At 38.0% G+C, this 104,836-nt stretch overlaps 4 protein-coding genes across 13 annotated transcripts in view; 3 read left to right on the plus strand and 1 right to left on the minus strand.

The window, feature by feature from the left end:
* Positions 1–7,107, plus strand: part of usp3 (ubiquitin specific peptidase 3) — a 15,727-nt gene extending 8,620 nt beyond the window's left edge. Inside the window, exons 5-15 of the mRNA XM_041218014.1 lie at positions 1,268–1,349; positions 2,085–2,167; positions 2,997–3,110; positions 3,498–3,611; positions 4,100–4,246; positions 4,559–4,665; positions 4,765–4,845; positions 5,139–5,257; positions 5,496–5,609; positions 5,736–5,803; positions 6,623–7,107. Of these exons, the coding sequence (XP_041073948.1) occupies positions 1,268–1,349; positions 2,085–2,167; positions 2,997–3,110; positions 3,498–3,611; positions 4,100–4,246; positions 4,559–4,665; positions 4,765–4,845; positions 5,139–5,257; positions 5,496–5,609; positions 5,736–5,803; positions 6,623–6,791 (1,198 nt within the window). The 3' untranslated portion in view covers positions 6,792–7,107. The remainder of the gene's footprint in view (positions 1–1,267; positions 1,350–2,084; positions 2,168–2,996; positions 3,111–3,497; positions 3,612–4,099; positions 4,247–4,558; positions 4,666–4,764; positions 4,846–5,138; positions 5,258–5,495; positions 5,610–5,735; positions 5,804–6,622) is intronic.
* Positions 7,108–15,700: 8,593 nt separating this feature from the next.
* Positions 15,701–22,776, plus strand: fbxl22 (F-box and leucine-rich repeat protein 22). The gene is given in 3 exon segments (XM_041218144.1): positions 15,701–16,482; positions 18,221–18,279; positions 18,282–22,776. Coding segments are annotated over 3 exon segments (762 nt in total). The 5' UTR covers positions 15,701–16,045; the 3' UTR covers positions 18,548–22,776.
* A 16,753-nt stretch (positions 22,777–39,529) lies between these two features.
* On the plus strand, positions 39,530–49,517 carry LOC121294649 (circadian-associated transcriptional repressor). 2 transcript variants are annotated; one of them, XM_041218582.1, is made up of 6 exons: positions 39,530–40,025; positions 43,050–43,572; positions 45,120–45,195; positions 46,125–46,203; positions 47,481–47,595; positions 48,038–49,517. In XM_041218582.1, exons 2-6 carry the CDS (start codon positions 43,093–43,095, stop codon positions 48,431–48,433), a joined length of 1,146 nt encoding a protein of 381 aa, XP_041074516.1. In that variant the 5' UTR covers positions 39,530–40,025; positions 43,050–43,092; the 3' UTR covers positions 48,434–49,517. The 2 variants fall into 2 exon arrangements, with proteins under 2 accessions (XP_041074516.1, XP_041074517.1); XM_041218583.1 differs by lacking the exon at positions 39,530–40,025 and adding an exon at positions 40,430–40,505.
* Positions 49,518–49,893: 376 nt separating this feature from the next.
* LOC121294648 (probable E3 ubiquitin-protein ligase HERC1) lies at positions 49,894–103,600 on the minus strand. Of its 9 annotated transcripts, none has more exons than XM_041218578.1 (78): positions 102,649–103,600; positions 102,043–102,138; positions 101,631–101,825; positions 100,665–100,976; positions 100,273–100,369; positions 99,723–99,866; positions 97,857–97,984; positions 97,443–97,587; positions 96,900–97,071; positions 96,450–96,584; positions 95,978–96,143; positions 95,602–95,727; positions 94,941–95,162; positions 94,487–94,639; positions 94,159–94,291; positions 93,265–93,456; positions 92,395–92,616; positions 92,107–92,280; positions 91,377–91,491; positions 90,857–90,971; positions 90,435–90,600; positions 89,611–89,914; positions 89,277–89,397; positions 88,813–88,864; positions 88,191–88,256; positions 84,434–84,705; positions 83,851–84,066; positions 83,179–83,299; positions 82,461–82,698; positions 81,823–81,995; positions 81,251–81,406; positions 79,178–79,284; positions 78,513–78,623; positions 78,253–78,423; positions 77,333–77,572; positions 76,240–76,323; positions 75,449–75,963; positions 74,027–74,805; positions 73,424–73,622; positions 72,831–72,991; positions 72,411–72,527; positions 71,830–72,061; positions 71,167–71,291; positions 70,467–70,687; positions 69,860–70,128; positions 69,380–69,432; positions 68,929–69,129; positions 66,892–67,066; positions 66,049–66,316; positions 65,600–65,813; positions 64,895–65,154; positions 64,164–64,291; positions 63,563–63,699; positions 63,079–63,279; positions 62,671–62,801; positions 62,213–62,412; positions 61,854–61,974; positions 61,232–61,378; positions 61,023–61,124; positions 60,725–60,898; positions 59,917–60,210; positions 59,558–59,623; positions 59,339–59,464; positions 58,841–58,979; positions 58,382–58,563; positions 57,726–57,881; positions 57,249–57,371; positions 57,046–57,148; positions 56,538–56,707; positions 55,749–55,887; positions 55,168–55,337; positions 53,935–54,104; positions 53,667–53,832; positions 53,434–53,510; positions 52,506–52,758; positions 51,317–51,469; positions 50,627–50,932; positions 49,894–50,315 (listed from the first exon to the last, which is right to left on the minus strand). In XM_041218578.1, exons 1-78 carry the CDS (start codon positions 103,576–103,578, stop codon positions 50,130–50,132), a joined length of 14,679 nt encoding a protein of 4,892 aa, XP_041074512.1. In that variant the 5' UTR covers positions 103,579–103,600; the 3' UTR covers positions 49,894–50,129. The 9 variants fall into 9 exon arrangements, with proteins under 9 accessions (XP_041074512.1, XP_041074511.1, XP_041074507.1 ...); XM_041218577.1 differs by having other exon boundaries at positions 74,027–74,781; positions 89,611–89,938; XM_041218573.1 differs by having other exon boundaries at positions 70,467–70,684; positions 89,611–89,938.
* Positions 103,601–104,836: the final 1,236 nt, after the last annotated feature.

Raw genomic sequence — 104,836 nt, forward strand, 5'->3', positions numbered from 1 at the left:
GTTGATATTAAAGATACAAAGAGCTCAGGTGAAAAAAAGTCTTCTGTTGAACCACACAGCTATTGCAGGATTTGCAAGCACGCAAAACATGTGGTATTGTCTCTGAGGACTCGATGGTATGAACACGTGTTTTACTGATCAGTAGTTTTCCTTTCCAACGGTAGAATTGAAATTGTGGTGTACAATGGAAGCCTATGTCTTATATCTTGAAACACTTCTTTGTAATGAGGGATGCATATTAGGGAGCTTTTTTTTTTTTCATTTTCTTTAAGTTTTCCGTCCATGAGAAATATGACCTGTACCTGGTGCATTTCCTTTGCTTGTCCAATTGTGATAACACTTCATAAGGACCTTCTTTAGAAGTATATCAAAATCTGGGGCTTCATGGAGGCAGTCTGTTTGTACCAAAGGTTTTTTTCACATCTCAGTAACTGCTTATCCAGTTAGGATGAATATCAGGGACATTATTTAGCACAACCTATGTGTATGTGAATCTTGGGGTTCTATGAAAGCAAGTTTACAGGTTAATAAAATTAGATCAGCATAACAAGTAGACAGTAACTGAGTTCAGTTCTTGAATATCCAGTTGATTTCACATATCTGAACGGCCACTTGGTTACCTGTCGTTGTGTACAATTGCATTTGTTGCAGAGAAAATGAATAAAGCGATACCATGCTATAACTCAAGGGGAACTTCACACCAACCCAACTTTTGAATTTCCAACCTTGATGTATTTCTTCAGTCAAACTGATGCATAATTTGATGTGTCGTATAGCAAAGTGCATTTTGCCTAGTGAATCTCAACTTTAACAATAGCCTGGCACAAGTCCAGCTTCTCATTTGCAGTTGTTATGCAGATCCTTTCATTTTCTGAACAGTTTAAATTCAGTGCCTTGGGCTGACCCATTGATTAGCCTGCGTGATTAATTGATTATTGTTCCATAACTACTCTTTGAAGTGACGGCAGTGCTTTTGAGAGAGCAGAAACAGACCAAGCATACAATTAGAAACTTTTTTTCCTATTACTTCAATTGAAAGCTGTAATTAAAGTACACCCACAGGAGCCCCTTCCATTGTGATTACACTGAGGAGGTTATGAAAAGCACCCTGGTTTACCTTTCTCTTTTATAATTAAATACAGCTATGAATGGTATATTTTGCTGTGAACCAATGAAGGGCGGGGGGAAACTACTTTGTATGTTTTTTTTTTTCACTCAGTTTAACCCCCAAGAATTCACTTTTTTCTTCTTTCCTCTGATAATGCAGCTCTGCCTTCAGTGTGGATAGACACAGAAAAAGAAAACTATTGGAAAATTCATCCCTCAGCAGTAAACTACTGAAAGTCAATGTAAGTATTATTCTGCAGACTAACCTATAGCATCTGAAACAAACATATAGTTAAAGCTGTAATACCCCAGCTCTGTATTTTAGATTACATTACTGTAAAACATGAAATGTTTGCTGGCAAGAAACATTCACTAATTAAGCTTTTTATAAAATCTGCAAAATATACATGCTGCAAAATTAAGTTACTTAATTCAGTGTATATACAGAATATGTGTAGTTTACATTTGTAGCTGTAAATGTCCATCGTGAGACATTCGCAAAATGAAGTTGCTGCAGATATTTGCTGTTTTACAGTGTCAGCTTTCAAGTGGGTGGGGTAGTTTTTCAGTGAATTTAAATTAGAAATTGTCTTTGCGTTGTTCCTTTGAAATCAGTTAGTAGTAGACAAAAGATATCTTTGTAGAAGTACTGGAGCTATGCTGATTCATGCAGCGGGATATTCAGTGTTTTATTTTGTTATACTGAGTTGCCTTGTGGGTTTCAAATATAGTAAATGAAGAGGACTGTGCATCTTACGCTAATCCTTTAATTGTAAAACAAGCAGGCACCACAAATCAATGGTCCCCCAAATCTAGACCCAAGCACCCCTTAAAATGCAGCTTAAATATTGTAAAATACATTTTTAAATTATGTATAAATGTGATTTTCATTTCTGCAGTGACGAGTTTATCTAAAAATGGCAGTCTTGTTTTTTTCTCTTGTGATTCTTAACAAGGTTGCATGTTGTTCTTTAAAGGGTAGTGCCTCTGCTCTGTGTGCTACTGGCCTTCGTAATCTGGGAAATACGTGTTTTATGAATGCCATTCTCCAGTCCCTCAGGTAATCAGCCATTCCTGCATCATTGCTCTGCTTCAGTGAGCATCACTGTTCACCGTAGGAGTTCTTAATCCACTGCTTTCATGTTAGTGAAATGTACCAACCTGCAAATATTTCATCTGTAATGTTTCTTTTATACATTTTTAGATGTTTGGTTTACTGCTTGTCTTATTAATGCAAAGGTGCAACAGCTCTTCATGCTTCTAAATTGTTAAATAAAGACATTACTGTTCTCTGTATTGTAGAGGAACTTCAGAAACTGTGGTTGGCAGGGTTGCATGGGCACAAGCAGCAGCTTTAGTGTAAAATTGAATGTTTCACTTTTGTTCATGACCCAGCACTTTGCTTAGAGTGTTGAAAAACATTTGTTCAAATGCAATGCATGGATGTTTCATAATTGATCTAAGAAACTCTGAAGCTGAGTTGTAATGATTCTGCTGTAAAATGCTGCGGTGCTTCTTTCATTGTTGTGGACATTATGGTTGGTGGTTGTTTAATTAAACCAGACCTGGTTGACACTTAATTTCCTCAAGCCGATTGCTGCTGTCTTTCCGAGACGTGTCCCTGCTACAGTCCAGTCTGCAGTAACAGCCTATAAATCATTCACACTCTGTGAGATCTCAAGAAGCAAAACATTTTCAAAGTGTGCAGCTACTATTTTTAAGACAGAAATATATATATATATATATATATATATATATATATATATATATATATATATATATATATATATATATATATATATATATATATATATATATATATATTTTTATATATATATATATATAGTTTTTTTTTTTGTTGTTTAATCACATAGGTATTTGTTTTTCAGTAATATTCAACAGTTTTGCTGCTATTTCAAGGAGCTGCCAGCTGTGGAGTTGCGCAGTGGTAAAACTGCAGGTAGAAGAATGTACCACACGAGGAGTCAGGGGGACAGCAGTGTGTAAGGTCCTATTAAGTTTCATCATAATTGGGGGGTGGGAGTGTTAGTGTTATCAATTTTGAAAGGGGGGAATACTGGACATTAGGTCACACTATATGTGATCATAAAAAGTGTCCGTTTTAGTTCAACACAACTTAAATCACCTTATTTTTTTATGTAAAGTGATGTCTTTGTACCATGTCACTATTCTGAATTGTCAGCGCTAACAATATGTTTTTAACCACACCGCATAAAGCAGCTTTTATCTAAATATACAAGTGTCCATCAATCGAAAAGATGCCTAAAAATGAAAGATGCCATGAATGTCCATGATCTGATACCTGACCCTTGATACTTAAGATTTGACCACAGTACATGTTCATTTCTGTTCGCTCTTCCTCTAAACAGCTCCCTTGTAGAAGAGTTCCGGAAGACACTGTGTGCTCTGTGGCAGGGAAGTCAAACCGCGTTCAGCCCTGAATCCTTATTTTACGTTATTTGGAAAATCATGCCAAATTTCAGGTAGTGTTCAGAAATGTTTGTGTACATGTTGCATCTCTCTCCCTATCAATTTCAGTCACCCAGGTCAATTTCATACTGCATGTACTGCACCAATTACATTTTTGTTTTATGTATTCTAATTTCTTAGTTTAGAAAATTCCATATTGAGTGATTCTTAAGCCATTTTAGGCCTATTTCACAAAGCATTTACCACAGTGCTAAGTTATCTGCTAAGTTATGTGAGAACACATTTAAGAAAAAAAAAAAACAACAACTTGCTAGTTCTGTAACCTTAAGTGTGTGTTTTAATAAAAGGAAAGTGTGCAAACTTGGCAATGGGGTAAATGCTTGTGAATATGGCCATGAAGTTCACATACTCTGTATTAATACATTTATTTTTATTATTTTTATAGGATGCTTTACTGTGGATTATTCTACCAATTTAAAGTATATGAAAGCTAGTAGTCTTTTTTGTGTAAATTGACACACTTTGTGTTTGTTTTTACCAGGGGATACCAGCAGCAGGATGCTCATGAATTCATGCGGTACCTTCTGGATCATCTTCACTTGGAGCTTCAGGGAGAATGCAATGGAGTTTCCCGCTCCGCGATTCCACAGGAGGGAGTGATGCAGTCTGTAGGGGGCAAATGCTGCATGTATGTATCCAGTCGTCTGGGCAGGCTACTTGTGCATACAACATAATTTAACCCTTATTTAGCTTTAGCTTTTAACTTTACAGATTTGTATGCATTATAGAATATTTATAGCTGGATATTCTTGGTTCTGTTGTAGGTATTAATATTACTTTCACATTGGGAAATATCCAGATGCTGTATAAGCAAATACTGATCCTTTGAAAGAGAACGTGCTTAGTCATTAGTGACTATTGATGGCTGGTTTTGACATTAAGAAGTTTGCTGCATAAAATAGATACAAGTGGCTATAATATTGGGGTTATTTTGTTTTAGAAATGGGACTTCTACAGTTGTGACATCAATATTTGGAGGTATTCTTCAGAATGAAGTCAATTGTTTGATATGTGGGACTGAATCTAGAAAGTTTGATCCATTCCTTGGTAAGTATTTCAATATGTTTTTTTTTTGCAAAATCATATATATATATTTTTACAAATGACAACAGTAAAATAACCAAGTTTTTAAAATTGCTTTTTTAGATCTTTCATTAGATATTCCAAGCCAGTTCAGAAACAAACGAACAAAGAACCAAGAAAGTGGACCAATTTGCACTCTGCGAGGTAAGGACTACATGTCATTTTATCCATCTCTGATCTTTGGGTACATCTGTGCTTCACATTTCTATACAAGGCCAAATGGCCACCAGCTGTTTAATTCAAACTATAAATGAGCATTGCAAGAAGTGGAGGTAGAAGTTAAATTAAGTTCCTGTAGGATATCATAACTGTAAAACCCTTTTATTTTGACCACTCAAGGGATCTTCTGAAAACGGTCTTCTACAGACAAGACAAGTGGTGTTTATTAACATTTGATTTTACCATTGAGTAAAACTGTCACCTTTTCCATGTTTCAGACTGCCTGCGCAGTTTCACAGATCTGGAGGAACTTGATGAAACTGAGCTGTACATGTGCCACAAATGCAAAAAACGTCAGAAGTCCACAAAAAAATTCTGGATTCAGAAGCTACCAAAGGTGTGAGGGGAATAAAATAAGCAGAATTTTAAGACATGTTGATTAGTTACCTTTCACTAATTGGAACTGTAACGGAATTCTGTAAGGTGTGTATTCTGATAGATTCTGATTTGGGGAGTTATATACCAGCAGTTACTGAACTGTAGGGCTAAAAAAAAAAAAAAAAAAAAAAATTAATTGGAAATAAGCATAAACTCTGATTTCTTGGTTTCTTTACTTTTTTTCTTCTTTCTTTCAGGTGTTCTGCTTGCATTTGAAAAGATTTCACTGGACAGCGTATCTCAGAAACAAGGTAGACACGTATGTAGAATTTCCACTGCGTGGTCTAGACATGAAGTGCTACTTGTTGGAGGTTCGTATACGTAATGGCTCGTCATTTTGTACAGTGGATTTAATGTGACACGAGTACTCTGCCTTTTTTAGTGATTTCATACCTGAAACAATAATTCTTTCCCATTTTTTAATCCCTGAATTCTAGCCTGAAAACAGCGGTCCAGAAAGTTGTCTTTACGAACTTGCTGCTGTGGTTGTGCATCACGGATCCGGGTATGTAGCTCATTACTAAAACAGAATGTGTGTTCTGAGTTATAAGCTCTATATTTGCTTCTTTTCATTAGTTATAGTTATTAGTTATTTTCTAGTCTGTGAAGCCTAAAGATAAAATATACAATTATCAAAGACCAAAATGTTCTTTCAAAAATGAGTAGTTTCAGTCTACAGTGCTTGTATTTTATTTGAAAGTTGCTTATTCTTGTCTGCTTCTGCAATGATAGGAGTATTTTTTACCACTTTTTCTGTGTTGTTGAACATGTCATGTCTTTTAATCATATTATCTTCAGGCACAGAAATAACGTTTTATGGGAGTTTGGCAGCATTAATGCAAAAACTGTAACGGGCAACATTAATTTTTTTAGCTGGAAACTTCAAAGTAACACCAACTGATAAGCGGAGAGTGGTTTCTCCTACAGGTTTGTTGCTATGGACCGGAGTAAGAAAATATGGTCGCTGGTTGCAGATGACAGGCATTCGTTCTTCACAGTTAAATTATAGAGGATAAAGGTTCCGTGGCCTCGCAAGCAGCCACTCTTGACAGTGGTCTCTCTTCAGAGGTGGTTGCTAAGGCAGATTTTACTGTACTAATTCCTACAATAACAATTTGATAGAGAATTACCGGGCTTGAATATTTACTGCTTACAGTGTGTTAAAGCTTTTGACTTTATATAATTCTCACTGTTGCTGCCTTTAACTCTGTCCTCCTCAGGGAGGTAGCTCACTGACATGCTGTGTCTAGCTCATGGACGTTGAGGCAATTGGCTTAATAAAGGTGAATTTTTTTTTATTATTCCTTTTTCTCTTTCTTTTTAGTGTTGGTTCTGGACATTACACAGCATATGCAACCCACGAGGGGCGCTGGTACCATTTCAATGACAGCACGGTCACGCTCACTGACGAGGAGACCGTGGTAAAGGCCAAGGCTTACATCCTGTTCTATATAGAACGCCAGACTAAATCCGCATCGGACTCCAAACTTTAATACCTCTCTCTCCCTGTCTGTGTCTCACTCACTATTTACTCTTATGTGCTGAAGCATTCAGTCAAAATTATTCCATTTTTCCATCAACACTTGATCCAAGACATTTTCATCATGCACTTTTTCTTTTTTTTTTTTTTTTTAAGTTGCTGTTGTGAATTTGAGTTTTTTGTCAAAGTGCTATTTTTTGTTTTCTTTAAACAATTATTTTTTTTTTAATCAGAGAACCTCAGTAAAATGTAACTTCTGCTTTATTTTCACTTTATATATACACACACAGTGCCTATAGAGAGTCTACACCCCCATGAACTTTTTTCAGATTTTGTTGTGTTAGTGTCACAGAGTTTTATGCATTTAAATGAGGATTTCCACTTATCTACAGACCATACTCCACACTGTTAAGGGGAAAAAAGATTTAGAGAAATAAATGATATATTAAATACAAAACTGAAAGATCATAATTGGATAAGTCTCCACCCCTCTGAGTTTAATACTTGGTGGAAGCACCTTTGGCAGCAATTACAGATGTGAGTCTGTTGGGGTAGGTCTGTACCAACTTTGCACACCTAGATTTGGCAATATTTGACCATTCTTCTTTACAAAACTGTTCAAGCTCTGTCAAGTTCTTTGGGGAGCGTTGATGGACAGCAATCTTCAAGTCATGCCACAAATTTTTGACTGGATTTAGGTCGGGCTCTGACTGGGCCACTCAAGGACATTTACCTTTTTGTTCCTTAGCCACTCCAGTGTAGCTTAGGCTGTGTTCTTAGGGTTTGTTCACATGCTGAAAGGTGAACTTCCGTCCAAGTTTCAGCTTTCTTGTAGAGGGCAGCAGGTTTTCCTCAAGGACTTCTCTGTACTTTGCTCCATTCATTTTCCCTTCTATCCTGACAAGTGCCCCAGTCCCTGCCAATGGGAAACATCCCCATAACATGATGCTGCCACCACCATGCTTCACAATAGTGATGGTGTTCTTTGGGTGATGCGCTGTGTTGGGTTTGCACCAAACATAACGCTTTGCATGTAGGCCAAAAAGTTCAATTTTAGTTTCGTCAGACCACAAAACTTTTTGCCACATGGCTACAGAAACACCTGAGTGTTTTTTTTACCTACTTCAAACAGGATTCAAGGTGGGCTTTCATGAGTAATGGCTTCCTTCTTGCCACCCTACCATACAGGCCAGATTTGTGCGGTGCTTGGGATATTGTTGTCACATGCACACTTTGACCAGTCTTGGCCTTGCCTGTAGCTCTTGCAAAGTTGCCATTGGCCTCTTGGTAGTCTTTCTGATCAGTCTCCTTGCTCGGTCATCCAGTTTGTAGGGACGGTCTGATCTAGGCAGGGTCTTGGTGGTGCCATACACCTTCCACTTCTTAATAATTGTTTTGACCATGCTCCAAGGGACCTTTGATATATTTTTTTTATACCCATCCCCTGATCTGTACCTTTCAACAACTTTGTCCTGGAGTTCTTTTGAAAGCGCCTTGGTGCTCATGGTTGAGTCTTTGCTTTGAAATGCACTACCCACCAGAGGGAACCTACAGGAACTGCTGAATTTATCCTGAAATCATGTGAATCACTACAATTTAACACAGACGGAGGCCATTTGGTGTGGGATTTTGAAGGTGACTAGTTACATCTGAGCTAATTTAGGATTGCTATTACAAGGGGGTTGGATACTTATCCAGCCAAGCTATTTCCGTTTTTATTTTGAATTAACTTTCTACAAATTTCTAGAATATTTTTTTCACTTGGAAGTTGTGGGGTGGGATATGTAGATAAATGGAAAAAAATATATATCTTAATGCATTTTAATTCCAAGCTATAAGACAACAAAAAGTGAAAATTTTGAAAGGGGGTGTAGACTTTCTACAGGCTCTGTATATGTATGTGTGTATATATATATATATATATATAAATTGCTTCTTTTTTTTTTTTTGCTCCATGTTACATTCCTCTTTTTGTTGGCACATTTATATTTGTATTAGATTCCAAAGGTAAAGTTTTATGTTTGGGAATGCTTATCCCTTCTCTTGGAGAAATAAAAGATCTTCACAAAGGAAGAACCTATTATGTAAGACTCCCACTAGCTAAAACTCTTTTTTTTCTTTTTTCCACTCTTTTTTTGTTTTTTTAAATCGCCCTCAATTATTGTGAAAACCATTACTGTAAGCATTTGTTACATACACAGTACATGAATTGTGAAATCTGACTCCAAAAATACAATTACATGTGAAATGGGAACTTTTATTTTTTTCACGTACTGTAGTTCTTGTGTGAGTTTCACTTGTAATTGGTGATATGTAAAAATGCACATATGAGATGTCTGTCAATGTAATATAATGCATTGCTTAATTAACAAGATTAATTAATTAGCACTGAAGAAACATTTTCCAGAGACTCTGGAACTGAATTGACCTGAAATACCTGTGCTTGAACATACAGCCACCATTTGGGTTTTGGTACCATTTCCATAAGTGCATTTTATATTTGAAAAGGTGCTGTTCAGTCAAATATTCAAATAAACTGCACATAATTATTTTGGGGGTATCTATTTTAAATTCACACCATAAGTGAATTAAGTGTCTTGAAGATTAATGCATAATATACTCTAGGTGGCACTGCTTCTCTTTGTGTTTTTTAAATTTAAAAATTACTTTTTTTTTTTTTTTTTTTTTCAAATACGAATGTAGCTGATTCTTAAAGTATCATTATTTTCTTCTATAATATGGGTTCTGATGTTTAAAAAAAAAAAAAAAAAAAAAAAAATCACATAAAAGCTTGGCTTAATAGATAGCCAGGATAATTTAATTTTCTTGATGAGCCTGTGAAATCATTAGATTTCAGGTGCAAATTTGCACAAGATGAAAATGTATTAAGTTTTAATTGCAAAAACCAGAAAATAAAGCTTTCTTTAGCCAGTATTTTGCTGTTTGTTGTAAGAGTGACAGTTATGCTGTTAAGAGCATAACTGGCACTTGATACTGATCTTAAAGAAATAGTATGTAGTAAATTTATCAGATTACATTGGGTTAAACAAATGCTTTTATGTACCATCAGTTTAATTCATTCTTATTTAAATTTTTGTATCATTCATTTTGTAGCACCACTGACTAATGATCCGTTCAACTGTTTTGCTATGGCTGTTTCACAATAAGTGTTTAAAGATTTAAAACGCACAGAACACAGTAGAATAATTCAGAAGCAAATGCTAAACTGTGAATGCAATCCTCAGTCCCTCTATATGATTTTCATATATAATCATGTGTGTTTTTTTTTGTTTTGTTTTTAGCGGAAATCAAGACATCAATCTTAAGTTGTGTCTAAATCAAACAAATTTTAGTTATTTTGTCATTTCAAATGGTGTGTTGCAACGTATTTTATTGACATTTGAATTGTGCACTCAATTATCATCCAAATTTTAAAAATTGTATTGAATGTGATTTTTGGCCATTGTCGGACCCAGTTCAAAACTGAACGTCTCTCTTGTTCAGAAGAACAGTTTTTCTGATATTACTGCTCAGTGCTCTGGACTAATCCCTTATTTTTTTTTTTGTTGTTTCTTGACCATCTGGTTCTCCTATGCATGTCAAAATAGCTATCTGTCTTTCAAAGGAAAGATTAGTGTTGTAGGCAGTCCCCTCGGTGATTATATACTCAGACAAATCTTAATCCAAAAACACAGTAATCAGCACTGCTATCACCAAATGTGTGGCTTCATAGATAATGTCAGCAATAACTGTGATGTGGAGTAGCCTGTTTGCTTTTCACTTGTCTAAAAACTTGAAGGAAGCTTCCAATTTTGTAAAACCATAAATTTCTGATTTTATTTTAATGGTATTATCTCTGAATTGTGGCGGATGGTCTAGTTTAACACCTTAATCCAAGCTTACTTTTTTCAGTTGTCTTATATGGCCTTGCTAGTATGTAAAGAGGAGGATTTTGATTTATTTTACACCTGGTTGTACCATTTAATGCCAGCCAGTATATTGATTTATGGGGTTGAACAATTAATTGCAACCACTTGACTTTGTTCAGTACTCTGTACAGCATATTAGTTCTAAGAAGACCAACTTTGGCTTGGCCATTTTTAAGTGCATATATATATATATATATATATATATATATATATATATATATATATATATATATATATATATATATATAATATATAACATTATTATAACTATATTATATATATATATATATATATATATATATATATATATATATATATATATAATATATATATATATATATATATATATATATATATATATATATATATATATATATATATAGTATGTTACAATATAAAAAAACTAGTTAATTGATGGGCAATCATTCAATGGTAGTTTTGATTTTGTGAAGCTGCAAAAAATCTTTCAAGCCATTTTGGTATTAACCACCAATCTAGACCTGCAAATAGGACCAAGGGTTAAATTGCCTTAACGTTTTACAAAACAAACAGTATATTTTGAGTTTTGTAGTCCATGTATTTACATAATAACTTGAATAGGGATATATAGATCCAAGTGTCTGGTAGTTTGGGATTCATCCTAAGATGCAATTTTTATTTCTGGAAACTCACGCAGTTTAAAGCAGCAGCTAGCATGTGAATGGGGGAACATTGATTTTATAAAGGCATTTGGAGGTTTACAACACGATAAATTGTGTTGAAGCATTAGCTACCTGCCTATATTCTATCATCTATTGCCTATAATCTGAGCTTTCACTGGATAATTCTTAAGAGGATCTGTAAATAACAGGTTAACAGCATGGAAAGAGGCATTTCGGAGCCCGGTCCGATCTTTTATTGATAGTAAATTGTAAAAAACGTTTAAATTTGCCCTGGCTTGTGTTTCACTGTTTGCATGAAGTATCTGCTGCTGACTCATGGGACCCTAACCATGTATTAGGGTTTGTTGCAATTGTCCAGTTTGTTGTTGTATTCCAGGTTTCTTTTTTCATATTTTGTTTATTATTATTATTATTATTATTATTATTATTATTATTATTATTATTTATTTATGAATTTTATGATTCTCCATTTTCATCTGAAAGGGCATATGTACTGCAGTCCCGAAAGCTTGTACACATTTTGTGACAATTAAGGTCCATTTTAAAAAAAACCTGAAAGGTGTTTTTTCTTTCTTTTTTTTCTGATTGTGAACAACTATGACGTTGTATGTGTATTTTTACTTTAGCCACAGTATTACAAAAGTTAGCTTAAAAACAAACCTAACAAGAAGGCATTTAAAGAAATGCCATATTAATGGTCATTAAATGGTAGCCTCATCGCTTGGCCATATTCAAGGGTAAAGATTAAGTAGCTTCAAATATAATTTTTTTTTTTTTCTTTTTAATGTACATTTCTGTATGAGTTCCAATAATGAGTTATACTTTTTCTCAGTAGCTGCCTTTAGCTGGCTTTGAATTTAGTTTGAGCTTGTCAGGAAAATCCTTCTCTGTGTCACATTATTTGAATGGAATGGGGATAGTCCAAGCATTTAGGATTCTCTAGTCAAGCGTAAAATGATTTCAATATTGAAGCAATGTAATGATTGCAAACACAAAAAAAAACCCCAGCTTACTCTTTTATATAGTTTTGCTTTGGCACACAAACCTTGACTTAGAGTGAATATTACATTGGCATGATGTGTGTGTGTGTGTGTGTACTGCTAGTGAAAGAAAGCTAGTCTACAATGAAAAAGTTGGAAGCACCCATGTAATGTGAAGCCATGCACCTCTGCACTTCTGTAACTTGAATCGGATAACTTGATCCTGTACGCACTCACTTGAACAGTTTAAACACTTATTTTTTTGTTCTCTGTCTGCGTTCCAGAATTGTAACTGACACGATCCGCCTGTGAATCGCTGAATACAACTAAGATTCATCATTTCGTTTTTGAATTGCCTGTTTAATGCTGGTTCTCTTACGTGCTGTAATAGCTGCATTACAATAATGGTATGTATATTAGTTAATGTACTGTTTCACTGTTAGTAAAGTACAATGTTAACGATGCAACTGGTTGTGTGATCACTTTGTTCAATGTTATTTGGAAATATGAATTCTGCATATTGTACTTGTATAGTTTACGTGTGTGTTTGTATACTCAATCCCACATACAATACTTAAGTAGGATATTCTATTCAAAAAGACGAAAAAATGTAGTGAGAAGGTATTAAGTACACAGAATCTATAAACTGCCTTGCAATAAATTGCAACAGACTCATGATTGCCAATAATTACGCTATTCTATTAAATACTCACACACTGTAATTTATAAAGTGTATACAATGAATAAACCTGTGGTGTTATACATGACCTTCCACAATTGAGGGAAGCCATGTGAAATAAGAGCATTTCATTAGATTGACTCTGACTTCTCAAACCTGTTCTGCAGTGATGTTGCACAAGCTGATCTTTCCTTCTACAGAGCTGCAATGCCAAAAAAAAAAGATGAATGCATTTGTATGTGTAAACAACCTTAGTGTTTGATACCTGTGTAACCACAGTGAGGAGATGTGTACAGTGGAAAATAAAATTAACTTGTTTTGACATTGTATCTGTTTTAAACAGTTGTCTGAACAGATTGCAAGCTTGTGATCTGTGCCTCCTTGAGTATAAATCTACTGATTGTATCAGAAACTTGTGATTCTGCACAGAACTGGCATCACCAGTCTAGCAGGATAAATAACGTACTGTACTATATATAGGGAACCTCCCTTCCACGTTTACACTTACCCATGGGTGTGAAATGACATACATAGTAACAAATAAAATTTACCTTAAAAGCACCTTAAATCCAAAGACATCAGCACACATACAAAGCATCAATAGTTATTTAAAGCCTTGTCTGGGTCATTTTGATCAGCCCCCATTAGTTGAGAGGATTAGTTTAACACTTTTTTGTATGTATGTATGTAGGTATTCATTTCATTCATCCAGGTGGCACATAAGGCTTGCGTGGTTTGCTGCCTCCCTCTTCTGTCTGCTGCTGTTTTGGCAGCTGTCCCACAGGTTAGGTGCGCAGTGGAGAGTTCCACTTCAGTGGTTTGTCTCCATGTAGTTTTGGAGTGCCCTCTTTGCTTTCCCTCCAGGGTCCATCGCAGTGCTGTCTTGGCTGGGATCAAATCTGGCAAACGGGAAAACATGACCAATCCATGCCCATCGTCTGTATTTGAGGATGTTGGTGATGTCCTCTTGGCCTGTTAGGAGGTGCAGTCTGGCATTAGAGATGGTATCAGAGTGTATGTTAAATAACTTTCTTAGGCACATGTTGTGGAAGATTGAAAGTTTCTGGACATCTTTGTTGTTCGCCAACACTCTGCTCCATAGAGAAGGACAGAAAGAACGTTACTGGTGTAGAGCCTGAGCTTGGTTTTTCTGCCATATGTTAAGGACTTCCACACAGGGAGTAGCTTTGCAAAGGCAATTCTAGCTTTTGTTATCCTGAACCTTGTTGGTTGAATTATATAGTAATTGAACAGCTTGCATTTAATTTTTCTCGGTAACCAAGGCTTTAAATCAATTTTCTTCTTGCTTATTAATGTGTACTGTGTTTTTTGTTACTCTAATTTGGCATATGCAGGTTCTGTTGATGAATGAAAGCTTCTGCTTAGTTGGGTAACAAGGGCAAAGCAATTTTAGTCCTTTTAATCTATTAAAAAAAAAAAAAACTGCATTATAAAAACAGAAACAGTAATGATTTTCAGCAGATAGGGGAACAGTGGCAATGTTGCAAGTGTTAATAGGAGGTAAGAAAATTAAATAAGTCATAGCCAATGCTTTGTAATACACTGTCTTTCCTCTTGGTAGCATTAGAAACGTTCTCACTAGTCCACCCATTCCTCTGTTCAGGATCTTTTTGTTATTTACTGTCTGAGCTAAATTTAAGAAAACAAGAATCAAAAGATTTTCCAGGTTATGTGATAACACTAGTATAAGAAAACAGAATTAAAGCATTTAAATCAATACATTGTTAAGAAACCCGTGATTTTACCAATCACACTCTCAGGCACAGTCACAGTAAAGGATTTGGAACACACATGCCTAAACATGACGTCTCAGCTTGAAATGGGCTGTCCTAATGAACAGACTGCTCTTTGCCATTGTGTGGGTAGCAGGAAGAACAGCTGTTGCTCGGCCTGGTGCCTCACTCACAGTAGCCTTTTTAAGCTGAGACACATCTGTTAAAGATCACAAACCTAGTCTCTGTTCGTATATGCACTTCTCAATCTTCATAAATGAGTTCTGGCAGAAAAGCGATGATGGGGTCAGTCTTGCCACGTGCCTTCATTAAATTTCAGTGTCCCCAGATTAATTTCGTCTAACGCAATAATGTATTCAGTCTCAAGGCCAGGTTTTTTTTCTGTTCTCATTTATTACCACTTATTTCACCTTTACTGCAAATTGTTATGGCCCCTGGTTAATGTGGTCCATATCCAATAATTACATTGTATAGCAACCTCCCCACACAGCAACTTACAGCTTGCTACTCTCACAAGGGGAGCCTCCCTTGCTATTGTTTTCACTATAACAATGTGAAAATTCATTATAAACGATTTCTAAAGAAATGCATTTTCATTACATTTCCAAAGATTATGATTAAATGTTGAAGTGTCTCCATTTTCACTGTTGTTCAGCAGACATAGCTGCTGTAGGAACAAAGGAATATGTTTTGTTTACAGATCGACAAGAAGGATTCAAAGAGGCCTGCCTCTGAAACTGCCATTGGAGAATGTACACGTAAGTTATCTAGAATATTTCTAGAATTATAAGAATACGAATGTGGCAATAAAATTTCAGCAAATGTACCCTCTGGTAGTTCTTTTAAAGGTGCAATAATTAAATATTTTAAAAATATAACATATTTGTCACTTGTAGTAAAATGTTGTAACATAACAGCTGTTTTTCCTTCACAATAATTTCTGCTAAATGCATTTTGGCCTTAAGGGGTGTGTCTCTGACACTTTGATGTGACTGATTCCATTATTTTTATAATATTTTAGCTTTATGAATGATATGCCAAATCACTGCCAATTACAAAAGTCCTAAGGATTTGAATCAATCATACTGTGGTACACATTGTTTTCTGGGCCATGCCTTGCAGACTGATTGGCAGGGCTGGTGCAGCTGCGTGGTTCACACTTCCATTTTTAACAGCAGCCCCACCAGTTGTCCTCCCAAAATAAACACCATTCCTCAGCCATATATGTGCAAGAGCCTCTTTAACTGATTGTGAGGCAAAGACATGTACAACCAACTGCACTGCACAGCTGGCTGCTGCCTTCTCTGTAGTACTCTATCACCAAGCTGCCTCAGCTACTTGAGGCCTGCTGAACACTTCTTAGCGATGCACATCACGGATCTTAACAGACAGTGCCTCGTGCACTTATTTTCTTTCCTGGACAAAGACAGACGGAAACAATTCTCTGAAACTTACCGTGACCTGCGCGAAGTTTTCCTTGACCCAGCTCTGTGGACTTTGCTGAACTTTCACTCGCCCTCTGAGCTGAAGAGGGACAACTTTGTGCTGGGCTCAGCCCTGCGGTACCTGTGTGTGTGCTGGCACTCGAGTCGGATGAAAGTGTGCAACATTGAGGACTGGGTGAAAAACACATTCCAGAAAGACTTCTGCAGCAAGCATGAAAGCACCGTCAGTGACTTCTTACTCAAAGTTCGCAACAAGTAGGTGTATTTTTTATTTTATTTTTGCATGTTAGCAGCCTAGTAAGCTGGTCCTTTATTTGAATCTCATTTAACAAACTTATACCATACTGCAAATTGTTTTAATTTACTGTTTTGTTTTATCAAATGGGCAATTGGGTTACACTGTGTTGCATACAGGTTTAAGAAAACAGTATTTTGGTCTTGTTATTAGAGAAGTTAACAGAGGCTTGATATGTTGGGAGATGAATACTGAATACAGAGTTGGCTTTAATCTTGAAGGGGATTTTACATTGTCTTAGGAAGTGATGTGGTCTTTTTGCTGAGGTGGCCTCAAAGCTAGGTTTTATTATTACTGATTGCAATATTACATAACAGCAGTGGAGTTTGTCAGACAGGGTAAGGCATATTGGCTTCACCCAAGTTAAAGTGAAAATAAACTTATGCTAAAGAGTGGTAAGCAAATTGTTTTTGCCAGTTATTATTAACATAGAGAGCTCTTCTTTGTTATTCGTTCACAGGTTACTATTATTAACAATTGCTAACACAGTAGCAGAGGTTTGGGATGAGGTTGGGTATTTCTTTAAACCTCAATAAGGGTTGTTTGATCCCTGCACTAATTCTGTGTTCATTCTATACGTCAGTCTTAATGATGGTTTTGAAATGGTCCCTCAGACAACACCTTTCCCAGAATAACCTCTCACTTACTGTAGCTCTTTAATTCAGGCATTTCCTTAAGTGCTGCTTTTCAACTCTTAAAGGGGTAGTCACTTTTTAAATCCCTTTGAAAGGCGGATCCATCCTGCAGGTCTTTGAACCCAGGTCTGCAGAGATGAAAAGTGTGAGAAACTTCAATTCTTCCATAGATTGTTCGACATCTAGTATTGAAAACTCCCAGGCATAGCTTTAAAATCACCACAGCCTGGATTCCAGGATTTGTTACATGGGGGTTCAATCTAAATATGCTAACTAAAAAAAAAAATGATCAGAAATTAAATGGTAAATGATGAAATGCACAGATATAGTCTCTTCTAAATGTCTTTCACCATACATTGTCAAACTTATTTTCCAGCTACTGCAGACTAATAAGTAGGGCTTTTAAAAGTCTACTGTCTTATCTCTTGTTGTTTTTAGTAATATTATCTCCGCTATTGCTGTTGACAATCGTTTGGTCCTGTGTTTTTTTTTTTTTTTTTTTTTTTTTTTTTAAATAATAATAATAAATATATTAATAATAATAATATATAATAATATAATATAAATAATAATAATATTAAAGAGCAATCGTTATCATTCGTCCACCAGGTGGTACCAAACCCAAAACAAAACCTTCCAAGTGTTTTTTTCTAGATCGATATATATATACCTTGAACTGGTTTTGAGATGTGTGTGTGTGTGTGTGTATATAATATATATATATATATATATAAATTACACATCTAATTATAGTTCAGCATCAACCTTTACATTAGTCAAGACTATTATAGAACTCTAAATAGTTGCTAGAACCAGGGATCCACAATGTCTCGCCAGTACAAGAACTGCAGCACGGAGTGCTGGACACTTGGATCAGATGTGGGTTTGGAAGGAAAGTCAACATGATAGTTCATCTTATCTCGCTTCAGAAACGCCTACTAGTCAGGCACAAAACAACTGGAACTCCACGACTAAGTTTAGTCAAATATGCCATTTCAAATAAAAATGGTGTAAAATAATTAGTAAAAAAATAAAATAAAAAAATAATCGTGTCTTCCTCCAGGTGTCCCAACCTGCTGTCTCTGACCCTGTCTGGATGTGGTCACGTCACAGACCAGGACGTCCCAGGATGCGAAACCTGTGCCTGGAGAACTTCGTGCGGCTCACTGACTGCACTCTGCAGGCCTTGGTGAGCCACGGGCGCAGTCTTCAGGCAGTCCAGGTGGATTTTTGTCGGAACGTGACCCAGGACGGACTGCGGCTGGTGCGGGAGAGGCGTCCTTCGCTGGAACTGACTGCAGAAAGGAGCGGCGGCATGACTCCTGACAGCAAACAGGCACAAAAGCTACAGCTGGGGGGAACGCTACAAAAACTATTACAATACTCCTGAAACGCATTCGAAAGAAAAAGTGGAGGCCATTGATCAGAAATTGATTCTAATATATGTTTTTGTACAACGTTTTGTTATATTCAAAAATATGATTTTTATTAAGATTTTTTTTTCTATTTTAAAAAAACATGCAGTCACTCCAGGTAACACTTTAGTTGAGGATGTGGTTAGAAAAATACATTACTAAACACGCATGGATTGAGCGGGAACTTGCACATGACTGTCTGCCTGTAAACCTAATGCGAAATAGACTGAAATAATGTTAATGCACTTTTAAAGACATTACATCCAATTGCATTCTGATTCCATGTTTGTGAGTTCAGAGTACAGCTATGGCCAAGTGTTTAGCATCATCTAGAATTTTACGATTGAGACATAATTAAAAATAAAATAAAACAACGACATGAACATAATTTTTGATCTTTCATTAACATCATGTAATCAAAGAAACTACAAATTGATATCGCAAAAGTCTACCGGAAGCCTACAATATTTCATGTTACTTAACGAAAAACGTGACGTTTTGAAATCTATGTGGAAAACTACAAAGCGGTATGTAATTCAATATGTTAACGAAACATTATTCAGCAGGTTTCATTCGACTTTGAGAAGCAAAATGAGTTCATTCTATAGGGTGATGCAACATTTTTGGCCATGGCTGTACAGTGTGCTCGGCATGCTTTACAGTATTCTGTGATCTCACAGCTGACAATCCCCCTAGGAGGTTCTCTGAGGACAAGCTGGCTGGTGGCCAGAGTTGTGAATAGCACAGCTTATGTAAGAGGGAGTGGGGAATATAGAAATAGGCTGGAGAGAGAATGTCTGTGCAGTCCATGTGCCGATTCTATATTTGTTGTATTGCATTAGACAGCTCAGGCAACCTTAAGGGGCTTTTCAGGATTCTCTTTTTGGGTTTACATACCGGGAAAAAAAAAAAAAAAAAAAAAAAAAAAACCTTGCTAGTAACAACATTAACACAGTGCTCTGCTGACACTGCTTCTTCAAGATGCAATGTTCCAGTTTGAAAGAATGGTCAGCAATGAGATAGTAAATGGTGAAATGCACATGTATAGTCTCTACTAGATGTGTTTCACCATACATATTCAGACTTCTGAATGAAGATCTTTTCCAGCTACTGCTACTGCAAGGCTATTGTCTTATTTCTTATTTTTAGTAACATTATCTCATTTCCTGTTCTGCAGGTCAGCCTCGCTCTTGGTAGACCATGGTAAGCTGTTTTTTACTCCAGTGATGTGTTTGCAACAAGACAGAATAAAGCTGTGCGTTGCATTGACACATTTATTTGAAGTTGTTTTTTTTATTTCTGTTTAATAAAATCTGTTTCGACTGGAATACCTAAATGGCTGGAACTTAAGAATTGGCTTCTCTATGAAAAACATGCATCCTTAGAAATACTGTACTTACTAATCTTACTTTTTAGTATTTCATTTTGTTTTGCTTATTTTCACAAGTGTTATTTCTTATGAAAATGCCACTGTAATAGGTAAATGTAATAGTAACTATATACCTCAAGGAAAACCCAAATACTGAATTCCTGTCATTTATGACTTTATATAAGATTATTTGATTAAAGAAAAGAGCAAGAACCTTAATTATTAAAAACTATACGATAATGTAATTTCTGTGTAAAAAATATTAACACCACATTTGACAAAAATTATGAACATTTCTGTCAGCCTATAAAATGATTATGCAGTATGGTGCACATAGTTATACAGTGCGATAAAGTCTTTATGAAGGCACAATGAGTGATATAATGTTGTGATAAAGCATTATCCAGTTCTGCATTGACTTTTTCAGCAGTGCACATGTAATGACATTCTACTTGAATGATCTTATTTAAGCTTTACTGCTGTACAATGCTACACAAGTAGAATGCTGCATGCAACACTGTATTTACTGTCATTTGAGCTGTTTAATTCCTGTATCACTTGCTGGTAAGAAAAACTTATATAAACTACACGTGCAATGATGCACCTCCATTTAAAATAGAAGCCTTTGCCATTACAAGCTGGATTAATGTACTATAAAGTAGATGAGTAACCTTGTTACTTATAAGACTTATCTAAGGTGTTTTACACTACATATCTTTACCACATTAATGTTCTCTACAGGGAACAAGATACTTTATTATCCGAAGTTCGAATTGAGCATACGTGGGATGAACTTGAATACCACATTTGTGGCTGTCCCGATAAAGTGCTGAAATGTATATTTTAAATAAAAAAAACAACAACAACTATATAATCAAGTCATGCATTTCACCTTGTGTGACCATGTCTAGTAACATGCTTTGATCCCGAAGACACTGCTTGGGTGAAATGATCTCTAGGATATGCAAGTGACAGTAACGACTGCCCAGTGTACTACCAGATATGATGTTTTAAAATAAAATGCTATGAAATGGGTTTCTTTCAAAACTGCACAGTTGAGACCTATGGAGTAAATAAAACTGAAACTGAAACCCCTTCTTGGGAGTTAGTGGGTGGGTGTACTGACACATATGACAGTGGACCCTTGCATTGTGTCACATTCTTCAAGGTGTATTGCCCACAGATGCCTAAATGAGGCCAGCCACGAACGTTAATGTATAAATGAGCATATCTGACGACAGTGCCTCCTGATACAGATCTTAATCTGCAAGACAGAACAGAACAGTACAATCTGAGGGAAGGGTGTGTAGGTTTCACGATGTTAGACTGGTTAATTACATATGAAAAAAACATTGTAAGGATTAATCGCATCAGAACCATGACGCACTCCAAAGTGGGCGGGGTGGAGACGGGGCCTTGGCTAATAAACAAACAACGACAGAACCAGTTCATATGAATCTATGCATTGACGAGAAATATTAGATCTTCCCAGTCAAGCTCAGGCTCCACAGCATTGTTCCAAATCATGAGCCTTTGCTGGTATACAACTGAGGGACTACTATAATGGAAATAACACATTCGAGAATTATACAGCGAATAGAAGCCCACAACCAATAACATTTTTTTTATTGATTTGGTTTTTATAGGTGTAAATACCCAGACTCCAGCTGGCTGTTTGACTGTAACTAGAGTACAGTGTTCTTCTGTGAGTACTTTTATATCGACTAATTGGAAAAAAAAAAAAAAACTACATCCTAGTCGTCTTTAAACTAAAAATACTGGTGCTTTAAAAGTGGTTACGTGACCAACACAATGCTTCTATTAGTTCTGCAACATTAACTGGTTCTGCTTTCCCTGAGGGATATATCAGCAATTACCAACACGAGTAAATGTTTTTCCTTCTTTTTCAAACGTTAGTTTTATTTCAGAACTGTCTGAATGTGAATTAATATGGTTTAACTGTTGCATTTTCAAATTGCCATTTTGGGAAAGGCTTAGTTTTAACACTCACATTCAAATGTTTGCCGATGCCGTTAAACTGTGTCGATGAAGCGTGTCTCTTGTTAATGAGCCTGAAACACGTTGCAAGGCAATTCAAGTATAACATCAAAAGAAAATGTTTCACGTGTTCTCCACGTGTTTAGGTCATTGCTGAAGATTTTTGAACGAGTCTCTGAAATGTGCCGGAATGGAGGGCAGGTCAAATAACCCTATATTACGAAGAATCGGGGATTGAACCATCATCTTGTCGGCCTTATTTTCAGTACCATGTATTGGTTTAATTCAATCAACAGTTCGCTGGGAACATTTCTTGGGGAAAAATAAGGTAAAGCTGTGCAGTTTCAGACAAGAATATGATAATTTGATTTCAGCCAAGCAGATAGTGGATAAAGGTGGTAACTTCCACAATCGGTGGCATCTCAAAGTGAATTAGGAGCAATGTTTCATTTAATTCAATGAACACATTATTGATAATATATCAAATAAAAATAGATCCAAAGTTTATTGTCTATTTTCTTAGGTCAAAGTACACTGAATTGCTTTCTTCCTTTTGGTATAATATGGTAGCATACTGGTCCTGTTATGCTACTATAATACAATGATTGTTACCATTGGTATGCTAAACTATGAAATGCATTGTGGTGCATTCTACTAATGGCTTATACTGTACTATTGTTGCTTGTTTTGTGCTATCATTATTAATACATAGCCTTGTTGCATTGCTACTGTAGTGCCATTATGTCCAGTTATATGTCATTATGTTATAAATAATATATTACTGCGACAATAATTGCTGTAATGTGTCGTATGTCATATTATTCTGGGAAAACGCCAAGCTGGTCCTGTTTTTCAAAAGCTTCTGCCTCAAATTTGAGGTCAGCTGCTTTTATTCATCTCATCCATCTATCGAGATCTAGTTCGAAGTTCTTCCTTTATCAGCACATACATCTTAAAAACGTAATGGGTTTCTTTCCACCCGAAAAAAAATCAGCTAATATAATGTGTTCTGTTACAGTTCGCACTGGCACTTCAAAGTTGGCTTTGGTTGGCTGAATCTTATTAAAAGTGCTCCTGGAGAAAGTACAGCAATGCTTATGAACCATTTTGATTATACATTGTGACTGAGACTTCTAGTCTAAATGATTGTCATTTTTTTTAAAGTTTCTCTTAGTATTACTACATATGTCTCAGAAGACTGTTTGGCAGTAATGGATAAAATGTGTATGATGCAGTATGTAAAGGATCACAGTGGATTCAGAAAAATACAAAAACACATTGCATTCCAATTTACAGTGTTACAAAATATTAGATGCAGGATGTTTCTCTGTGAATCCATGTGGTTGTGGTAGATATGGACATTGCTGTAGCTATTTCCAGAGTATGTGATTGTAGAGATGGGTTCTGCAGTACTTCTGAGAGATTAACTCAAGGTACCTGTATGTGTCCAGAGTCTGATTGTGGTTTATAGTATTAGTTGTGCACCTTGAAGTCTAACTAGCTAACTAGATGTAGATGGAGCTTGAAGCCTCACTGCCTCCCAGTGTGATTCTGAGTGGAAATGTTAAGCAGCTAGTAAAGAATTACTGTACAGTGAGTGACAATGGGAAATGTGCAGCAAAGTAGGGTGGATCATGAATCATCATCCATTCAAGCTCAAGTGCACAGGCTTTTTAGAATAACTTTTTTTTTTTGTATTGCACTTTATACTTGTAATTCCTTGGGCATTTTGTAATAAAACCCTGACACATTCTTTGCAATTCCATTCACAATTTGTACAGTAGTAGGTTATATAACTATAATAACCAACACATGATTTCTTACATAAAGCAACAACAAATTACAATCAGTGTGACAGGGCTGTATTATTAACTGCAATAGACTTTACAAAAAGTGATTGTAAATTGCCTTAGGTAGTACAAAATGGGCTTTATTATAAATTGCAATGACAGGATCTTAGCATGAATTGCCATATAGGTATTATAAAATGTGAGATGGCTTTATTATGAATTTCAATCTATATTATGATATGCAGCACAGCCTATGGTAATTTGCCATAGTGATAGGGATTTATTATATTACTTCATAGGTACAAGTGGATGAGCCTTATGCCACCGAAGGTATTATAATGTGATAGGGCCTGCTTAATTAAAATGGATGTAAAAATCTGGCGCATTTCTGTGAAATCCAACAGTACAAGGCAGTTTCAATTGGTTGTGTGGGTGGAATTGATGTTTTGATTGAAAGACAGGAGTAAGCAGCCTAAATACTGTCCTCAGTGAATAGAGCCAAGGGGAGCACCTTTCATAGCAATGAAGGCTTAAGCATGAAGATCAATAGTGCTGGTAAAAGCCTGCAATTGGTGTTCTCAAACTCTAATAAAAACGGAACGGGTTCACACGTTGCCTTATAAGGTTACCAGTAGTACATAGGTGTTCACAACATCCACCCACCATATAGGGCATCGCGTGTGACTCGCAGCTAACAAGAAACTGATCTTTTATCTGGTTCTGACTCCAGACTGCATCCTTGCCCTAATGATTTGTGTATAGCAGGGTCAGATTGTGAATACAGTGGCTGTGTTTGTCCCGCGGTGGCCCCATGCAAAGCTTCCAGGCCCCTCTTCCCTATTCTCTACCCTAATATTGCATATTATTACAGCAATCGCAAAAAAATAAATCCTGCAGTTATAGCTGAATAATCCCGTTTTCGGCAAATCTGCAGACGCAAGACACTGACGTTAGGATACAGATCCAACAAATTTCCCTTGTAGATGTAGTCGAGCATCTCAAGCTACCCATCTTTAAATGGATATTGTATCTCAGTTTTCCTCCACGTGTTTAATATCATGTTTTCTGTACCTTCTGTGCTGTTGTCTGTGCTTTCATAATGATTTGCCATGTTCACTGAGTATTCCTGCAAAAATTCCAGAATCAAAGTTCAGGGAAGCATATCAATGTTGACACCTACAGGCTTCAGTGCACAGCACAACGCTTATATGCTACCTGGAATTGTTATTAAGCATGGCAGATAATGATCAGGTACATTGTAATACTATTTCTGTATATGTGTGTGTGTGTGTGTGTGTGTGTAAATATATATATATATATATATATATATATATATATATATATATATAATATGAATTGCATGATGTGTGTCAGACTAGGATTGGTCAATGTGTTGTATTTATAAAAAAAAAAATATATAATTTCCAGACTTCAATAACACAATCTGATATATGGGCCTAAGACTTCCTAAAAGGCCTTGAACAGCCAGGGTCAATTACATTTTGAGTTCTACCTGAGGGTTTTGGGATCCTCAATTACTATGCAGGCTGGGTGCATAGTTATGTTTCAAAATTACAATTAGCAGTACTCTGTTAAAATTAGTTTCTCACAGTGGCAAAAAATTACTTAAACTGAAGTCACTGTCAGTCAATTAAATTGACTTCAAATGAAAGCCACTGAAGAATCACAAGAATGATGTCTCTAAAATGTACATTTCTCAAAAATATAAATTCCTTCAAAGGAATTGAAATTGGGAATCGATTTGAAATAAGAATTGAAAAACAGGAATGGACCCCAACCGTGGTGGTGACTGTAAGTAATGTGCACATGGTATAAATCCCCCCCCCCTACCTTTTTGCCCCAACCTCTTTTATCCCTTCAAGTACTACATAATCATTAAAAGGAAACTGCTGTCATCATAGCTATATCCCATGAAGGCCATGGTTGGAGCATAATGCCCCAAGTACTGATTTTATTTTAAAATTCTTTCTTCCTTTTTAATTCAGTTCTAAAATTACCTGTTTTTTGCCTGTGGCTCATTGAAAACTAGCTGTTACGGGAACAGAGCTGTCAACTAAGTGCCTGCAGAGGCATTGCTCCATTAGTGGAGCTATTTTCCCATATCTGGCTGTCATAATATCCATCAGGACCAGTCTTGTGAGTACTGGCCTCCAGTTAACATGTGGCTGCGCCTTTGCCATTACAATTGGAACACAGGGGAAAAAAAAAAAAACATAATCACCAAGCCGATTAGAGAGATTCACTTTACTTTATCGGGCTGATGTATTCAGACTTCATGTTGCGATCCCTTTGGCAAGGACAAATCAATGCCTTCACAATTTAGGATGGTAACTGCTGCTTCTGCCACTCTGATACCATTCAATCCAAACCATTTTAGACAGCTATCGTTAGTCTGCCAAAGAGTATTAGTTTCCTGTTTTTTTTCAGTAATTTTTCTGCAGTGCTTGTTGTCAAGCACCAGTAGAATGGGACTCTAGGAAAAGGGATTTGGTGAAGTGCATACCTGAATATAGCGTCACTTATGGAAATGTTATTTTGTTTTTTTTTTACAAATCTGCAGTGCCCTGAAAATAGTGTACATTTTACACTAAAATAGCATTGGTGCCTGTTTTTATTTTATTTTTTTCCCCTATCCCTACATGGTCTTGCATGTACTGTGTGGCAGCATGCATGTTGTGTTGACAGTTTGGTTTGTGTACATTACTTAAGTATTTGTAGGCTGTTGAAATGCAAGTTACCAACTAAACAGACATGCTCCTGTACTAGCAGTGAAAGGTATTAATTATGTAGATATTATAGCTTAGGAAGACATTGTGGCTTATCTTTTGTCATCAAGATGTCCTGTTTTGTGTGCGCCTGAAATGGGAGGGTGTATTGTTTTGTTCATCTCCTTCTCTGTAACATTCTTTGTATATTAAAGCTGAGTGAGAGAGTCAAATCACATTCTGCTCCCTTTAGAGCTACCCAGCTCTCAACATCAATCACAATGTGCAGCACTCTTGTGACTGCTTGCCCTATAAGGAGCAGACAACATGTTGAAGTAACCCAGTTAGAGAGTATACTGAACAAGTTTCTAATGGAGCAGCTTTTTTAATGATGGAGATTTTGGGAGTCTTCGGCATGATTTTTTTCTATGTCATCTTTAAACAATATCGTCTTTTAATATTTATCATATCTCAAAATGATAAGCAACATAATGAACACGTTTAAAGGTGGTGCGTAAAAAGAATTGATGAAATATAGAAAAAATGACCTTATAGAGTTAAATTGCACAAGAGACCCCTGTTCTTGACTCACACCTCAGATAGAACATTGTGTGAGAAACATGCGGTAAAGAGCACAATACATTTTTCAGCTAAAATGACCATAATAACCTGCTTGTACATAAAGATAATAAGTGTTTGCTTTACAGTTAGTTAAGTGTATTCAATAAAGGCCATTTATATTGTTCTGTCAGACTTGGGAGAATCTGCTCCCCTCTAGCTCCTTTCTTCCTAGCAACAGCTGTGCCATTGCATTCACACACCATATGTTGAACACAGTGAGTGAACGGTGCGTAAAGCAAAGAGAGTGCTATGAACTCATTGACTGTGAGACCCCTGTCAAAGGGGTCAAACCATCTTAGTTTAGTGGTAGGGGAGAGTTGCCAAACAACTTATATTAACCACACATGCTTTAAGCAGCTGGAACTTTTAAAAGATTCCTATAAAACACTCTTCTATAGAATGTTGTAGCATTGTGTTACACTGTAGTGCTACGGCATATTAATTCAAACTGTCTGCATATGTAAAAAAAAAAGATGAAGGGCCATATGATTTGAAGGGAATGTCCAGTCCCAGCACAAAGTAAAGGAAGATTTAGAGAATTGTATGAACTCACTATTGGAACAACAGGACCGTGAACTGTTCAGAATGTTAACAGTACAATGTTTGTATCTGTTCCAGAACTGGGTGTTTTTGTTTAGTTGTGATTAGTTACTAAAACGGCTTTAAAATATTTTTTTCTGTACATACCACATGCTAAAGCTGTTGGCTTAGGTTCTGGGTGGACACCTTCCTATCAACCAGAACTGCACTATCTAACCTGTTAATCTGGTCATATCTTTGTCAGGAACATTACCTTCGTGTCAGTGGGTTTGGAGCACTCCTGCACAGCACTGTTATGATTTCCATTCTCGAATCTGTCCTGTTTGTTTAAATAGGTCATGCTGGGTTGTAGTTGTGCAATGTTTGGACAGACATAGTCTGGACAGAGCTTTATCATAAATAGTTTTGTAAAGGTTTAAATGTTTTACATCTTAATATGTCTGTTTTAACATGATGGCTGGTGGAATATTAATGTTGTATTGCAAACAAGGGGTAGTTACTGTATAGAGTAATACTATCGTAGTATATATTAGAAGAGTCTTAAAAGTGAGTAAAGACTAAAGATACAAAGTAAAAAAAAATCAGCCGAGACTGCTGCAGGATTAGGCTGCACATTCTTTTTTATTTTTAAAGAGCAGGTAGACATGTGACCTGCCTAATGTGGGAGGTCAGAAATGTATGTTTTCCCTCAGGACTCTTAAACATGTCAATGCAGCACTCCCTGTGGATCCCCAGCTAAGATCAGAAACTTGTTACTGGCAGGATCCGAACCAGCTTGCATGATGTGCCCTTCACTACAAATGTGTGTGTGTCCGTTCTTTCTGTAACTGATTTGCCATGGAGTGTCGCTTCTAATACTGATAAGCACTGTGGCTAGCTCTAATAGAAAATGCAGGGCATTGTTTATTACTGGGATCTGAGCAAAATACATTATCTGCTGTCAAATGAAAAGCAGAGTTTTGAAGTGCAGATGGAATACATTGTGGGGAGTTTCAGCTAAGAAGCTCTTTGTGCTAAAAGCGATGAAAACAAACAGTGTTCATAAAACAGAGAGCAACATTCTCTGCAGAAGCAGCTGAAAGATTCAGTAGCTTCAAATAACATTTTCTAAAAAAAGAAAGAAATTTGAATCAAAATGATTGTAAAAATCAGAAAAGACAAGGGGATTGTGAGGCGTGTGAGTACAAATGGATTTTCCAGACAGTGATTTACGTGTAACAATTAATTTTATTTAATATTACACGAAAAAAAAGAAAAATAATAAAGAAGGATGTGAGGGAGGGAGTGCGGGAGTAATCAAAAATAAAGGAACGGAAGCCTCTTAGTCCTCTTCGCGTTCTGCTTAAATCCAGAAATAAAACAAAAAGGAATAAAAACAGAAAAGAACCAAGTTAGTAAGGCCTCCGTTCGTGACACAGTCCAAACTCCCAAGTACTTCCCTCCAGCCTTTTTTTCCCCGCCTCTATTCCTTAGGACCAACCCCGAACACAGTAGCACGTTCCCTTTAGTATGCAAACCCCGCCCCGGTAGTCAGTGGATCACCAATCCCAAACTGACAGGTATCCTTAATTTCACTTGACTCCAGTGGCTGGAATTTACATACTCGTACTTCCGCCCCTCACCAAGGTGCCGCCCCTCAAAAAGATGACTTTTGTCATGGTCACAAGACCTTGGTAAGGGAAATCCCGAGTTGGTTTGATGCCTTCTACTGTTGGGAGGCTGAATTGCAGACCGAAACCCCTTTGACTCATCACATATCCCACCCCTCAGAGTGGAGCCGAAGGAACACTCGGAAACCTCTAACCCCTCCTTTTCCCCTCCCTCCCGGGAAAAAAAATCAGCGTTTTGATGTAACTTACCTGCACGATGCCTTATTTGAAAGGCGAAGGGTTGGAGCGCCAGGTACCACCGCGTAATCCTAGCGTTTGAATCCTTCATTGTGTCTAACCACTTTAAAGAAGCGTGATCTGTGATGAGTACAAAGGGTCGTCCCAGAAGATAGTATTTTAAGGACTCCACCGCCCATTTTACTGCCAGGCATTCTTTCTCTACCACAGAGTACCTTTGTTCTCTCGGCAGTAACTTCCGACTAATATATAATATCGGGTGTTCTATACCATTTTTTTCCTGGGACAGAACCGCCCCCAGACCAGTCTGTGATGCATCGGTCTGAAGGATGAACTCTCGGCTGAAATCCGGGCTTACTAATGCTGGGGCCTGACTCAAATTAGTTTTAATAGATTCAAAGGCTGTCTGACACTCTGCACTCCACTTAATTTTATTTGGAGCGTTCTTTTTAGTGAGATCAGTGAGAGGGGCGGCTATAGTGGAAAAGTGTGGAATAAAGCGGCGGTAATAACCAGCCAATCCCAACAATGATCTCACCTGGGTTTTTGTGGTAGGTACCGGTGAATCCAACAAAGCCTGGACTTTTGAAACCAACGGTTTCACTCTACCCTTACCCATTATGAAACCTAAATATTTTGTTTCTTCTTTTCCAATAGCGCACTTTGCCATGTTCGCTGTGAGTCCCGCCTTCCTCAGAGACTGTAGGACGGCTTTTAATCTACTCAAATGTTCTTTCCAGGAAGAACTGTATATGACTACATCATCGATATATGCAGCTGCATACTCTCGATGAGGTTGTAATACCCTGTCCATCAGTCTCTGGAAAGTTGCGGGAGCTCCATGAAGTCCGAACGGCATAGTACAAAATTGAAAAAGACCATCTGGGGTTGAGAATGCCGTTTTCTCACGAGAGGCTTTTGCTAATGGAATTTGCCAGTATCCTTTCGTCAGATCCAAAGTTGAAATAAACCGAGCTCGCCCCAGCCTGTCTAAGAGTTCATCTACCCGAGGCATGGGATATGCATCAAACTTAGAGATAGCATTCACCCTCCTAAAGTCTATACATAACCGTAGTGACCCATCTGGTTTGTCTATTGGTACAATTGGGCTACACCACTCACTTCGGGAAGGTTCAATTATCCCAAGTTTCAACATACACTCCACCTCCCTCCGGACAGAATCTCTCCGACTTTCTGGAATGCGATACGGTCTCTGTCTAACTCTCAGACCTGGCGGAGTGATAATAGCATGTTCAATCAAATGCGTTCTTCCAGGCACGTTAGAAAACACATCACCAAACATTTTGATTAAATTGCTTACCTCTTTGCGTTGATCAGGAGTTAATTGTTCCCCCATCGGAACCCCAGCTGCTGATACTGGCTCAATTGAGGGTCCATAGTCCTCTCCCTCCTGTTTGGGAGATATAAAATGGACCTCCCGTTCTTTCCACGGTTTGAGGAGATTAACATGATAAATTTGATTTTCCTTCCGACGCCCAGGCTGTCGGATCTCATAATTAACTTTTCCAATTGCTCGAATGACCTCAAAGGGACCCTGCCATTTAGCAAACAACTTAGATTCTGATGAGGGAAGCAACAACAACACTTTGTCTCCAGGTCGAAAGTTCCTAATTCTTGCATTTTTATTGTAGCTTTGCTGCTGCTTCTGCTGTGCCACTTTGAGATTGTCATGTGCCAATCGACCGACTAATTCTAAGCGATCGCGTAGCTGTAATACATATTTCACTATATTTTTAGAGTCTTTTGACTGTTCTTCCCAGCCTTCTCTTATGAGATCCAAGATACCCCGCGGCTGCCGACCGTACAAGAGCTCAAACGGAGAGAACCCCGTTGAGGATTGTGGTACCTCACGAACTGCAAAGAGCAAGTAGGGAAGCAGTTTAGCCCAATTACGTTTCTCCTGATCTACAAAGCGGCGCAACATACTTTTTAAAGTCTGATTAAATCGTTCAACAAGCCCATCCGTTTGAGGATGAAAAACTGAGGTTCTAATTGAACGGATTTTCAATAATTTATATAGTTGCTGAATACAGTCTGACATAAAATTAGTGCCCTGATCAGTGAGAATTTCTTTCGGGATTCCCACCCTAGAAAATATTTTAACCAATTCATTTGCTACTACTTCTGCACTCATAGAGCGTAAGGGAACAGCTTCTGGATATCGTGTTGCGTAGTCCACTACTACTAAAATATACCGATATCCTGACTCTGCTCCCTCCAGAGGGCCTACTAAATCTACACCAATCCTCTCAAACGGTACTCCAATAATTGGCAGTGAGACCAGAGGTGCGGGGCGAACTAACTTAGGGGCAGCTAATTGACATTCCGGACACTCAGATACATACTTCCGCACAAGACCATAAACCCCTGGCCAAAAAAACCGGGCCAGAATTCGTTCCTGAGTCTTTTCAGTTCCCAAATGACCTGAAAATGGAATGTCATGCGCCAATCTCATGACTTCTGACTGAAAAGGCCTAGGAACCAATAACTGTTTTACGAGCTGTCCCGTCCCGGGAGCCCGGGTTATTCTATATAATAAGTGCCCAGATACAGAAAAATGCGGAAATACCACTGGTTGTCCTTCCTGCATATCCTTCCCCTCAACATATCTAACCTGTTTCCAAGCATACTGTAATGTGGGATCATTTTGTTGTTCATAGCCCAGGTCAATATCTCGGTCCCAATGATTAGGTACGCTGAGAGGAGTGTCTTTTATTATGTGACCTTCCACATCAGTAACCTCGCAGCCCCGGTCACACTGAACACCTACTCCTTTACCCTGCCGTTTACAAGATTGGTTTACCTTTGAGTCAGACCCCTCCCCTTGTCGTCTCAGAGTTCCCTCATATTTTTCCACCCTGCGCTCTCTCTTTGTTTTTCTCGGGCGGATTTTAGGGTTAAACAGGTCGGATTGTAACGGGAAAATCTCGCCAATTGTTTTCTCCCGTTGCTTAGATTGTCCCCTGGTAGAAACTAAGACCATTTCCCGACCTAAAATACGATCAAAAAACGGCCAGTCTCTTCCCAGGAGAACAGGGTATGGTAAACATTGCGCTACAGCCACTTTAACGTAAGCTGAGTAACCATCAACAGTAAGTCTAACTTTAGTGGTGGGATAAACCCGAGTTTCTCCATGGATACATGAGATAGCCACTTTACCCTGTGGCTCCCAGGTTACCCCCTCCAAAAGAGCTTGTCGAATCAATGTTTGTGCACACCCAGAGTCTGCAAATGCATTAGTACTCTTATCCCCGACCTGTACTCTTAATTGATAAGGGCCCTCCCAACATTCCCCAGTGTTCTTACCTGTTACTGCCGACCAGGATCTTCTTGCCAGGTCTACCTCCATCATTGGACAATCCCTGGCTATATGTCCGGGCTCATTGCATCGGTAACAAACTGGGGTAGAAGGCACCAACGGGGTTTGCTTGTCCTGTGAGTCGGTGACCGACAGGTTAGGGGGTTTTTCTCTCGCCCAAGATGGGGCTAACCTCGACCTCCATGGTCTGAAGGTCTGGTTACCTCCTCTGGGCTTCACTGATGGGTTGGTCCTGGTTAGTTTAGGCGCAGGAGTGGGGTCAGAGGCGGCGCCTTCCTTCGCATCCTCATAAGCCTCCGCCAGGATGATGGCCTTCTCGAGAGTGGTAGGTTGATTCCTTTTAACCCACTCCCAATTTCCTGGCGGTAGTATGGAGGTGAACTGCTCTATAGCGATCTTCTGCACCAGTTCTTGGGGTGTGTGTTCTTCCGGTTGCAGCCACCGGGTGCACTGATCCAGGAGATACTGTCCCGCAACCCGGGGCCGCACCCCCTTGGACAGCTGGTATTCCCGGAAACGGCGCCGGTATGTTTCTTCCGTGATCCCGAGGCGTGAGAGAATGGCTTCTTTTACTTTTATATAATCCGCGGCCTCCGAGGCCATCAAGGCTCTATACGCTGCTTGCGCTTGTCCTGTCAAACAGGGTGCCAATTTCATGGCCCAGTGTTCCTTGGGCCACCCTGCTGCTTCTGCCACTCTCTCAAAGGTGACCAAGAACGCCTCAGGATCATCTTCCGGAGTCATCTACTGTAGCTTTGGTTGTGAAGAAAACATCCGGGCAACCGCTGTTTCCGCCGCTGGTGTCGAGATTTTCTCTACCAGCTGACCAAAGAACTGGGCGAGCTGTTCCTGGTGCCGTGCTTCCCTCTCCTCTCGCTTCTCCTCCTGCTCCCTAAACATCGCCAAAACTGTAGCTGGATCCATCTCCCACAATGACACCACGTGTGAGGCGTGTGAGTACAAATGGATTTTCCAGACAGTGATTTACGTGTAACAATTAAAATTTTATTTAATATTACACGAAAAAAAAAAAAGAAAAATAATAAAGAAGGATGTGAGGGAGGGAGTGCGGGAGTAATCAAAAATAAAGGAACGGAAGCCTCTTAGTCCTCTTCGCGTTCTGCTTAAATCCAGAAATAAAACAAAAAGGAATAAAAACAGAAAAGAACCAAGTTAGTAAGGCCTCCGTTCGTGACACAGTCCAACCTCCCAAGTACTTCCCTCCAGCCTTTTTTTTCCCCGCCTCTATTCCTTAGGACCAACCCCGAACACAGTAGCACGTTCCCTTTAGTATGCAAACCCCGCCCCGGTAGTCAGTGGATCACCAATCCCAAACTGACAGGTATCCTTAATTTCACTTGACTCCAGTGGCTGGAATTTACATACTCGTACTTCCGCCCCTCACCAAGGTGCCGCCCCTCAAAAAGATGACTTTTGTCATGGTCACAAGACCTTGGTAAGGGAAATCCCGAGTTGGTTTGATGCCTTCTACTGTTGGGAGGCTGAATTGCAGACCGAAACCCCTTTGACTCATCACAAGGATATATATATATATATATATATATATATATATATATATATATATATATATATATATATATATATATGAGCCCCTGTCAAATTCCTCTTTCTTGTCAACGTTTAAATAAAAAAATAGAAAGGTTGGCCTTAATGTTTTTACAGTAGTAACTGTACAGTGTAAGGTTATTTATATATTATTCAGTGGTAATTCATAATCTATTTCATATACACTAATGTTGTACATATACAGACTTGTACACATTAATATTGCAGTCATTTATTTGAACCTCTCTTGAAATGCTTCCTGTTCTGACTTCTGATTCGCTTGCTTTTGCCTTGTTTAATACACTTATTAATGCATATCATTTGTTAACAATGCAGAGTGATGCCTAAATAAAAAGGTAACCTAAGGACAACACATACTGTGAGGTTGCTGAAGAAAGATGGGTTATTCAAGTGTCATTCACTTGTGTGAGGTTTACTGGCTGATAGGAACAGGTGACTGCAAGGACGGGCTTTATTGTAATACTAAAACCCTGAGATTCTTTATTGATTTACTTTATAGAAGGTTTTGCATGACAGTCCTTGTGATCCTGTGTGAACCTGGCTGCTTGTGTAGGGTGTACAAAGTGACTGTACATGCCAGACTTCAGCCTGGAATCATTAGTACTGGACAGGCAAAACAATTAACAATCTGTCCTTTTCCTTAAGTTGTTTCCAAAACAAATGATTGTTTTTTTCTTGTATGTGTTTGTGTTCTTCCAAAGTGTTTCAATCTTCAGTACACAAAATAATTTAAAAGCTTGCAGTTTTGTAAAAATATGAATCATGTAACAAGTCTTAAATGTATTTTATTTTAGTTTATTTCATTCATGTAGCACCTGAGATCATAGACCCTAAGGTACTTTACTGAAAACATAATACACACAGCATAATAAAGCATTAAAATAGCATAAAAAAGATGATATTAAAAAGACTATTTTATAAAAGTAAATACATTTCCGGTTATGTATATTAAAACAAACCCAGTAATACTGAAAAGGCCTGTGTATTTAAATAAGTCTTCAATCTTGGAATGTATGGGACCAACAGCTCTTATAAATAACTGGGTGCTAATCCATTAAGAGCTTTATAAGTTAAAAATAAAATCTTAAAATCAATTCGAAATTGCACAGGAAACCAGTGTAAGGAGGCCAAGACAGGAGTAATATGTTCACCTTTTCTGCTTTTAGTTAGAATTCTTGCAGCAGCATTCTGAATAAGCTGCAAGTGAGACACCAAATACTTTGGAATCCCAGAAAAAAAAGTGCATTACAATAGTCGATTCTCCATGAAACAAAGGCATGCATTAGCCTGTCAGGATCAGATACAGAAATAATAGATCTAAGTTTAGCTACATTTCTCAAATAATGAAAAGATGCTTTAGTAATTTTCCTATATGGGACTAAAAAAGGATTTCAGCAGTTTAGCTGGTATTCCTATGATTATAATACAGTAAAGAAAAAGGAATTATCCTAAAGCAACCCCCATTCTCATTCTTGAATTTTTTTGCTGCGTATAAATGATTAAAGTCATTTATTTCAGGCCGTTTTGGACAAAAGCCATTCAGCTGTGTAAAAAGAAATAAATAGCAGTAAACTTGTTATTTTTCAAAAATTCTCTGGATGATGTCATGGATGAACTAGAAAAATACATAACGGTAGTGTGTGTATGTATGTATGCATGTGTGTATGCATGTGTGTTAAATTGCCTTTATTAAAGGCACTTTTATTCCAGTAATGTACAAGATTAAAAATAGGTCAAAATGTATTGACTAATAATAATAATCTTTATTTCTATATAGCGCCTTTCATAGTAGACCACCATTACAAAGCACGTTACTAGATATGAGATTACGGTGCATCAGCTGCAGAGACACTTAAAACAACATCTCACCCGAAAGATGGAGCACAAGGAGTGGGTGAGGGTCACACAATAAGTCAGTGGCTGAGGTGGGATTTGAATTAGGTACCTGGTGGTTATAACCCTGTTTCTTTAACCACAGGACAACACAGCATTGTCGAACACAAAATGAACCTTTGTAAGCATGTAACTAAGCTAACTGTTAACAGTTTTTTTTTTTTTTTTTTTTTTTAAGCATGACCCTCCCCAACTAATAAAGCTATACAACAAGCCTGATGTCTCATATGAAGCACTTGCAGTCTTCTCCTTAGCCATTTGTAAATGAAGCTACAGTACAAACTGACTCCCCCACCACCCTCCCCAAGGCTATCCTACAGAAAAATAGCTGGATTGATTCCCTGTGCTTTCTGATATTCAAAACTTGGGATGGGTTCCAGACACAGGAATTACACCCCAGAATGGCCTCGCTAACTTACGTAACTGTATGACAACATCCTTGGGACTCGTATATTTTAGTTTAGAATGCAAAAAACGAATATGGCTTGACACACAGATATGATAATAGACCGGACAAAGCCGGATTTTTACCTGCAGGAGAGTCCATGAGTGAGGCTCATGCTTGCAGGTCTTTCTGCTTGATTGACTGATTGTCAGTCAGGTCTGGCTACCGTCAAACATTTTACAAATTGCGATCTCTTTGGAATCCACATTTTTGTTTAAAACTGAATTCATATATTCGTTTTCAAAATGTAAAGTGGATTCACCAACTTATCTTTAAAATAATAATAATGATAATGCAAACAAATAATACATTCTGAAATGACACCGAAATATATACATAGTTTTAAAAAAGCACTTATTTATACCATATTATTTATTTATTTTAATTTGCTGCTTTAGAATTTAGTCCTTATGAGGGAGACTTGCTAAGGTGTCATGACAGCTTCTTCCTAACATCTCCTGACCTTAAGCAAGACTACTAATTAATTTGAATAGAAACCTGACCAAGTGGTGACAAGCTTATTAATCCTCTTGCCCCCACCCCCATATATTGTAAATATTACTGAACCTTCATTGCTCGTCCTAAAATAATTATTTGTAGGTAATACCTCCTCCTGCTTTTGATGCTTATAATTTCTCAACACTCCCTTGAAGACACCCCTCCTGGCTGACGATTCTCTTAACGTCATTGTCATGACCTCTAGTCTGCATTGACTCCAAGGCTGACCCTGGCAGCACACAGCCTGCTGTTAAACCACTCCATTCTACCCTTATCAGCAAAATTCAATATAGAACAAAGAAGGAAACAAGACAGGGATGTAGCCATTTTAAAATGCTAACAGATACAAAAAATAGATAGGTCAGTATTGAAATCTAGAAATCTTTGCACTAGAGTCTATGAAGGATGCTGAAGTAGTAAGGGAGGGAATTATGCAACGATTTATAAAGCAAATTTTCCCCCAGCATCATGTGTATGCGTCTGTGGTGGACTGCTGTGGAATTACATAACTGTGTTGAAATGTATACCCCGGTCACATTACACAGCCTCGGAGCTTGATATGATAGCCTGGTGTCGCTTGGATTTTACTGACAACATTTCAGACATTTACACCCACTGTCAGCATTACATTGTAATCCTTTTGCCACAAACAATTGTGAGTCAAGCAGGGCTGTCTATGTGAGGAGTCAGTATTTGCAACAGGGGCTGGGCTTACCCTCCTCAGAGAGCAACACATGTGTCAGACACAATGTTTTTGTAGGAAAGCAACCAGAGGCTGAAATCAAAGGTCCTGCTGCTCTTAGAAAAGCATTGTGTGCCTGTGTTGTAGCTGTTAACCTTTCACTGGTAACTGACTCATTTCAGACAGGATTACTAATATCAACACCAGTAGATAAATAGCTCTATTCGGCCTTGTGATAAAGAAGCCATTATTTAGTAGGCAGGGTTTAGCTTGGTTAACTAACCAAATCTCTTTTATTTTTAATTTTAAATATAATATATATAATATATATATATATATATATATATAATATATATATATATATATATATATATATATATATGAAGATTCCACTGGCTGGTCTTATCGAGTCAGTGTCTTGAGCAATCTTGTAACACAGAACTCGTTACATTGTCCAATTGAATCATGTACAATATTTCCTATCATGTACAATATTCTTTCTTTTACAGGGGCATTCTGCAGTATTGCCATTGACCCAGAAAGGGCATTTTGTAAGATATTTTTAAACTCTTAATTCTAATTATTATATCCAAATTAAAAAATAAAAAAGAAATTAAATAAATAAAAATAAAAAACACTTGTGTAATGTAAACTGTGAACTTATGTTATCAGGCTTCTAACAGGAGCTCACTTTATCTTTACTCCTAATTAGAAAGGCAGTTAGAAAACTAGCTTTTCATTTGGTTGTAATTAAAAAGAAAACAGGGGGAAAAGTCAATTTGTAAAGCTACCCAGTTCATTATGTTAATAAATATACAGGCAGTAGGTTCGCCCTGGGATCATGGTGTTCCTACACCCTACTGACTAGGACTAATTGTAGTTTTTGCACCTAAATGTGAAGCTGGCAGTTTCAGCTGGGGTGCCCAGTGTTTAAAATCTGTCTGTTTTTACATATAAATGCAATGACTCAATGGTAATTGCGTCTGTTTGTGCTGTGCAAGTATTTTCAGTTGATGAAGAAGGTGAGTAATTGAAAGGGAAGGGCAAGGCAGCGTTTCTCTCAGACTCCTGTTTTCAGACGGAATGAAAATGTACAGAGGGGAGGGGATTGGTATAAGTGGCTGGTACTTTTTGGTTATCATTTTTTTCACCTCAGAAACGCAAAACTAAGGCCAGTTTTTGTTTGTTTGTTTGTTTTTTAAAGGAAAGAACTGGTACACCGTCTCCTAGCAACATTATTTGCAATCACATAGTAAATACTCCTTTGTGCCAATTTGTCATTTTGGGAGCGCACCTGTACTGATTGAGAAGACGGTGGTTGCGTCACGTTTTTTGTTAATTCATTCGTTTAAGATGATCTCATTTCGCGACCAGAACAAACTCATTTGTGACTAATATATTACAACTCAAGATCCCGATACAGCTGCCAAAGGCAAGACGAGGCACGTTGAATTACGCACTCAAACACGAACTGCTCTCATGGACCAGGCAGATAATCTACACCAGACAGCAGTTGTGAAATTGACGACGTTCAAGCACTCTCTCACGTACTTTTATTACACAGATGTAAGCAAACGGACCTTGTGAAATGCACACACCTCTTGTAATGGAATAACGCAATTCGCTCACAGGATTGATACATGCACAACTGAAGTTTTGTAACCATTTCAAACACATGAGCCAACTTAGTTATGGCATGTGACACTGTTTAAGATAAAGCGTCCAATAAAAGGAAAACAAAAAAAAAAACCTTCAACTTCTACACGTCTCCCCTGTCTGCCTGTAACGTTGCAACTCATCCCGGTCTGCACGTGTTTATAAGTGATTTACATTAAATTTAAATATGTAAGCATGTGTAGCCTATCGGCTGAAGCAGGTATTTTTCCTGATGTTTATTGCTCAGTTTTCGTCTTGGAAGAGCCAATCGCAAAGCTCGCCGAGTCTGTGCACGCCACCGGAGGCACGTTGCCTTGGGAGCCGCTGCACGGGGTTCTGTACGGGTCTACCTCACACATCGTCGCTCGGGCTTGTGGAGCTGGGGTTTGGGAAAATACCGGTGTGCAGAGTCCTGGGTTTACGAACAAAGGAGCTCGCCGTACACTCTATTCTGCTATAAGGTATGTTGCGCATTTCTTTTAAATAATGGGTCGCTTTATAACCCAGGTCGTTCAGATACCGCCAGTCGGGACGTGTTTGAAACTGAACGACATGAAGCGTGCTTACTTCCCGTAACGTTGATTAGATAGTGTTTTTGGTTTTTAAAATATTCTGCTGCACCTCGGGAGCTTTACAGCCAGACAGTAAACACAGCATCACACAAACCTCGTGATATGCTGCATGCTGAATTGGAGTCATTTACCTAAAGAAGACTGCCAAGTTAACGTTCCTTTTCAAAATTGACATGTAAACTTTGAATTGGGTTATTGGGGGCACAGTGTCTATTCAGTTATACAGTGCAGTAACTGGCAGCACGTCTGTTTTCATTTCGATGGTGTTTTTTTTTTTTCGGGGTGGGGTGTTGGTGACAAAAAAGGACCTCGCCTTGTGATCTGTAACTTTCAGCTGGTGTGTTGCGTTAAGTATAGTCAAATATACAGGTAATAAAACACGTTTTTTAATGTATAAAAATGTATGGGCTGCGTTCACATTGGTCCAGAAAAATGTTAAGTCAGCCTGCTATGTTTTAACGCAAGTGGTGTGCCTCGCTCGAGTATGTGAATGTGTGTGTTGCGATTGTCCTGAACCTTACATTTTTCACTTTTTTATTGACGGTTGTATACATTATTATTTAACTCGCTGTGTTTACACACCACATGACATTTTTTTTTTTTTTTTTTTTTTGAACAGAGAATCTGAAAGACCGTTGGTTTTATTTTGGAAATGTGCAGTTATACAAAATCGGTAGTAAATTGTAACAAACTGGCACATAGTGATTAAGAAAACAGTCAGATATCCGTAGCATTGAAGGCGCTCAAAGAATTAAGCATATAATTACAGACCTTTTAAAACCAACCCAAGATCCGTTTACTGTAAATTAAACATTGGCAACATTAAACACAAAAAAGGAATTTGCTTCACAACGTTTATTTCCAGTTAAAAATAAAAACGCGTGGACTGTGTTTTACAGTACCTGTGCTGTGAGCAAGTACAGTACCTACATAGTTGTGATTTCTGTGCAGTGGTGTTGACAGACCTAACCCAAGTTGGCATGCTGTTGGTATACTTGCAGCAGTAGGGGGTTGTGATCAACCTCATCAAGCCTTGTTATAGAAGATTGCTTTTTACCAATTGGTTAACATTTTTTCATCGTAACATTTTGCAGATCGCACCAGTACACAACATACCCTGATAACTTGAGCAACAAGCTTCCAAACATTTTGAAAACTACCTGAACGCCTACACTTTTAAGTAATAACGCCATCATTATGTGAAACTAAAGTGCCTCATATAAATGATTGCTTGTCTTACTGCGATAATGAATTTACCTGGTAAGCAGATGCACAGCTCTTATAAAATACACCAGGGACTGGACCCGTGAGTGGAAATTTAAGAACTGTGTTCATTTTTTGAATATTGATGTTGATGTTGATTAAAAATAAATACCAATGTTCACAAAGCAATGAATGCCACTAGTTTTAACCTTCATATATTGTAAAATACTGCGTTTATTTACCAAATATGCTCTGTTATACAATATTCTGAGATAGGGATACCGGATCATTAGCAATACTTATTTATACATCACTCATTTTTATGTGTTTAAATACATTATTTTTTTAGTTTGATTGCCGATTTTAAAGTTGTGTTTTAATCCTTTGAAGCCTGTAAACACCCAGTGTGACTAACTCTAAATTCACTGGCTTTTTTTGCTGTAAGAGCAAGCCTCCTCTTGAAGCAACCATAAAGTGGCCTTCAAGTTTGAAACCCAAATACTTAATCAGACTCCTGCTCCAAGGACTGTTTTCTAACCTTTCTGAAACGGGGGATCGAAGTAAGACTCATTATACTACAGGAACTGTTCTGTAACAAGCTGATGTCTTAATACCGATTGCATCAACAATTCCACGATACTTTTTCATGGTAAATTTACTAAAATGATTGAAAGTAGTACTCCAGTGAAATTCATTTTTATTCCATACCCATCGTTTGGGTATTCAAGGTAACCAGATGAGAGTCCGATACAGTTTTTCAGTATTTTTTCTGTTCTGTCTGAGACAGTGAGCTTCACACCAGATTGTGTGTGTGTGTTTAGCTCTGTTGAGGTACCGCTCATCTGTTTCTTAATGCAGAGAAGCACAGTAATAGCTTCCCATTATGTGCGCAGAATGTGCTTGGATACTTTTAAGTCCCTGAGCTGGAACAATATTTTGCTTGATGGGCGATAACACAAAAGCATTAATGTGTGAATGGACTCAGTCATTAACTGTAACAAGATTATTCACTAAGATTTTGATTAATTTATAGCTGCTTATTTTTAACTAGCAGTTTCTTTCCAGGTCCACCTGACAATTTATAACTATATATGATTATAATATAGATATATATCTATATATATATATATATATTAGATATATATATCTGATATATATATATTATCAATCTGATATATATATTATGTGAGTTTGTTCTTCAACCATCAAAATGTTTATGCAGTGGTGATAGCCAATGTATCACTTTTAATCTTATAATTGAACTTAATTCCACCCAGTTATTCTCCAGTGGTAGTTAATGCAGTCAGGTTACCACTGAACTTGCTTAGTCACTTGCATTTTAAAGAGCGGATGATTATCAATTCAGGGATACCAATCTGTAGCAGTTTGTTTGTGGGTAAAACAGGCAATAAAGTACCTCCCCAGTCGTTGTAATTCTTAGGAAATGGGTAACTTTTGAGGATACCATTGCTGTGAGACGATTTGCTCTTTGAAATAATTTGTTACAAGGCAGACCGTTGTCTATTCTGGGATACCAAGATATTTATTAGTAGTATGCATGTGATCTTGAGAGAGATGAAACAGGCTGTAAACAGTGAATGGATTTCTCCAGATGTGATGGTTTCCTTGATTTTTGTCTACTGGATCATAAAGCAAAATGAATTGCTGTGAAGTGCCACTAAGTGCTTATATTTGTGTTTCATTTTGCAGACGATAGTAATGAATGCTTGTCGTACAGGACTAGTGGTGTAGGATGTCGGCTTCCGATTCGGACTGTTCCATAGACTGGTTGGCCAGCGATGATGATGATGATGACGACAGTGTTTTTGAGTCAGAAAGCGATGGGCACTCGAGGACTTCCCCTGTGCCACACCACTCCTGCTGCTCCAGCGAGACTGCGTCCAATTTAACTCGCACCTACCCTACGAGTGAGCAGAAACACAGCCTGGACAAGGAGCACTTCCATTTACCTGGAGACTCTGATCGGTGTAATGAAGGAGTTCCCTCGAGCTGCAATTCACCCCATTCCAAAAGTGATGTGTCCTGGAAAAGGAGGAGCGATTCAGGACTGCAGGAAGCAGCCGTCTCCACGGTGTTGGTGAATATTGACCAATCTGAATGCTTGCAGAATAATATGGCCAGACTGAAAAGGAAAATGAGCACAAGGGAATTGGAGCAGAGAGAAGGCGCACACACTGGGTACTCGAATAAGGACGAGATGTTTGCTCACAAGGTAAGATTCAGACAGTGACTCATTTCTAATCCAGCGTGCAACGATAGGATTAAAACCTTGGAGAACATAATAAAACTACTGGACAGACACCAGCAGCAGCCTACAGTAATGTTTGCTCACAAAGACTTGTGGTGATTAGCTGAATTTATTACATTTTAGAACAATTTGCATCCATTTTATGAAAAGCAAAAAACGAAAATGTTAACATGTAGGGCACAGTTCTTGAATAGCACTCACTGTATGGATTAACAAAGTATCATTAGGGCACTTGGCTGTCAAGCTGAATATTCATGTGATGACTGCCACTCAGGGATTACCCTGGTGTTCAGAATGTTGACATAAACTCAAAAGTCCAACCAGTATTGTTTCTCTGCTTATAGGTGAAACTAGTTCACTGCGTTCAGCTGTTCTCATTGCAATATGATAATAGTCTGCACAGTCCTCTAGTCCATAGCTAACACAGTAGCAGAGCTGCCAACAACAATATGCCTATGTAGCTGAGAGGAAATTTCCCCCCACCCCATGATACTACTGCCTCTATAGGAAACACTTTGAAAAAGTCAGATTTAACCTAGGTGTTAGTTTTCTGCGTTGCATCAAGCACAGGAAAAAATAAGGAAGGTGGGCTTAGCTAAATTTAACGTTGATTATCCCTGGCCAAAAGGATGTACAGTATTTGATGTTCCTGTATGTCTGTACAGAGTTGTATATCCTAGAATCTGAGGATGTAGTAAGGAGATGCCTGTTCCATCTATGTGTATCTGCATATTTTTTTTTACATATCTAAAGGACTGCTCATTGTATTAAATGTATTGTTGTCTAATCTAGGGTATATATGGAAGAATCTGTTTGCCACTCTTGGATGGACATACTGTGGATGTTGGTCCTGAGTCTGCTCTAATTTTGTACATGGTTCAAAAGCTTTTAAAATCTGAGATCTGGGCCACCCACTCTGTCTGAGAGATAGTGAGCTCACTGTTGGCTGAGATGTTCTGATGGGAAAATGACTGTCACGCCTGCATGTCCGTATACAACCGTGTGGACATGTGACGCTACCACACCGAAATGTACATCATGTAATGAAACAAGCACTTCACATCTGAAAAGAAATGAATACATCAAAAATGCACAGAATGCATATATAATGTGTGGTTCTTTTGTCTGAATGTTTAGACACATGTCTGAATAGGAGTTTTAAAAGTGCAGACTTGATCTTTGATAATCATGTTTGTGTTTTCCATTATTTGTGTGTCTGTACTGTAGGTAAGCTGCACAAAACCAGAATGTACAGTATAGGAACAGTGAATGCTTATTGGCTAGATTGAAGGGAACAAGAAGCCCAGGGTATTTTATTAAGTGACATTGGTTTAGCTCAGGCTATAGATCTAAGTCAGACTAGTTTTTGATCGAGACCTTGAGATTTGTACTTTGACAAAACATTAGTCAACTGAACTGTTCTTTTTTTAGTTTTATTTATACATGTATAATTTTGGCTTAGTTTATTAACCCAATTTTATTTTATCATAAAACCTCTGTTCTGATCTTAGTGTTTGGAGCTGCAGTGTTATATCCAGCCACTGTCTTCAATCTTGATTGGCCTCCGATCAGGGAGATACAGCAAAGGTGAGTGGCCTTTGACTGATATTAGTTTGTACCATCTCCTTACAGCACATCAACAACTGCCCTGCCAAGTCATCAAGCGTTCACTGTAGAACATGTAGAACTGAGTTAACTGATGCCAAGTAGCTGTAGCAGGGAATTATTCATTAACGTGCCGTGCTCTGAAACTTGCACTGATTTATAACATTAACGTCAATAAAACACAAGGCAAGTGTTTCTCTCTTCTTGAAATACTGAAATAAAAGTAATAAATTCAGTGATAAACATTGAAGACATTGAGAAAGACCTGTAGTCGAAAACGTTTTAGTATTTCTAAATTCATCACTATTGAGTGTGTCGTAGTTCTGGATAACAATCTTCCTTTCAGCTGTTGAATCAGCTAGTTTTGCACTTATGCAAACCTTTCCCATCTGCAGTTTTCCCTTGTGTTTAATTTGTCTATCAGTACAGCTAAATGACTGATCTCTTATATCGGTTTGCAGAAGCAAGCAATTGGAGGGCTTTCTAGACGGAGCGTGACCAAGTTATAGAAATGTTAATTTAAGAATAAATGAAACATTTCAAACAAATTTGATTTGGAGAATGATTTGGTAAATTACCATTTTAAATGGGTTGCGCATTACAGTACAAGTGGCTCCCTGTTACTTTATTAAAGGTGTTAATTTAGCTGGCAACAGAATGTTCGTTTACTAAGGTATTTATTGGCCTGGAGGGAGAGAAATCAAATATATCAAACCATTTTAGTTTAAGAATAGATAAACGTGCTATGAATATTAATATGGTGTGGAAGACTGTATTACCTGCTGCCCAGGCCTTGTGTAATTCATTTCAAATGTTTTTAATTTCATATTGTTGTACTGTAGAAAACCCAACATAGTTTGCTACACTTATTGCACTGATACCTTTTGTTCATTTTGAAATTCTCATTTTAGGTTTAAGCAGTTTCCAAGAGAGTGTTGCTATGGACAGAATCCAGAGAATAATGGGCGTTCTGCAGAACCCACACATGGGGTAATTATCTCGGCAGCTTTTTAAAATCTGAGTGGTGTATGCTTTACTTCCACTGCAGTATTTATACTTCAGAGCACACAGAATCAGTTGGGTTCCACCAGAGTACCCTGTTTTTGATTTCAATAGTACATCATGTAATAGGCATTAATGCTATTACAACTCACACAATGTGGGGCTGTGACAATACTGAACTGCTAGTTACCAGACCACCAACACTGCTGTTTGTAACTAGCACATTTACATCCCCTTGCAGTCTGATGTCTCTTATGAATTAGTTTTTGTATAACATTGCATAGTTGTTGTACATTACAGTAGCTATTTCCTGAATGTGTGAAAAATTAAAAATCTGGCAAAGTGCCCTCTTCGTGCTAAACACAGCAGTTAATGTCATTACAAATGTGTGTATGATAGAAAAATTGCTTGCATCATTACCACATTCCTGCACACACACTAATGAATAGGAGGCAGCCTGGCGCACATTCTGGGGGTGAGTACAGTAGGAAGTAACAAGAAAGAAAATTTCATTATAAGTAGCTTTTGTTCTATGTAATGTGTCACAGAGATTTCAACACCTGCTGAGTACCCAGCAGGTGGATCTAAGCCATGTGATGCCTACCAAGTCCAATTAACCATCTGTCTCCTAGTAATTGGAATTAAGCATTGGAGATTTATTTGTCTTTGAGCTAGTGACTTAATTAGTTTCTGGATGACTGCCTTAAGTTAGGTACCCTTTCAGCGCAGCAGATTTTTAAGAATCTAGTATTAGTGGAACCAAACAGATACACTACAGTGCAAATTATGTTTTCAGGGGTACTCTTGCAAACTTACAGTGGAGAAACACAAATACATCTTTTGGATATACATTTCATGACGTGTTAAAATACACAAACTTTAGAAGCATGCTGTTGATAGGAAAACAAATTACCTAGCATTCGCTGTGCTCTTACGAATAGGTTTTAAAGTGCTGGCTTATGCCATTTTAAAACCTAAAGCAATTAATTTTAAAATAAAAAATATTGTGTTTTATTTGGCCTGTTTTCAGTGTATTCCAGAGCTTAGCATCACCTGCTGTAGATGATTTGGATTTATAATGGCTGTGGTAAATAGATTGATTGATTGATAATTCCCATTAGCCAGCAACCATTCAGTTTCAAAAAGCATAGTAGTAATAATGATTGATTTATTTAAAAAAAAAAAAAAAAAAAAAAAAACCTTCTAGTGTGTAGTTGCATTTAATAATACCAATATTTTTTATTGTGGCATGTCTGTTTTTCCAGTGAGCGGTACATAAAGATCCTTCTTCAGGTGGAGGTGATGCTGAAGAATTGGTTCCCTGCTGTCCAAGTCACAAATGATACAAAGGATGAAACTACAATCTCAAAAAAACTTAAGGTATTTTTGTGTTTGCATTCTTTAGCAATATACCTGGTATACTTTTAAAACACGGGTCCTGTCCCATTAATCTAGAAGACCCCTTTTTACCCTGACAGACAGTTCTCATGCAAGACTGGTACTGTAACATAAGGTGTTGTTTATCTGCTATTTTTCATAATTACAATTTTGTTAATTTGAAGGGAAAAAAAAACAAAAAGCACACAGCATGACTTAACCCTAACTAACTGGCTAACTTTTATAAAAGTCAGGCCTGCGTTTTATTTTAACAAACATAAGTCAGTTGGACACTTCAAGTTGCACCTTTTACATTTGCAAATTCGATGAATACAATCCTGTCCTGTGCAGATTTATGCTGAGAAAATTGTTCCCTATTTTGGTATAAGTTGCATGACTTTGTACACATTACTAACTGGCGTTCACTTGTCTTGTTACTCCACAGATGTCTACTGAAACTGTGACGTCTGCAGCTGCAGTCAGCATCCCAAAGGTAGACCCTGCACTTCCCAATATGCTTCCTTCATGCAACAAAATCCATGGAAATGGTGAACCAGCTGCATTTTCAGCTGCAAACTTCGAATGGCTCCATACTTCACCTATTTGTAGCTCGTCACTGCGGCTTGCACTAGGTAGACACAGAAGAACCCCTGGAGGCCAGGACGTTACGCAAGACAACATGGTATCCTCTAGCACAGACACAAGGACAAACCCCAGCCACTGCAGACCACCAACCGGCAAAATGAATGCTCCGTGTTTAGAGAGACTGTTGAAATCCAGGGATAGTATTATCAGTGACAAAGGCAAAAAGAGTACAACAGAAACAAGCAGCTGTTTGTAAGAAAAGTCCACTGTGTTTTTTTTTTTTTTTGGTGGGGGTGGGGGGGGGGCCCACTTGTCAAACATTACAAATACTGTCTAGAGCTGAAGGATGTAAAGCATTTGTATGAGACATCAGTGTTTGCACAACTGCTGTTTTGCAGTGTAATAAATTCCTAGCCTTTTGAAAAACCCTGATGCATTATACAGGATAGGTTGTCTTTTCAGGTACAAAGATTGTCCTTCCAGTATGGTACATTAGGCTCTTTGCATGAATATTTGTAGAATCAACCATTAAATCTATTAAGGGAATGCAGTCTGAATAAGATGTGTGACGGGAACATAGTTACTAAGGTAATCAGATACTAAAAAAATGACATGATCAATGTAGCATATCATCCTAGAATATTCATAGGGAGTGTTGAATGTAAGATTTAAATGAGTATGTCGTGAGTTAATGATGTGACTGCTACCATGTATTAAGACTTTATATGTAGTTCAAATGTACATATACAACATTACTACCTCAGCCTGGCACTAGTCAAGGCAAAAAGCATTAACACCTACTCTATGGCAATTGTAATGCGTTTTTTGCAGAACACATAGTAAAATAATCAGTGTGAAGCTATAAACAGCTTTTACTACTTACATCAGTTGTACACATAGTAAAATAAGCATGGATATGGTGATTTTAAACCCTGCATAGTGCCATTGTGAAGAATGTGAAATACAGTATATGTTTTTAAAGTCTCTTGGTACTAGTTACCAGTTAATATGACCTGTTCAGGTTTATCTGTATACTGTAGCAAATAGTAATTAAATGACTTATCTTTGAGAGGACACCATGAAATACATGTACCTCTGAAGGATCTTTACATCCTAGAACCTTCCTTTGGAATTTGCCATTTTCTGTATTAAGTACATAGTTCAACCCTGCCAACTGTACCATGTCATTAAGTGTAACAGTAGCATTTATGTTGGCACAGGTAGAGGAGTGGGAAATATTTGTAAACATTACTAACCATGCCCAGGTTGTTGATTTACACTACAAAAGCGGCCTTTAAAGTGTGGTATTTTATACTTTGAAATAAATGTGGTTGTATTAATTAAGTGAAAGCGGATCATTTTTTGTTGCATTGCCCAACAAGCAATTACATGCATCATAATTAAAGATGAACAACAAAACCTAAAAAGGGAAGTGTAGTTAAATGAAGGTCAAGTAATAAAATCAAGGGGATTATTATTTAAGCATTTATTGATATTTCTTTTCTGCTTTAGGAAACTCGGCACAGGCAATTCAAAATTAAAACCAAATAAATATGAATAGTTATGTAAAACTGTTCTCCCTAACAAACAATTATACACAATGTACATTTTTAATTGGGCTTGTTCATCTGTACACATTTCCCAATAAAATGAATAATAATCTCCATGCAAACTATATATATATATATATATATATATATATATATATATATATATATATATATATATATATATATATATATATATATATATCCACTGCTCCATTTGATTGTGTAACTCCTAATAAAACAAAGTGAAATAAAACATTTAATTGATTACATTTGCAAGTACACCGAAAATTTTAAAACGTGGCCAACTGTATCTAAGACTACTTGTTACTGTGACATTCTGCTTGTTTCAACATTCCACCAGGCATCATGTTTCAAATAAGGTTTTTTGTTCACACTGCATCATTAGTAGTCTGTATCTGAGCCTTCTGCATTGTCCACATTGCGGGAGAGCATGTAATTGTCCATGTCAATAGATCTGCAGTTGTTGATAGCATAACGAAGGCGCTCAGCCATGACTGCTTGACTGGAATATGGTGGGAGTCTCAGCTGAAAGAAGCAGGTCTGTGAGGTAGGCAAACTGTCATATGGCTATAGATGGAAGAAAAAAAGAAAAGCAAACAGTGGGGAAACAAAAAAAGGCAATACATTTCATATGCAAGTAAAATAGTACCAGCCAGATCCATTATTTGTATTAGCAAATAAGCATGAGAAGCTTAAGGAATTGACTTAATTCCATTCTATAACATTCCCATAGTGCTACATTACTCTTAACCTTTGCTTCTTTAAATAACCACTACCCCATTATGCAGATTGGGGAACATCAAGGGCTGAAAAGCCAACTCTCACCCCCATTCTAAATAGAAGGGTAAAAAACCTTGTAAGTGCAGGAGTTCACTTACCCTGTCAACCTTCATGATCTGAAACCTCTGAGAGATATCGGCAGTGTTGGCAGGCAGTCGGGACCTCCCAGACACGAAGCGCATGAACAGGACTCTCTCCTCATTGGAGAATTCCTCCAGGGTCTGCCAGAACCACTGCACTAACTGGTGGTGTTCATCTACCTCCCGGTATCTCACCACTTTCTTCAACACCTCCACCGATATCTCAGGCATGCCACACACCATCTGTTCCAGCTGCTTGGCAGTGAGGAGGGAGAGCAGTGGAACTGGCACTATCCAGGACATCCCTTCCCGAACCGCAGCCACCTGAACACACAAAGACAGGGCAGATTTAAAACTGGAAAACAATGCATGCTTCCTCATTTCACAATCTGACTGGGGAGGGCAGGGAATTGGTGATGGATCTTTACATTGTATAGACAGTACAGGACACTGTAAACAAAGCTTAAATATTCATTGACTGAATCCTAAAATGAGAACTTAAGTCAGTAACTTGTGCATCATACAGAAAAATAAAATAAAAACTGCCTTAGCTAAACATTCAAAGAAAATAGTTTTTCAAAATGCACTAATCCAACATAACAAATAAATAAGATATTCAGGACCCTATTTTCAGGCTGTGTGACTGGAATTCAATTTCACTCACAGAATTATTTTTTTATATTCTGCAGAAAAAGTAAAAACTCTTACTAGGCGATCCATTTCGTGAAGTCTGTATTCAATGGCACGGTCCACATATTCTTTTCTGTTGGAGAAGGTCAGTGGGATGCTGTTTCCTCCAGGAATTATAGGGACCATTTTGCCATCAGCACTCTGGCCCACAAATGAGTCAAGAGGAATCATCTGAAATGCAAAATCACAGATGCAAAACACTTTTCAAATACAGAATCATTCAATTAAATCCTTATCACACCCTTGATATTTTTACAACCCATGCAAATTTTGAGTTTTCTTTTTTTGTGAACAATAAAAAGCTTAAAGTACAGACTTAAAACAATATGCATACAACTATTTTAACTCAATAAAAAGGATTTACAAACAACCTTCATAAAAGAGGAAACATAACTAGACCTTATTACAAATTGCTGGCAAGCTTCAATAGATTGATCATTTCTTAAATGCAGTTCCTTAGTATGAGGAGGACTTTTTACACTATCAGTACTTAAAATACACAAGCTTACCAATAAAGATTAGATTTGACCAATAACCAGAGCCTAACAGGGGTGTAATTATTATTATTATTTTTTTTGGCAGATGCCTTTATCCAGTGTGTGATGAGACAACACTTTCATTATTGACGGACTGCTTTGTTAAAAGGCAAAGGAAAAATGTATTCCTACCAACTATAACGCTATAACTATTTGGTGCACTGCAAGTAGCTGTGTCCTGCTTTTGGTCCTGTATTATGAGCCACAACCTCTGTATTACAATACCAATCACGTATGCAGCATCACAACTCATCAATACACAACGAATCACTTCACCACCACTGCATGCTCCATTAAGCTGTACAGTACGGCCACAGACATTATAATTATTGTTTTAGCTTCTTGCCAAATTTGCTACCAAAGAGAAACAGTTCAAAACCAAATCTGAATGGGCATAATAACCAATCAACATGAAATGCAGATACCGCCCTTCTTGCACTGCAGTATGAAGCTATAAACAGTTATTACTACTTCTTCCAAATCTTACCAGGGTGTGCTGTGTCAACAGTGTGTGCTTTGCCTTGAATGTATCTTGCACTGCACCATGCTATTTATAAAAGCTTTTATAACAGTGATATATTTTATACTGGACTAACTGGATATACCAGACATCCTTAAATGGAAAATGTCTATGGAAAAAGCAGCAACATGTTTATTAAGCTTTACTGTACCTCATGGAAATTCTCCTCTGTAATCCCACTATCTTCAATGTGAAGAATGCTGTTGAGGGTCTGTACATAAAGCAAGTCTACCTCCTCCAGGTCTTCCAGAATGAGCGGGATACAGCAGAGCTGCTTCCAGACCATTGGGGTCAGGTGGAGGTCCAAAGGTTTTTTTGTACGAATGGCAACACCCATCAAAATACCCAGAAACTTGAACTGCATAATGTGCTCATCTAGACATGCCGAAGGGTTGAACAAGAATCTGAAAACGAAAGAAACTATCATACACTGACTCAATGGGGTCTATTCAATTGATCTAAACTGCGACATATTGAAATACAGTCCCTGTTTAGAATAAAAAATAGGGCCCTTTGTCTACCAAATACCAACATGAGCATGTTTCTAGCATATTTCTGAGGATCCACTATTTAATGACTATTGAATATTTATATCAGCGGCTGTTTATATTAGATTTATATAGACTCCAATGTCTGCATTAACATTGTAAACAGCAGCTTGAAAGTGTTGCACATTCTTACTAGAATCCCTAGAAACATAAACCTAAGGGATCTGAACAGGGTAGATGTTTTGGTTACATAATTCAACAGGCCAATCTAATTAAACCCACAGTGATGCAGAAGGAGGCTGTAGACTTCATAGTGGCCATCACCCAGGCTTGCACAATGGAGTTGTTTCCACAGTAAATAGAGGATCACTGTAAGTGATATGTCAGTGTCTGATACAGTAGCTTACAAGAAAAGGTCACCCCGACAGAATACTTGTCACCAAGTCTTACAGTCTGTTTTTTTTTTTTTTTTTTTTTTAAACTCTGTACAGGTTGCACTGAAGAGTAGGTTTTAGATCACCACAACCAACTACTAACATGGTTTTTGTATCTGTATTTCTTAGCTTTATGAGAGAATTACTGAATGCTTACCTATCTCTGTTGTACCCCACTTCTGCTGTGGCATTTGGAGATGGAATGAGCAGGTCTACCACACCTGTCTCAAGTTCCTGTGGAAAAACAAAAACAAAACAAAAACACAAATATTTTAAATCAGCAACGTTAACACTGATTTCCTCCATCCATTCCCTTAAATTGAAGTGCTCCGAAAAAAAAAAAAATCATCATCCTGCTTTCGGTCAAACAGCTGTACGTAAATGTGGTACCTGGCACATTTCTGTAATAGTGTCGTCAAAGACTCCTCCTGCGTCATCCGCTCCCTCGCCAACCAGCTTCACTTTCCAGGCACGAGAGGGCAGGCGGAGGTCTGAAGCATTCAGCTTTACTACTTGTCTGGCTATCTGCACAAAAATAGGCTTGCACTTGCGGCCTCTGAAAGCAAACAAAGCAACAGTTAGAAACATGGTTCTGATGCAAAGTACTTTTAAAATGTTTAGTTTAAATAGAAAATTAACAACAACAATGAATAAATACCTTGTAGATATTCTTTTCACAGTAATCTGTGGGCCATAGTTCTTGCCTTGGACCATGGTTTTACCAATAGAGCGTACCATAGGAAGAGTGTAAACCCGTGTTGCTAGTAAAGGCCTCAGCTGCCCTTGAACTATTCCCCATGTTCCTGCATTGTAATGGGAAGTGCAGCTCTGTAATATAACAGACAGTGGCTTAAGTGATTCAGTGTAATGTTATATTTGTTTGATAAGCACTTGATTAATGAATTATTCCAAGTGCCTTACAGAACTGATTGTTGAAATGTAATTACCATCAAATGCCATGGTAACATGTTTAAAATGATCCATATAATGCTGTAACTATAAATCCAGAGACATGGGATTCAGTTCAAATCTGGATCAGGTTTGAAAATCTAGGTGTTGGCTACCACAACTGGCTAAACATGGAGCACAACACAAGTAAGCACTGGACATTTCAGTGCACTGAAAATAAAATGAAGGACCCTCACTGTATTTGAATTTGAGACCTTCCCTGTTATTATCTTGCAAGTACAGATGAGCAAAACAAGAGTACAATTAACACTGAACACACCTTTTACACTTCAGGAAACAAAGACATGCACGTAAAACAAACAGGAATCTAAATCAATCTTTCTAAAGAAATAAAACTTTCCAAGTAGTGCCAATAAATGATCATTTGTCAGGCATGTCTGGTCCAATTTATTTTCATACGCGCTGTTTAAAATATATATATATTTTTGAGTAAAACAGGTTTAAAAGGCATTGAATTGCAAAAGGACACTCAGTACTGTATCTACAGCCAAGACCCACCCCTTGTTCGCTGTATTTTTCACATACCTCTTTATAGACGTGCATACTGATAAATCCTCTCCTGATCATTCGTTTTATCACCAAACGCCTCAATAATGAAATCCAAGTCATTATTTTATTACTATAACATCTCAAAAAGCTCTGCAAATGTCTGTGATATTCTCCGAGTGCTTGATGCAGAAGCAGCTACCTCCTTTGTTATGTCTGTGTTATCTCTAGTGCATGGGGCTATGAGATACATCCTTTTTTTTTTTTTTTGGTTTCACTCGGCTCCTAACTGCCATTGAAAGGTTTTCTCGGCTTATTCAGGAGAAAAAAAATGACTAGGAGACCTATGCTTTACGTCTTTTTGACTGGAAAGGGAAAAATGAAATGTCGGACCCGGTCTGACATAGGACCGCAAAGGGTTAAAGCTTGAACTCACCTGGCTATTGGGGCTGAGGTTCAGTAACCTCCAGGAGGAATACATGAGATCTGAGAAGTGGTAGAGCAGCCTCAGCCTGGCCCGCACAGTCTCTATACTGACTTCCTTCAGACTGCTGTACTGAGGGGGGACGGAAAGGGGCAGGCCGAGCTGCAAAGGCACGGACGCACCTTCAAGAAAAATAAAATGGAAGGTAAATGCTAGACTCGCATCAACTTAAATCCATATAGATTGCCATAGTTCTTATTTTGCGAGCCGCAATTAAACAATCATTGACTAATTTAATTGCCATGGTGCCACATTCAGAGCACCACGAATATATATTATATTACTAGCCCATGCAGGTTTTATGTGAAGCCTTTTTGTGAGAAACCTACACATCATTGTGCTTCTTGCTTTGAATAATATACATTTTGCTCAATGCAGATTACTTTTTCTACTATATACACTGATGGGAAAAAGGTCTTGAGTATTAGAGCAGGGAAGAATCAAGTTGAATAAAATGCTTATCAAGAGGAAACAAAACTGAGCACTCCCTGATCATGCTGATGTGACCAGTGTCCGAATGAAGAATACATTACCGGGTGCCCTTGGTGGTACTGGGGGGGCAGTCCATGCAGCACTGTGGCAGCGCCCAGCTGAGATCTGATGAAAGCTCTTTCCTTGGAGCATGGTCACCACAGTCGGCTCTCTCACGTGGTTTGTGTGGCCAAGTCCCAGCTAATGGAACGAGAAAGATTTTAGATGTCATTACACTTGTTGCCCATTAAGTTGAGACAAAATAAAAATACATTGCAAATTATTTTTTATGTGAGCCAAAGACTTTGCTTAACCAAAACACAACTCTAGGATAACTATTTAAATACGAAACATTTAACTTCAGTATCTAACAAAAAAAAAAAAAAAGGACAAAGGCAGCACCCAGGAAAGACTTCATTAACACTGTTTCTTGCATGGACATCAGAACATTGTTTAAAGCTACATTTACACATTCAATGGATTTACTTCTCTTTTGATCATACTGGTTATTAATGTGAAAATATACAATAGCTTGAGACCTCAATTCATAATATACAGGATAATGGTGTCTGCAAATGCGCAAAATAGTTGAAAGCAGAAATTGAAACTTTTTATAACTGCTGTTATGTTAAAGTGTAACCCCACTTTAAAACTCTTAACCAACACACTCAAATTCATGGTAGGCAACATCTTATTCCTACACAGTTGCAATACTAGAAGGTAGCAGATTACAGTTTCAGCCACCAGAACACCATAACATATTTATCTATCTGGGGTTGTAAACCTACATCAGGTCTAATCAGGTAACACTAGGTACATTAAAGCTTTAAATACTACCATTCATTGCTTACCTGTCCCTCTGAATTGCTCCCCCAGGCGTAGACATCACCAGTAAATGACAACACCAGGGTGTGTTCAGCTCCCACGGCAACGTCCTCAATAAAGATGCCAGAGAGTGCAGGGACCTGCTGAGGTCTGTTGTGGTTTCGTGCTCGGCCCTCCGGTAAGCCAATCAGACGGTCTGCATGTGCCAATAAGATAATGTTACATTGTAATGGTGATTTTTATTTATTTATATATAATACAGTTACATAATAAAGGAACACACATGTCTTACTTTAGCGATAACCTAAACTTCAACAGGCTGATAAAACTTTTGTAAAATTATTCATCCACCCTTCAGGGTATGACTTGACGAAAAGGCTCACTGCCGCCATCTTGTTGAATTGATTGTAATTGCATGAAACCTATTGCAAGATACAGCAGATGACTCCAAAATAAGTTAAACATGGTAAAACATCTTTAGCAAGTCTTCCATTTTTATTTTTATCTGGTTTAAGAATGTTTAAAACATCATACCTTGCCCAAATGTGTAGACGTGACCATCCTTTGTTAAAGCAACTGAGAACTGCGTGCCACAGGCCACTTTTTTTATACCAATGCCACAAAGCACGTCCACTTTCTGGAATGACAAAATTCAATTCGGTTTAGATCATCATTGGAGGAAATAATAAACAATGGTTTTAGGAAATGCAATACCCTTTTCACTTTGGATAACCTACTTGTGGAGAAGATTTAGCTGTCGAGTTTCCTAACCCAAGTTTCCCGTAGTCTCCATCTCCAAAAGCCCAAATCATCATTCCATCTGCCGATACTGCTAGGGTATGGTTCAGACCACAGGCCACCTGTAAAATGAAATTCTTTTAGAAACAAGTATGTCTTCAAGCAAATTATTAATATTGCTTCTGATTAAAAGTTTTTTTTTCAGGATCAGGATAAATTAAAAAAAGGAATCCTGCTCTTTGATCAAGGATATAATGTATCCTAGCTTAACATCAATTAAAAACCAAAATTTAAAAAAAAAAACAACACCAGGCTTTATCAGGTACAACCCAACATTATGAACTGACATTTAAAAAAAATCAGACCGTTAAAGACATCAGGACAGTAAACCATGGCTGAATTAGTTTGACAAATGTGCATTACAGGCTGTGTTCCACTTTGACTGTTGTTTTGAGAAAATAGTGGCTATATTTTACCTGTCCGACCTGATAGCCTTCCAGTGCCGTGACTCGCTCAGGGAGTTTCTTATTGGAAGTGTTACCCAAGCCCAGCCGACCATAGTCTCCATTTCCAAACGTGAACAGCTTGCCATCTGCGGTAACCACAGCTGAATGCTTGAACCCACATGACATCTGGGATGCAGTAAACAACATCACGGAGTGTAATAAATATTGTAGCAACACACACGCCTTCATTGCATTAACTGAACCTGTTGGATCGTGAAACTTAACAGGACCTCTCATTAAAATGGTTTTGATTTCAGTGTGCTTTTTAATGCAATGATTACCCAAAGTTACACTTTCAATTAAATACATGGTGCTTTCCATAACTTCAAAACACTCCATCATACATTCTGAAATTTATTTAAGGAATGGGAAATGCACTAAAAAGATAATAACTGACCAAATCAACATGCAGTGAGAAGACTGCTGACTGAAAGGGGAATATGACAGCTGCAGAGGAATGAAACATTTGAAAAGATTCAATCAATACACACAAACGCTGAATACAATGTGAAAGCTGTAACAACCAAAGGAATATACATTATACTAAAACAATTGACTGTAATGTCCCATTATGAAATGTTAGAGAAGCCCTAGAAGCTGAAGTGTCCCTTGTTCTAGATCCAGACCTGCACAATCTCCTCTCCCTGCAGTGCTTCTATCTGCCTTGGACGTCTTTGTCTGTCACTGTTGCCGTGACCCAGTTTCCCGTAATCTCCATCTCCCCAGCTGAAGACTTCTCCGCTCTCAGTCAAAGCCATGGAGTGGCCATCAGAACCACAGGATGTCACCAGCTGTGTTACTACAAAACCTATACAAAAAATATATATATAATCCAACGCATGGACACTTTGGGGTTAAATATGAGAATAAACTGGAAGATAATGTCTTAAAAGAACAGTATTAAAACAGTATAATATTGTACACACACAAAAACAAACAGTGCATCAGTAATAATCACTTGCACTATACACAGGAGAAGAATAACAGCACTACTGACCAAAGAGAAGCCTTACTAAAATTAGGCTGCTTGTTAAAAACTACTTTTTTCTTCACCCGTACGTTTTTCTCATAAAATCATTGCTTACCTTGTAATGCTGAAATAACAGTTAGTGCATGAAGGTCATCGGAGTTCCCTTGTCCAAGCCTGCCATAGCTGCCTTCCCCACAAGCAAGCACAGTTCCATTCGCTTGGATCACAAAGGTGCAGTTCTGGCCACATATGACCTGTATGAAAAAAGGAGAGAACACTTTATCCTAAATGGATTTTAGATTTTTCTACTGCAGCTTTCTATAAATAGAACCACACAGCTAAACTTTTTTTTTTTATTCTTAATGTCTTCAATGAAAAATGACTGTGCCCTTGCAATTAAATTTTAGGAAAAACATTCCTACCGTCTTAAATTCACTCATTTTAATGAGACCTGAAGATATTTTACCATATTCCTATTAAGAATTGATTGTCCAAATTTAAAGTTATTAAAAGATACAGATAAATCTACCAACACTAGTGCATAGAGTTCTAAAACACAGAGCTCTAACAGATTCAAGACACAATGGCAAATTAATGAAGTGATGGTGCTTACATGCTGGGCCTGTGAAAATGACAGCGCTGAAGTTGGCACTAAAATATTTCTACCGGCCTCTGCGAGCTGGCCGTGACGCCCTGCTCCCCAGAGAAAGACATCACATTTACCACCAAGGTGCCAATCCTGTGAGAAGCAAGAACATGTTACAGGTCGGGCATGTTACAGCGTAATTATTAAAACAAATAAGCTCCCATGCTTTTCACAAACTGTTCCTACCTCGGGTCTGGATGTTGCCCACGACATAATCTGTTCATCCATTCCATACATCCACTTACTGTTGTCCTGTAAAATAATAATAATATATATATAAAAAAGTACAAGGCTGATCAGCAACAATCGCAAACTACTGATTGGGATCTTGTTTTGTATACCTTGCTGTGTGGCACTATAACTCTCACTTAGTAACCTTCTTTCATTAAAAAGACTAACATGAATTTCATGTATTTGGTATTTTAAGTATCCCATCACAGCGTCTTCAGAATAGCAGCTACAAATGCTGTTATTTGGAACACATTTTATTTTTCATCCATCTAAATAAAATAAGTGGTCGAATTGTTTATCCTGCTGAACCGTACCAGCAGGAGTGCAAACTCATCCTCGGGTACTGGCTCCAAGTCTGGAACAGTGAAGGATTCTGGGAAACGAGCTCCCTTTGCTAAGGCCTCTGCAGCTTTGACAGTGGTGGAGAAGCACTCGAGCCAGGCCCATTCACTGGGGCTCCAGGCTGCCGAGTCAGAAGGACAGTCCTGGTGGTGAGGTGGCACGGGCGGGTTACACAGCAGCTGGTCCAAGTGAAGGCCCACTGACAGGGAAGCCAGACACTGCATGTAAGGACTGTGAATGAGCTGGTCTCCACATACCACATGAGGCTGAAAACAAGAACAAACAGCATTAGTGTTGATGGAATCATCCCATTCTGCTTACTTAAAATCTTGTATTGTGTTTAGGCTGGCAGAGTGGTTTTTGGTTTGGAAGCGCCAACATTTTCACAGTAGTATAAATGACTAAAGACATGTTTGTCAAAGAATGATATGCTTCTTTTAGTTTTACCATATATTAGGGCGTGGCACACACTGAGATGATATTGACCCACACCTCCTAGTGACAGGACAAATGGTTAAGAGTAAACATTTTTAACATTGGTAGCGTTTACACTTTGTCACTGACAACACATACTACATTTTTGCAGTAAAGTCTATTTTTATTGCATTGTTTAGGGATACAAAAGGTCTTTAAAAAGGTATGTCGGGTAACATTTTTGTTCTGTCTTTAACAACCACGTCAACATTAACTTTTATCAAATATGTTTCCTTTGGGGGGAAATAAATAAATAAATAAATAAATAAATAAATAAAAAAAGAGGGTTTATCCTTTTTCCAGTACCTTTTCATAAGCATACTGCTCCTGTAGCATCACTGGCAGCCTCTCAAGGAAAGCCCTCATGCAAGGTGCCATGTTCAACCCCACAACTCCCTGCCTCTTCAGTGCAGTTCTGCATGTTGCAAGGACATGGTTGGAAGATATAAATTCTGAAGTGCAGTTCACCACCAACACATCCTGAAGAAAATAAAAACAGAAAGCCACCTTTTAGGGTATTCTGAACAGAGAGATTACATTCAGTGTCAATAATAATAATAATAATAATCATAATAACAATACATGTATGAATTCAAACACTTACCTTTGACCTGTTAGAACAAGCAGCTACACCAACATCAGGGATCCAGACTATATTCTGAATAGCGCCTGATCCTGTCACCACCGACTGCAGTACTGATCCATCCTGGAACAAATGGTGATGGTTACAAAAACGTGCCTCCTTGGAGAAACAAGTTGCGGTAAGGTTTTGAAGCAGCAATACCATCTAAAACGTATCTCAGAATCCCTTACCCTCAAGGACCAGATGTTCATGAGTCCGCCAACTCCTCCAGATACCAGCGCCATCCCATCAGGGCTGAAGGCTACGGTCTTCACTGGAGTGATGTGTCCCTTCAGTTGAAACACACACCTAGCATCCTCTGCTTTTCTGTAACAGTCCTGCATGTGTAAAATATCAAATCAAATCAATCAGAAACAAAATGACAATGAAAAGGTCACAAAGTCCCGTGTCTACTGTGTGTTGAATACACACACAACAAGGTATGTGTTTTTGACTACATACACCTGCCTTCATTAGGTGAATCAATCGGATTCCAGAGCTCCTGTCCAATTTATATAACCATCAAGAACTTGGGCTAAGGAATTTCCCATTCCATTACAATTGGATTATCGGTTCTAAAACAAAGTGCTCCGTGACCCTGGTGCGGGAGATATATGTCCCTTATGGGGGATAATGTAAACTTGCAACCATAATAGATTTTACTGTTAAAATGTAATCATAGCTATTCATGTGTGTCAGACAGGTCCAGTTTAACCAGAACTAAAATCTACCTACGTTATGTCTAAATTGCCCATTGTTAATCTGCGGCAAGCTACTTGAAAATTAATGAAAACCAATGGACCAGTTTGTTACCCTTTCAGTTGTTTTAGTTTCCAGCTCCCACCACCCATCTGAGACATTGGAACTTGATTCAGGAAAGCTGAAAGGGTCCTGAGGAACAGTCCAGACACAAACCAAGCCATTCTGGCAACAGCTAAGATAGAAACAGACAAAAACAAATCAGATAACTGGAAAATCCTAGTGCACAGTAACTTAACATCTGCTGGCTATTTAAAACCCCTAAAACATCATTCAAAATATAAAATATTTTATGACACTTTTTTATTTACAGCAAGCTTCAGGGCATAGTAACAATCCATCATGTATTAAAATGATACATTTGCTATAATTTACCTTACATAAATAATAGAATCACTTCTCAAGATACATACGTAGCAAACATAGTCAGGGGCTTGGGGCTTTTGCCTGGTTGACTACACCAGGCAATACTATTGACCACAGCTGGATGGGAGAGGACATGCAGGCACTTCCAGTTGCCTCCCATACAGGCCCATAACTTCACAGTCTCCTCTTTGGCACAGGTCATGAGTATTTCCCCAGCTGGGTTCCATTTCATACAGGTGATAGACTCCTGCAAGAACAAAAAAAACAAGCACATATAGAATATTCCATTCTAGGAAAAGTCATTAACTGCAAAACCTAAATAATTAATGTATAAATCAACCTACCTCTGTAAAATGAACCTAGTGCACACAGATATACTGTTAAAGACAACAAGAACACAACCTGCACACTGTTCAAAAGTAATACATCGTTGATGGGCTAGGTCCATAAAATAGCAATTTCAGTTCAGGTGGAGAACAACTCAACTCCACAGATTCTTTCTTACCTTGTGTGCATCAATGACTACAATGGCTCCTTTTTCAAGTGGCTCCTTTGTGCCAATCAGCAGTTTTCCATCAGCATAACCTACTGCAAATGGTTTGTCTTCACTATACCAAGCAATTGACATAACAGCAACTACAATGAGGACACACAAGTGAAAAAAAAAAAAGCATTATACATACACACACACACAATTATTCAGCATAACATAAAAAACGACAGTTACATATGCAATCTTGTAGTTCTGAATGAAGAATATTTATTAATACAATCTAATTTTCAACCTGAAAATCAATATTGATAGGAATCTTTCCAAGCGTAAATTGTTTGTTGTGACCCAATGCATCAATACAATGTTATATAATGCCCCCTTCTGTATATCTCCCTTAACTGATTAAAAACCGATACTTGCCATCTTTTCTGTAGCAATGTTCCAGCTCCATACGATGCATGGTGGAGGCATCTACTACTTCAATTAGGCCAAGGGATCCATCTATTCGTCCCACCAGCAAAACTTCTAAAGTCTCTCCAGCCCAGCTCGCTATAGGGCCATCTTCGGGCCAGGTGAGGGCTGACACCCAGTGGGGCTGGATATCCAGCAATCCTTTACCTCCTGTGATAGACACAGATGTGTTGTGAATAACTGTTAAAATAAAAACTTTGTTTTTTAGTTGCCGTCACTAAAACGTCAGTGTACTGAACACACTTGGGTCAAAGGGATGCTGCAGATTAGCTATCAGGCATTTTTTTCATACAAAGGTGCTGGCCATACAGCACTATTCTTGAGAGTTCAGTCTTGCATATTTTGTTGATTACTTTCATGCAACACAGCAAGACACCAAGCAAGTGGCCACCAATTCTACTAACAAAATGAAGACTTAAATAATATTTCGTACCATTGACTTGCCAGATATTGACCATTTTCTCCATAGCTGCTGCAAGGTACTTTCCGCTGACACTCCAGCAAACCAGAGACAAGCTGGGGTCACTGGGGGAGCCAATGTTACTCAGGCCTTCCTCCGAAGTGTTGTCTCTGTAAAACACGCATGTTTACAGTATGAGATTTTTTAGTGCACCTTGAAACCTGCTTATAAAATACAACATTATAGTGCTGATTACACTTGAGTTGATAACTAATATGGAGATTTTAAAGTTTGGACACTGATCACTAGTGTAAGGAATTGTGAACTATGACACATTTTTCATTGTTGTAGACAATTATGTATTTTTTTTTTACTGTATACTTATTTGTTTATTGGAAGATTGTTATGGTCTAAATCCAATTTCACCTCTTAATAGCCAACCTTTACTTTTTCAACAACTTTTAACCCTTTTAAATTTACCAAAACATACTTTGATCATCATTTCTTAATATGACTACATTTTATAAACATTCCAATTAAGTGTATTTACACCTCGGCAGTTAGATGGTTTAATTATTATTTAAAGCTAGGTTTGTCAACAAAACTGATCATGTCCATTAAAGAAAACACATACAATTTGTTAAAGACGCATGTCTGTTGCAGTGTATACTGGTTCTTGGTAACATTCCACACGCGGACCGTTCCATCATTGCCACTGGTTGCCAAAAGACTCTTCTTGTTGCACCACCCACATGTTATAACCTATAAAATAAATTATGCCTATGTAAGTAAAAAAACAAAACAAAACAAAAAAAGCACATTCTCACTTATGGAAATCATACAGTATAAACCACCCCAAAAGATTACACTACCAGAAAAGATAGAAACATGATAAAATTTACTAAAGAAACAAATTCACTTGTCTGTCTGTCTATCACATATCCGGGACACACACACACACACACACACACACACACACACACACACGACTTGCAAGCACCAAGGGACTTGTAACATGCTGAATTCTGTCCTTTTTTTCTTTTCCAATTAAAGTCATAGCTGGAAAAATCCAAGGTCTCAACAGTGCTGGACTGTGTAATTGCCAGAAAATGGAAGCTCTAAATACAAAGGTTACCACTGTTTTGATCATTAAAGTAGACCCCTATGTATTACTTTATTTCTTATCAGGGAAAAAAGCATTGGCAGACACTGTCCACTGGGAATACTGTCTTTAATCAAAGGCATGCTAAGCTGCTGGAGTCAGACAATTTGACAAAATTGGGATTTACACACCAAGTAAAATAATGTGCATTTTATGTTATAGAGATGAGAACAGTCTCTTAAGATCCATTTTTTGTTACATACCCTGCTTTGATGGGCTTCAAGTTTAATAAAGGAGCATTTGCGCAGGTCCCCAGCCATGTCCGCGAATGTCTGTGGCTGGCTCTGATTGTCGCGATCGTGCGCTGCCAGTGTCCGCACCAGCTGCTGAGCTGCCCACTGTCTGTGCTGGGAAGACAGCCTGGATGAGAGGCAGCAAGCTGCCAATGCATTCGCCAATTCCAGAGGGCCTACAGCGGAAGGATTATATGAAGGATGGGCATACAAATGCGCAATACAACCTGCTAAACAAAACAGGTGACATGGTGCCCAGGTAAGTGAGGAGTTTTGTGAGAGGGAGAAAATAAATAAATAAATAAAACAAGTGGTTCAAAACAAATGTCATGTTTTTACTTATATAAAACAAACCCAAAGGAAAGGCCAATATAACAGAAAAGCCAGGGTAAAGCAAATTACAAAATAACCACCTCTTGTTGAAAGCAAGAGACTGTGACATGAATGACAAAATGCCAGAAAGTAATGTTTAACTAAGAACAGTGGATAGACACAAATAACTAAAGAAAATGTAATATGAAAAGGTACAATAAAAAGGCTTGCAGACTATATTGCATATTACATTTTCAGAATGTCGACACGATTCCATCTGACAATTACACAAAAAAAAAAAAAATCACAATTTAAGAATTAGCAGGTGTTTGAAAAAAGTACTGTAATTGTGCAAGAGCAAACCTCTCTTTTCAAGATCTGCTTTGTCGCAGCTGGGTCTCAGTTTAGCCCCCTTGTCTGCTAGCAGTGCCACAAGTGCCTGGGTAACTACAAAGTTAGGAGAGGTCACTAGCTTATTTTCTTCTGCAACTCCTCTCAGGAAACTGGGCAGAAACTTCCTCTGAATGGGATCATCTACTACTGCTAGATTCATACCCGTTGCTGCCGAGATTAAATTCTGGAAAGAGAGAAAAAGCCAGTTATTTTAGTTTAATTACGTAACTATCAGTAACTCAATAAGATGTCAAGGAATTGTATATGTTTCTTTTAGCACTAATATATATTCTACAGCTGAGTGATTAAATAGTTAATGAAGTACTAAATGAAGAAATATGATGTTATAAATACATCTCGTGATTTATAATAGTTTAACAGAGATGCTTAATTACAAACACCAAAGCATGGTAGGTCACCTGTGTGCAAAGCTGAACTAGTAGTTTGGCAGCACTTGGGCTATTGGAAGCTATACAGCCCACTGCTGTACTCAGGTATGCCAGGCAGGACATGGGCTTGTTGGCCTTGCTGCCTCCTCCACGTGGGCGCTCTGCTGAACTGGTTGCCTTGGGGCTTGTTGACAGGCCAGCTCGACCCGCTGCAGCCAGGCACATCAACCGCACCAGGGTCCGTATATCCGTCAAACCCAGGGACTCCAGTCCAGCAGCAAGACTGCAGCTGGAACCACTGAGAAAGAGACAAGAACTGGTTATAAAAAACAAAAAACAACAGGAACCACTTTTAGCTGGGGCTGTTTGTGGTAAGGTCCTGGTCCTATATCTATATATATATATATATATATATATATATATATATATATATATATATATATATATATATATATAATATATATATAATCTTGAACGATCTAAGTTTAATTGAACATGCTAGGTTCAAATTAAATAATCAAATAGACTAGGTGACACAGTTCTACTGGGCTGATCTGTCTGCACTACCAAAGTTTATTTTTTCTTCACAGAAAAAAGCTAGATCAAACAATGATTTTGATCGATACAAATAAATCACTTTTCTAACACATTCTGTTAGCTAATCAGTAAGGAACATAAATGACCAGCGGTTGACATTTGAATTATAACACTAGGACAATACCAAGTGAACTGAAGGAGCAGTCAAGCTAGAAGGAGTTCAAATTATGAACTATGTCATTACATTTCCTTTTCTTAAAAGAACACGTTATTACTACAGTGCCCTTTTATTCTGAACACACTGAAAATAATTTTATGCAACTGTACTACCCGCACCTGACAGACAGCAAAGACAGTGCCCTCATGACCATTGTTCTCGCCAAAAGGACCTGGGCAGCTGCCGTCACTCTCCTCAGAGCCACAACTCTGTCATGGGGATTCATCAGGGCTGCAGCCTGCTCACCAAGAGTTATCCTGCCAGAGAAGCTTTTCTCCACAGAGCTGTGACAGCCTGGAAAAGAGGACATCAAAACAGTTCTTCAGTATTGAACATGCACATGCACTTTAACATTCTTAAAATAGCATCTACAGTATTAATCGCACACTTGAGCATTTCTTTGCACTCTATACTGAATGATAAATGTAAAACAAATTAAAATAAATAGCTGAATTTTGAATAACCTAAGCTTAACATTTTAGTAGTAACAACATTGTTAATTTTATCCTTAATACCGCTACCGTTGAAGTCATTAGTAAAAACGCGAAATAGTATCCAGGACTAGGGACGCACCGATACCAAGTTTTTGGCTGAATACAGAATCCAACTCAAAAGATTCGGCTGAACACCAAACTGAATACCGAATCTACAAAAAACTGTCAAGAAAAGTGAAGGAAACTGTTTAATAAAAAACAAACTGGCAGCTACTTACAAGAAACGCGCACAATCTATAGTTTTGAGCCTTTTAGTTAATAGTATTTTTATTACCTAACGGAAATATATCCCTGAATAAGAGTTCAGTTTGAAACATACACCGTTTACCGCTAGCCCCCTCCACCCACAACAGAAACGTCAAAATACAGAACCGTTTACTTTACCTTAAGAAAGGAGAGCTGCATTTTTGCCGTAACCCACTATTTTCTATAATGACGTTTCAACCTGTGTCACCTGATCTGAGAGTAGGGTTGCCAACAGGCTGCAGAATCTCGGGACACTAAGAAAGTCAGGTTTTGTAACTCACCTCTCTAAACAGCAGTTTATTCAGTAAAGTGAGTGTGAACTGTGTTTTACTTAGTTGTTACCAAAAGCACACACATGCCTGCGAGGATCGTTTCCATCAATCAGACCTATACAGCAGCTGATTGGCTTTCTTTTCTTTTTTAAACAAACAGAAACTTTACCTGCTGTCACAAGGTTAAATTAAAGAGTGCAGGTGAGTGCAAAGTTATAATAATGGTGTTTGCACTATATTGATAAATATTGTTTACTGTATATAAAAAAATAAATAAATAAATCAAACAATTCGATTAATTGTTGTTAGGCTCTCCGGATAGAATTGCCACCACGATTAAACAATGAAATACATTTACTAAACTGCTGAAGCAGTTCACACTCAATTTACATGTCGAATACATTGCAGTTCAGATAGGTGAGTTACAAAACGTGACCTGCCTTAAAGTGTCCCGAGATTCTGGAGCCTGTTGATAACCCTATCTGAGAGCTACGAGGAAAAAATTACCATGATGAGTGACCTGAATCTCCCTGCGAAATCAAACCCACGTTGATTTAAATGCACATTGTGTAACACATATCAAATTGGCCACGAAATAGTTTAAAAAATATTTTAATAAAACACAGCAGTTCCCAAATGGTTCAACTTGTACTGGCACATAACAATAACGCAATTCAATTTACTAAAGCATTGTTCAACAACGTCTTGGACATCTGACAGTTGTAAAGTTATAAAAAATATATATTTCTGTGCATCACGTTTTTTTTTTTTTTTTTTTTTATCTCAGTATGAACTCTAGAACACATTTCACAGACAAAGCAACAAAGCACAAAAGTCCACAACAGTTTGTCATTACTATATATTGCAGGTTTACTGCATAACTTTACTCCAGGAAAAGTGTGATGTGAATGTGCTGTTGCATACAGGGGTATGTTTGTATTCAGCAGCTGCGTGACTGTTTAGTGCGTGCACCACCAGTAATTTAGGGAGTTGATAGATGCTCAAAAAGCAGGTATTCGGGCCGAATCCCAAACCGAATCCTGGGTTTGATGCATCCCTAATCCAGACTAAACTGATGATGATGATGATTATTATTATTATTATTATTTATTTTTTAAAGTACGGGATGGGAATATTCAGATACCTATTTGGAGAAGTGTCTCCTCCATGCTGTTGGTAGCTGTAACCATGGAGACTGATGCTCCTAATGGATCACTGTCAGTGAACTGGACTGCTTCAGGTACGATTCGACGCTCACTGAGACCGAGCGGGCCAGCCAACAGTTCAAACTCCTCCTCCCCGGTCAGCTTCTCATCCTCATCTACATCCAGCATGTCCCAGTCTTCTGTATTACCAGGAGTTGCAAACCATTCACTTGTATGCATACACTTCACAAAATTACTTAACCAAGTATTTTTTACATTGTCTTTTGACTGACACAACATTTAAATCCAAGTATTCCATCAAATAAATAAAAAAAAGAACACCATGCATGCGCATTATGTATATTTCTATGTAAAAGTTATATTATAAATAACTGGCAATCTATTTCTAAATATGCATGGTATTATTCAGTGATACATTTTTTTTTTTACCTTCATACACACTGTCCTGCTTCCCAAGTAGATCTGGAGCCTGGCCTTTGTATCTATAAAAAGAAAAAGCGTTTACAGAAGCAATGGGACTTGTGTGCTAAGGAGCTGGATGTATTTGAAAGCTACAGCCAAACCTAAGGCCAACATAAGAAATATACTGTGTTTTGGTCATGTAGTGATTAATTTTTTTAGGTAATCTTATAAGTACAAAAAGTTATAACGTATCTTTCATAATGTACAGTGACAGTTTTGATACAATTGAGTTATAATTATACAAAAGTGATGACTAATAATGATCCAAATCACCCATAAAAGAATACATAATGCACAACAACAAATCTGAACAGTACACAGTATTCAGTTTTGTTAAATACATGCCTGCAGAGGGTTATCAAGATGAACTCATTTGTCACACAATGCATTAAATACTGAAACATTGAAACCAAGCCCAGTACTGCCAGAAAAATCAACAGGACTTGCCTTTCAAGGACTGGCCCTTTTGTCTTGCTCTTCATGGAGAGGTATTTTTCCCTACAGCTGCCACAGAGAAGGTAGTAAGGATTTCCACTCCCACATTCCCCACCAAACCAGCCGTCCACATAGGAGCCATTACTACGGTAGCCCTGTCGGTTTGCACTCTGACCACAGCCTGGGTGGTTTTTCTTCATGTGCTGATTAAAACTGGCAACACTGGACTCGCAGAGTTCACAGATCACCACCTCGTCTCTGTCCTCGGACTCACAAACATGCTAAAATAAAAGAAGAGGGGCGGATGTATTTGCATAAGCAGCATCACAACCTCTTATGATTTCAAGGTTTCCACAGAATGTATTTGTATTGTACAAATGGGGGGTGAGATAGAGGAAATTCTAGTTTTCAATTCAATTGCTGAAGACATTCAGTGATCCAAAGATCAATGCCCATCTTAAAAAAAAAAAAAAAAAAAAAAACACATATTTAAAACAAACAGCCCCCACTAGTCTACTTTAAAATCCCAGTTTACCACCACTGCTTCACTGGCAACAGAAGAAAGTGCAGAGTAAAGAAGAAGCAAAAAGCAGCCCCCCAGCTGCAGTCACACACACACCCATGTTGGCCAATCCAGTACCTCCGGGATCCACATTCCTAGGATATCACTGTCACTTGCAAGCTCCTGCCCAAACATGGCCTCCATTGCTTCATCATCCAGGTCAATCTCCAGCTCCTCATCCAGGTTGAAATCATACAGGGCTCCCGGATCCTGCTGCAGAGATGTCCCTTCCCTTCGGTTCTGATTTCTCTGGGCTTGAACTGAACGGTATAGCCCTGCTGCAATGAAAAACAATGAAACAAAAATAAAAAAGTTAACCTTTATTGTTAATCCCCTATGGTCAAACACAAACTAAAATAGAAAGCCTTTTGGAGGTACTTATTCTTTATAGGACTGACATCATTCAACATTATATGGACATCAATGAAAACTATTTATGTTTTATGCAAATTATGCCTTCCTTACCAATTTAAATAGATGGATATTTAGATATGTGAAAACAAACAGAAATGGTTACCATGCCATCAGAAAGCTTTGTATGCAAACACATGCTCGCCCAAGAAAGGCACAACATTTTGGACAGCTGGCTCTTCTCATAAAAAGACTAGCGAGTATTAAAGATGGATCAGTATTCTTATTAAAAATAAACAATGGCAAATATACATTTTTGAGCCATACTAGAAATACCATGCAAGAAAACACACCTCACCTTCCAACAAAAGGTAATCTTACATTTTTTTTTAAGGTAAAAGCTCACCTGCCCGAGCTAGCAATGTCCGTGCTGCCAAGTCAAACCTCTGTTTTCTAGTTACAGTAGATCGGCCTCTAGCAGCAGATCCATTAGAAGCAGATGCACTCTCCCCCTGATCTAGTCCATCTGGGCTGTACCAAAACAGAGAACAAAACTAAACTTTCCACTACCCCCTAAAATTATTTAAAATCCATTAATCTAGTCAGTCAATTATCACCCCTGCAGCTGCACGACGTTACTGTGCAGGGAACAACGGACTGATGTTTGCATAAATTAACAGCATGAAACGTCAACTTCCTTGAATAGAAGAAAGAAGCATATCAGTAACCCCCCCCCCCCCCCCCCCCCCACAGCTGTAAACTCAAAAGTAGACTTAACAGTATGAGTAAAAAAGTTGATGATACAGTTTATTGAAAATTGGTGGTATTTAAAGACCTAGATGCAATTTGGCAATCAAGTGAAGCGTTAGTATCCTGGTAAAGTATATTAAAATGACTGATTTACAGTCTGTGGAAACACTTCTTATGTAACTAAGTACATCACCATATAGTAGAGCCTGACAATCTGATGCTCCCAATAAATGCTAAATCATTTTAATACCAAGTTCCATCACAAAAGTGGTTTTCCAGATATCTGTATAATTTTAAATTGATAGAAAACTCCGGATACCTCTCACTAAAGCCTTCCTCCATTTCTGCTGCGTCTGCTGCCGGTATTTCTCCAGGAGACTGCAGGTAGCTGGAGTCTCTGGATTTACCCCCACCTCCAGAAGCAGTTGCCCCTGAGCAGGAATCAGCTCCTCCGCTGGGTTGGGGCTCCTCCTCCTCCTCAGTTCCAGGGTGCTCAATCATCCACATGGCCAGCACAGTGATATTCTGAGCATCTGCTTCTGCACTTGCACCTACACAATAGAGAAATGGTAAGAGCTGCTGTATAATGAGCCACCGTACGTTTTCTTATAGGACATAAACAGACTGGAAAATTCACAATGTTCAATATTAAATAATCCAAATCACCTAATCAGAAACAGTTCATAAAACAATATTTAGTGTTGTGGTTGAGCCCATACTGTGGTAATTTATCTTGTAAACGTTACATGATTTATATGACTGAAATGCTGCTGCAAGGGGTTACATTTCAACATTAATAAATCATAAAAGCTAAATCATAAAAACTCTGGGCATTCACAAACATTCTAAAAAAAAAGTAAGACAACTGCTGTTCAAAGAAGCGACAAAGAAGATCCTTACCAGTAGCTTCCAAGGCTTTTGTTATCTGCCTAAGAGAGAATCCCATTTCTAAGAGAGGAACGGCAATGGCAGGTGGAGGAGGTGAAGTTGACAATCTGCTGCTGGGATCTGATAAGGCTAATAATACAATGCAGAACATCAGTCTAAGAATCTGTGTTGTCTTTTACACTTCATTCACATGAACTGTAAAATGTTCAGAAAATGAACTGAAGAGAGCTCCCTTTATCAGGGCCTAGTCTCTATGAAACACAATTTTACCCTTGGTCAGAATAGAAAGATTTCACTCTATATTAATTGAAATGTTAATTCTGGTCTCTCTTTTTTTTTTTTTTTTTTTTTAAATGAAGCACCAGGAGAAAAAAAATAGACAAACAGACAACTGATCCCAGTGATCAAAGGAGTCACTCAAAGGTTAAATACCAGTGCGGTTGGAAGTCCTTGCTGGCTGGGAGTCCGGGGAAGTCAAGCTTTGCCTCCGTCCTATTTCGTCAGACGGGGATGTTGGCAGGGAGGAGACAGGTGGGGTTTGCGCACGACGTGTGGGTATCATAGTAGTAGTTGGGTAACTAGAAAACATTTGCCTAAAAACACAATATAACAGAATCATAAAAAAAGTAGTTCACCATGACCTAGGGTAACTCAGGCCAGTTTCCTCCATATATCCCCAAATTCTGGTACTCTAAACAGCTTGCACAAAAATATGTCCAAACCAGTTTTCATCACACTTGGACAAGCATATACGTCTGTTTTAAAAATAATTAAAAATAAATAAAATAAAAAAGTGAAATACAATAGATTTGTACTTGTAGCTGTATACGCTCTTTTTAAAATTATTATAGTATTCTTGCAGTGTTTTGTACAGTTTAAAAAAAAAAAAAATTGACTCAGTTTAAAGGAGGATTTACAGACTGAAACATTTCTCCTGCCTTTTAAAATCAACTAAAAAAAATAGGTAACAGGGTCTACCAAACTCTTCATCATTAAATTGCGGAGTATGAATCCAGCACCCTTACCTTAGCAGACTGAGTGGCATGACGCCAGGAGACTCAGAGGCTGGCACAGTCTCAGTGTCTGTCACTGGAGTAGTGGCAGTGGTGGTATCTTCCAGTGAGCTGCTCATGAAGGAAGTGGTGCTGGAAGCAGAAGGACTGGTGGTGACTGGAGTCTGTGCCTGCTGGGCACCATCGGGTTCCTCCGACTCAGGATCCACTTCTACAAGGAACAATGGAGTCACTTCAATTCAAAGGTGTAATGGTAGATAAATGAAAAGTTCAAAACACGTTAAATCATGGCAATTTTATTTTAAATGCGTTTCATATGAACATAATATATTAAAACATTTAAGAAAATATAGACTGACACATCCCTAAATGTCTTCTATCATCTACTCTTTTAGTTTGAAAATGTTATGTTTATTTAGTGCATACTTAAACAAATAAATTGAGACACATCATATCATGTCCTACATTTAGTGATTTCTTGTTTTAAAGAGCAAATTTGGAGAACCTAAAAATAAACTAGAATTTTATTACAGTGCACACATTATGTAATTCTATGCTGGTAATTATTAGGTACTGCTCTATTTTCCTTTGAGAAAAAGAACTGTTGCAGCTTACCTTGCTTGATTTTGCCCCCAAACTTTTCTTCCAGCAGACTGTTAACTACCAGCTTGTAAACCATGGCTTGAGCACGTTCCAGATCTGCAAGCCCTAGGGCTCGTTTGATGGGGGACCGCATGACGGCGCGCTTAACCATGTGCCGCATCAAGAACTGGAGGGCAGCTCTCATTTCCACCTCCTCTTGGATTACAGGGGAGCTAGCACAGTCCGAGTTGTGTCCATTCTCTGGCAGCACCTTGGGAATAAGTAACAATTCAGCATACTTGCTGCAGCTGAGAAGAGCACTTAGTGATTTCATAGCACCAAGATAGAGGTAGGAGAGCTGAACCGCTCGGATTTCTGATTGCTCCAAATCGTGAGTTCTTATCGCGTGTTCATGGGCTTTCCTCTTTCCGTCGGCTTGATGGTGTTGGGAGTCTAAAATCTGAGGTTCCAAGGAAAATGAAGATATTTCGCTTTCTGATTTTGAGTTGGTGCTCATGTGAGCTTTGACCTCATCCAAACTTTGGGAGACCCGCAGATCCATGGTTTCTTTTGGGAGGTCCCCCTCTGCTTTTTGCTCAAGGTCTCCCTTCTCTTCTGAATCATGTCGGTGTTTCTTCTCATGCCTGCGGGCACTTAGCTTTGCTGTGTCTTCGTGGATGCCAGTCAGGTAGGTGAGATCCAGCAGCAGAGATGCCGTCAACCCACGGAATCTGGAAACGTCAAAGGGCAGCGGCTCGCAGGGCTCCAGGTTGTACAGGGGGGTGTCACTAGACGACCAAAAAGTTGGGAAGCTTTAATACGGATCAGAATGACACAGGAAACAGAAAGTGAGGGAAAAGACAAAAGGAAGGACACAGAAGACAATGCAAGACATGGAACAAAACTTAAAATAGGTGAGGGGAAAAGTGAAGGAAGGAGGAAAGAAACAGTTGCCATGCAGAAGTTCATGGACACCATGGAGCACAAAAGGAAATAAATAAAATGCACTTTTAATGCAATATGCTCTATAAAAAAAGCATTGTTAGTCTGTAAATCAGCAATAATAATCATTTAAAAATCATTTGATTGGAAAGAAATAATAATAATAATAATAATAATAATAATAATAATAATAATAATAATAATAATAATAATAATAATAATAGCAGCCTATCCATAGACCAAAATTCGCCGCCACCTGAATCCCTACAATGATGTCCCTTTTTAAGCCTTTTAAAAAATAACAAAATACATCATTTCAGGGTCCACATTCGTTTTTAACCAGTTATTAATAACGACAAAGTTTATTGGTAGTTGACTATGAGAACAATCCACCAAACACCATATTAAAACCACCATTTCACCTATTTATTTATAACACAAATCACTCCCACATGTTTCTTCCTTTATTCACAAGAGCCTTGAAGCTTGCCTTTCTAAGCTAGTTATGCCTACCTGATTGTAATCTCTGCCTCATCCCACTGAACCTTGGCAGAAGTGCTTCCCTCTTTCACTACTCCCAGCAGTGTGGCGTGCCGCCCCGTTTGCTTGTGAACACATCTCCCTCCAACTCGGAGACCAGCATCTGCCCCTCCAATTACTGACAGCACAGGCCAGACCTCGGTGCAGAGTGTCTTCAGCTGTGCCTCCGAGAGGTCTGCCAGCCCGTGCTTCCCATGTCTGCCCTTCTCCTCTTCTCTGAAATCGTCCTTTGCATCTCGTTCCTCCCTGCTTTGCACCGAGCGGCTCTTTTTCAGTTTCTGCCCAACTTCCCTAAAGCAGGCTTTGATCTCCTGGAGCCGCTCCATCATGTTCTTGTTGATGCAGTGGGTCCACCTGTCTGTACGGTGGAGAATGCGAATAAGCTGAGTGGTGGCCTCTGCCAAAACAGTTGCAACTGGGCTGCAGATAGGATCTCCAGGCAGCAGGTCTCTTGGGGTGCCCCGCATTTGCATGTCACAGATTTTAACCTGAAGACACAGATGCAACATTAATAAAACACATTATGAAACTAAACTCACAGTATTTGAACAAGCTGAAAATGAACTAGAATTAAACAACAAAAAAATTAATACAAGTTTTGGTTCAGAGAATCATAGACTACTTTAAATTAGATTACACATTATTTAACTAAATTTAACTAATTCAGCGTACTGTAAAAATATACATCATAAAAAAACTATGGCATATTTAAATGCTTTACATAATGCTTATAATTTGGGGGTATTTGGATGGTTAGTTTTTACCTTTTCACCAGGATTACTGCTGTAGAACATCACACAAGGGTATAGTTCTGTTGCATCCACATCTTCAAAGGCTAGTTTAGGCTCCTACAATATTAATGGCAATACATTATAATCAGTTCCTCGGGAGGACTTAAATCACACAGAGAGACGTGATGTGCTTTTCCATAAAAGGGCTTAAATGATTTTACATTTGCTGAACTCTGCACCTGGTACCTGGTAAATTGAAGTTAATAAAATATCTTGAAATAAAAGACGACATTCCCAAATTGCCCTTTACAGTGGATCAAAAGCTACATTTCTTTTCACTGATCTGTTTGGCAGATGTTACGCCCGCTAGGAAAATGCAATATACTCAGACAGAAACACCACCAAGATAGGCGGTAGGACAGGTAGGTCTATTGAGCACGTTTTTTTCTCTCTTGTCTTATGTATTGCTACAAAAGTGTGTAACCTGAATAGCACAGGGTTGTTTTTGACTGCTTCTATAAAAAGGACTGAGAATTAAAGCGTGAGCTACCTTATCACTTTTTAATTCTTCTTCCTAGTACCTAATTATTCCATGTGAGCATCTGCACAGCAAGTGATAAGTTATCAGGAAGCAACAGCAACTTTTAATTATATAGACCAGGGGTGGCCAACCCTGGTCATGGAGAGCCACAATCCATCAGGTTTTATAGGTACCCAGTAAATAATTCATTTAAAAAAACTTGGAACAATTACATTTCGACCAGTTAAGCAGTATTTTTTTCAATTTAAGTAGTTCAATTGTTCAATTTAGTAATTTAGAGATAATTTGGAACAAAAACCTAAACACCCTGCAGCTCACATGGACCACAGCTGACCACTCCTTATTTAATTGAACAAATTAACTTAAATTCATCAACAACTTGCATTCTTCAGAAATTGATGATTTAAGGGAAACCCTGCTGGATTGTGGTTCTGCAGGACCAGGGTTGGCAACCCCTCATATAGAATAATGATCTGACTGAAGGAAAGCTGTTTAAATCAACCACCTGGCTTGAGGATTCATAGACTGTGGATACAAATAATATTAACCTGTTTGCTCAGAAATAATTCCAAATGCAACACTCACCTCCCCATTTTTCCCAAAGGACATTGTCCTTGCTTCCATGTCTAACACACAGGTGATGTAATCCCCCTGAGTGAAACTGGACAGCGCCAGAGTCTGTTCTCCATTGTGGTAAAGATTACCACTATAAGCTCTGTACAGCCACATGTCTGATGTAGTACGATGGTTGAAGTCGTGAACAGGCCAGCGAGACACTCCTACACAAGTTCCTTCATTACCACGATTTTCTTTAACAATGTAAAACTGAAAAGAAAATGGAAACAGCATGTACAGTAACTCAAACTAATGCCAATTCTTTTTAGACAGATTTCATGTTTAAATACATTTTACTTGGAACCCATCAAATAGATGTTTTAACTATATGTGAAGTGGTCGGACTGAACTAGAAATCAGTAAAATCCCTATTTTAAAATTCTGCTGTTAGAGATATGAAAAAAGATCAGATTCTTCCTTTTCATACTCCATCTTCCTAATTTACATGGTAATTGGTCACCCTGCCAAAGCAAATAAAGATAACTAAAGCTACAGCCAGTTTGCCATTACCGGCAGCGCTGGGGTATAATGTTACAGCATGGGGCTTAAGTGTCTGAGTCACCTTGGCCTAGAACTATACCTGTCATTGTCCTGATAATACAAAAAATAGCACAAAAGTTTCTCTATACAGTATGTGGTGACCAATCTGGATCAAGGTCCAAGGTCTAAAAAATAAAAGCTACACTTTTAAAAACCATAAATGTCACCAATGATTTCAAACACACTGTACATTCTACACATAGGTTTTATATCTAACTTGGATTTAAACCAAACATTTAGATGGGACTTCTAAGACATTTAGCATCAGTCTGACACAGTATATAAAAACAATTAAAACTCTACTACTAGCACAACTGTGAAATCCCAATTCGACAATACATAGGTCATACCTTCCACTGGTAACATCCAGACGTGATTCCTGTGGATGCTAGCCCATATCCTTTTCCTCCACTGCCATGAGTTAGCACCTGTCCATTCTCCACCACACAGCACTGAGCTTTCTCAGAGTCATAGGACAATTCCTGGATGGGCAGGCTCTCATCCTCCTCCTCCACCTCACCCTGCAATGTGGACAAATAGACTTATACCACCTGAACTACTGCAAACAAGGGCTCCTAGGTGACAGCTAAAGTATAAAAGCTAGACATACCTGTAGTTTCATCTCTTGTTCTTTTTCTTTTACTTGAATTGTGTGCTTGGCCTGAGCAATTGGTGCTTCCCACATGCAGTCAGAAAGGAGTGAGAATAGGCGTTCTACAACCTGTCATATACAAAACAAAATGGACTGAACAAAAAGTCCCTACTGTACATTACCAACATGTGCAGAGACAGAATATTCAGCAATGTGTATATTGAGATTATAAATCCCCAAATTCTGTATTTTAATCACATTATTTTAGTACATAACTCACATCATAAACAAATGTTAGACAATCAGGTTATAGGAGTATAAAGCTTGTAATATAGATCTTGCCTGAGTAAATCATAGAACACAGTGGTGTATCACATTTGAAAGTGTGGTTTCCATCATACAAAATTCACATGACATACTGTACAGTAGAATACACAAACAATCAAATAAATAAAAGTGCAATATTATTACAGGAACTTTACTATCTCTATAAACTCTACTGGGATGAACAGGGCATGTGGTATATTTTTTGGGTAGCGTTTACAGTTTATGCATCAAGGAAATCAATGCACACATGTTTGGTTGATAATAACTGTTAAGAATTATTGAAAAAATCATATTTTTGGCTAGGGTGTAGTTTAAATTTGAAGTTCTAAGATATTATAATTTAAAAAATGAAAGACCTGTGTCATCTGGTGATCTTCGACAGTAGCTTCACAAGCAGGCAGCACAGCTTCCAGTACATGAAGAGCAAGCAGCCTTGTTCGCAAGTTTCCAACCAGGGGGACTCCTAAATAAAACAAATATTATTATTTTTTTCAATATTTAAATATTATACGTTTACAGTAGACTCCCATTAATCTGTGTTTCAATAATTCATGTTTCGATAATCTGTGCGGTTTAATACAGTAATCAGGTTTTCTACAACTAAGCAACCAATAAACCAAAAGAAAAGCGCTGAAATCAACGAATCATAAAGAAAGTAACTATGGGAAAAAAAAATGAAGATGAACATTAGAGTGGAGGCTTCTTTATGACTGAAAAAAAGTAACATTCTGCCTTGTTTGGTGTCAGTTTCCCAGACTTGCAGATAAAATAACAGCTTTATTTGTTGTGAATTCAACATTTCGTTTACATCATATACTCTCACAGTAAGATGTGCTGATGGATACTGTCACAAAGACGGTTGTAGTGGGTGACGTCAGACCAGAAACGGGAACCAACACAGAAGAAACGGAGAGACATGGAGTTTGTTGACGCATTTAATGATGCAACAAACAGTAAAATAAAAGGTTGTAAGACAAACAAAACACAGGACACGGCACTTTTGGCCAAAATAAATAGACAAACAAAACGAATAGACACTAACAAAACAGGGTGGACAAACGTTACACAAAACAAATACGGTGCTGGTCCTTCCAGCACTCGTAGCAATTTATATTATCGTTTATATATTTCACGTTTCTCCTCTCTCTCTCTCCCTTTCTCCACTCCCGAACACACAACCCCGAGTGAGCAAAAACATGCTGCTTTTATGCAGCTACACTGAGACTCAATTGCTAATCAATCATTCAACTGGAGTCTCGGTACAACTGCACATGAATTAACAAAGTGCAATTCCCTGTGCTCGCATATTATTACATTTTATACCCATTTATATCTTGTGTACCAATGACTATACACCAACATTAACACACTACATGTAACATACAACACCAATAAATAGCCCAGCGGCAGGGCACTTTGTCACAATACCCATAAACACAATTGAATCGTCTATCTTTTTGATTCGAGATCCGATGTGTTCAGGTCAAAAATGCCATTCACTATCTTTCCAGGAGTTGTTGGTATCATTCAGCAAGATTGGCGCTGATATGGCAGAGGCTACACAGAAGGATTGCTATGATTTTGTATTATGAATATTGTTTTAATAGTGTTTATTATTGGCATTAGGGATGGGAATTTCAAATAGTTTCCTATCTGAATATACAAGGTGCAACATTTTTGTGTATTCGGTTACCAGAACTCTGGTCCCTTACGCTCCCAAGAACAAAATGCAAATGCGTGTGTACAAGCAGAAAGCATAACAGTATAAGCCAGTAAAGTTTAGCAGGGTTCACAAAGTGTACAAACAATGTCCAAGACAATATATCTTCATTCAATACAATATACAGTATAGTGCAAGCCTATGGACAGTACTGTAGACAGCAGAAAACAGACTTAAGACTCTCTTAACCTGGCAGTCTGAAAATGAAGAGCAGTTGTAATAATTAAAGACTCAGAGCAAGATCAGTGACTTTGTTATACAGTATATAGATGATTGTTGTTGGGTCTATTGCATTTTTTGAGATTTTAACTAAACAGAAAAGAGATTTCCCAAACAGTAAACTCAATTCCAGCTAATCCCTGTTTTTCACTAATTTTTCACTCAAATCGGCCCCAGTCTGCGCAGATTAATAGGGGTCTTCCGCACTTAGTTCTTGAAAAGGTCAGCTGAGGTAGTGACCAGGGATACAAAATAAACAGCCTTTTGGCAACACATACTATAATAAGAATCTGTAACTTACTCTGTAAGAGGACATTGCAGCTGGAGTGCTTCCACTCTAACCCAATTAAGCATGCTCACAAATGGGACATTAACACAAGTATGCATACAGAGTCCTGTATATTTAGAGTAGCAAGACAACAGAAATGTTTTAATAAAAAAATGGGATGAGGTCTTAATTCATGTACATATCAATTCCACCTTTACAAACCTGAACAGCACTTTTGAGCAGCAATATTCAGCAGGACCTCTGTCCATTTTGGGGAAGCCATATTAGACTGTATAGCTTTGGAGGACACAACTCTCCGCAGAAATACAAGGAAATCTCCAAGATGGAGCTCTGCTGTGTGCTGTTTGCGTACAAGTGCTGCAAGAAGAAAAAACAAAGAAACCGTTTTTATTTATTATTGTTTGTACTGTTCTCCACATGTTTGTACTGTTTGGTTGTATTTTTTTTTTTTCTCCACGTTACCCTGCAATTGTTTGATTAATTTAATTAACTAATATGATCTACGTGTTTACAAGCTGTTTTCTGTAACTCATTACTTGCTGAGGCCAGTGTAAATTATCAAAGCTGCTTTTTACTCAATGGCCATCCAGAACAAGAACCCCATGGGCTCCAGTAGAACGCTGATGAGCGGATTCAGGTTTCAAATCCAATGCAGAGGGTATCCAGCACCACACAATGTCAAACTTAGCACACTGTAGTGGCAGATGTTTGATTCCATGACTTTTACTGGATATAAGCTGCCAGGTCTCTTATAAGCTTAGACAGACACACACCTCTGAAATCCCTCTTTTCAGCTTCCCTGATCTCATCAGATTTTGTCTCTTCCTCCTCCCTACAGGAAGACATCAGTGTCACCCCAGCCTGGGAGAGCAGGTTCTTCAGCTGGCTACACAGCAGGTCCAGCAGAGTCTGCACTACCTTGGGACTCAGTTTATCAGCATACGTCCTGGATAAGGAAAGACATGTTAAACAAATCCAACTGATATACAATTAACAATGTATTTTAATACTGTTTCAAAAAGCACGATACACTGCTTAATTTAATTTTGAAAAGTTTAAAATGTTGCTCTAATGCTAATAAGTGCATCACATACAGTAATTATAAACAGCAGAGTACAAAACTGGCACACTGTCAACAAGATAGGATGTAGCCATCCTAATTTTACTTTTTGTAATCTAATTTTAAATCTCTTACAGCTAGTTTCACAGACCCCAATTAGCATTACCCTCGAACTACCTAACCTTGTGTTAGATAAGCTACACTAGTCCAAGAGTATTGCTTTAAACAATCTTTAAACAAATCAGCCCAAGAACTTGAAAAAAAAAAAAAAGCAGAAATGTTAAGTACAGGGCCCTTCAAAATACAAATTACCATTATTTAAAATGCAAAACAAATGTTAAGGATACTGACCCTGTAGTGATGGCTAGAATCTGAAGCAGCCTGGTGCTGGCTACTTTGAGAGCTGTGCTGAGCTGGGACACACCAGGCTTCTGCAGCAGCTGCAGTGGCTGTCCTAACATGGTGTCAGTACCACACAACTGTGACAAGACATTGAGCAAACCACTTGAAACAGCCAGAGACACATCCACTGGCTGATAACGAACACTGAGTGCAAACACGGTCACCAACAGGAGGCGCTGTTGAGCTTCTGAAAAACAAAAATACAGCCAGACAAAATCAGCAGCAGAAAAAAAACAACTCTTAGAAAGCCAAACCTAATGCAAATGAAAAGTATTACTTAAGATATTCATGGGAAGACCCCAGTGTGAAAAAAAAAAGATTTATGACCAAGGGCATACATAAAAACGATTTTATGTTGAAAATTATACAGCAGGAACACATGTAACACAACAGGCAGCAACAGTAAGTAATTTGTTAGCCCTATAGAGGTTTCATTAACACCAACTTATTTGCGAGCGATACTGGAACATAAAACTATTTGGGCAAATGTGAAACAGATTTTCAATACTATAAAACACGTTTACCATATTGTTTCCCAGAAGGAAAAAAAAAAGTTAATTGAATGTACCCTTTGTTTTTAAGCAACAATGTAAACCAGAAATTGTTCTGGTCTAAAAACATTTATACACAAATCTTTAAAACTGATGCTGGATTTCAGTATTCTTACCAACATGATGCTTGTTAGATTGCAAGGCACGCTCCAGGGTGGCAGACAACTGCTGGTAAATCTTGTGCACTGCCGTCTGGATGTCCATCTGAATATTCCTCTTGGCAGATCTGATGCCATCCTAGATTAAAAAGAAACAAGGAGATATTCCAATGAATTTCACTAAAAACACTGCATAGAAACTATGTGGAACATGGTGTATCAATGGTCACTTTAACAGACGAATCAATACTTCAAAAACTAAATTGACAGGGCACTCTTGCACATTTCAAATGCATCTCAGATTTATAATGTATTTTATAATGGTTTAACAAAACCTGTCAAGTTGGGTTACTGTCTCCATGCCAGTAACACTGCCAGCACAATCCTTAATTTAGGCAACAGCTGGTGAATAAAACACTTTGCTTGTTATCTGAGTTAAGTGTTTGCAGCCAATCTACAAAACTGTCAGATTTTAAAACTGGTTCAAATGGGAACAATCATATATCCGCATCGAGGGATAAAGCTTATTTGTGCAACAAAGCCATTTAGGTTTGGTCCAATCCTAAGCCTGCTTTTTTACTTTTATTTGTTACCAATAATAGCCCAAACTGTAAAACTGCACAGAAAGATGCATGTAAAAGTGTTTTTTGATACTGTTTCTGATTAAAGAGGTCTGACATTTTCTAGTACCTGATAATGATGAAGCTGGACACTTTCTACTTTTATTCCTCCATTTCCCAATGTTCCCAGGCCAAAGCACCCTGCTAGGAACTGCAGTCTGACAGAGGTCAACAAGCTGGAGGACTGAAACGCTGGCCCCTGCCGGACACCCCCTGCAGCCTGGCTGCCTTTCTCTTCCATTCCAGACAGCAGAACCAGGATCTGGTGCAGAGCCTCCAGGCGAAGCTGTACATGGCAAATTATCCAGTTACACAAGTGTTATGTATACATTATTTTTAAAAAATACACACACATCGAAAATATTTCTACTTTATTAAGTAATTATGTTAAGTGCTCCCCCTGCTAGGATGTTATCCACATCTTAACGTTCTACTGGTATGAATAATTTTAAATTATATTAACATAAAAAGGGCAAGTCAAGTACTCGCTTTTTATTAACATTAGCGTATCTAATTTAAATATAAGCAAATCCAACTACATGAATACTTTAAATAGTTGTCAACCAGTGCTTAATTTCCATATCTCTGAATAACTGTTTGAAGCAGTGAATCTGTCAAATGCTAAAAGGCGGCAAGGAGACTGGAGAATGTACCTCAGCCCTGTTCTGCTGCTGTTCCATTGCAATGATTGTACCCTGAGGACTGGTGGACATGCTCTCCTCTGGCTCTTTGAAAGCAGGGGTGTTGACCACATCCCCACTCACAAAGCTGACAATGTTATCAATAAGGGCATGGATTCCCAGGGATCTGGTCAGATCAAAGTCGGATTCTCTGTACGAATGCGAGGAGTTGTACAAGCGATCTCGGCTGTGTTTCAATCTAGACCATGTGTCAGTCAGAGGTTCTGGAGAACTGTGTACAGGTCCTGCAGAAAAATAAGGAAACCTCTATAAAGCGTTAGCTATCGACTATGAAGATATTCAAATTTCATGCAAAAAAGGGGGAGAAAAAGCTGGTTAACAAAATATAAAACTAAATTTGCTTACAAGAGGATGCATAAGAAAAATACTTTTTTTTTTTTTTTTTTTTTTTTTTAAATGTTCCATAATCTTTATGCAAAAATTAAACATGTTGCTGGTCGAAAATTCGAATCAGAAAGCCAAGTAGCACATCAATGAAAATCTCGCATTTAGTATTAAAATGCAGAATAATTCTTAGGGAAAGTTTAAAAACTTATATATATATATATATATATATATATATATATATTACACACACGCACACACACACACACAGTGCTTTGCAAAAGTATTCAGACCCCTGACCAACACAACTCAAACTCAAACTCAGAAACAATTATTGTAAGGTGACATTGGTTTTATGTTGGGAAATATTTTTAAGAAAAATAAAAAACTGAAATATCTTGATTGCATAAGTATTCAACCCCTGTGCTGTGGAAGCTCCCAGTTTGCACCGATGAAAGAAATTGCCCTAATGAGTACACAATTACCTTACCATTGGCCTCCACCTGTGAACCATTAAAGTTGCTGTCACATTTTCTGGAGAAAAAATCCACTGTTGAAGGATCATTGGTAAGGCTGTGAATCTGAAGGAAAATGAAGACCAAAGAGCATTCCACAGAAGTTAGAGATAAAGTAATACAAATGCATAGATTAGGGAAAGGGTACAAAATAATATCCAAGTGTTTGGATATCCCAGGTTGCACAGTTGGATCAATAAGCAGGAAGTGGAAGCTGCATCACACCACCCAGGCACTGCCAAGAAAAGGCCATCCCTCAAAACTCAGCGCTCAAACAAGAAGGAGACTTGAGAGAAGCCACTGAGGCCAACAATCACTTTGAAGGAGGTACAGAGTTCAGTGGCTGGAAGTGGAATAATGGTGCACCAGTCAACCATATCAAGAGCTCAACACTGGCCTGTATGGGAGGGTGGCAAGAAAGAAGCCGATACTCAAAAAGTACCATCTGAAAGCACGTCTGGAGTTTGCCAGAAAGCATGACAGAGACCCAGCTGCGATGTGGGAAAACGGTTTTGTGGTCAGATGAGACCAAGATAGTGCTTTGAGTTTTGGCCAAAAAGCTCTATGTGTGGCGCAAACCTAACACTGCCCATGCCTCAAGACAAACCACCCCTACAGTGAAGTATGGTGGTGGCAGCATCATGCTGTGGGGATGCTTCTCATCAGCAGGGACTGGGCATCTTGTTACAATTGAAGGAAGAATGGATGGAGCAAAACACCGGAAAATACTGCAAGAGAATCTGCTTCAGTCTGCTAAAAAAACGAAGCTTGGGAGGAAATTCACCTTTCAGCAAGACAATGATCCCAAGCACAAGGCCAAAGCAACATTGGAGTGGCTCAAGTACAAAAAGGTGAATGTCCTACAGAGGCCCAGTCAAAGTCCTGATCTCACCCATTGAAAATCCGTGGGACTATTTGAAAATTGCAGTCCACAAGCGTCGTCCAACCAACCTGAACAACCTGGAGGAAATCTGCCAAGAAGAATGGGCCAAAATCACTCCGACACTGTGTGAAAGCTGGTACATATTTACCCCAAAAGACTTAAAGCTGTTATTGCAGTGAAAGGTGGCTCTACCAAATATTAATGTGTGGGTGTTGAATACTTATGCAAGCAAGATATTTCAGGTTTTTATTTTTCTTAAAAATATTTACATAAAACCAATGTCACCTTACAATAATTGATTTTGAGTTTCAGTGTTTTAAAATAAAATATCGAACAGAACGAAATTTCAGTGTACCATTTGTAATTCAGTAATATGAGAGAATTGGTCAGGGGTCTGAATACTTTTGCAAGGCACTGTGTGTGTGTGTGTGTGTGTGTGTGTATGTAATGTGTGTGTGTGTATGTATATATATATATATATATATAATATATATATATATATATTATATATATATATATGTATATATATATATATATATATATATATATATATATATATAAACTTTCCCTAAGAATTATTCTGCATTTTAATACTAAATGCGAGATTTTCATTGACGTGGTACTTGGCCTGTGCATAAGCTCACATCTTTAAGTTGTCTAAAAGTACGTGAAATTCAACGTTCGTTAATTATCACATCGAAAGTTCAGCAACGAAAGACTAAGCTTTTCTGCTTTGATCGAATTTTCGACTAACATAAAAACTTTTTCTAAAAATGGACTAAGAATGTTTAAAAAAAAAAAAAAAAAGTATTTTTTTTATGCGTAGGAGCAACATTCGTTTAATCATATTTAATATAGATATATAATATATATATATAATATAAAATATATAAGTATGTACAATTGATTATTAACTCAAGTGGCATCTAACCATGTTTGTGTTTGTATTTAAAGTAAGCAACACGTAACTATTATGCTCATTTCCCAATATTTTTTGGAAAATTAGAAGCACAGTGAAACAAAACCGAGTAAGTTGCACAGTATCCATGTTTACTGTAAGGGTTTAAAAAAAATTCCATATATTAAACAATATTAAGCAACAAAAAAGTAAAAAATAAAACTTGATTTTATCTGATAAAAGTTTATATCTAAAATGTATATAATAACTGACGAGTAATTTTCTTTAACAGGCTCATCCAGTTGATATTTCCCGCAACACAGGCCGGTTAACACGGGTAACACACGCTCATTAAAACCAGCAACAGAGCGCGACCCCAGCCAGCGCGAGCCTTCAAACTGAAAGGAATTCCAACCACACCTCACATAGCTGCTATCTTCTCTTACTCACTTCTCAGCCAGGATAAAAATTGCTCACCAGAAAAAATACTGCAGTGGTTAGTGTGTGACAAATGAGAATGTAATGTTCACCCTCAGGTGGGATGGTTCGATATATATAGCATCCAACCCCTCGGATGGGCGTTAAATTCTCATTCACATACTACCCCACGCATTATTCTCTATATACTACATTTGTTTTTATACATACAAATGAAATATCATTATATCATATTTGTGTTTTTTTTTTCCTCAAATGCACTTGAATGCCATTTGGGAATAAAATTCCTGTCAGTAATTTCATCCAAAAGAGAATTAAAAAAAATGGATCAAAGAAGAGACATGCCCTCTAACCAGAAAGAAAATTACAAATGCCTGTGATGTAGTGATAAACTACAGTGAACCCCCATTATAATAAGCAACTACTTCAAGGCTACCCTTGCCCACCGCGAAAAGATGTAATTTTTATTTTAAATACTCATTAAAATTGGGAATTGAGCACAATTACTCTTTTAATAATAATAAAAAAAATTAAACTTCTAAAAATCTAATCAATTTAATCTTGATTCAGTTTGGAGTGTTGGAGCTGTAATGCATACTTATGGATTGTAAAACATGTGGGCTAGCTATAGTAAAATAAGGTTAAACATGCCATCATGTACTTGCTTGAAGCTCTTCTTGTTTCTCGGGCTCAACTGGCCAAAAAGGAGTAAATGCACTAACGCACAGGAATCAGAAGACAAAATCAGACATTTCACACAGAAGACAGCAATTGAGACGATACTGTATTTGAACAGATTCTGAACAATACAAAACCTTCATTTGATTAGTCAATCCATCATGCAATTGCACAAGCTTTTATTGTATACTGAGATCTGGGACTCAGATCAGGTTACTAGTATTAAACTAAAGGAATCTGGGAAAGACAATTACTTTTCTCAGCAAGGTCGTCTGGCATAACCTCAAAGAAACTACTTCCAATACATTCATTGCAAGTCACCCAAGCAATCATTATTCCTGTAAGACGTTTCATCCAAAAGGGAATAAAAACAGAAGCGACATGCTAACGTGTCGTCTAATCTTATTGCAGCAGGAACATTAACTTCAACGAACCCTCATTATAATATGCATCCAATAAAAGACAAGGCAATCCCTTGCCATCACATTTGAGAACATACAACAATTTGCGTGATTTTAAAGTAGAACATGTTGTGCTTACATTACCAAATACAAATTGACTTCTTTATATCAAAACGGTGACATGAAAAACATACCCCTTCTCTTATGTGAGGAAGCCAAGTCCAAATCAACATTTCTTCTTCCACTCTATAAAAATAGAAAAACATGTTAAAAAAAATATAAAAGCAGCTAACTAATGAAGCCTATTTATTGCAAACATCCTTGCACTACCCAGACTCAGGTTTTTGTTTGTTTGTTCTAATCCATTACTGAGATTCCCCCACTACATTGCATTCGACTATTCAGTCAGTGTAACACAAAATACTGCTGGTCATTCCTCATTATTAAATGGATGTCTGTCAAAAAAAGCCTTTAATACTGTATCCTAACCAGTGCTGGTATTACATTTCCTCAAAAACAGTTTGACTAATCTTTTTTGTGCTTTAAAATGAACAATATAACTTATCAAATTACACATACTGAAAAATTATGATTTACAGAATTACAAATCACATAAACAGGGCTTCTTTACTTAAACCATAAAGATTCAATTACTCACCAGACCGGATCCCTCTTCATCAGACTCGGGCTGTGAGAGATCAGACTCGCTTCTTGATTTCATCAGCCTGTAATATGGGCTTGCCTGAACAGAGCGGCTCTCTGCAGTCAAGCTCTCGCTCCTACAACAAAATTAGAAGTCATATCTTTACCCAAATGTTTCATTCCTATATTGACATTTGTAATTTCTTACTGGACTAAATGTTTTGTTAATTATGAGTTGTCAAAAAGATTATTTTTAATGCTTCACTGCACTTAGCAGGCATATTTTGGAGTAAAATACAAATAAATCCTGATTAAAAAAAACCCTCCCATTTGGAAGAACATATATCTACCTGGTCATGAAACCCACTCCCTCCTGAGTGCCTGTGGTGGCTCGCTGTATCTGCCCATCTTCCTGTTGACTGTGCAGATCCTCTAGCACTCGACTGACCCCTAGAATCAGCAGGGCACAGCGGTGAATGACGGAGTTACAGGCTGCCGTGTAGAGGTCCTGTCCCTCTGGCAGGCTTGTGCTAGCCCTCCTGTCCTGTTGAGACTGAGATGGAACATCATCGGCAGCTCTGGGTCCGGATCCATTCCCAATCCCAGTGCTGCTACTCATTCGCTCCCGGTCTCGACTGCGGGCTACTTCTCGGGCTGATAGGAAACATTGAAAGATTTCTGTAACATGCAACACAAAAACATGGATTATTAGGCAAGCCAGCAGAGAGCAGCAGCAGCAACTTGAATGTATATTCTTATAAAAATAAACAAATAAATAAATAAATCATAACAGTTAAAGCTCTAATGAGTAAGGTTTGAAATCCACATTGTCCTCACAATTTCTGGGTTAGCATGCTTTTTTTCTGTACTACTTTCACAAACACTGCAGCTATTGATAACAACAGAAAACACTTTGTACAATTATCTGACCAAGAGCAGATATTTTTAATATAGCCTATTCTTAAGTTTCAGGACCAAGGTTTTCGATCCTTTAAGCTAGTTTCTAAATTACTATTTAGTATAACACACAATTTACTCAGGCTTCAGCCTATTAAAACTCAAATAACACATGGACTAAATTTTTGTTTTATTTCATCCTTGTCTACTGTACTGTGCGCTGCAGACAAAAAGCATCTTTTGGCTATGGGAACAGTGGTTCCTCAGCTTTACTTACTGCCAGCTGTCATGACCTCGTGCTCGCTTTCTTCCTCATCTTGCTCCGGATGTCCTTCCTCCCGCTCTCTGTCCGCATGCTCCTCCATCTCAGCCTCTTCATCAATGGTACGTGTAAAGGAATTCTCCTGGGGATCAATCTCCAGCGAGTCGTGATTTTCAGACATCTTAAAGAGGCAGAATTCCAGCATGATTATCAACTCTTCAGCAATATATCACAAGCAAGTAAACAAAACAGCATGAGGTACAGCATGTACACACATTTGCACATACATAAAGACAGGCAGGCCCCAATTATCTCCTGAATTTTTAGGTCTTTGTTCTATCAAAGTTTCATCACAAATGGATATGAAGTTTTAAATCCTAACATGAAAATCACTGCATATAAAACTGGACATCTGAAACACTTTCTTTAGAACTTACCTGCCTTTCCCTTGAAGAAGACTGAATGAATTCCATGTTCTTACAAGCCAGTAAGCGGTTACGGACCTTATAGACGCATCGATACACCTCTGCCAATGTTTTACTGGGCTGGTATCTGGATGCAATACAGTTATAATAATAATAATATTATTTATCAATTAAAAAAAAAAAAAAAAAAAATGTTGAAAAACAATTTTCTAAAACTAAGTAAAATATTTGCAAGCAACATAAAACTACACAGAACACCAGAGCACTGAGCATTATTAGCTGTGATAACATACCCTAATTCAAGGATCATATGCTAATGAAAACTGATGCTACATATACAGTAGATCAGATACAATGCAAACACTTCTATTAAATGGATGTGTCCAGGGGATGTGTTATATTATTAAAACATGTCTGACTTTGCTATACTCCCTTTTATTACAGTAAAACTATTTCCTTGACTTTGATAATAAAAGCAACCAGTGATTTAAAGCCCCACCCCTCCCGACTTCAATGATAATTGCTACTTTACCTGCCCTCACCACATGCCTGGTTCAATAGGCCTGTATGTTTCAGTAAAGCAGCAAGAACAAATCTAGAAACTGTATCCAAAAGTGATTCGCTGCTGAGAGTCGCATTGTCCCAGTCTGAAAACAGGAGGTAAGTATTAAAAGTATTATATAGCAGCTTCACCATTCCAAGCATGAGCGTTCAAGTTTGCAATACCTGGGACCTATATATATATATATATATATATATATATATATATATATATATATATATATATATATATATATATATATATATTATGATATATTTATAAATACATTTACAAAAAAAAAATACAATGTTTTACAAAACTTTTTTTGTTTTTGTTTTAGTTGCTCTTGATTTTTACTAACATATCAAAATGAAATAGGGCTTGTCAATTAACAACAGGATTAACAATGATCCCTTTATAAAACTACATTTTTCTACCCGATTGAATGATCATTTACAGTAAATACTAATAGTATTACTGGTACACAGTTTAGAATACCAATTGAAGCAGTATTAAAAACTAAAGTGTATTGTTTTATTGTGCAAAATATTAATGGCATATGCATAACACATGTAGTACCTTGGAATTACTTTAATATTAATGATTATATATAAAATTTAAAATATATATTTGTGCCTTTAAAGTAAACATTCAAATGTACAGTCTATGTCCACCATGGGTTCATTCCTATTTTGCCGCCTTATTTATTTCTTTTTTTAACCTTTGCTGATGGCATAATCCTGCATATTGATCCAAAGGCTATTGGTGGGTTCTTTGTTGGATCCCAAGGCCAGGTCAACCAGCACCGCCATTTCAGGACGAAGTGTGTATTCAAATGGCTTCTGCTCTTCATTTCCAGAAAGGGCCACTTCCAACAAGGAACTTATACATTTATCTAATTAACGAGAATGGAAAATTAAGGTTTTACACAAGCCGAACAGTTATCCATAAAATCGGAATTAAGTACTGCTCAGGTCGACAAATGTGTCAGTTATAATAAATAGCTTACCTAGCTGTGGGATATCCATCTCCAACCCATTACTGAACAGCAGTGTTTTCAGCCAGTAGCCAGCGTCTTGCTCCTCAGGCGAGGTGGCAGGTCCCTGAAGCATGCCTCCCAGGCAGCGCCCCACCAGCAGAGCTCCAGTCCTCTCCAGATCCACCAGCCACACCCACGACTGGGCAGGCTGAGGAAGAGCAGCTCCAGCAGGGTCTTCAAACTCCAGAGTTCCTAACAACAACCAAACAAAACTCTCAGGGAACAAACCCAAGTGAAATTATAAAAAAAATAATCATCACCTGAAAAAATAAATCAGCAGTGTACTTTATTATGAAATATCATTCGGAATGCTTTTCTAAAAGAACATCAACAGTAAAATCTGCACTACAATGTTAAAGATCAACTGTGATTTGCAAAGAGATATGTCCATTCTAATGAAAAATGGTCTTTTGTGCACGTTTAAATTATTCAAAATATCCTGCAGATCTGCAAAGATTTACACTCCGTTTCCAGCCATTTAAGGGGTATCAGGGGAAATGAACTTATTAGATTAGCTAAGTGGTGTGCAGCTGGGTCCAAAAAAACAGTCATTAACCTGCACTAAAAAATGTCATATATTAAAAGACCCCATGCATATCGTATATTCTAATCCAATATATTCACTGAATTTTAGATCATTTCTAAAAATGAATCAATATTTTATCACTGCATAATGTACAGTGAAGTTCAATTTAGCTGGGCAGCAAAAAAGGTTAACCTGTTATTATTCAATAGTTTATTCGTTTTGTATGAAAATAAAGGGTCAGCCTTATGATTGTCTTCCCAAGATTCCTGGCCAAAAGATTGGCACAGCTGTCATTTTCCTTAGCCAGCACTTACCATGCAGGGGCCACTGCAGTTCCTGGTCTTCCAGGAGTGTTGCAGCTGGTAGAAGTCTGTTGAGGCAATCCAGAGGTGGGAGCAGATCCAAAAGGTAACTCAGTAACGGCCGTGCCACCGATACAGGTAGCAATAATAGTGAGTTAATGATCTGACACAGCATACTGCCTGCTGCAGACACATAGATCACACCTGCAACAGGAGAATGTACAAACACTTAACATGCAGAGCAAGAGTGAAAGCTGAAGGATTGCTTTTGCTGTTGTTGATACAAAAACAGAGGAAAGAATTGAGTATACCAGGTTAATCTCAATATACAGCATTAATGAAAAAGGATTCTTCTTGTTAGAAACTTTCTATCCAGCAGCTATATGGAAAGTACAATTTTCAAACAAACAAATACATTTATTAAAATCGAGGAGTAGAATTAATTTATTTACATGCAAACAGGAGAACTATAGATCAGAGACACAGAGAACATTACAGTAGATAAGACCTGTATTCAATAACAGTATATAACATCCACAGTGTAAATATCACAGTCATCGATAAACTCTATACACATTTTGGCCGATTAAAACCTCACACTTCTGGAATGTTGGATGTTATTAACATTTGATTAAGAATATCAGTGTGGCGTTCAGCCCCAGATAATTAAAAAAAAACATCTTTTGAAATCTCTAGCATTCATGTGTATGTTTTGTAATTATCAACGAACTGGACAATTTCTACAAAACCGCTATCATCTTTAGGGTGAATCCAAGCAGCCGAATGACAAGCTACTACGTTTTAACTGGCACGTTAAATATGCCTTGCCATTTTGGACAACTGGATTTACAAATCATGATTGGCACAGCAACAAAACGTCCCAGGAGCTATCCAAATGGGTTATACCTCTGAGTTTCTCTCTGACATTGCCGTTCCAGGAGCTCTCCTTTAGAAGGGTCGCAGATCGGGAGAAGACATCTGTAGCATGAGGTAGCAGGAGCTGAAGGTGTTTGTGTAACAATGCCACACTGCTAGAATTCTGAAACAGTAAAACGCACTCCTTATTTACCACAGACAACCCTCATACTAAATGGCTAATGTCAAAAACACATTTTTTAAAACACGAAATGGTAGATTTAATTTTTTTTTTTTAATCTCACACTGGACCATAGTTTTTTTAATGTGTGTCTGAATACAAATGTAGAAAGTTTTGGGCAGTTACAATCAAACCTACCTCAGTGACACTGTTTATGTGACAATAAGCTAAGAGCTGTTTTTGCAGAGAGCACAGCAGTTCATGGAGGTGAGCAGGCTGGCTGTTTTCTGAAGATGATGTGCTCTGAAGTAACTTGTCACTGTTCTTCTCCAGCTCTCCAAAAGCTTGATCCTAATTTACAAAGGCAAAAACATTTCAAGGCTAGTGAAGTATTCAGATGTTAGTTTTTCTTATGTGACAGAATCCCCGTTTAGAGGGGACAATAAGGACGGAGAGAAACAGCAACAGATTTTATCTGAATGTTGCACGTCTACCCACCCTTCCTCATTGAAGGGTGAAAGTTCTGAGGTTTATAAATTACAATATCAAGAAACTACTAATTATTATCCCACCTTGTTCTGTGTAAGCTGTGGACTCTTATAATTTGCAGTCTTTCCACTGAATTGTATAATTTTAAAAGTACACTACATACCGTATAAAAACCTAAATTCCTCAGAAGTGTCTTCATAAGGATTTCAGCTAGATGGGTGTCAGGGTGACTGTCTGGAGAGCTGTAGGGTGAGTCTAATGGTGTTCCAAAGCCCAGACCAGATGACAATGCCTCAGAAGCATCAGTAGGGGAGCTGTAGCCTAACAATGATGCCACATGGGTGTGGTCTTGCAGGCTTGTCAGTATAATATCCAGCTGCATTCTCTAAAGGAATGGGCAAAAATATAAGACTTCGAGACTACAGACTTCAATACAAAGACCTTGGAATAAATATGAGATTAGTATCATTTTATATGCAAGAACTAGGAATATTTTTAAGACTGTGCACATAACAACTATATTTAAAAAAAATGGGTTGGTAATCATTTGTTTGAGACCATCATCACCGATCAGTCAGGTAAAAAGAAGAATTGCTGACACCTGTGCTAAAACAGTAGAACAATATCTCAACAGATTCTCAGCACATTCAAGTTAATCATCTGTTACAATATGAAAAAGGGGTTACTTAACATTTAGACAAAATGTTTATTTGTACAAGTTTTATGAAGACGGGGACGGGGACATCAGACCCGCTTTCCTGAACCAAATAACACGTTTATTAAATCCATGAACGCCAAAGACAGATTTAGAGTCAAGGGTTTACCTGTCCTTTAGATAGACTCTCCCATCTGTCAGGTCCCTGTGGCAAAAGTGAATGCAGCAGTTCCATCCTCTCTCGGAGTGGAGGAAGCAACATTGTAGCTCCAACTGACAGGGTTTCTATAACAGCCTACAGTAACAGCAACACAAAATTTAACCAAGCAAAATAGTGCAACACATTCAAACACACTTTTATTGCGTGTATTGTGTATGTTTTTTTAATAGTAAGTAATTTACTGAAATCAATGGAAATAACTGCATTTTGTTGGAAACATGCTTTCAGAAGAACTGAAACATGCATTTATGAATAAGCATGAAGTGAGGTCTAAGTCATGCTTTTTAAGGCTGTAACAGTATTTGTTTGGTTAGAGAATTCTCACCTCCTGAATTTCATCAGGCACAGAGGAATCCATTAGTCTAAACAGAAGGGTTCTTAGAGGCCTAGCCTGCCTACCAAGAATGCTAGTGGCCACTCCACCAGCTAGAGCCAGGGATAGATGGTTGGACAACAATTTGAGACACAGCTTAAGGAAATTATGATGTTCCCTAAAATAAAAAAACACATTTGTTAAATTAAAACTGAAAACAAAAATAAAACTACAACTTAAAAGAGAAAAAGTACACACCCACTCATTTTCAAATATATTCCCTTTCAGCTAAACAAAGTAATGTAATAAATACCTACCTATACTAGATTCTGCAGTTTCAGTTCTAAATAAACAGGATGATGCTGTTCCTTAAAAGAGCAACACAAGTCTCCAGAGGATTCATACATAGCAGCTGCAGGACAGGTTATTACTCACAAGAAGGTTAACAGCTAAAAGGAGGTGCATTAGTTAGATCAGGCTTTACCTTGATGAAGGGAAAGGGAGAGGAGGAACGTTACTATTGATACCATCGCAGTACCGTTCAAGAAAGGAACGCAAATGTGAGAATGTGCTTTCCTCCAAGTCAACACAGTAGGGTCTATGCCAAGCTACAACTTGCCTATAAATTAAACAAGAGAATAGCAAAGAATGAATTAGAAGGCACAGCAGAACTTATCAGCATTTATCTGGCCACTTACTACATGCCAGTCAAAAAAATAAATCTTAACCAGAGTGCTCATTTAAAACACTCAATTGTAACATGTAAAGAGATATAAAAAAACAAACTTGTTCAATTCTTTCAATTCATGAATTTAACCAATTTCTTTTTATTACCTCTTCATATCAAAAATCACCTCACTTCTCCAAACACATGTAGAAATGAATCAACTACAGTAATGTAACAAAGATTTTTTGAAAATACGTTTGCACATACCTATCCCTAGGTAATGCAGTCCAGGCTAGACTATGTGATGTTCCAGCAGAAATCTGCTGAATTGCCACCCCATCCAAACCAATCACCTTCTTCGGTTTAGTTATGGGACCAGTCGAGTTACCCTGGCCACACTGTCCCATTGAATTATTACCCCAGGCGTAAACCTCATTATCTATTAAACAAAAAGTACAGTACATTCATAGGGGAAACAAATCAGAAAAGGTCAGATTGTAGGATCTACACATAGTTATTTTGGGTTTTAACCCTTTATCTTTAAAGCAAACATATACAAAGTAATGCACAAATACACAAACATTTATTTGAGTTTGTTTTTCTATTTACAAAAAATATTTCGCTGGTCGCTGGTTGATTTAATCCAGCTGCATGCTACAGAAACTGGTTACTAATAGAACAAGTATGCAGATAGTTGGTTTAGTCAGACATAAAATATACAGTCTTTACACATGTCCTAACGTTTTAGATGGTAGAGTTTATCATCTGCCAAACCCTATTGTGCATCAAAAGAAAGGAGACAGCTCTTACCATGTGATAAAGCCAAACAGTGACTATCACCAATTGAAATATCAACTACTCTGGTTGTTGCCAATTCTTCAATCAGTTTGGGTCTAAGAGCAGTAGCTTCTGAAGAGCCACAGCCAAGGCAGGCACCACAGCCCCATGCAGAAACCTTAAAAAAAGACAAGCAAAACTCAGAGTGAATCACACATTCAAGACTTGTTAGAAAATCAGGTATTAGGATTACGAGTTAATTGCACTTTTACATTCAAAAGTGTCCGAGTTTTTAATGTGAATACTACAAACGTGAATGTCAATTATGGATGATAATTAATTGAGGTGTCTTAATAATGTACATACATGTGTACTTCCAGAATGACAAAGCTATATTGCATTTCAGTAACATGTTTAATTCTAATGTGACACAGGACGTCTTCATACCTGCCCAGCTGATGTCAAGACAAGTGAAGACTGGCTTCCAGCACAAACTTTCCGGATAAACATTCCTTGTAAGGCTTCAATAACTTTTGGTTTGTATACTCTGTTAGTATCACCATGTCCAAGTTTCCCTGCAATACAGAAACATGACATATCAGAAAGAACATCTTAACTAGAGTAGCAACTTAAAACCACTTCATTTACTTAATTTGTAGGAATAAACTGGATATATTTTAGTAGTAGTGGACTACGCAACGAGATATCCAGAAATGAATGCAATAGCTGTAGCGAATGCTAGGGTGGGAATCCCGAAAGAAATTCTCACTGATCAGGGCACTAATTTTATGTCAGACTGTATTCAGCAATTATATAAATTATTGAAAATTCGTTCAATTAGAACCTCAGTTTTCCCATCCACAAATGGATGGGCTTGTTGAACGATTTAAATATGTTGCGCCGCTTTGTATATCAAGAAAAATGCATTGGGCTAAACTGCTTCCCTACTTGCTCTTTATATATATATATATATATATATATATTCGGCTTAGATATTGCCCTCATCGGAATCTAAGTTGTTTGCTAAATGGCAGGGTCCCTTTTCAGGTTATTCGAGCAATTGGTAAAGTCAATTATGAGATCCGACAGCCTGGGCGTCGGAAAGAAAGTCAAATTTATCATGTTAATCTCCTGAAACCGTGGAAAGAACGGGAAGTCCATTTTATATCTCCTGTACAGGAGGGAGAGGATTTTGGACCCTCAATTGAGTATATTAAAATGTTCAGTGATGTGTTTTCTAACGTGCCTGGAAGAACGCATTTGATCGAACATGCTATTATCACTCCGCCAGGTCTAAGAGTTAGACAGAGACCGTATCGCTTTCCAGAGAGTCGGAGAGATTCTGTTCGAAGGGAGGTGGAGTGTATGTTGAAACTTGGGGTAATTGAACCTTCCCGAAGTGAGTGGTGTAGCCCATATAGACAAGCCATATGGGTCACTACGATTATGTATCGATTAGGAGGGTGAATGCTATCTCCAAGTTTGATGCATATCCCATGCCTCGAGTAGATGAACTCTTAGACAAACTGGGGCAAGCTCGGTTTATTTCAACTCTGGATCTGACGAAAGGATATTGGCAAATTCCATTAACGAAAGCCTCTCGTGAGAAAACGGCATATATACTTATATACTTTTCAGAGACTAATGGACAGGGTTTTACAACCTCATCGAGATTATGCAGCTGCGTATATCGATGATGTAGTCATTTATAGTTCTTCCTGGAGAGAACATTTGACTAGATTAGAAGCCGTCTTACAGTCCCTGAGGAGGGCGGGAATTTGACACATTAACAAATATTTTATGCATGTTGTTTTGCAACAAACCTTTGAATTGTATATTTAAGTTTATAAACATCAGATGTGCCCTAAATATAGTTTATTTGTGATAAACCCATCTTACAAAATGCTACAGAAAAACTTTTAAAATGCAAACTCCTCTGTCGTCAAGGGAGATTAATCTTTTACAACAGGGGAGTGATGTATGGAAGAACCAGGCATTCGTTTCATACTGTAGGTCCTTTTATGTCACATAGAAGTAAAGTAATAACCCCTTTCTTAATTTCTAACTTTTCCATTTGAAACTATAAGTTGAAAAAATGCATTATAAACAAACTAACCAGGGAGGCTGGTTTGCAGCCAAAGCAAATTATAGGTTAGATCTAAGCATAACAGAAACAGCAAAACTGAGCTGGCATTTTACAGTGCATCTCAGCTTTCTTTTGAAAACAACTAATAATTATTTGTGTCAAACTTTGTTATAACCAACTAAGAAAACCACGCCCCTGGTCTATTTGAAAGCTTACGTTTTACTTACCATTGTCTCCACCTCCAAAGGACCAAACTGTTCGCCCATCTTTAGATAAAGCTATAGTATGTGAACTGCCACAAGACACTTCACCGACATTGCTAATGTCTTTCACCAGAGTAGGAATATTACGGCTGTTACTGTCACCATGACCTACCCAAAAAAACAAAAAAGCAATTTTAATGTTTAAATAATACAACATACTATACAGAGTATTTTTCCAAACCAAGTCGAGCAATGCTCAACGAAACATATTTAAGGAAGAAACTTTTGCTTTAAGCAAAACTTTTTTTTGGCAAGTAAACAGTCTGTTCAGACAATCAGGAGGTTTGGGCCCCATTGTGGGGACCAATCAGAATACAATTTGTTTTCAGACAAACTTGTCCTACAGCCAATCATGTTAATATGGCAACATGCCAAACACAAGCAGACGATGCAAAGATGACTGTGCCCATGGAATGCTGTCTGAGTTACATTGGAACAATAATTGATATAATTGGTCCCTCCAATAATATGTATTATGTATTTGTAAAGCAGCATATCAGTAAAGCTGTATTACCTAATCTTCCAAAATCACCTTCACCCCAGGTGTAGAGCTCACCGTCTTCAGTGACAGCTGCACTGTGTCTGTAGCCAGCAGACACACATACAACCACCTGCACCAGATAACAAAACACCTTTTAAAAACACTGATTTCTCAATAAAGGACATTTGGTATCCATTCTAAAAGATCAATAAAACTATGTGCAGCAAGTGAAGAGTTGCGAGTCACATTAAGAAACACTAGATTAAAGTGCTCTTTGCAACTAATAAATTAAATACAAACGCATTAAAGACAACAGGTAACAATTCTTCCTCTGGCATGAACACTTGCACAATGTAAATTCAGAATTTTCATTGTGGTTTTGCAGTAGCATAATTTAAGCACCTAAAAGGCCTGCTTTAACACACCTTTCCTTGCAGAGTGCCCTGGATGAGTTTGGGGTACTTCTGTGTGGAGCTGTTTCCATGTCCTAGTTTTCCATAGTCACCGTCACCCCAGCTGAACACCTCTCCTTCAGTTGTAAAAGCGAGGGTGTGCCCATCTGAACCTTTAGAGGACGAGACCTTTTTGATTGCTCTGTGGGGTTCAAATGTCAGTTTTTTCAAAGTCGACTGGTTGTTGGAGTCTCCCAGGCCAAGTCTCCCATAGCTTCCTTTCCCACAGGCTTTCACAGACCCATCAGCAAAAATCACAAATGTACAGTACTGCCCAGCTTCAATCTAAAAAAATCAAGAAGTATGTTCAATTAGTAAAATAAATGACAGGGTATTTAAAACATTTTGTCTTACATATTCCGTTAATTGAAAATGATACAGTACATTTAAACGTTAACTATAACAGAACATTAAATCATTTTGAAAAACTGTAAAGCACTTCAGCCTTGATATGATGCCAGTAGCAATGGACAGCACTCTCAAAAGGGAAAAAAATATCATGTTAATGCCAGTGGCAATTTATTATTAATGGTTCTGCCATTTGAGTTTAAGAAACCTTGTCTTGTAAACTGGAACTTTTCTCATTACATTTGGCCATCTAGTAGATATTACAGCACATCCCACAGCCAATTCCACTCTTCCTGTAAGTGAAACTGGGTTTCCCATTATATATGAGTAAAAGCTGTGCTGTTTTATTATTGATAACATCAATTTATCACACTGACCAGTTTTCCTGCTTCTGTATTTATCTGAAGCTCTACATTGTATCTTGCTTTTTGTTTCACAATAGCCATTAAGGTTTAGGTACCCCATTATTCAGAACTTTCCTAAAAAGTGATGCATGATCAAACCAACTATTATAAATCAACTGATAGTAATGAAACTTTGTGATTTCTGTACATGGTCATGGTAAATTAAGCACACTCTGAAATGACTTACTGTCTGTGCATCAGCAAAGCTTGAAGCCAGTTTGGGCTGCAGAATTTTCTCTTGGGTACCCTCTACCAGCTGATGGCTACTGTTGCTGCCCCAAACGTACACCTCACAAGTTTCAGACACCATGGGGGCATCTCCAGTCTGTATACTGTCTGGGCTGGCGCAGGTTCTTGAGTAGTCTGATGCCATTCTGCAGACCTGTTTTTACATCGCAACATAAAAGACAATAAGATTTCCAGCTCATAAATGCGTTTATATTTTTGTACGGATTTAGGTCAGCAAAGGCAGATAAAAACATCTCAAACCCCCAGAATCAGATCTTCTTACTTGTATATTCTGTATTATGTCTGCTTAGCTGCAATCAGTGGAGTAGTGTGTCTTTTTTGCAGAACACTGTATGAAAAGTGGTATTTACCTCTTCAAAGAGACAGAGCGCTGCCTCATACAAAGAGCACAGTCCATCTGGTGTTCTTGTGGGTTCCCTCCACTGACTCCGGTCAGCTAAAGAACCCTGAAATCAAATGTTTAATAAAAAAAACAATGGATATCAGATAAGAAAAACAAACCATATACTGTACACTGTTCTAAATATAACTACAGTATATCAATTCTACGGGTGACTTAACATCACTTACTATAATGTAATATACTAAAAGAAGTCATGAAAAAAACAACAATCTTATTTACTAGGTATTTGCTCCTGCTCAACAAGTTTTCCTTAATTAAAGCAGTAATCAGAAACCACCCAAAGGCTGTGTAGCTTCTGTAATCTCTTGTTTCACTACTGCAACTTTAACTGTTAATTATATTTCCAGAAAACTAATAAATTATAATCTAAGGTAACAATACAGAAAAAAATAGAATGGTGTACAGCCTTTTGCAATTAATTATAGCTTTACAGTAGTATACAGTAAAACAAATATTTGTTTTAAAGAATGAACCATGGTATTACTGAGTTATTGAAGACAGACTTCTACTACTGTACGTACCACACAACAAAAGTAATTCTTGGGATACTTACCAAAGATCGTCTCATCTGCATTAATATATTCATGAAACAGTCATAGCTGATCAGTCCCTCTTGATTTAAGGGCACTTTATTTTTTTCCATGGTACTCACTACGGCAGATGCCACTAGAGCCATCTCTATCCACTCAAGAAGGTACCGTAACGAGCCTCTCTGGGCAGCGAGGCCGAGCAGCAGTTCAGAAGCTAACCTTCGTCCCAGTATATCAGCACCAGAATTTGGCATAGTCACTCCTTTAAGAAACATTGTCACCTGTGACAAACAATCCAAACCCATAGGTGGAATTTTGCTTTCGTTAGCTAGCGATAAGGGTGGCAGGGAGCTTATGACGTCTATGGCAGTGTGGATGACATCGTTGCACAAGTTCAGGCCCGGTCCTTGAGGGGGAATCATCCAGCTTTGTCGTAACAGTGCAAACAGCAGACTAAGGCCAGTCCGTACTCCCATCTCTATCAAAGCATCTGTGCTGGACCTTGGTCGCTCACTGACCGAATGAATGTCGGTGGACCCAGAGTTGTTCTCGGGAGAATGCTGCTGCTGCTTTACCTTGCCTTTGTCATGGTATTTGTTGGAAAGTGCGTAGAAGATACGCTGCAGTACCAGCAGCCGCTTGCGAAGGGCGGCTGCGAACGGAGAGTCTGAGCACACCATTTTCGCCAGTGCCAGCTGGCTGCTGAGGAGGGCGTCCAGGTAGTGTTCCTGCTCATCGCTGGACAGGGACTCTCGCTCGAAATCCGGCAGCTGGGGGCCCTTCAGGCAGAGCACCTGCTGAGGCAGCAGCACCACTTCCTTGTTGGTGAGAAGCTTGGCGTACAGGACCGAGACCCCCTCTCGTGTGGCAATGGACTCGCTGTCCTCTGTGATCCAAGAGTTGTTGAGATGTTCCAGCCATTTGAGCTTCACTGGAGGGATCATCAGAGCCATGACTGATCACTTATATGCCATCAGTCCCTTTAGAAAAAGTACAGTACAGAGTAGTTATTAAAAACAGAAGTAACAATAAAACTCAGAATAAAACATAAAAATGCTACGGAAAAGCTAATTAAAAAGGTATGTTTTTAATCAAGACTTGAAGATTGCAATTGAAGGTGACTCTCTGATAAAAGGGGATAAGGAGTTCCAGAGTGTGGGGGCACTAAAACAGAATTCACCTTCGGATACATAAATGGCCAGCATTTGCAGATCTCAGAGTGCGTTCAGGCTGATAAGGAATTAGTATATCATTTAGATATTGTGGAGATAGTCCACTCAGTGCTTTAAAAACTAGTAATATAATTTTAAAATCAATTCTGTAATGCACAGGAAGCCAATGCAATGATGCCAATACAGGCGCAATGTGAGCCCTTTTTTGTTCTAGTTAGCATTCTAGCAGCAGCACTTTGCACTAGCTGTAGGATAATATAGCACGACTTGAAAATCCAGAGACTAAAGCATTACAGTAATCTAACCTATAAAAAATAAAAGCATGTACTAATTTCACTGCATCATCCAAGGACAAGAATGATCTAACTTTCGCAATGCTTCTTAAATGATAGGACACTCTAGTAATATATTTTGTATGTGGTTCAAAGGAAAGTGTTGAATCAAAAATAACCCCCAGGTTTTTCACTTCAGACTTTATATTTGATTTTAGCATACCTAGATCAATATTTGTCAAGTCCATCTGTTGATTTGCGCCTAAAAGTAAGACTTCTGTCTTATCGGAATTTAACTAAGAAATTCTGAGACATCCACCTTCTAATTTCGACTAGCCATTTGAAAAGGGCATTGATAGCTGTTGTATCGCCTGGTTTAACAGATATATAAACCTGTGTGTCATCTGCATAGCTGTGGAAATTCATCCCATGTTTATGAATAACCTCTCCGAGTGGCAGCATGTATACAGAAAATAACATGGGACCAAGAATGGAGCCCTGCGGAACACCACGTTAACTAGTCCAGATGTAAATTCTCCTAAGTCAACAAAATACTGTCCATCATTAAATAGGATATGAACCAGTTTAGGACACTCCCAGAAAGGCCCACCCATTCTCTAAGATGATTAATTAAGATCTTGTGATCCACGGTAAAATGGCAAACCCGATTAACAACACTAAAATCAAAAGAAAAAAAATCATTACATTTTTTGCCAAGGTTTGTCTTAATGTTTCTAAGCAGTAAACGTCCTTTATAATTTTTTTTT

Source organism: Polyodon spathula, chromosome 19 (assembly GCF_017654505.1).
Source record: "Polyodon spathula isolate WHYD16114869_AA chromosome 19, ASM1765450v1, whole genome shotgun sequence".
Taxonomy (NCBI): domain Eukaryota; kingdom Metazoa; phylum Chordata; class Actinopteri; order Acipenseriformes; family Polyodontidae; genus Polyodon; species Polyodon spathula.

Coding starts and splice junctions, on each gene's coding strand:
- LOC121294649 (XM_041218582.1), top strand. CDS start 43,093: ATGTCGGCTTCCGATTCGGACTGTTCCATAGACTGGTTGGCCAGCGAT. Junction 43,573..45,119: donor ACGAGATGTTTGCTCACAAG/GTAAGATTCAGA, acceptor TTCTGATCTTAG/TGTTTGGAGCTGCAGTGTTA. Junction 45,196..46,124: donor ATCAGGGAGATACAGCAAAG/GTGAGTGGCCTT, acceptor TTCTCATTTTAG/GTTTAAGCAGTTTCCAAGAG.
- LOC121294648 (XM_041218572.1), bottom strand. CDS start 103,578: ATGGCTCTGATGATCCCTCCAGTGAAGCTCAAATGGCTGGAACATCTC. Junction 100,977..101,630: donor GCTTTGCTGATGCACAGACA/GTAAGTCATTTC, acceptor TGATTTTTTTAG/ATTGAAGCTGGGCAGTACTG. Junction 74,806..75,448: donor GAGGCAGAGATTACAATCAG/GTAGGCATAACT, acceptor TCCGTATTAAAG/CTTCCCAACTTTTTGGTCGT.